This window comes from Aythya fuligula, chromosome 11, assembly GCF_009819795.1.
Source record: "Aythya fuligula isolate bAytFul2 chromosome 11, bAytFul2.pri, whole genome shotgun sequence".
Classification (NCBI taxonomy): Eukaryota; Metazoa; Chordata; class Aves; order Anseriformes; family Anatidae; genus Aythya; species Aythya fuligula.
The window spans coordinates 3,130,906-3,275,084 of NC_045569.1; the positions used below are offsets into that span (position 1 = coordinate 3,130,906).

General features: G+C 39.2%; 7 protein-coding genes across 10 annotated transcripts in view; 2 read left to right on the top strand and 5 right to left on the bottom strand.

The window, feature by feature from the left end:
- Nucleotides 1–42,913: 42,913 nt before the first annotated feature.
- RSL24D1 (ribosomal L24 domain containing 1) lies at nt 42,914–51,581 on the bottom strand. The gene is made up of 6 exons (XM_032195170.1): nt 51,468–51,581; nt 48,225–48,338; nt 46,742–46,814; nt 45,940–46,003; nt 45,365–45,450; nt 42,914–43,987 (listed from the first exon to the last, which is right to left on the bottom strand). Exons 1-6 carry the CDS (start codon nt 51,546–51,548, stop codon nt 43,914–43,916), a joined length of 492 nt encoding a protein of 163 aa, XP_032051061.1. The 5' UTR covers nt 51,549–51,581; the 3' UTR covers nt 42,914–43,913.
- Nucleotides 51,582–54,452: 2,871 nt separating this feature from the next.
- On the bottom strand, nt 54,453–88,988 carry RAB27A (RAB27A, member RAS oncogene family). 3 transcript variants are annotated; one of them, XM_032195194.1, is made up of 7 exons: nt 88,969–88,988; nt 77,522–77,639; nt 64,073–64,245; nt 61,827–61,912; nt 60,947–61,050; nt 60,083–60,206; nt 54,453–56,320 (listed from the first exon to the last, which is right to left on the bottom strand). In XM_032195194.1, exons 3-7 carry the CDS (start codon nt 64,223–64,225, stop codon nt 56,122–56,124), a joined length of 666 nt encoding a protein of 221 aa, XP_032051085.1. In that variant the 5' UTR covers nt 64,226–64,245; nt 77,522–77,639; nt 88,969–88,988; the 3' UTR covers nt 54,453–56,121. The 3 variants fall into 3 exon arrangements, with proteins under 3 accessions (XP_032051085.1, XP_032051084.1, XP_032051086.1); XM_032195193.1 differs by lacking the exon at nt 88,969–88,988 and adding an exon at nt 88,695–88,804; XM_032195195.1 differs by lacking the exons at nt 77,522–77,639; nt 88,969–88,988 and adding an exon at nt 88,695–88,804.
- Nucleotides 88,989–90,645: 1,657 nt separating this feature from the next.
- On the top strand, nt 90,646–99,347 carry PIGB (phosphatidylinositol glycan anchor biosynthesis class B). Its single transcript, XM_032194946.1, has 11 exons — nt 90,646–90,929; nt 91,055–91,430; nt 91,659–91,763; nt 91,934–92,064; nt 92,642–92,782; nt 93,194–93,245; nt 93,667–93,878; nt 95,044–95,108; nt 97,174–97,384; nt 98,120–98,300; nt 98,860–99,347. Exons 1-11 carry the CDS (start codon nt 90,646–90,648, stop codon nt 98,977–98,979), a joined length of 1,878 nt encoding a protein of 625 aa, XP_032050837.1. The 3' UTR covers nt 98,980–99,347.
- Nucleotides 94,312–119,769, bottom strand: CCPG1 (cell cycle progression 1). Of its 2 annotated transcripts, none has more exons than XM_032195166.1 (9): nt 119,695–119,769; nt 117,200–117,271; nt 113,519–113,633; nt 112,852–112,931; nt 112,455–112,662; nt 108,148–108,402; nt 104,531–104,640; nt 102,063–103,468; nt 94,312–100,097 (listed from the first exon to the last, which is right to left on the bottom strand). In XM_032195166.1, exons 2-9 carry the CDS (start codon nt 117,257–117,259, stop codon nt 99,917–99,919), a joined length of 2,415 nt encoding a protein of 804 aa, XP_032051057.1. In that variant the 5' UTR covers nt 117,260–117,271; nt 119,695–119,769; the 3' UTR covers nt 94,312–99,916. The 2 variants fall into 2 exon arrangements, with proteins under 2 accessions (XP_032051057.1, XP_032051058.1); XM_032195167.1 differs by lacking the exon at nt 119,695–119,769 and adding an exon at nt 118,850–118,870.
- Nucleotides 119,770–120,146: 377 nt separating this feature from the next.
- C11H15orf65 (chromosome 11 C15orf65 homolog) lies at nt 120,147–121,093 on the top strand. The gene is made up of 2 exons (XM_032195196.1): nt 120,147–120,213; nt 120,476–121,093. The coding sequence occupies exon 2, from the start codon at nt 120,485–120,487 to the stop codon at nt 120,839–120,841; it is 357 nt and encodes a 118-aa protein (XP_032051087.1). The 5' UTR covers nt 120,147–120,213; nt 120,476–120,484; the 3' UTR covers nt 120,842–121,093.
- A 2,393-nt stretch (nt 121,094–123,486) lies between these two features.
- DNAAF4 (dynein axonemal assembly factor 4) lies at nt 123,487–130,970 on the bottom strand. The gene is made up of 9 exons (XM_032195118.1): nt 130,838–130,970; nt 130,432–130,579; nt 129,639–129,772; nt 128,098–128,338; nt 127,229–127,374; nt 126,557–126,666; nt 126,059–126,212; nt 125,089–125,194; nt 123,487–123,601 (listed from the first exon to the last, which is right to left on the bottom strand). The coding sequence occupies exons 1-9, from the start codon at nt 130,958–130,960 to the stop codon at nt 123,492–123,494; spliced, it is 1,272 nt and encodes a 423-aa protein (XP_032051009.1). The 5' UTR covers nt 130,961–130,970; the 3' UTR covers nt 123,487–123,491.
- A 4,433-nt stretch (nt 130,971–135,403) lies between these two features.
- The window catches only part of PYGO1 (pygopus family PHD finger 1), a 10,832-nt gene continuing 2,056 nt past the window's right edge, over nt 135,404–144,179 (bottom strand). The window contains exons 2-3 of the mRNA XM_032195117.1: nt 141,570–141,655; nt 135,404–139,775 (exon numbers count right to left, since the gene is read on the bottom strand). Coding sequence (XP_032051008.1) covers nt 138,654–139,775; nt 141,570–141,655 — 1,208 coding nt within the window. The 3' untranslated portion in view covers nt 135,404–138,653. The remainder of the gene's footprint in view (nt 139,776–141,569; nt 141,656–144,179) is intronic.

A 144,179-nucleotide genomic window follows, 5' to 3' on the forward strand; every position in this document is an offset into this window, starting at 1 on the left:
GCTGAAGACAATACCATCCATCCCCATTCCCCCATCGACGCATAAGACATTTGGTATGTTTGAAGAGTTTCAGTCTAAGACTTTGTCTCCAAAAGCTATTTTCTTCTGCAAAATTTACAGGTAATTTTTTTTCAACTGAAATACTCTTAAAAGGTAGAGCCCACCTCAGTCAGCAGTTTGTCTGTCTCTGGCATTGCATTCTGCCAAACAAACCAGAATAAGAGAGAATATTTCTGTTACACTGACCAGCAGGACTGAAATAATGATGGGTAACTAACAGAACATCAGTGTAGTCTTGTTAATCTAACTCATAAACATAATTACAACTAATCAATTGCACAGTGCATTAGAAGCATCCACAATCAGGCTCAGTGAAGCCCCTTAATTAACTCTGGCATCTGCAGCAAACAGCTCCTGCACCACATATTCCTCATTTCTTTCGGTGTAACCTTCCAGACCTTTGGCCCTCATAAAACAGTCATCAAGCCACAATCTCTGTGAACAGCAAAGTGAGCTAGCTTGCAGCAGCACAAGTTAGGATCAAATCTTGTAAGTGTTAAGCAGCCATGCTTACATCAGCCATGCAGACAGCTTACCAGGGTGCCTTGATTAGAGTCATTTTATCTTAGAAAATTTTCAATAGAGATGAAAATTTTCAATAGAGACCTTGCTCATCAAAAAAAATAAATTTTAAAAAAATCAATACTACATAAATATGAAACTGAAATAACCATACGTTTTTCAGCATTATTCAGCAACAGAAAAATAATCAAAAGTTTGTTGAATTAAATTTGAATCTTATTTTAATCTATTTTAGGGAATAGCATAGTTACTGGCTGACTATATTAAACATAATAATTGAATACAGTAATTATCAATCTAATAATCTCAGAATAACAGTCTCCAAGTGGGTAAAGGTCAGTAATTTAGCAACTCAATTTGAGGAAAAATTAAGCAAAACAATAAAATGCCATACTTCAGGAAAAAAAAAAAAAAGTGTGATGCTCATGCACTGAAGTGAGCAGTGCTTGCAGGGCTGTACCAGACACTGCATTCTGAAAAACGTTACTGTACGACAATGCAGCCTGCTCACCTGCTGGGGAAAAATCCACCAGCAGGAATCTTTGGGGAAAAATCAGGCATGATGAATATATGCAGTCACTAATTACATAGTTTTTCTCTTGTGGACTCCTAGACCTTTGGAACATGGCCACTGCCTTTGAGCAGGCTGCAGTATGTCACAGCGCATAACGGTATTGTACGTCAATGTAATTGTCTTCAGAACAGGGGCCTGTTTACATTACTTCCATTTTCTTTTTGAATATTTATAACTATGCCACTAGTGCACTGCAGTGAGAATGAATGATCTGTACTCCGTATTGATCTTAGGGAACTCAGCAAAATCTTCCTGTAATCTATAATTAAAAATTAAAACCTTTAGGGGAGCTATTCATCTGACACTCAGTTCTCTTCCTGCTGGCCTCTGCCCGTAATTAAGTTCTGCTAGCACTTTCAGTTTGTATAAGGACTTGCTTTACTATAAATTTCTTCAAATTTGTTGCCACAAAGCACCAGAGGTTCATGTGACAACTTCCATTTTTAAAAGTCCTGCATAATAACACTGTTTCCCCCATTCTCCAGGTGGGTCAGACACTTCCATGACTGGCCCAAGACCCAGTTCTAAAGAAACAACTGCTTCTCTAGATTGACATCAAACCTTTTACATTAGGTTAGTTAATATTCAGAAACACCACCAGCAAAGTGCCTCAGTAATGTCAAACAAGCAGGGTACTGAATTCCCTTGCTGCCTAAAAATTGTTTGACTTTCATCTCCGCTTGTCAAATCGGAAATCCTTAGTTTACAATAAAGAAATCCGGCACTTGCTACTTTCCTTGTTAGAACGGGAACTCAGGAGGAAAACGTGATATGAACAGCTTTGCAGCAGCAAGCCCCTGTGATGAGGATAGTGGCATGTGGTGCCTGACACTGCAGGTCTTGCTAGAAGGAAAAACTACAAAGCAGCTGCCAGCGTTCCCCAAAACTGTCATTAACAGTAATAGTAGGACTTACAAAATTCATAGTAAAGATAGGATCTGAATAACCTCCTGCAATATTGTGCAGTTTCTCCAAAAAGTTCTCAATCACTAGCCTGTGCTATAGGAGAGACAAAAATGATTTTAGTTGAACAGCCAGGGAAACACGAAGGATCATAGCTAAAGCAAGGAAATCACTATGTGCCACTGCACTTCAGTGAGCATTTAGAATTTCAGCCTACGCTACTTTTTTTTTTGTCAGTACAGATAAAGAAACATTAAAGAGTTTAGATTTTAGCCAGATTTAGAGTGTCAAACCCTGAAGCTAAAACGTTCAATCTCATCAACATTCTTCCCACTTTTACAACATTTATTCAAATGCAAAGCAAAGCTAAAGGCTCTGATAGGCACTCAAACAAAAGAAAGTAGGTATTAAGAAAGTCATTGGCATGCTTTTTCATACCACACCAAGAGGTTAAATATATGTCCATGAGTAACATATTTAGTCAAAACAATTCTGATATGAAGCAGATAATTTCAGTTTGGTGTTAACCAGAAGAAAGAAAAAGAGTACAAAAAAAAAAAAAATAAGAAAAAGAAAAAAGTTAATGCTTGTTATCCAAGGGAAGGAGGTTGTAAATTTAAAATGTGGGTGCGGAGAAGTAAAATTTAAGTATTTGGTGAATCTTGATGCCATCATTTCCCCCAACACTTGCTGTTCTTATCAGTTCTCATTTAAATCTACACAGCTGTGAAGATAACTATTTTGAAAGACATTTAAATTTCTCATGAAATGGAATGAGAACATGAAAAAAAAAAAACAGCCAAGTAATCCTAGCATCAACCCAAATCCTGTGACATTGACAATGTCCTGAGAAGCATGGCCATAGCTTGAACAAAACAATTTATTTTCTGCTAACAGTACCTCTTAATTTGGATTCATACCCTTGCATATTTAGCAATGTGATCCACAAATATAAGATGGAAATGAAGAATCTACAATGGGAGAACGAAACATAAACTGAGAGAGAGAATTAAAAAAGGAAATTACATATGCCAAAGCTCTGCTGTTTCTATGATTTTTCCCTGCTGAGATATCCTGCACAGTGCTACTTTATTTTTCCTAGGCTGAAGCAATAGTGCATGTGCCAGAAGAGCCACTCAAACCGTGACTGTGCAGCGATCTTCTTGAACGCAGTGACAAAAAGAGTGGTGTTGGGTATGTTGGGTATTTTGGCTGTTTTGAGTTTTTACTGGAGGCTGCATTTCTTCTTTATCATTCCTTTTTCAAAAGCACATTTCTACATTTCTGGACATCTATTCTTCTCTCCTGATGGCTATGTGTTATAAGACCTGAACTAGCCAGCAGCTCAAAGTGGAGCTGCTTCACTACTTCAAAGCCAAAAGGCACCAAAGGTTTCCAATCTGTAAAGCCAGGTTTCATTAAAATGAAGCATATGGAAAGCTAGACCAAGGTAACCTTTTAAAGCAAGAAAACGTAGACCTGCTGGGATGGACAGATTAAAATTAAATGACTTCAGAACAAATTTTGTTTTCCCTTCCTACTGTGTCCTTGCACAGTGCTTCTTTCTACTGCTCTTCACTTTCTAATACAACACTTTTCAGCTCATCGTGATTTTCAGCAAACTCCTCAGGCCCATAAACAGCTCCTAGAGAGGTGTCCCCTCTCTCAGCCATGGCACTGCCCGTGGTCTGCTTTCCTGCTGCAGGCTTCCAGGGGGCTGTGACTGTCTCTGCACGCCCAGCTGCCCAGCATAGCATGGGCAGCCTTTCCCTCACCACCCAGCTGCAGCTGCCCGAGCAGATCCAAGTGCCGCACCAGGAATGCAGCTCTGTCATCCCCTGCACCTCGAAAGGATTACTTCTGGCTCTCCAGCCCTTGTATTCCCAAGTCACCTTGTGAAGAAGCTCTGTCTCCCTGCTAAGAAGGCAGTAGAAATGCTACCCTTACTGTGTGCATCTTTCATTGCTGCAGCACAGGGAGAGGCCAGAGCTGCACGGCCCTGGGAAAACAGCCCGTGATGGAAAGGAAAGAGGACACACATTCCCGGACGGGCCGCATAGTTACACAGGAGCTAACACAAGCTTCATAAGGGACATTACTGCATGGATAGCAATGCAGTCCCCAGTCTCAGTTACAAGTAGCATTCCACTATGCCAATGTTACATTTATTCAGGGCAAATGCAAACATTTTCAAACACTGCTCAGTTCCACTCTACCTGACAGAGCAGCTCTTAGGGAGAAATTACAGCTAAGTAGCAGAGGAGAGCGTGTGTTGACCTTGTGAATGGGAGGAAATGAAAGAGCTGTGTTTTTATTTTGCTTCTAGAGAACTTCTACTTTCTGTTGCTTCAATATCTCTGCATGACTCAATGACCCTTGATCCCAAAGGGACATAAAGTCTGGCAACTTTATTTTCTGTTCTTCCCTTGTTTTCTGTTAGCTATTTGTGTGAAGTTACTGGAAGTTATCTTTGATCATTCAGGAAAAATATGTCTATTGGCAATCACTGTTCATTTGACTTTCTGCTATTATTTGGAAGAAAGCAAATGCTTCATTCTACTGTAATACTACTTGTATTAGCACCAAGTATTCTCCAAATTTCCATTTTACTACTAAAGCTGGAAGATTTCATTTTCTGTTAGTTCAGGCGCTAACACAGTTGCACCATATATGACAGCAAATATTGCAGATTTCCTCTCCAGTGATTCAGACATGACCAATTAAGACATGACCAACGTATAAAGCAAACCTCATGTACACTGGAGCAGAAAATCTTTTCTTGGAGAAAAGTCTTAAACTATAAACTTCAGAACTGCATCTCCAAATTGCATGTCCAGATTCCTCCCTGTGCCCTCTAAAATGCAGCCTGGCCCAGGAACCTGCCACGCACACGTGGCACAGTGGAGCTGTGCACGGGCAGGAAATCCAACGCTGCTGCTACGCTCTGTGTCTGCTGGGGCCATAGAGGTGAGCAAACCATGGCTGTGGTTTGTACAGCCTGTTGTGGTCGGAGCACAAACTGCAGAGAAAGGAGGAGAGATTTTGCAGAAACCAATACATTGTCAAGAAGTTTCTTCACATAAATATGCAAAGCTCTTGTTAAACAGAGAAGGGAGAGACAAAGTCAACAACAATAACAAGAGTATGAAGATTTGTTATATTCTGTCCTCATGCTTGCTTTGTATTTTCCCTTGGATTCAAACAGCTAAGTTTATTTTAAAATTCCATTTATTTGACTATATTAAAGGCAAACATTAAAAAAATAATAGTAATTAAATTTATCTTCATCACATACAGTCCCCTTTGGCCATCTCTCTGAAGAGCACAGAGGAAGGCGTTATAACTGACATGTCAACAATACTGTAAATGGTTTCAATACTTCAGAGGTGACAAGGGTCTAATTGAAATTCTATGCTTAAATGGCAAAGTAAAGGTAGAAAGACAGCTGCTATAACAAGATGTGCTATAAATAAATAGGTAAATACAAAAAAAAAAAAAAACTCTGCTTAAAAAAAGGGGCAACAGTGGCACAATGTCATAGAGAGAAACAGTAAATACCATTCTTCTTGGGTACTTGCAAGACAAAACCAACACGGGCATTTTAGGGCCTGTCAATGCACACACCCAAATGTCTCACAGGATACTGTTAAACTGCAGCATAAAGTTTGGGGTGATTTTTTGTGTTTGCTGTTTTGAAATCTGTCCATTTAATTCAGGCACCTTTAGAGTAAAATATTCCAGTCTAGCTAAGAACTGACTGGATTTCATGGGTATTTCAGGAACTGTTTCAGCTACACCAGTTCTCTACAGCAGACCCCCAGGGTCTCAGTGGAGGGTACCAGGTGCCCTGTGCTGAGCAGTCTGTGTCCAAGACCACTGCATTGCTCTGCTGAAGCAGCTTGCTCTGGCTCTGCAACCCCTGCTCCAGACCTGCAAGCCCTCCTCAAGGAGCATGGAAAGGGAGGTGACAAATCCAGCCAGTTCAGATGTGGCGCTGTTCCTCAACAGACAGAAATTTTCCATGAGAGAAATGCCAAATGAGCAAAATTCTGCAAGGACAAGTCAGGTGAGTCAGCTCTTCCTGACTGAACTTTGCTGGCTCCCTGCCCGCTGCCCTGCCTCCCTGCTGTCCCCAACAAGCGGCAGCCTGCGAGTGCCACCCTGAGCAGAGCTTCCCCAGGGGTCCCCTGGAAGCTGCAACAAGAGCAGGCAGCAGGGATCCACCTTTTTTTTATTTATTTATTTTAATTGAAACATAAATTCAAAAGAGGCAATGAATAGCATGCTGAACATGCAGGTGTCTTTAATAATGCCTGTATCTCCCATTGCTTTGCATAACATTAAAGCCCAAAGCTCCAGTATAAGCAATCAAGGGAAGGAGTCCTATCAATAATACTGCTCATTTCCCCACTAGATGTATTTACAGCTAGAAGACTGTTTACAACTTAATTAGCTTCTGTCAGGACTTCATTAACCACTGTCAAATGCAACCAGAGAAAACTGGAAGTGCTGATGTTTTGTATAATGCCTTCCAAATATTTCCTATCATGGAAAAGAGAATCTTTCCCAGTAAGATGTCAGGGAGAAACAACTGAGAGGAGAGAAAGGGAGAGGAAAGTAGAGAAAGTGAGCAGGGGAAAAAATCAGAAAGAAAATAGCACTTTTTCCCCATAAGGATGTTTCATTATTTTCATTACTGTCTTGTGACAGTAGATTTTGAAAAGCTATAAAAAATTAAGAAGCTCCCTGTGAATCAGGATGCAATGCATTCAGAAGAGAGTATTCAGAAAGGCTGCTGCACCTCACAGAGCTAATCATCATCTTGGGGGCGGGCTGTCTGAGTAAAAAAAAGAGCATCTAAAATGTATAACAAAAAGATTTCCAAATTCATTTACAATTAGATAAAGTGTACATTTGACAATGACCCCCCACACCCTCCCCCACCCCCCATTTCACTGTTTTTTGTTGTTGTCCTGTTCATGACAAACACAGACACTTGTTTTTGCCATGTTCTCCAGGTTCAGTGTAAGCCTTGCTGTACTGCTTGTATTGCTTACTCACCACTGATACTCAGGATTCCTGCACATCTTGTGGGAAATCAGAACTGAAAAATATTTGAACAACCCCTGCAAAATGCAGGCCATAATAATATTCAGTTCCTGTTAAATTCCAGCTGGAAAACCCTTTGGACATCTATGGTTTTTTGTTACAGAAAAATTCAGTTTGGAAAGAAGCTCTGTAGACCTAGTTCACTTTCTTTCCCAAAGCACAGTTAACATTAACGCATGCTTTTTTATGAGACACGAACTTACGTTAAATCATACTGACATGTATAACAAGGGTAAAATATCATCAAATTTCAGAAATGGGGAAAACAAACAAACCAAAGATACCTAAAGGTCCTCTGTTCCTACACAAACACCCATATTTGATGAAATGAAACGATCCCAGTTTGCACAGCCTGCCCTTTGTGTATCAGGTTTGTTTATCAGCCACACAACAGTGAGCAGTCTCTTTCCAAGGAAGGTTTATCCACGGAAGGAGGGCCTTGCACCAGTACTCCTCCTGAGCAAAACTCTCCCTGGCTTATCAACCGTTCATACTCCAGTAGGTAAGAAGTTGTAAAACATGTTTTTATACCCAACCTAATTAGATAACTGCTTTGATTGATCCACTTAGTATCTCATTTATTTCTGACCTAGTCAATGTTTTTAGCACATCGGTGATTGCACAAAATGTATAAAGTGAGCCTAAGAATATTCTAATGCAACTATTTATTTGCCTGGCTACAGACTTTCTATGACTTTGGGATATTGATTTATGTTGAAAGGGCTATTTTCATTGTAAGAACTGCAAATCCTTTGAGAGCAGCCAGGTTGTTTGTTCTGTGAATGAGATGCTGACAGTCTCACTGACATCAGCACCAAGATTTCTCTAGGAGCAAGAGCAGAGAACAGAAGATTTAATCAAGAACAGTGCTATTAGAAAAGTGCAGGACAAACATTAATTTTCATGATTTATAGAGCAGCTGTGCTGTCATCTCACCTCTCTTGAAAGAGCCATCAATTACCTAATAGCAGTTTCATGAAAACATCTCCTAGCTTAATTGCAGATACATTTTAAACATTCTCTTAATGCAGCCACTTGAAGTTTCGTGGCATAAATTTTCGCTTAGCTAGTTTTTCATCTGATGATGAGAAATCAGTTTACAAAGCTCGGTATTTTCCCAATGCTTCTATGAGTTGAGTCTCATTATCATCTCAGAAATACGTGTTACAAATTCATCCACAACATCAGAAGTACCAACAAAGAGAGAGGACTGAGGTCTAACCCAGATCACTTGATTAAACACCAGTTTATTTGCAAGCACTTTTGCTTCAACATAAAAGTAGGCTTTTCTCCTGTTTTGTTAGTACTATAGGAGAGAGAAGCCTAATTAAATATCATTTAAATTCTGATTTTAAAAGCTACTGAATTATGAAAAAAATTAAGGAAAATAAAATTGAAATATTTTCTCTGTACTTTATATCAGAATCTGAATTCAAGCTCTTTATCTTCATATCATCCATATTCAAGAGTTTTATTTTTCAACTTCTCTCAGATAAAAATCAATCAAGAATTTACAGTAAAAAGAGACAGCTACATACAAGCTCTGCAGTCCAAACATTCAATTCATTCCTTATCAGAAATGGAAGAAACCTCCAGAAGTGTTCCAACACTTTTTAAGCTTTGGTCTGTTGCAGTTCTTTATGGTTACATCATTTCAGTAGTATAGCAGAGCTTCAGTGGAAGATGAAGAGCTAATATGTCATACAAACAGGGACAACTACAAATGTACAACATAGAGTGTACATCAGAAGATAAGCATACACATATGTAAAAATCTTTTTAAAAAATCTTTAGAGATGTTGAGACTCAGAAAAAGTAAGTTCTGCAAGCCATACAACCATGTAGTCCTCTCCGGATTTTTACCCTCTGTAACCTCTTAAAAAGGAAGAAAAAATCATCCCAGGAGAATCATGTGCAAATTCTCTAATTCTTGTTCCTCCTTCTCTGTGCATTTGGGATTTTTTGTTTTAAACATTAAATCTTTGAGTTTCATTCTAATAAAATATTTTAGAAGTGACAAAAAAATGTGTAAAAGCTTTTGGGGGCATTCTGGGCATCTCAGTTAGGAGCCTGTTTGGGCACGTCCCCTTCAAAGATCTGTCTGTCCTGGAGCCCCATCAGACCAAAACTTACATCAGGGAATTATCAATTGAACATGTATTTGTAAGTAAATGTAGGAAAGGAAAATGTGCATCACTGCTATGGCTGCTTATTATTATTTGGTCCTCACAAAGCCCTTTCTTCCTGAGCCTCTCACTCCCCATAATATAGCCCTTTCAGCGTGTCAGTTACAAACTGGTAAAAACAGTTTGCAGACAGAAAACACGTTAGATGGAAGATGTCAGTCAGACCAATAGGGTATACATAAAGGAATTGGCCTTGCAGCTGAAAGGTGGTATTGATGGAAGTCAGAAAGCAATGAAAATTACTGAAGGAGAACTCAGTGCTGCAGCAGGTCACAGTAAAGTATTGGATTTGTTAAGGCTACTCTGGCCTGGAGCCACTCTGCTAGTTGGCACTTGCTGTGAGCACCCACCCTGTCTCCTATTACTGCTCTTTGGGAGTAGAAAACTAGGGCTCTGAACTGCAGCCACAGCAGCTGCTGTGAGCATCCAGAAAAAAAAAAAAAAAAAAAAAAGACAAAAAAAAAAGACAAAAGAAAAAAAAAAAAAAAAGGCACTAAAATATTGACCAGGGACCTGTCACAAACACAGACTTTTCCCCAAGTGAGTTTTTATATCAGCTTACAATTGTCAGAGCTGGATCTTTATGTTCAGACAAGAATAATGTCAGAAAATTAATATTAAGAGGTTATGGCTTGCTGGAACCTTTCACTCAAAATCACTCCCCTGACAAAGCTGAGTTTGGTTGTCTTAAAACACAAATCATACCACAGCACATGGCATTAATACAGCCTGCATTATTTATAACTGTCACTAGCTACATTTTAGCCCTACTAGAGACAGTCATAAGCTTGAAAAATACTGTATACTATTGTTTCCGAACTTAAATTTGGAGTGTTTGGGGTGAAATAAAAGGTCTTTCATCTATCACTCAATTAATCCAAAACCTAAACATATATCACACTCTTTGATTCCATGTACTTTTTATCTTTTGCCTCACCAGAAAAATAATTTTCAATTCCTATCTGGTTGCAGTTGCTTGGGTTACCGAATCCCACAGGATTCCTTAAAGTCTCATTATTTGTAACTGAAGTAATTTGGCAAAACTGCAAACTAATGGGTGCCATTTGTATTGTCACTGAGCATTAGGAACTCCCTGGAGTGTGAACTAAGAGTATTTGTGATACGATTCCTTTTCAGAGTAGAAGATTTATTTTCACTGGAACTCAAAATAGCTACAGAATAAAGGACAACTTCCAAAAAATGTTTTGGAGGGAAATTATAAATATTTCCTTGCCTTTACAACATAAACATTGGAAAGGAGAGAAGGATGGAGAGAGAGATCTAGAAAGAGATCAAGGTTTAAGACTTCAATATATAATAAAATGCTAACAAACACATTACAACATGCTGAAATGATAAAAGACCAGATGAAAAATTTCATAAACTGGTTTGTCTCCATCGTTGCCCTTTAGTAAAATTGTTGGACTGCCATAGCATAAGCAGGCTCTAACAAACTGTTATTAGCAAAGTCAGTGCAAAACACTTTGTCACTGAGGTTGGTTAGCCAACCAAACTATCTCACTTCCATGCATACAATGGCCAGCTGGAAACAAAGCACCTAACAAAAATGACTTATTAGTCAATATTTAGTTGCAATGCTCTGTCATTTTTCTGAGAAGACCAATTCGCTGACTGACTGCCTTCCAGGCAGTATAAAAAATGTCTGTCCACAGCTATTGAAAACACAAGGAGATGTTATAATTACTGCCCCACTGGCCAAATCCCCATTTTTCACAAGCCAAATGAATTCCAGCACCAGTTTGGAGTCCCTTCTGCCATGACTCATTACTTCAATCCATTCCAGTTACAGGGGAATGAAGACATTATTTAGAGGTAACCAAAGGTTAGAAGTAACGCTATGACATAAAAATGAGAGAAAACTTCAGCTGAGCCAAAAACTGTCCCTGAAAAATGTTACATGGGGAGAAATTGTAGCTTACCAGTCAGTGAACAAAAATAAAGGCTTATTTAGGTGTTTGGTATGCCTACTTTCTGTGTTTATATTATGTTTTATATGGATCTTTTCTTAAATGCACACTTAAAGCAAAGCAAAACTGAGCATCCTAAGCACTGGGTTAGAGAAGTGCTAGGCTGTAGAGAAATTGCTGATGTCTGCTGAGAAATGATTGATTGCATGGTGTTATCTTCCCTATTCTGGATACAAGCTGAACTAAGAAGCAGATAAGCAAATACTAGAGGGAAAAAAAAAAAAGAAAAAAAAAAAAAGAAAAAAAAAGAAAAAGAAAAAGTATTTATTGATTTTTCTAAGCATTGAATTGCCAAAATAGAGGCACACCTGAGAAAATGTCAGGAACTTCAAAGAATGTGTAGTGAAGCCCCTGAACTTCCTTCTAATGCCGTAGTAGAAACACTAAGAAAAAAATCTCAGAAGGTTATTTAGTCAGATGATCTTACCGTACACAAAACTCCAGGTTTTAATATTTGCCCTACTCTTTCTCCATGAAAATTTCCCACCTCCTTTATTTTTTCTTCAGTAACATAGTGGTACAAGCTTCATTCTCTTCAGATCAAACCTGTATGGTTTCAGAAAACTTTCCAACTGAATCTGAATGTCTGCTGTGTCCTTAATCTTTCCAGGAAAGAAAGGAACAGGGCTACCAGAGACACAAATGAAAGCTGTCAGTCTTGAATAATGCTGGGTTCAGTGTAGAAATCCAACTGATGAATACACAGACCTCAAAACCAACTTCAATCTTAAAATGCAGCCACAGAAAGGAGAGGGAGAAGAAAGGTAAGCAAAGAGTCTAACATTTTGTGTGGTTTTTATATGAGTGAGTGTCAATCCTCCACCACATGAAGTCACGCTCACTCTACAGCAGAAAGATTTCTTACTAATACCAGCAGGCAACACATACTAACCAAAAAGCTTTCATTTATTTTCACTTCTTTGATGCACAACAGAAGTGTTAAAGCAAACTACAACCCTGAATGCATTCCTTTAGTGCTAAAGTACGGAGCAAATTACTAATTAGCTAATTAATAGAGAGTTATACTGAATAAAGTATCAGACATTAGCCTTCTCAAAAGAGCTGGCATCTCCCTAGCATAGGATTTGGGACAGCACACCACAGAATTGTTAAACTGGAAGGGACCTCTGAAGGTCACCTGGTCCAACGCCCCTGCTCCAGCAGAGCCCCTCGAACAGGGTGCCCAGGACCATCTCCAGCCTCCACATGGTGTTTTATAAAGTACTTTCCAAGTCACAGAATCCATGGAAGGATTGGAAGCTGTCATGGTATTGATTTGAAAATATTCACTAAAATACATTGTTAATGTTTCTGTTGAATCAGTCCTGACTGAACTATCAAAACATATTGAATAAATACAGGTTCTTTATACGTTCTGTAGATGTGCTTATCAGTCATCAGACAGAACAAGCAAACACACAAGGAGTTAGTCAGAAGTACACACTTCAAGTTAAAGATTTTAAATTTGTAATTAGGGCCTCAGACAAGAGTGAATGATCCACATCTCAGGGACACATATAAGTACATATACATACATATATGTATATTTATATATTTAATGCAACATTCTAAAAAGGGAAGTATTTTTTTCCTGTTCCTAGAAGAAAATGGGATTCTCGTTTACACATTTAGCTGGATTAAAGGCAACCAGAAGAAGATAAAAACAGAATTCAGAAAACTAATCTTAAAGAATATGCACACTTGGCTTCTCTGCATTTCTCTATACGTCAGTTAGCAGAACAGAAGCTGACAGACTACTGCATACACTTCTAATTTGGTGCTATGCTATCGATATTCCCAGCAGGTTTCTGTACCGTTTGCTATTTCAAATAGTCACATTACTTTGTCACTAGGTGAAATTTACTATATTAAAAGCTTTTTCAATGAAACAATAATTACTGTTTGCTGAGGCAGTTTCCCACATGAATCAGCACAGAAGAGAGACAAACACGTTTGCCTCTCTCTAATCTTCTTTAAATTGCCCTGTAGTCAGCTACATAAATCAATACACCCAAACGGACGACAACTGTTTTTCACCTCAATGTCTACATAAAGATAGATGCAGAGTAGCTCTGCTCCTACTTATTAGCAGGTTCTGTTTGCAGTAATACGATTATGGCTCTGCCAGCTAGTTCATTAGAGAGTCCTATTTACAGAGGTTTATAAATGTGTAACAGAAATGGTCTTCAAGACACAATATAGCTTTAAAAGTTTCAGGGTTGTTTTTTAGAGGTTAAAAATAAATAATAATAATAATAATAATAATAATAAAAGTAATAAAGGAAGGGGAAATAGTCTTGCTTCCTAATTCCCATACCATTTCCATATCAGGTATTAGGTGCCAAACAGAAACACCACGGAAACAGATGGGAGTGTTCTGGCTTAATGGACTTTGGTGTTTCAGACAAGATCAGCAATCCAGTATCTGTAATTATTACAGACCCTGTGCATGTTTTATTACAGTTAAGAAGTGGTTTTGATGGTGACATGCCCTAGTTCTGATCAAAAGGATTATATACACTACATGTGGTCTTTCTGGACGGTTTCATTTGGTCGCAGAGTTCCTGCTCTACTGTAATCCAATCCACAGCATTGTGGACTTCATTTATATGCCACCGTGGTGCATGCCAGAGGCTGCTGCTCATTAGCAAGTTATAGTATTTTTATATATCACTTCTTTATAGAAAAAGCTATGGCAAATAGCTCTGTCCTTCCCTGTATCTACGTTGTGCTAAGAGTACTGCACGTCGTGCAGCCACTGACAGCCATCGACCTGGAGTACAAGCCCAGGGAAGAGGCGTGCAGGCAGAGGCTTGTGCTGAGCTTTACTGGAGTCCACAAGTGCTGACAGATCTGGGGCACTGGCACAGGCTACCTATATCCCTGTTCTTTCAGTGTTGGAAAGTTTATTTAGAAATTTTGCAGGAGCAGTTTTAGAAGAAATGCAAGTACTTTTTTTTTTGAGTGAATTTGATGATCTTAACCTTTGTCCATGTAGCTCCACTTTAACCGTAGTGCGCAACCAGAAATCCTAGTTCTAGGGAAAGAATGTTCAAAAATAGGACCACATCTGAACCTTGACGTGAAAGTGCTAAGGGTGGTACAGATCATCCCGTTAATTTAACCTTTAATATCTGTGTTGCCTCCATCAGCTAGGATAGCAAACCAGAGCAGCTATCTGATAGATTTTTTTCAGCTCCCAACTCACCCTTGTATCAGGGTGTTGTGCTCGTCAGATGTAACACAAGGCAGAAGCAAATACACGATATTGCCATTCATCTCACAAGGAATAATTACTTTCAGGCAATAGTCAGTAGGTGCTTTCAGGAAAGGGCTATTAAAAGTCCTGAGTCATCTTCTCAACAATCTGAACAAATCTATCTTCTCCAAGTTCTTCAGTATTTTGTTGCCTTCCACAGGATGTGAATTAAATGTGCTCTTTTGCAGCAGAAATACAAAGCTGTGCAGAGTTTAACTTAGAGGCCATTCTGCAGAGCTGTTGCTAACTTCCCCCTCACAATGCCTAGCAGGAACTCCAGGACATGAGATAAGCATCAAGGAAACGGGCTCCACTGGCAGTAACAAACAAATGCAGGATTTTTTGCATGCTCTTTCTTGCCACAATGCAAAAAAGGGCTTCTTGCTTTTTCCATGGCTTTGCAGCTCACCTTCCTCTAGTTTAAATCTACAGATCAAGATGAACAGATCATTTTCCATCACATTTTCCAATTTTTCAAATTTTCTTTTTATGACAGCTGCCCCATGATCTGAAAGGTCTAGCCATGCAGTAGCAGGGAAACCACAAAAGTCCCAATACAACTTCCAGTGACAAGGAAGCAGAGAACAGAACCACAGAAATGGCATCAAGTTATCCTGTTCCTCTGTGAAAATCTCCCACTAGAAGGAGCTTCCATATCTCTGCCATACAATGATTAACATTTTTAAGAGGTAATTTACAGATGGTAGCTTGCGGGTCCTGTCAGAAAAACACACTCCCCCTTGCCCAGCAAGTTGCCAGCCCAGTGAACCTTACAGGACTTGAACAGAAGCTATCCCTCTGCCAAATATTTTCCCTTGATGTCTGAATAATTTGACTTTATTAAGAAACAGGAATCTGTTGGCCTGTCTCAAGTCCCCTTGACAGAAGTGCAGAAGGACAGGAGTATTTTTTCAGTGCTGAGTTGCAGGGGGGTCTGATCACACGGGTAGTATCAGCTTCTCTCCTGCACACCAGGAGGGTTGCTCAGGCTGGGGCTTGGAAGTGAATGATGAAAGTTTGGCCAAAAGCCTGAAGGGTAAAGATCATTTGCAACCCCTTTAAAGCAAGATCAGAGTCAAGATTACTCAGCTCTTCTCAGTCTGTCTGTTTTCCCCCACCCTCCCTCCTTCCTCTACAGCACCTGCTGGATTTTGCAGGTAGAAAAAACTGCTAAACTGCAGTGGAAATCCTCAGTGGCCTCTCGAATGCCTATCTCAACACCACTCACAATCTCACAAAATCCCTCAATTACAGAGCTAGAAGAACATTCAAAATAGGAAAAGCTAGGAGACCCAAGGTAAAAAATCCAGGCAATTGCTACCCGTATGTTTTTTTAGCCAAGCACTTTGCAAGCTGTGCGAGTTTGTTATTGTTCACCATTCTCTATAAAGCATCACCTTGCAACCAGAGCTGATCTTGAGGTCTGTTTCAGCTCTCTGAATTTAAAAAAGAAAAAAAAAAAAAAGAAAAAGCAACAAGCACTTTTGTAAATAGTGGTTCTGAAGTGACTAAAACCAGTTTCACTATGTAATAGCAGCTAACAGACGTGACTGTTTCAGACAAATCAAAGCACGAGTAGAAATGAAACTAGAAAGCAAATGCTATTAAAATTCTGCAGAAGAAAAACAAGGCAGACTGTGGCAATGCCGAGGCACCAGCTGGCTCACAGAGAAACCCTCACTCTAAACAAAAATATCAAGACAACTGGAAAAGGTATGCAGTAACTTGCTGTACATATTTTAAATCCACTGAATTTTAAGTTAAATCCACTTTGCAAGCACACAGTGGGATACAACATTTTTATCACTTTCCAATATCCACCAAAAATGTTTTGCCGTATAAATAGAGTTGAGCAACTATTAATCTCTGGAATAACACAATCAACAGAAATTTCCATTCATGAATCATTTCAGCCAGAATAACTGTACTGTACCATTCTCCTGATGGGGAGGGAGAGCTCATATCTGAAATATGAGCCTTCCCTTTAATTGATGAGAATTAATTTTGCACACTTTGTTACAGTGTTTTTCAGATCTCCTGTACTGACACTTGGCATTTTCAGATTCTACCTTATTAAGCTACATTAATTTCCCAATCATTTAAACAGCTGAAATGTTCAGACAATTATTGGTGAAGCAAGCAAGCAGAGGACAAGAATTGTCATCTCCATTTTGTATCCCTTCACCTCAAAGACATAAGAAATAGAGATATTTGTCTTGATGACCAATCAGTAACTCCACTTATCGCTACCAGAAAGCTAGCTATATGAACACATTTTCTGATTATAATTTTACCAAGCTACAGAAATCTAGGAAAGCCTACATCGACATTGGTTCTGAAATCTTTCAAATTCATTTAAGACAATATAGTGCCCTCTGCAGGTTTTCCTCTCATATTACATCTCCAGAAAGTAGATTGAAGTAGCTTAATGTATAAACAAACTCGACTTTTAAAGTAAAATTGTCTCCTAATCTTTGAGGTAACACTGTAAGTCCTGTAAGATGAAATAAGAAATAAGTTAAATAGAAATAGGATCCTTTAAAAATAAAAACAATGGAGTCAAACTTGGAATGATAATATGCAGTTTTAAATGATTTGCTACTTAGGTGATGAAATTGAATGAAGATAGAAAATACATATCGTATTCTCAAGAAAAGTCTGCCAGCAGTTTTTACAGGAATTCCACAATTGGTTTAATTGTTATTACTTTCAGCAAGAAGAAATACCATTACAAAGTCAATTTGCACTTGTCAGAAAGTCAGAAAGATTAAACCCCACCACACCAAATCATGCAAAGTTTTTTCCTTCCCTGGCACCCAGATGCTTGCATGTTAAACGTTGAAAGCTGCAGCCACTTTGGCCATAAAAGCCCTGCCATAAACTTGGAGGTGGTAATGCATGGAGTAATTCAGATATAGTATGACAAAACTTACACCTTGGCTTACTTTTCCACATAATGAAAACACAGGTGTGAATAATTTTCCATTAGGTCCATTACAATAATTATATATATATATTAATGAGAAGTTAATTCAATATATTTTAAGGGATTTACAAGCAGTACATCAAATTCTATACAGTTCAAAAGTAAAGCTTACTGAACTTCAGTCCTTATATTGAATTGAGCTCCACTGCAGTGATATATCACAGTAAATTTTGCCAGAAAAATGGGTTGATGACTTGATGACTGTGATAGGAGTTACTTTGCTTCTGAATGTGTAAAACCTAAAAAAAAAAAAAATAAAATAAAATAAATAAATAAATAAAGGGGGGGATTAACAAAAGAAAAAAAAAAAAAAAAAGAAGAAAAAAAAGAAAAATATGAATAACGTTGTCATTTTCCTTTCTTTGTACCGTATGATCCAGAGGCATGAAAACCCTTTTAAAGTATACTGCTGAACAAGGGGAAACATCACAACAACAGTTAGCTTTAAGGCTACAAAATCTGGTTTGTTGTGCTAGCCATGCCCTGTGTCAGAAGCACAGCAAATGGGTATGTAGATTTATGCAGGTGTCTACGTGTGTAATCAACAAACATGGGATGGTCATGCTACAATAAGCTACAATAAAGGAAAGTTCTAGAAACACAACCAAAGCATTTCACTAGAATTTCATGACTCAGGAAGAGCACAGCAAGCATCTGCTAGCTCATCAGGTGTATGCACAAAGTAAACGAAGACACCTCGACAAGCCACACAGCAAAATGGAGACAGCAATCCAAGCGGCGGTGCTCCAAGAGCAGTGAATCTGTTTCTAACCTCACAAGAATACCTGCAGACTCTGGCTTTGCAGGCAAGCTTAAAAGAAATGCTGTGGTTATCGACACACAGGCTTTCAACACCAACAGAAGCAATATTCTACTGGTATTTTAGCCATATTTTTTTTCCTAATATCCAATGGCATTTTCTCTCGAGAGCAAAAACTTTGATTTTTCTACTTTTATACAGAATGCTGCATACCCCCTGCAACCCTGGGTCTCTGGAAATCCATTGGGTTCTCTCCACTGCTATTACTGATATGATAGGGAGAACAAACAAAAAAATCTTAAAGGCGAGAGAATGGATTGTCCAAGCAGATCTCATCGCCAGCTGGGTCCTGCAAACTGCTCTGAGCATAGACATCTAAAAATGCCCATATACACTAGGGTATCGCTGACCTCTGGCAGAGAATCTGCAATCTGACTAGTCATTGTCTTTTGAGCGGACATACAACCATGTAAGAGTGGGTTATGAGACCAGCAACACTGTTCCTGGTGTGGCTGGCTGTCCTCACACAGCCACTGGCAGCACAAATAGAAGCCATGTCCAGTGAGGGCTTCTCTCCTTAGATTAAATCAGAGGGGAAATAACACTCTGCTGCATAAAGCCAGAAAGAAAAAAAAAAAAAAACAAAAAAAAAAACAGCTCACATACACTGAATACACTGAGAAAATACAGAATGGTCCTCACTGTTCCACTGTATGAAATTATGTCAGGAAGAGAGGAATGAGAAGCAAATTGTTAGCTCATGTGTGAGGACACAGCAGTGACGTGACGTGTCCTCTGGAGAGGGGGCTGAAGCACAGACTGCCTCCCTGATTGCAACTCTAAGAGGATTCAGCTCCAAAGGCAAAATAAAGCCAGGTTACAGTGACATGGCTGCAGTGCTGCTGGTGCAGAGCCGGCTTGCTCACTGCATTACACTGGAAAAGTGAGTGATATTTCTCCCAAAACCTACTATAGAAAATGGCATGTTTTGATCTGAAATATTCATTAAGCGGGAGATTGTCCATTACACGAATGAGGCACTGAGAGAGTTCAGTCTCCTGTCCGCGTTTCATTCCTGCTTCTTGGCAATGGGAGCCTTCACCAGGTTATTTCAGGGGAGTAGCTGTCTTCAGTGATTACTGTCTGCTGCAGGGGAGATATCCTCCAGGGGCTCTTGCTGTGTGACAGGAGTAAGGTTCAAGAATTAAACAACTGCTCTGATGCTCAGGTTGATGTTTGTAGGAAAGGCAGATTTTTCTGCTTTACTTTAGAGCAGGCTTTCATTATTTTGTTAGCACAGCGTGTATTGAGCCATGTGGCCCCAGGCTTTCACTTTATACGTTAATGTTAAAGAAAACCCAATATCTTACCCTCTAGCTTTTAAAATCTGGGCACAACAACCCAGATATACCTTCAGGAATTGTATGATTATGTTCCCAGAAGCGTGTGTCCGTAATTAGGAGCAGAGCCTGTAATTTACCAAGTGAACCGCTCAAAGTCAATTTCTCCACTGCAGCCGATTAATATTGCCAGCCAAGTCCCTGGTCACAAGAGGTGTTCCAAAACGGGTCATCAGGCAGCAGCCTCCAAATTACTGTTAGCTGGGTTCCAAGTAGAGAAGTTCATCAGGATTAAGCCATGTGTTAGAAAAGAGACACAAACCCATTTGTAAATGAAATTAATACTTTCCTTCCCAATAAGCAGTGGAATATCTAGTATTCTAATGGAACTGCTGATTTATTTTTTATATGCTTCTTTGGTGATCTCTCCATTGTTACGGGATGAGCACAGAGATGCACAACTTCAGTGCAGCTGCTAAGTATACAACAGAGCTGTTTCTGCTTCCCCTGGCCCATGCTTTGCACGTGGACCGTGTTTCCCAGCAGGGACACGGGAGATGACTTTCCACCAGCACTGAGCACCCAGAGCAGGGCAGCGTGCCAGGAAGAGGTCCCAATGCACACAGTGACAAATGGCCTTGCCAAGAATTACATTTGGGCATTACACACAACTATACAATTTCATCCAAAGCCTCCCCACGGATCTATTTGTTTGTAGATGCACCCCATAAAAATATTTAATAATTGAGATTTAAAAAGGCTCAAGTTACAGCTGCTTGTACTCTCCTTAGTGGCTTCATAATTTAACCCAATTACATAGCAGGCAATTGCTGGAAGTGTTTTTATTTAGGGCACTGTTCTGTAACATTGCAGGGACACTCACGGAATTGAGTTGTGCATCATGCAGAAGTTACTGTTACCAAGTACTAGATAAGTTTAATTAACATGCTAAATAGGACTTGAGAAGCCAAGCATTTAGTCTTGATGCTAATGAGATACACACATCTAATTCACATATCCAAGCGTTAGTTTTTAACTCCAACTTTGCTGTATCTTAAGAAATATCTGAAAGACTAAAAGGAAAAAAATATATATTTCCCCTAGCTTTTACCTTGCAGTTTTGTGCAATCACAAGTATTTTATATAATTTTGTTTTTTTCCTTTACATGGTCATATATACTTACATATTTAGTTATTTTCTGAGATCCTTTCCCCCACCATAATGGCCAACAGTAAAACTTTTTAAGTTAAAAAAGAATTGGCATTTTGTAGCTTATTTAAAATGATCTACATCCTGATCCATTAGCTCTCCTCTGAACATGTGGGGTCTCAGATCTGTGACCAGGACCCTACAGGAGCACAGAAGGTTGCACAAATGTCCCCCACAAGAATGAAGCTGTGACCCTTACCTAATCATAACAGCAAGTCTGATACAGTGGACAGTCTGCAGTCTTCAGAGCTTTAAGCACATTTTTACTCAGGAGGGAAATAAATCAAATAAATAAATAAATTCAAACTTATATAAGTGTATATACACATACAATACAGAAATACAACAAATGCAACTGAAATAATTACAAGCCACAGTTTAAGAGTTTATTTTTGTCTAAACAATAGTACTCATATGACATTCCCATCTGCTCAAATGAGCTCGCTTTCCTCTGTTATCTCCCTAAATCAACCAACGAAATACGCCAGTAGTGAGCCAGCTAACAGGTGAATATGGTATCATCCTGAAAGGGAACGAATATGATAAAGTTGGCTAAATAGAAGGGGAGATGCCCAGACTGGAAAGAGCAGGGTAGCTAATACAAGAAAGATGAAATCAAGAAGAACAAAGGAAACTGTTGGTGACTGATCTGGAGATTGGAGAAGCGTAGGGAGAAAGAAAAGCTTCTTGCCATACACTTAGCACAGCAAGCTTTGATCAGCAGCCTGACCAAGGAGTACAACAGGGACACCATGGCTATTAAAATCCAACGAACAAATGGCCAGCATGCCTTGCAGCAGCAATGGATGTGAATTGCATCTTATTCACTACTGAATATGGACGTGACTTTAGCCCAAATATTGGCAGGAATAATCCTAACACCTACACTGCTACCAGCTAAGGAAGAGCTTGATTTTGTTTCTACGTTCTCTGAAGCTAAACACAATCCAGACTCAAAATTGGACTTCTGTAATTTTTTGCGTATATGCAGAGTTGCTGTCTCACATGTACCTGCTGAATCTGAATGTGGATGGAGACAACCACGAATAGCTGATCTCTGAAACTACACTTTTACTCAGTAAGTTGAATCAAAGTTCTGTCTTCATGTCAGGATGCAACAGGCAGTCAGAGGGCGGCTGATATGCAAATACAAAAAGCAAGTCACCATGAATCAGAAGGGCAAGACGAAATAAAAAACAGCTTGTGTGCGTCTACAGCTCCAAGGAGACAGAGAATAGATAACTGGTGCCCAGATCCCTGTCCAGCTGCTCTGGCCTCTCATACACCACCGTTATTCATAGCAGTTCCATGCCTCAAGGAGCCAAAAGCTGAATGTCTCTAGGCACTTAGTACTTGAAATAGAGGAATCCCACAAATGTCAGCATAAAACAACTGCTGCAGTTTTCAGCCAGAACTGGTGGGCTCTTCTTTGGAGTCTATTTTTATGCCTTCCCCTCGGATACACCGAACACCGAATTTTCAAGCTCAGCTTTGCTGTTGGACACTGACAGCATCTACTGACAGGAAAGCAAATTCAAATGCCCTTTCAAGAGGCATCTCTTTTTGTAGTTGTTGATGAAAATCTGTTTTGCCCTGGCACGGTGTACTGTTTTGCAGGTATTGTTAACAGTAACTCCCTCTGAGCCTAACAGGTTAACAGCTTGTCTGCAAAGTGAGTCACACTATCCTAAAGAAACTGTAAATATATATATATAATTTTTAATGAACTTGACTATGTCAGTATAGGAGATTAAAAAGAGTTGAGGTTAAGACAGAGGCATTTTGATTTTAAAAGTCTGTTATGAGTATGCTGGTATTAAACTGACTTTAAGGAAATTTAATTTTTAATTAAACTTTGGTTTCAACCAAAGGAAGTAAACCAAAACAATTTTACACACAGGTAAGGCCTACAAAGGGACATTCTTAGGGTGAAAACATGTCCCAACTATTTAAGCAAATGTAGCAATTTCACAGTAACCATATTTTTAAAGGTGCTTTAAAGGAGTGTGAATGATTTATACTCAAATGTTCTTTATCCTACCTAAACCCTGAAGGTCAGTGCAGTAACAGATGAGAAGCTTAATTTTTTTTTTCCAGAAAAACACAAAAACATGTCAAATGTGAGAAAACATTCTCTCACATACAAAACATCATTTCATCTAAAGAAAAAAAAAAAAAAAAAAAATCAGATCTAAAATCTAAAAAAAAAAAAAAAAAATCAGATTTCCTTCTGCAGCTGTAATTAAAAATGAAACCAAAGTTGAAAGTAGATCTATTTTAAGGCTAAGATCACTGGCACACAGAAATGCCACTGCCTGTTTTCCCCAGGCAGTTGAACACAATTTATATTTTGCTAGCAAAAAGTTGTTTCATAAACCCTTGGTTTTCAATGTAATATGTACTAATTAACACAGTCTCCTGATTTAATGAGAACAGCACTTAGAATTTAAACAAATAACACTTTAGGGTATTATCACGGACAAAACTCTGCTGCAACACCAAAGAGAAAAACAACAAAATCGGGGCCAGTATGCGTATTCCTGTCCCTGGGAATGAAGAGGCAGACACAAATTCAACACCTCATAGATGAAAATACCTACATCTACAGCAAGACCTTACAGCCATCTAAAAAGGATGTGTTTTTTTTTCTTTTAATTTTAAATGTCGTAACTAATCTTCAGGGTTTTCCAACAGATTAAAAAGTAGGCATCTCACCAGTCAGGAAAAAGTGCTAATGGAAATTGCTCACCAAAAAAAAAAAAAAAAAAAAGATAAAAAATAATTTTAAAAGATATTTTAATCAAGCAAGTAATTTCCTTTGCAGATTTCTGATGTACTAACTAGCAAGAAAGGGTAGAGGTATATCAACTGCTAATTGCTAATAGCTTCCATACCATGATAACAACTTCAAAATTTACATTTCATGAAATAAGAGAGCTTAAATCTTGAAAAGACTGTCTTGCATCATAATGGTGTCTCTTGTGGTGACAGCAGAGAGGATCTGATGGGACTCTTGAATGTTTTATTCAGCTTTCAGTGGAAAATAAGTTTAACTCCTATTTTTTTTTCCTGTCACTTGAGCAACTCCACATGTAGTCATTTTCACATGAGATTAAAAGTTCTCTAAAATTAAAGGAAGCTTGAATGTCTGAATACCAGACTGTGGGTAGGTAGCTTGATCTCTGGTATTCAGAGAGCACTGTAATAAACATCAGGAAAAAAAAAAAAAAAAAAAAAAGTGATAAAAATTCTAATTCTTAAGTCCATCTATAAAAACATGTTTCATTATTAACCCTGGATTTTTTTTTTTAATATAAATTCATTAAATCAGAAAGAAAAATCTTTACACTAACACTTAAAGTTGTTTTTTCATAGCTTTTTGCTTTCTTCTCTTTCTAGTATCAAATTTATCCCCAGTCTGAGCTGGCATATAGGATCTTGAATAGTTTGGAAATGAGTACACAGGACTAAGGAGCTTCCTGAGTCATCAACTCCACCACCTGCTACCATGCCCAGATAATGCTTCTTAAAAAATTAAAAAATAAAAACAAGAAATAGTAGTTTACTACTTTATCATCCCCCCTTTTGCTTCTGCTATAGATGTGTTGTACAAGGGCTTTACTCTTCTGACAGTTTGGAACTTCACTTCCAATCCAAATTTATTCACTACCAGTTTATGCCCATTACTTCTGCCAACGTTTAGCTTGCAAAACTCTTTCTCTGGTGTTTGTTCTTTAGGCATATTTATAGTGTAATGCATCCACTCTCCTGAACCATCCAAAGCTTCCTAACAATATATATGCTCTGTTCCTGAGGACCTTGTAATTCCTTCTGCGCCTGCCCCAGCCTGCAGCAGAAGGGCTGTACAGACCCACACTGGCAAGGGCTCACCAGGGCCTTGAGCTTTGTCCCTCAGAGTCACTTGCCCTCATGCAGGGTAAGAGGAGAAGCAGCAGCAGTGCCACACCAGCCTGCAGGGTGCGTGGGCAGCACAAACAGGCGAGTAGCCCCCACCTGGGACCCCACTAGCTCTGCCTAGTGCTTACACTGTAACCATCGCTGTTTGCCATTTGTGCTTCCCCAAGTACAGGCGATGCATCGTACAAGCTGCAGTCTAAGCGCCAGATTCTGGAATCCTTTAGCAGCTGTTTCAATTGACAACAACGCCATAATGCACCGGGGTGTTCAAAGAGTGGTGTGTACCTATACGTCCCTCTGGCAAAAGCCATCTGGTGTGACATTTGTCTTGCTACATCACTCAGCCTAGGAGAAAAGCTTTTCTCTCTGTCATATCGTGTTCAGTAAAAACCTATATGCTGCGGCATCTAAGCTATCAGAGGCAAAAGCAGAGACAGAGGAGGAAGCTGAGACCAGCTACACGCTGCACATAGCTCTCTGCTGTAACAAAAGTCACAAATGAGCCTGCCACTCTGCGGGGATGGATCAATAGAAGGGATCCCGGATAAAGGAAGGAGATAGCATCCCAGTGATTGAGGATAGACAATAAATCGGGGAAGAATGCAGAAATGAAATAGGAGAACTGGGTCTACAAACAGCAACAGGGAAAATGAATGAGAATGAGGAAAGCAATAGAAGTGTAGCAAAGAAAAGAACATGGAAGAAAAGAAGAATAGTGAAAAGAAAAGGAAAAATGAAAGTAACTTTATAAACAAAGAGGATGAGTCAGAAAAGATTCCTGTCTTCGTTTGCAGAATAAGCAATTACAAAGCTGGACTGGTTTTGGCAGCTGTGTAGCTTGAGATTGCAGGTCTAACAGGTGGCAAAGGGAGCAGGAAACCTTGCATGCTCTTAAACAAGCTGAGGGAGAATTGTAAACTGAGAACAGATTCCTTCATTCCACAGAGCTACGTGCATACTGATTTCCCTCATTCCTGTGTGCAGTGGGAAAGATACCTTACAACATCTGGAGAACAAGGCAAGAAAACAAGAAAACAAGAAAACATCCTGCAAGATGGATGTATTTTAAGAGGTCTCAAAATTCAGAAAGTAAAAGCTCCTTTTGCAAAAACTTTGAGAGCTTGGTTACCATTTAGAAATAACCAAAAGGGAAGATCCTGTTGCTGTGTAGATGCTGAATACGATTATGTTCCTTTCAGTGGCAGTTCCAACGTAAGCAGCTCCCATCACCATTTCCATTCCACTGCTCAACCTACCCTGGCTCCATCTCCTGTTCTGGGACAGCAGTTTGTGGGAGTCCCACTGTGAAACACACCCAGAGAGCAAACCTACCTTCAAACTCCTCAGTGCTATCAAAAGAAATGGACACATCTCTGAATTCAGTTCAAAAACACAAATCATTGAAGGGAATTAAATATATGTATACATATAACTATGAAACTTAAGATTTTGTCCTCGATGCATCAAGCAAAATGGCCTCATGGCTAAAACAGGACCCAGTTTCTAGTTCTGCCAATGAATCCTCTTTGACCCTGTAATTCACTGAGCCTCATTTTGCCATGTGGACACTATGAGCTTTGCAAAGACTGAATCAAGATTAAGACTTTCAGCCTCTAATCATGACTTCTAGAGGAATATCTTAAAACAAATTAAACCGATAGGTTACAAGTGCATCAAGCTTTCAAACAGAAGAAGGAAAAATCTGGCAATGAAAAAATCCAATGGCCAAGTGCACAGACCAGAGCAGTTTTTCATTTTGTTGGAGTAGGAAACCAAGAAGGTGGTGAGGAGACTGAAGAAAAAGAATAAAGTGTGAACAAACCAGAAGTACCGAGTGTTCAACCATGGCAGGAGCCGCCCCACCGAGGAGTAAGAGCTACACACCCTGCAAGAGCAATGCACAAGTTTGGGCACAAGTTACTGCAGATCAGGACCTCCTGGTGCTGGCTGAGAAGTATTTGCTGATGTCAGCTGAGACAAAAGACATACAGCTGAAACAGCAAAAGTATAACATAGGATTAAGGAGTACTAACAAGGTGCTATAAAAGAATGGTTCCCAGAGAGGTGGATAACATGGGAAATGCTAAAAGTCACTTTCAGAATGGAGGTTGCCAGTTTTACCCACAAGGAGTGTTATTTTTTTTAAACCACCTTCTGCTAATAGTGTATGATATGAGCCAATTAACAGAAAAAGTTTTCTCTAAAATACTGTTTCCATCAGCTAGGAAACTAAAACAAAACCATTACAAACCTAGTCCAGAAAGGATGTGTCTCTAATGGGACACATCCTTTCTGGACTTGATTAACACAGCTCCCTTTGTTTCAAATGCAGTTTACACCAGTTGACTCTTTCGCCAGTGACACCACAAAACATGCTAACAGTAACACCAGGCATACGATGCACCAAAAGGCTGCTGCCAGGCACAACAAGTCAATGAGAGCCACATGTTTGTTCTAATAACTGCTGAGAACATGAAAAACAGGGAAATATGTGAACCATTCATCTTGTACAAGTCTATGTGAGAAATGTGGAATGGTACGAGTCTGTAGGCAGTCTGTAGACAGGGGAATTAAATGTAGTGCATTTTGTTCCACTTTTGCTGGTGTCTGCACAGGGCTAGAGTGTGAGCCCTGAGGGGGAATACCTGGGAATTGATCTGGGAAATGAGACGTAGGTACCTCACTGGAGATTTTAGCTGCCTGACCTTTACTTTCTCAACCAAGTTGAATACAGACAAGAGGTTTTCTCTTGGTATTGAGGTCAATCTTTCAATTTTTCCTACCACTGACATCTATCGTCTTGCTCTAATGAGATTTGCAAGTCAGTGAAGAAATTCTACTGTAACGTGTCTTAACCTTAACCTGGGGAAAAACGGAAGCATGCGATGCAATATGCATTTGCTTTAGCAGAGCTCCATTGCTGCTTCAGAGATGCTAACATCCTCCTAAACATATCCTAGCACTAAGTTCCACGTCAAAATCAAAGTCACTTCAAAACTGTATTTCAGCTATGCAAGAAAATAAAAACAAAAGAGTTTTTACCTGAAACTGCCAACAGAACTGCAGTTTCTATAGCTTTCAAGCCCACCTCCATGAAAACATCAATTCCTCTCCCTTTATATTCTTCTGGTTGTTCTTCTAATTTTACTTTTCCTTCCAATGACATTATCAGCATCCTTTTCTAAGCAAGATAAATGAAAAGGATTGCTCTGTCCTCAAGAAGGTCCACCAGCAATTACACTATCTTTTTTAATCAAAATCACCACTCCAACTAATGTGTGTTTCTAATGAAATTGCACTTTTCTTTGATAAAACTCTATCATTTTTATCAAGGTTTTCCCCGCAGCTGATTTTGGCTGATATGGCTGTAATTAACAGCTTGACACAAGACAGTACCTATGCGGAATATTAATCATACTAGCTATTCCTTAGAAATGTGATGTGAAAAATTAAAATATTTTTCCCCTCTCAAAACTCAGATAAGCTACACCAAGATTTTTAGGCCGGACTTCCATCTGTAGTAGTATTAAAACTAAAGAAGCTTTGCTAAGCCTCACCTTTATGTAGGCAAATATCCCACAAAGAGAGTCACAAGGTGTTACACTGGATGCTTTTAGCCAGCAGATCAAGCTTCCAAAGATTATTCATTTTTTTCCATATTTACCATCATTTTTCAGTGTTTTCTCTCAAGACACAGGAGAAATTGCTTTCTTCTGCAGCTCCCTGGCAGACAAGATTACTCCTTACATGGACAGAATTTCCTGTAAAGTCTGCCATTGGCCCTGGGAATGTGAAACCAGCCACCACTGAAGACAAAATACCAATGAGTGGAATTTCTCCCTTGCACATTCCCAGTTGCCATTTGTCAGTGGCCTAGTTCTCTCTCTTCTCATGCCCTAGCTGCAATATTCTTTCAGCAGTGTGTTGTAAACAACCAGTCAGGGCTTTTTTTAGCTGTGTAATTAGAAGCCATTGCTTCTCAGTTTAATTTCTCTTTCTGTAAGTATAGCTCCCAGTCATCACCAGATGGCTATTCTTACTACTGACCTTGCTGTCTAGATAACTCCTTACACTTATTATCCACTCTTACTTTTCCAAATAAGGTCCTTAATGAGAACAAGCATAGTCATTGTGTCTACGATTATGTATTAAAAATTTCAACTTTAATATTCAGATTATAAGCACTGAAGAGAGTATATATACAGAAACAATTTAAAGAAAAATGTTTTCCCTTATTAGACTGTCAAGTGATTCATATACTAATGATATTTATATAGTCACTGTAATGCCGATGCCTTATAACCTCTGTCTTATTTATTGTACAAGGTTTATTTCCTTGGATTTGCTCCAAAATAGCTTCTGGCTGTTGAACAAATTTAAGAGATGTTTTAAAAAAAAAAAAAAAAAAAAAAAGAAGGATGAATCATTGCTTAGATCTAGAAATGTGTTCAAATCAAGCTTTTTTTTTTGTAAATGTTGCTATTCCCCTTGCCTAATTATAATTAAAATTCTACATAGAATATTTTTTTTTCCTCCTTTTATTTGTGAAAGATTTTCTGATCTTGTTCCTGTCATTGTCATGAGGACATAGAGGATCCCCGAACAAAAACAAAACCCACCTCATTACTTTCTGCAACCATGACTTCCATTCAAGTTGTCCTTGCTGCATCAGCCAAAAGAAATGCATCACTTCTCCCCATCCACAAGCATCATCCATCACGCCCTCTCTGCCACACTTGCTTTGTTTGCCTGGCCCTTTGGTAAACTTTGCACTTCAGCATTTTCATGGCTGAAGGTGACTCTGAAGAGCTCAGCGGTGAGCCCACCTACCAGACACCACGGCAGGAGGGCAGGTAAAACAGCTGCCCAGGGCACCCCTCTGTGGCTGACCGCTGCTCTGGACACACACACACACACACACACTAATTAACAGAGGCACCTGATCACACAAGTGGATGATGTGCTTTTGTAGTAATTCATTAGCAATGGTGTACCAACACAACCTGGAAGCTGTAATGCAGCACATCTTCTCGAAGCTTGGGTTACAAATCTCCAGACTACGTAGGAAGAATCAGTGAGGTTCTTAGGGAGCACAATCATAAACTTGGGCAGGTTTCAGTGATCTATAAAGGCATAGCAGGAATACGCGCATAACTTGGGTGAGTATAGTGTGCCAGTAATATTAATTGTGGATATATTTGGGTTGGGTTTGATATTTTTCTTCTACTTTTAAATCAGATTTTTTGGCAAAAATAAAAATAAAAATTAAAAAATCTCCATATTGGCCTCTCGTATAAAGGGGAGCATAGTAGTCATACATTAAAATAATCATGCCACATCTATAACAGGCTTTAACCAGCCAACGCTAACAAGCACCATTTTCCATTTTGCACACAGCCTTCTCTCAGCATTGGCCTGGGGAATTTAGGAGATAATTGAATTTATTGTCCACCAGGGCCCACACTGAGCAAGTTCTAATTAGTTATGAAGACACAGATGCCTTAGTATCTTGTAGAGGGCACCGTATAACTCTAAAGCAGTGAAACCTCTTGAAGACAGCTCATTTGAAACTTGCATCAGCAACACACATGGGAGTACGGAAAAGTGTGTCAATGATACATAGTACATCATCCCACAAAATTTATACTTCCCCACCTCTAGAAGTGCACCACTTGTTCTGGTTGCAAGCCACAATTCATCAGAATGACAAATTATTTCAAGATACTCTTAAAGTCTCTTCCCCCGCCTCCATTTAACCTAAATTCTTTATACTGTGCATCCCTAGCAGCTACACAAATTCTGCTGTATTTTTTCTTCATCTACAAAGGTATTTGCGAGCATCATACCAGCACACAGCACTAATACTAATTAAAAGATTTATTAGCTGAAACAGGCACATTTAGAGATTCATTTGTTTTTGTCAAAACAGCTCGTATCATTTATTCTAATTCCCACCCTGGATGGCACTTTGCTGACTCAGAAGCTTGTGTTCACTTTGCTTTTCTGATTGGTACCATGTTGAAAATATACACGTACTTCCTGCATTAAAAAATAAAAATAAAACAAAAAATCCAAAACAATCAACCTACCCCCAATTTTATTGAAATTTCTCCAACTTAGCTCACCCCTGGATCATCCAAGAATGATGTGAAGCTCTCACTGAGAATTAGTAAGCAAATTTGTGTCTGTCACTGTACTGAGATGCACTTACCTACACACTAAACAACTCAGTAACAACCTGACAATTTGGAGCATGTGAAACCTGGCTCTGACAATCGGGCTGTCTTCAAGCAGGGTTTGAGATCTGATGACTAATCAACTTATATTCCATACGGTTAGGGTTCCATTGCTGTATTTACATCAACAGAGGAGAAAATCTCAGAAGCCATAACACCAATTAGTGTGGTTTAACAAAGTGCACAGCAGAGGGGAAAACCAAGTCATCAGCGTATTTTACACATCCCTCGCTTTAACCATTAATTTGATTAATCATTCTTGGTAAAAGCCTGCAGCAGGAAGTATTTTGAATTGGGCATAGAAGCAGGGACTGCTGTTGAGCAGAAAGCCCCACGCCAGAGCATTAACGTGTGCAGCATACAAGCCCTTTACAGTAGCAGTGACGCACACAGGGCATTCATTGATGATGCTTTGGGACAGCCGTATCTCCACAACTCCAAAAGCTATTTCAGCATTTGGGAAACCTCCTTGGGGTTGGCCCCTAGTGAGCGGCACCCTCCAGGCACCCAGAGAGCACCTCTTTCTAGCATCCCCTCTTTCTTATAGCCTGAATGAATTAATTCTACATCCAATTTACCCACAGCAATTCTGAGGGAACTATAACTTCCCCCCTAATCCACCTCCAGACAAGCCTTTAATTACACAGCCTAAACCCCTGCAGACAGGTTTTGCTCTTTGATCTTCAGTTTATTGCTGCCATAGATGTTCCTGGCATCTTTTACTTTCCAAATACACTTGTAAAGGCACAAAAAGGAGAATAAAACAGAACAAGTTCCTGATAAGTCTTAGGGGATTTCTGTCGCAACAAAGGAGCAGAACTGCTTTGAGCTGCTGGGGCTTCTTCCCTACCATTTTTTTGGATGAAATTGAGAGCCACATGGAGACAGGATGAGCAAACACCTAGTAACCTGCTGGTGAAAAATGGTCTGAAGATGATATGCATCCAGCAGACAAAGGCTTTGTACGCTTTGTCTCTTCATTTTCAGTTCCAAAGTGGCCTACTCTGAATTCTAATCAACAGAAAACAGAGGAAGCAATTATGTATATGGGCCTTCCCATTTATCAAAGCAAGAAGCTATAGGTTCAGCATGCACTAGGTCAGAAGGTGGGTCACAGGGAGCTTTCAGCTTCTTCCAGCTACCAAATGTGATTAATTCTGTACCCACTTTTCTCACACAGCTGGGCGCCCAGCAATTACAGACCCCCCACAGGAAGTCCACTTCCCTCAGCTTATCTCCCAAGAGCAGTTACACACGCATAACATTAGCTACTTCTAGTAGACTGCACGCTGTTAGCAGGCTGTTTGAGAGAGACAACCACTGTTCGAGCAATAATCGCTCACTGTTCAGTCCCCCACCACTCCCATCCTGTGTGTATAATTAAAAATCTGTTACCTCTCTGACTTGGCTAGCAATTGGAGGCCCTCTCACAATAGTGCTCAGCAGACACAGGGCTTTAACAGATGGCAAGACAATGACGCAATTCAAAAATCTAAATATGATGCCACAAGATCAGACTGTTGCAGATTTGATAACAAATGAAATTAAACGCATGACTGTGGGATCAATAAGACATAGATGAAAATAAATTAAATGCATCGCTCATACAGTAGGGAGTGGGTGTAATTTGTTGAAGGATAAAAATGACAATCTTGCTTCTATGGTGTGCTGCAGTATCTGTGGAGCCTCTTTGTATTTTTCCTATTTTCCTACTAATGCTGCTGCAAAACAATATTAACCAATAAAATAACATTTCACATTAAACACCCAGGCACTGAGAATTAAAAGATGTGGTACATATTCCACTCAAGTAGTTATCCTGTACATGCTGTCAGCTGCTGCTTATAGAGGAAGCATACGACAGCCAAAATTGAGGACTGAAAGCATCTTAAGCATGCCCTAGTTTGCACCTTGCTGCTTTGCTAGATGTGAAAGCATGGGTAAAAAGATTAAATAATGGCATCTTCTGTTTTCACTTATCACTGTTCACATTTAGAGAAGAGTCGAAAATAGAGTAGGAAATTTCTGAGATCAAATCAGGATAACTGAAAAGAAATGCTCAGAAAAGTATGTGAAAAACAATGTCAAGAATTTCCTGTGCTTCCCTAATAACAACCTACATGAAATTATGTCTTTGGTTCTTGTACTTTTGGATAAACAACAATTTTTCAATAAGATGGATGAGTACCTAAAAACAATGGGAATGATTCCCATAGAAACACTAAAACTGCATTACACATCTCAACACATAAATTATGCATCAATTTTCCTTCCTATTTGGAATTAGAGGAAAAAGAGCACTTAGATCCTGGTGTATTCTGCTGCTGTCTGTCACCATATTATCACCCAGATCACGCAGCAACAGTAAGAAAACTATCATGTACGATTTATTAGCTACACCCCCATAAAGAAAGCTGGGCTGCTGATACATGAGGTAAGTAAATAAGACGGCAGATGTAGAGATTCAGACAAGTGGAGCGCTGCGTCCTTGCCCTCAGGGAAGGCCACATCATGCTATTTTAGGTCTTTTTTGTTCACTGAAGTAGTTAACATGCTTCCTCAGAACAAAAACTTCAGGACAGGAATCATGGACTTAGGCTTCATATAAAAATATTTTATACGGCGCTTTCAAAATGCAGCTGCATTTTTGTGTATCACTGCTGCCCAAGATACGTTTATCAGAGCAGGACCTCTGCACTAACAAAGGACTAGATGCTGCCATGCGAGGAGGCAGAGGACCAGAGGACAGGTACAGAGGGAGCTCTGGGGGATGCTGTGGAGGATAATGATGATGACTGGAGCAAACAGCTGCTGGGCTGTGAGAAAGTACAAGGGAAATTTCTCATTTATGAAAAGCTGTTGCTCTGCACTGTCTGCACAACAGCTGCTGTGGGGTCAGTCTCCCTAGAACAGGGGATGGCCTCGGACACAGCTTACTGCTTTCTACCTCAAGGCACAACATAGCCAAGGCAGACTGGGTGTTATCTTTGCAAAACACTTAGCCTTACTTTTACAGACGGAGAAGTAACAGAGCAGCAAGGAAACCATGTTGCAAAGAAACCCTGCAGCTCTGGTGCTCAAGGCATCAGGCAACCCTTCCTCCCTTCTCCATGGCTCAGCCTTCACACAGGCCCACTAACTCTACCTGAGATTATTACTGATTTTCAGGATCTTGAAATTAGTTTTCAAAAACCAATTGTGCTCCTGGGGTGATGGGATTAACCAGCCAACTCTGGCTCTCACCTTAGGTCAATCCTCCATATCTGAAGAACTTGGATAAGTTAAACATTGGCTTTTTTTGACCTCCTTGCCCACACACTCCATGCTCCCAGAGTGTTTGGGTACCCAAGACCCCTCCGTTCCCTCCCCAGGAAAGCCAACCTTCCCCCAGGGCTCCTTCCAGAGTACAATAAACTCACAGTTTGAGTCTGCAGGAGAACAAGTAATTGAAACAGATTTTACACAGCATTCCAAATCAATTTTTAATTATAAATTGGCAACCTCAAAAAGGCCAAAGACCAAGGTAGGTGAAATATCCTTACCTCCTGAAAAGCCATAAAAATGGATTACAAAAGATTAGAAGGGTAAAAAAATGGTCTAGGTCTGTTCTGACAGAGCTTCCTCTACTCTCCCTTCTCATATAAAATCTAGGACAGCCGATGCTACAACTGCCTCAAGTTCATCAAGTACCAACTTTTACTTTTTGGAGGTTTTCATCCCTAAATTCATCTATGCTTCTCCAGAATTACAATTTGTTCCACAAACTGTAAACCCATAAAGGAGAAAGCTTTTCAAGAATATTATTTCCCATTGTATCGTGTAGATGTTTTGCATACTCTCCCCAGCATAAGCTTTAGAATATTACAAGGGGGGAAAAAAGAGCAAAAAATATACACACATGTGAGGGAAAAAAAAAAAAAAAAAAAAAAGGAATAAAAGAAGGAATCAAATTCTTTGTTAACTCATATAGTCCAAAAAAGCACATGGCTTTCTTTCCTTTTCAGAACTCTAAGCATTTTTTTCTAAAGTTACATGATCATCTTTAAAGAATTGTTCAACAGAAAAGATTCAGATCACAAGGCAAGCTGAAATAGCATCAGTAAGCTCAAGCTTTTGATAATGTTTACCTCTATTTCATTTTCAAAGTACACAGAATGCCAAATCCTGCTTGCTTTTTCATATGCAATTAATCCCACCAAAATCCTTTGGGACTACTTCTGAAAGTAAAACGAGCAGGATTTAGTTTATAATCCAACACTGACAGGAAGGGAAAATATGATATTGTGTTTTATCCCTAGCAAAGAACCCTGGCACTAAATCCTCATGAATGAGTAGAGTGTTAGTGCATATTCTGCAGCTAATCTGGCAACTGGGCAATTTCCTGTTTGTAGTTTATATTTTGCCCAAATGACTGTGTAGAGACAGATGGCCACACCAAAGGAGGACAGTTCTGGAAAGAAGTCTCCTTCCCTCAGGAGTACTTCAAAAGATCAGTTTGGGAACTGCCAAAGCAGGGTCTTTTGCCAAGCAGCTGAATCACAACACACTGAATACCTCATTCGGCTGGGTTCTGTATCAAATTCTTACCATCTGATAAATAGAATGTTGAGGAAAGAAGAGCGAAAGACATTTCAGGGATTGATTAGTTTCTAACGTTAATGACTGGATGTTAAGACTCATTCCAAGACTTTTTTTTTATTCCAAGAAAGGAAACCTTTCCTGACTGCATTTTTTGCATCCCTAGAAGTATGCCCTAGGTTACTGATTATCTGGGATCCCATCATGAAGTTTTCAAAAAAGATACTCTTTTCCTTCAGGCTACGATGGCTCAATCAGATCAAGTTTCTAAAACATAGGTCATGCAAAACTGATGTTAGCCAAGGGCTTTATTCTCCCTCATAATTTTTATCCATGATTTTCCAGCACCAATTACCTGGGTCATCTTTTCTTTGTTTCAAAGAGAAAATAAAGATATTTAAGAATTATCTATGAAAACACACAATACATTTAGAATAGCAAGCCACATACTGTTTATTTGGATTTGAATTTACCTTTCCTCTGAATTTTCAGTAAACCAGAAAGATTTTTATCATCAATAACAATCTCAGCTCAAAAACCTTCAGGACTGTCAGGTAGTAAGAGAGATTTTGGGACTGTGAGATTAAATCAAGTGTTGCTGTATTGAGAAAAACTGAAGAGTCAATAGTTTTAATTTTGATTAACATGAGTCAGAACTAAAACTGGATTTAGTATAGTGCAAATGTGTCTCACCATTTTGCTTATCTGCAGAGCAAGACATCACTTCTTCAAGGTATTCACACTTGGCTGAGATTCATTCTTCATAAGCTTGAAGGCTAAGGAAAAAAAGGTTTAAAATTATATTTTAAAATGCTGGATTACATTTCAGGCTATAAATCAAAGTCTGCAACCTTGGAACCACAAAACACATATGACTATATCTTGAGTGAATACTTCGGAAATATTTCAGCTCTTTTGCTCTGTCTCCCTAGTGATAATAAATACAGATTTCAGTGCTACATTTGATTGCTACTAGACTTATGCTGGTCTATTAGGATTTCTAAATTGCATAAGCAGAAAGTGCTTCTGAAACATGGCTTAAAAGAAAATCATATAGAACTCAAAATGTTACAAAAATCTAAGAACTACTGGAATTTCTGTTTAACTCGAGCAGAAATAAGTTAGATGTTGCACACCCTAGGCATAGCAAAACAGCAGCCAACTTCCTGTTCTCATGGGAGCGTCTTTATTCCCAGTCAGGTGTGTGGGGTCAGATCAATGGAGTCATTACTGAACGGCACTGCATCTGGCGTGTTATATGGACTTGTATCACATGAGCACGTTAACAGTCCCATCTGACTTCCACCGTAACCAGTAAAACTGTCCCTAAAATCCCCAGCTGGTGACCCAAATCTATCAAAAAAATTGAAAGGATGAATGAAAACTTAACCACTTTCAGAGCTGGTAAAGTAAGAAAGATTGAAATGACACAAAGATGTCCTGTAGGCTTCTATGATAAAATTAAGATTAATTGCTGGGAAAGTCCCACTTGCAGATGAAAGAGACGGAATGTACTCCTTGGGATCAGGTGGACCATTTTAGAAAGTACTAGGAAATGCTAAGCAACATGAATAGGATTACTGAGGGAAGCAGAACCAGGAATAAAATTCAGTTCTGTTGACCTGAAGCTGTCTACTCACCTCCCAGCTATTACAAGAAACACGTGGGAAGGGAAATAGCATATTGCACTTAGGATGGCAGAAATTACTTTTAAAAAGGTAAATGATTCATAAAACTTCATGCTAGTGAGCACTCCCCTGCACCTACAACCATGTACTTGCTCAAGCATTTAACACAGCTGTATTGCTCACTTCCAAGTCACAGTTCTCACGAGCAAAGAGCATTCAAGGTGATATTCTTGGCTTGTTAAGAGCAGCACACGTCCATCTGTCGAGATCTGTTTTGACAGAATTTAATCCCTTTGCGGTTCTTCTTTGTGTGTCTGTTTAATTTTTTATAACGTTGCATATTTCACTTCTCTTAAAAGCAAAATCCTAAACATGATGTCTGATGCATGCAGGTTGTCTGTCGTAGACTTGCCTGTTCACTAAAGATATTTAGAAAGCAAAAACATTGAATGACCTGGCAAGTTTTAAATCAAAAGAAATGTGAACAAAGGTAAACTCATCTTCTTTCTGCAACATATGCAGGAAAAAGCTAGCAGGTATTGGTCCAAAAGACACTTAGATACACAAGAAAAAAATAATAAAAGAAAACAGTGCAGGCATCCAGGGCATCTCCATATCTTGCACATTGTAAGAATGTCTTATCATTCCATCCTATAAACCAGAAAAGCACTTTATATGTAGAAAAGAGCAACAATGCTCAGAGTATGGCCTTCTGCAGAACAGTGTAATAAATTAGGACCCTTTGGTTTGGAAAATAGGTAACTGGAGGTCCACAACCCAACAAATGCTGCAGAAAAGGTGACAAGAGCATGATTATTCAGCTTCTCATAATACCAGAACTACAGAAAATGTGATAGTATCAAATCTGAAACACAAATAAAATATTTCCCTCAATAAGCAATTAAAGAGTACTATTCATTACCACATATTTGAGAGATAAAAGTATAATGAGTTTCAAAATGGTTCACCAGCAATTTCCAAAGAAATCCCTAAATTACTGACTGCTTGAATTTGGGATGATAACACACACAAAAAAAGATCACTCAGATGATGCATGCTTTGTTGTACTTCTCTGAAAAGATCTGACATACTGGCCACCATCATTAGTACTAGGTTAAAGGGACTTTGGGTATGAACCATCATGAAAATTCCTGTATTGTCAGCCTAAAAACTTTAAAGGTTTCCAGAATTAAACTCAATCACCATGGAAAATGAAAAACTATTAGCAAGATTTGGTCAAATAAATGAATCTCATGAACTTAGGGCAGATTCAAATGACTGTTCAAAGATATTGTAGTAGTAGATAGTTCAGCAAAATTTAGCACATCTTTAGAAAGTGGAGACAGTATGGATTAGATGTTCCTTGTATGACCAAGTTAATGTAGATCATTATGGTACAATAACAAAACCAACTGAACTGAGGGAAGTGCAGAACCTTATGACCACTGGAAATGCTCACTTGCAATATTGCTACCTGCAGACACTGTTTTCCTACCAACAGATAATGTGGTTAGATTTGTTATGAGACAGGTTTTTGCCCTGCTCAAGCAGTTGGACCTAAGAACAACTCATGTGTTCACAGCTGTATATATTTTTTTTTTTTAGCAGAACCTGAATTCTCCAGGTCTGCTGCAGAAAGCCTTCAACAGACAGTTAAAAGCAATTCTCAGACAGCCATCTCCTTCTCTTTGGAAAGGAATTAATCTACACCAGCTGTGGAAAGTGAAGAATGCTTCCTGTCACCTTTATATCACAGCTTTCTGTCAGTGCCAGTGACAACATCACCTCCCAGGTTAACACCAGACACAGAGGTAAGCATCCATGGAGATAAAGTCCAAGTATTTTAAAAGCAGCATCACAGATACCCTGGGGGATCTTCTATATGAGACAACACAAGCAGCAGCAAGGCCAAGCCCTAAGGAACCCTGGATAAATGTGCTTCATGAATAGATCATTCTGAATTTATCCCTTGCTCAAGGGTAACTGCTACTTCTTTGTAAATATCACACATGAACTAGCATCACATTATGATATCTGTATCTTCTATTTAAAAAAAATAAATAAATTTATCCCGAGACTATTCTCATCCCCAGCAGGCCCAATCAAATTAATCCCAAATGTCTTCGCATATGTACCCAGACACAACAAAACAAACAGAGAAGTCAGGAGCAGCCCAGGTGCCAGTCTGGTTGGCTCTTTCCGAATTTCAAATGAAGCATCAGTTTGTTAGGCTTGTTAGAAGAAAAAGTTGTCTTCATGGCTAAGTTCCGAGACTACTGAGTGCAAGTTTGGCCCCTTTATGAAGAGAGCTAAACCTGTATGGCATGTACTACTCTGTCCCCAGGTTTTGCATCAGGGAGTACATAAAACCTGAATCTGAATACACGAGGATTTGAAGTGCAATCTAAGCTTGTTGAGTGCTGTAAATAATGGGCAATGGTCATTGCGAGAGAGAAAAACATTGGATCTTTCCACCACTCACCTTACCAGGTGCTGCTTTTTAGGGTGAATTTCAGTAGTGAGGCTTAAAAGCCGGAAGCTTTACACTTGGCAACATCTTGAATAAAACAGCAATACTGTAACCGTTGCTAGCCTCAACACAGAGGGAATTTTTGACAGCTTTTTATTTTGACAAGAACAGAGAAAGCTCTCAAATTCTCAACTCAAGAATCACTTCAGTCAAAGTGGATTACAGAAGCAATTCTCTTAATCAGCAAGTTTAGCATGGAGCAGAGCTTTACAGAAAACAGCTTATAGAAACAGTAAACAAGAAGTTCCTCTCAATTATGCAGAGACCCCCACCTCAATTCCAGGTGATAAGTCATGGAAGCACAGTATTAATGCCTTATAAATAACACATCTATTTCTGTTCAGGACTGTTTCCTGTACCAAAACAATTTCACTAGTAAATAATTCTGCTTGTAGAGCTAGAGCCAATATCCTCCTTTATTCAGTAACATACCGTCTCTGCCATATATATCTAAGATAAACTGCTGTTGCTTCACCTTGAAAAATTACTTAGAGAACATTTTAATGAACTAGAGTGACTTTACCTAACAGAACAGAAAATGGAAGATCTAAGTGAGAGGAAAAGAACCACCACCACCAAATAACATCTTCAAACTCAGCTATCTCCACAAACCCACTCTGCTCCTACCTGTTCGTGAGTAATGCTGCTTGTTCTAAACATCATGGCTATAATCATGTCATCAGGTCACACACAAAAAACCTGCTAGTATTTAGCAAATAAAACCAAAGTGTTCAATGTTTTTTGTCTAGGCACCTTGAAATAATATCAAAATAACTGATCTTGGAATTTGGACTATTACTGATAACAATTTTAAAATACCTTCTGTATTTCTTTGCATAAGGCCTTTTAAAATTTAGATCTAAAAACAGATAACAAGCAGACAATTTCATCAGCGGTTGATTTATTTCTGCTTTCTGCTCTCTCTGGTCGCAGTTCAGTGAAACCCATAAATAAGTTAGGCTGGTGAAGGAGATTGAATTTTTGAGACCACAGCAGTAAATGAGGAATTGAACAGCCTGGAGGCTGAAATATCTTCTCTTGGGATATAAGCCTTTGGACCTATTAGCAGCTGTCTGTATTGCTGTTCCAGCCATCGACACATATGACCATGTCAACATATTGAAATGATTTATGTTTCTTTGTGTTGCAAAAGGACAGACCTTATTTGTGTTTGGGGCTCCATCACTATTACTGGAAACATCAAAAGTCAGTTAGCTACATAGATTACAATATATACACACCCACGTTTTATTCCAAAATTAAAGTTTCCAAACACCATCAAGCTTCTCTCAGGAACTACTTCTCAATATTTAAAAGACATCCAAACAAATCTAATATTTAGGAGGCTTAAAAAAAAAAAAAAAAAAAAAAAAAAAAAAAAAAAAAAAAAAGTTGAACAAGTTGAACAAGGCCTATAGGCTGTAAGCTTTTGTGTACACTTACAGGAAAAAAGTTGTATTTTCAACATGTTTACTATATCTAACACCTTTTGTTTCTCAACTAGTTTACAAAAGTGCTGTTTGTGCTGTTAGCCACAAATTTTTCCCTTATTAAGTACTAAAAAGTAAGATTTTCCAAAAACATGGAAAGACATGGTCAGCACAATTTGATTATAGAGAAAACTGGGTTTTGTTTGTTTTTTGTTTTGTTTTGTTTTTAACACTTTTAGTCAGTACTTGCAAAGGAAAGACTAACAGGGAGACTTGAAAATAAAAGCAAGCAGAACAAGCAAAGAAGAAACCTCCCCCACTACCCACCACTTACATATTTTGTAGTTCTCTGGCTTGGAATCAAAATTTCACCAAAACCCAAGAGATTCCACACACAACTGAAGAATCAATGAATCACCAAACCAAAGACCACGAGTAAAAAGAAGCATCTCCAGATCTTACTTCTTGCAAAAACATTGAGATGCCCTCTGGCAAAACGCAGCTCAGAGGAGCAGGCCCACACCCTCTGCAGGCACGTGGTGGCCATTTCGGGGCAGTTACCTCAGGAGCTGTCCCACCCGCCCGGCACAGGTGCCGCAGCGCTGTTCCTCCATCTTTGGCAGCAGACCCACACGTGATAAACAGCCTAACACACTGAAATGAACACTTGTACCCATCTCCCACTAATTTAGCATTCCACAAAAACTGAGGTTATTATTTCTAGCAAGGTGTCACTTAGTGAAGGCCACGGGCTTACCAGGCGTGGCAGAAACGGCGCCCCACAAAGTGCTGACCAGCAAGGCTTCAGACAATAGCCACACACGTAAAAAAAAAAAAAAGAGTAAAATTTGCTAACAGATCTATAAAGGTATCTCTGCACCTAAGACAGTGCTATATCTAGTCCCAGGGCTCTCTGAACCCCACAGGGAGGAGTCAGGTGAGAGCTCCCAGACTCCACATGACTGCACACCTCCACAAGCCAGCATCCAAGCTAAACAGTTGAAGTAGAAAAGCGTTACCCAAGACAATTTTATTTTCTAACTATTCACTTATATCCCACATAGTCACATGGTGTTCGCAGCAGGCTTCCAGTGTCCACTCCTGAGGGAAATGGCATACCTGCACAACGACGGACAGCTCCAGTATTGCCTTTCAGCTAGCCCTTGCTTCCAATTCACACAGTTGGATAGAAAGAGGCACACAGATTAAATTCATACAACTGGCAGGATGCTTAGGATCTACATTGTAGTGTGCTCCCCAAAAGGTTTTATCAGCTACTGTACAATGACCACTTCACTGACGGACATTCATAGAAAAGAGTTATCAATCAATCCCACAGGTGAACAAACAGGTGTCCTACGTAGTACAGTTCATTTACAGATAAGTGGACAGAAAAAATGCAGACACTATGTAGCATAAGTCTTTTAATTTAAAAAAAGCCCTCCTACAAATAGATTTTTTTTCATACATAGTGCAAAACAGGTGGTGAATCCCATCTGATTTCTCTGCTTAGCACAAATTTAATTATTATTTTTGCAGAAAATTAAAACTTAACACACACTGAACTTTAACTCTTTAAATTCAGTTTAAAAAAAAATCTGTAATGAGATTTTAGTATCCCACTTCAAAGATTAATGACATCAAATATTTTGGTAAAACAGACCACATCATAAAAAAGAAAAAAGTACACAATAGATATGAGGAAGTTTATGAGTTGATATAGTTTATTCCAGATTTCAATATGTACTAATAATTATTTTTCGGGGAAATCATCACTGACAGAGAAGTAAATGCTATTTTAAATGTTTTCAGAAAGCTTCTCTTATCACAGTGTTGTAGATAAACTGTATGCAGTTTTAAAAAAGCAGTGAACTTATCTCTACTGATGATACACTGAATAAATACCATCACAATATGCAAAATACCTACGTTTAACATAAGGTTCCTTTCTGTCAAAATAATCCTGAGTATTAAGTAAAAACAGTCAGAAGCATGATTTATTCAGCATCTTAATCAGCTTGATTACATGTCAAATTTGAATTTCAGTAGCTAAGAAGAATGGTGGTTCAAACTTCACACCAGATGCTACCACCATTATTATTTTCCAAATAGCAGCCAGTGCTACATCAATGTTAGTTTTGCCAGGTTTAATGTCAATTGCACTGTAATTTGGGTGAAGTTGACTTAAAGAGGAGATGAAACAAAAATAATTTGCATTCATAACAAACCGAAAAACGTTCCCAATGACCAGGGTGAAAACAAATTTCTGCATTGCACTGAATAAAAATAATACACCCTGCCCCACCGCATAACCATTAAAATACATTTTTATCTGCTTTCACTGCTACAGAAGAATATGCAAAATAAGTCTAGTGCCAACATCTTTTACTCCTTGAGTTATTAGGGAAAAGGAAAAGGACACTTTCTTTCTGGGTAAGAAAGAACACACTATCTCAAATAAGATGCTTTATTTTTCATCCTGCTGACAAGGTTTTCTCCACTTAGATAACCAAAGTACTGCCCAAACCATTCTTCATATTATTTTTTTTTATAATAACAAAAATCATCCAAACTGTAACAGCCACTGTTTATTAAAATGTATTTTTCTTCAACTGTAAGCATAGCTCTGAACGATGCCAGGTGAACCAGTAAGCAATTGTTAACTGCTGAAGAGATGACAATAAGATACAAGCATTTTAAGAGGCTTCTTCCATATCCACATCCTCTTGTAGCTTCTGCACCATTTTCTCTTCCAGCTGTTTTGGTTTGCCTTCAAAACAAAGAAATATTAAATTCAAGATGTCTCAACAGGCAAAACAACCTGAATATATTAAGCAGTTGTTTAACAGTAAACCCACCAAGCTGAATATTATTTATTGTTAACCTCCATCATCACCTAAAAATTATAGAATTGCTGCAATAGAACAGCTGATACAGTTTTTATGCAAAAGTCTAAAATGCAGTCAATGTATTTTTCCACTTATGTAGCTAGCAAAAAGATTTAAGCTGTCCTGAATGGTGTGTTGGATGGCAATAATGTTACCTCTTAATAATGCTACCAAATTGAAAAAAAAATACAGGACTGACATTTGTTTCTGCTCTTTAATGCAATACACTGAAAAGGAAACTGTTGTTGTCTGAGAAACAATTGCACGTTAGTGTGCATCATTCCCTTAGCATAAGCAAAGCTAAAAAAACAAACAAAAAATTAAGCATAAATATATCCTAACAAAAGCCTGTTTCACATAGCTACAGTCTTAAGATTTGTACATAACACAAACAGAAATGCAAAAAACCTTACAGATTTCTAGTTAACATCTAATACAGTAACCTACCTCCAACTGAGACAAGGTCATTAGTAATTTTTACAGAACACGAACTAATGGATATAAGTGTTGGTTCGTTTTTTTTTTTTTAAATTCTCTCTGTGTTCCATTAGCTGTACTTTATAATCTGTTTTTCTCAACATGATCTAACACAAAATAGCACTTTCAATAAGCTGTTTGGAAAACAGAAAATTTAGGAGGAATAGGTATCTGCAACTCAAAACTAACATAAAAACTCAGTTCACTGACAAAGAATATACAATATTTTATCTGTACTAGACAGTTTTTAGTCCAAATTAGCAGAATTACCATTATATCGCAAAAAGTTAGGATTATATTCCGGAAACAGTATTCTTACATAAGTTCACACAGTGAACTACATAAAAAAGCTACATTTCCACAATTAGATAACAACAAAAAAAAATCTCATGTATTTTATATTAATTAATGCGGCTGGCTGTTGAGTTCAAATGATTCAATTCAAAGGGAAGACTTATATAAATACACTGATTAAGAGATTTGCAGTTCTGAAAGTACCAGGTATTACGTGCAATAAAATGAAAACACTGCAGTAAGAAGGGATAAATGCAAGACCAAATAAGCAAAAAGGTATGTTTGATTCAGAACAAAGATATTGCTCACATTTCATGACAAGAGCTATACTTCACATTCAATAGTCAATTTAATTGTTAAAAAAAAAAAAAACAAAAAAACATGAGATTATTGGTGAGTAGGGTAAGTCGTACTAAAAAAAGATCAATATTCATCATAAAATTGTATACTCTAAGAGTATACACAAACCAGGTAAATCAAGTTCTTACCTGCATGTGGAGCACGAAGAAGGTGGATATTCTGTTTGACTTCTTTGATATCTTCTGCCTTCTGCAATTCTTTGTTCTTCTTTAATCTGGAAGATAGGGGACATTAAATTAAATTACCTTTTAAGAGGTGGTGGATGTTTTCTGTTTAATCCATGACACACGTATTTAGCTATAGGTAAATAAGTGTTAAGTAACTCTGACTGTAAGCAAATAAATATAAAAACTATTTGAAAACCTAGTTAACTACATAATGGATTCAAAATCAGAAAGCCAGCACTATCAGCTCTTATCAGAAATGTGTTTAAATCTGGAAATCCAAGCTAAAAATAATGAAATACCACTATTACAATTGCATGTGTAAAAGCTACATTTTCTTTGACAGCCTATATAGCATAGTAGTTAGGTAGCACAGCAGACTCCACTCAAACTATTTTACCTCATCACTTCGACTACCATACATGTATATGTAACAAAGCAAATAAACATTTAAAACTCCTAATTGTTATTTTTCTGGAAAGACCGACTGTCTAGTACAGATCTGCAAGAGCTCCTGTAATACAAATGCTTCTCCTCACCTGTTCATAATAAACCTAGCTTGGCGTTTTTGCTTGATTTCCTCCACTCTCTTCATTGCATCAACTGAAACAAAGCAGAAGTTGCTGTAAAAGTGCTTACATAGATACAGTTGAAAATACATGTTATTTTACAGAGCAACGCTACCAGTACTCCATAATATGAAACCTCTACAACAGAGAGAACTCATATTGCATAGAAGTTCTTCCTTCTTCAAAGAGAACAGATTTTTTTGTATAATATTGAGTTATATTTTAAAACTTATTAATGGTTTCACTTCTATGCCTACATACATTTTTTACAGTTAAGCATCACAAGAAAAGCCTCTTACTCTATTTGAAATCAGATGCAAGTTACCGTCTTCCCCTTTCTGGCATTCACCCCTAACTTACAAAGTAACTCTTCCATTTTATATCATTTATATTATTTATGAAACAAACTAAAGCAGAATGAATGGGAACAAACAATGGTATTAGTATAAAGAGGCTTACACTGGGAGCCTCTTAAAATTCTGGAGAACAACCAAGGCTTTTTCAAAGATAACAGTTCAAAATACAGTAATGCTACACCTGGTTTTCTAAACAGTTTCTGAAAATAAATAAATAAATAGAATAAAAACAAGCAAAACCCCATACCCATTCATAACAGCCCCACACCTAAGAATTTGGTCATAACTCCAGTAATTTCCAAGAACAATCATTAGAGAGAGCAACTATTCTACACAGTCTCCTGAAAACATGTTCATGTAAAGTAGAAGTTCACTCCTCACAGTTACTCTTCAGTTCTTTTTCTACCATGACTCACCAGTCTTGTTCCACAACTCTCTCTGGTATTTCACTGGCTCATTTCTACGTTTTTCAAATTCAAATGAATTATCCTGTATTAAGAAAAAGTAAATACAGATTATATACAGAAGCATATTTAGATCAATACATTCTTATTGTAGCACTCAACTATTAATATTCTCGATTCCTGTATTTTAAATAAATTTAGAGATTACTAGACTATGAGGGCATATATTAGTGTTTGACCTCAAAGTCTCACATGCCACAGTGATTTGCCTGAAAAGAACTATTTACCAAACCATCTCCTTTGACTATTTTCTTTTTAATAAGACAAAGGGAACAGAAAAGTTCTAAAGTGAAGTAGGAACTACAGAGTAGACTAGACAGGTAGAAGGCAAAATGTGTAGTCATTATTCAACAGCCCAGAATTCTGAAAAAGTTCAAGAAATGTTATTTCATTGTAAGAATATCATAACAATAGAAAATCATTTGAAACGGTGAAATATTTCAATTGATGACACTGTAGGGTTTGGGGTGGGCTGATGAGAGGTGTTTTTTTTTCTGCTAGACATAATTATTTTTGCACCAGTTTTATCTGAAGATTTTTCCTTACCCACGGGCTTTTTTTTTTTTTTTCTTTTGTAACTGTAAAGCAGAGTTTTGATCTTCACTTCATGTAAAGACAGTTTCAATGAGAGCTACTATATGTAGTAGCAAGAAATGGCACACAGACTCACAAACTTTGCTCCATTATGAAACAAATACTAGCCTTCACCATGTCATAGCATCAAAATGTACAAAAAAAAAAAAAAAACAAACACTGGCCAAAAAAATCTTCTAAATTCCAAGTGTGACAGGACATAACATCAGTGTCCTCAGTCACTCTAAGGGGAAGAATAAGCCAGTCCTTCAGAAATACTTTGTGAACAACCACCTGGCGACATTTATTACTTAAGGACAGTCCTGTAAAATACGAATACTTAGTATTTTTAACACTGAATTACATTTGTCTTTTCTTTTTAACCATCTTAAGTTCTCATACACTCTTTTTGAAACATTCCTATCTATGCAAAGACTTTCCCTATATACTGTAGGCATTAAGGATATTTCCAAAGGTAACATTGGTGTTTATATAGAGAAACTTCTTACTGTAAACCAGATTATCTGATTGTGCAGAAATACAATTACCAAAGGTCTACATTCACAGAGCAGATTTACAGATGGAAAAAGCATGCCTTGGATTTTGCATGCATTGGGGATATATGCAACCAGCTTTCACACAGAAGCTGAAACATGAAGTTCAACGTTATAGACAAACCAAGTGAATAGCTCACCCTCAAGGAAATCCTCTTTTCTACAGTAACTCCATCCCTGGTGCTCATCTAACTAAACAATAAAACATGCTACTAGTTAACCTAATGCGTTCAGAAGTGGAAAAGGCTAGCTTACTGCAGTTTTGATGAATTAGTGTAAAGTGTAGAATAAGAAGTTCATCTCCTTACCACTGTCAATTCTTTGCCAGCTGCTTTCCGGAACGCTTTGGTCCATCTGATCTTTCTTGGATTCCGCTTCTTCTTGAAGTTTTTGTGACATTTTGATTTGCAGAATCTAAATATCTTGGAAAAAAAGAAAAAAGTCAAACATGTTATTCCCGCCCAATTGCAAACAGGGTATCAAACAGTGGCATTTCTCTTAACAATATAGCTCATCGAAAATGACACAGATCTTTTAAATTTCAGTCTTCTTATTTCAAATGTCACTATTAAGCAACTATAAGGGATGGTGACTGTTTTGGGGGCTGTTTTTTTAATCATTCTCAGTGATAGTATATTTTAGCAAATTACCAGCTTACAGGCAAGTATTACCTCTATTTTGCAGATTTTTGTCTGTAATAATTGTGATGCAGAAACAGGAAAAAAGGTGAGGGACTGCAGCTGGGCGAGCAGCAATTGCTAATACACGTAGTGCTTAACCCTACCACACTAAGCTTTTGGTGGAGTAGTTAAATTTCAGACATGATGCATTCTTCCAGAGTTCACATTGCTGTTACTATACACTAAGGCATGCATACACTACCTACGGGGTCTCTGGAACCCAACCAGACTAAACTCAGAGTCTTAATGAAATAAACATGCACAAACCTTGCTAGAGCACACAAAAAGAACACTCTTTCAAAAGTTAGTATTTGTGTTACATTTCAGCAGAACCCTGTACAGGAAAACTAAACACACTTGCTTTATCATATATATTTATTAATTTGTTTCACTCTCAGTGCAACATTCAGCTACAGCAAGTTTCATTACACAAAGGACTGCTGCAATTAAGTTCGGCAACCTAAGACACTCAGTACAATTTGGCGTCTAAGAACCAGATTGGTATCCTCATCAGCAGCTCCCAAATAATAAGGCATAATGATGCTTCTTGCATCATGACATAGTGAAAAAGCAATGGGGGCAGAAGCAAGATGTAAGGAAGATGCTAGATCCCCCCAATGTCTGAAGTCATCCTAAGTGACAACTGACTACAAAAAAAAGTTGGAAACCACTTAAATTTAGAAAGAGAAGAGAATAGCACGGCGAGGATATATAAAAGTAATCTCCCATAATTACACGACTAGTTTTGTTTCTTTCATAAAGTTTTTGCTTATAAAACAAACAATTTCAAGCACTGTTCTTGTTTCTTCTTTATAAAGTCATTTTCACAGCTGTCAGTGACATATACAACGTACAGTTAAGCTGATTAAAATCCTCACAACTTGGCTGGGTTTTATTTATCATCTGCCAAAATAGCTATAAAACCAAACATGTACTGTGAATAAGTAATTTTCTATACCTGTCAACGCTTTTTAGATACAGTACCATCCTGACAAGAAGAAATCCTCATACCTCTCATATAATATTTTTCAATGTAGTACACGCACAGAAATACCTGTCTTTTGGATCACAGTTTTAAACTTTAAAGATCACCACTCAAGAGGAGTGCTGAGCATATCATAATGCCTTGGACTGAATTTACTGAAGGCAATTAAAGCACAAACCAAAATATTCCAACCGACCATTTTTCCTTTTTTTTTCCTTGCTCCTTTTTTTCCATATATTCTACAGATTTCTACATGTTGTAATGTACAATTACTCCACTCATCTACAAAAATAATTGAGAATGCTTTGGGTTTTTGCTCTACTACTCCAAATATAATCTGCAAAATCCAACACATCAAGAATTGGTAAAGTTCATTCAAATTACACTGTGTTCTTCTAGTTAATGATGCATAATAGCTTAACCCTAGTTTCCCGCTAGGTACTGGACTGAAAAACAACCAGAAAAAATGGTTGAATATTCAAAGTAAAACATTAAGAGACTAGTCTTTAATATTAAAGTCCCATTGGAAAGACCTTTAAGTTTCCAGAGTTTAAATACTATTAATTGATTCATATTTAATGAAAAATCTTAAAAATCATTCATTCCACACAGTGATCTTAAATTGCAAATGACCGATATTTTCAAAATTGCTGCTGTATTTTATTTAAATACCCTACATAGTTCATTTGGAATACTTTAAATCAAGGCTTGTAAGAAAAAGGACAACATTAAATATTTGGTGCAAGCTGGTAGCATCAATCTCATCCTCTGTAAATGACAAAGAAGCAAAGAATAACCAGACAGCGGCTTACTAATTGGGTTCCCAATGCCATTTAACCAACTGCACGATTACATCATGAAATAAAGTACACACAGAAGTTGCCACTGAGAAAATATCACTTTTATTCTGGTCATGAAATACTCGCTGTCATGTGCTAGGTCTCCTCTTTACGTGGCCAGGCATAACTTATTTAATTCTGAAGTTGTTATGGAGTCTTTACCAATTACCAATGGCTATGGCCATCATAGGGTCACAAGAACCAATCTGGAACAAAACATTTTTTTCATTGAGTTGTTTATATATATTTCACTATCACTTAGTTCAATCCGTGGTTTATATCTGGATCCCACGGCCACCCCCAGCTCTCTGAAGGTAGCTATGGAACAAAAGGTTGCATTTAATTTTATAGCTACATTCTGCTAGACTCGTTTGAGGCACCTGCCCCAACTAGCCATGGAAACCACTTATGTTCATCCAGGTGGCGTTTTCAGGCCTGTCAAAGATGCATAAAAGAAACTTTACTACTGACACTTGAAATTTCACTTAAACTAGTACTGAAATTACGTGGTAAGCTGTTGAGCTATGGACAACCCAGCCCCAACCCACTGGAAGTACTCCCACATCCAGCTGCCATTTTCCAGTCAAAAAAAGTAAGTAGCAAGATGACAACGAGGCAAGAAAGGGAAAGAAAAAAACAACCCCATCACCATCTAGAGTCCCTCAGTGCCCACGAAGCTGCCCACCCCCGAGGTACCCTGGGCTCCCTGCCACCCAGACCGGGGCTCAACCTTCACTTAAACGCACGGAAAATCACACCCGTTACCCAGGAGCTCGTGAAAACCGCACCTTTTTGCAAGCTTAAACTCATTCCCCTCCGGTAATCGCTTCTAAAGAAAACAGCACACATATAACCTTCAGCAATCGCCTCCCATGACTTTTTTTTACCCCTTTTTTTTTTACATCCAGCCCCCAGGAGCCGTGACTGGGCCGGCAGGGGCCGGGCCCCGGCAGCAGGCGCCGCGTGCGAGCCTCGCCCCGCGCCGGGCCCGGCCGTGCCGGCAGGCAGCAGGCCCCGTCCCGAGGCCCGGGCCAGGCCGCCCCGTACCTTGCAGTCGTTGCGCACGAAGACGACGCCGTGCCCCGGGTAGATGGGCCCGGAGCAGAAGTAGCACTTCTCGATGCGCATGGCCGTCGCCCCGCCCGCCCCGGCGGAAGATGGCGCCCGGCTCCCCGGAAGGCCGCGGCCGCCGCGCCGTGAGGGGACGGCGGCGCCCCCCGGTGGGCAGGCGGGGGCGCAGCGCCCGCAGCCAGGCCCCGGCCTCCGCTTCAGAGCGGCCGCAGCGACGGGCGCGAACAAAACCATCAACAAATGAGCTGTTTAATAAGCACTGTTAGCACTTCGCTGTACTTCGGCTTTTAAAATCAGCGCTCTTCGCGCTTTCCCAGGGGACTCCCCCTTCCTGAGGCACGCAGTCCCCCTTCAGAACAGAAATAACCCCTCGCCCCTTCCATCCCTCCTGTGCGGGTACTGGCCCATGGAGAAGCTTGGTCCTGTCCGTTTCTGTGCCCGTGAAACCCAGAACGGGTCTCCTCTCTCATCTTCAGTCCTAGGGTGCTGTCCCCACTCAGCATCTGAAATCTCTTCATTATGTAAAGCTCCAACACCGCAATTCCTGCTTCTCCCTTTAAAACTACCTGAACATTTGGTGAAAAGTTCATGTGTTGAATCGCACATGCCTGTAGGGCACATGCTTGTAGGGCAACAAAAAAGTCAGCCAGCCTGGGGTTGTATTAAAAAGATAGAAGGAATAAAAATGGATTCAGAGCAGTAGTGATACTAACCTTATCAGCACGGAACTTGGCTCCAATCTTTCTGAAGGGCCTCAGCCACATCCTATGGCAGGAGGATGACTTGCTAGAGCATGACTTGTGGCTGGTACTGAACGTCCAGCCCTCAGGACCAGCAGCTCAGCACGGCCTCTCAGACAGGGAGCGGGCCAGGGCTGTATAAGACAGCAGCCAGCCGCACGGTCTGCCCGAGGGAAGGCTTGGTGGCTGTGACAGAAGACGGCAACCCAGGTGATAGGAAGAAAAGCTAGAGACACATACTCAAAGCAGTTGTATGAGGGAAGCTACGAAGACATCAAGTTCACAGCTAGAGGCAAAACCAAAAAGCAGTAATCAAGATTTCCTCAGCCTAGGGCTGCTATGCAAATGCAGTCATTTGTTTTCAGTATGATTAGTTTGAGTTTCCTGCCCCTGTGACTGCCCTAACCCTGCCCCAGTTGTATTTATTTCACTGAAGAAAGCTCACTCCAGGCAGAGTACTATACAGTGTGATATTTTTAGTGGCTTCTATGATTGCAGCACGGTGAATTGCAGACCATCACCAACACCCCCAACAGACAGATGGGATATGAGAGCAGTGATACTACAAGCATTTACAAGGATTTTTCTTCATCTCACTGCCTTTTTCATATCAATGTGCTAACCTCCTCTTCAAATGCATGTTATTACATGGTGGATACAGACTGCTTATTTCTGATCTAAAAATGCAACACAGATTGAGGGCTGCTGGAGCCAGAAACCAGCTGGATTATGAGAAAAGAGTATGTACTGCTAAACTTACATGCTTGTCCAAGTATCATAACGGAAATAAGAACAACCACATACAGGCACATGTGCCTGGAGGATTGGGCTCATAGAAAGTATAATCTGGTTAGCTGAGACTGCTAGAGGTAATCTAAACTCCCGGTGTAATTTCTCCTGCTTTCAACAAGTAACTCAGGGCCCAGTCCAGTTGAATTTTCATTATCTTCAAGGATGGTGACTTGATAACTTCTCAGGGAACCCGTTCCAACTTCTGATTTCTTGTGGCTATGTGCTCACATCAGCAAGTTTCTGAATGTCTTATACATACAGAAGTGTCGCCTCTATTTTATTCTATGGGTTTGGGTTCCTTCTGGCATCACCTAGGTTGCAACACCCGTCACATCTGACTGGTTCAGTCAATGCCAGAGGAGAACAAGAATGGTGACACAAACTAGAGCAGGGAATTTACATGCATTTGAACTAAAAAAGCTATAAGGCATAGGGACAGTGAAGAAGGACACAGACTGTTGTTGAACTGAGACAATGGGTAATGTTACGATTCAGTTCAACAAATGCTGACAAAGTTGAGATCAGGAATGTTTAATTACTCGGTAAGAAATCCTGAGACAAAACATCTTAATGGAAATGCTTTCCTAAACTTTCCATTCCATTACAGATCTCAACATTTTCATCTGACACGGGAGGGGGGAAAAAAAAAGCACTTATCTTGAAATACCAGTTTCTCATTGCATGAAAGTTACTTTTGTGTTTTGTTTTTAAACTAGCAGTAGACTAGTAAAAACACTGCAATTTACTGTCAAGAAACATTTACCATAATTTCTCATGAGAGCTAAAAAGGCAACAAAAAGTTTCATCACCAAATAATTAAAACAGACTGAAAAGTGCCATAAGATTTAAGGCTTACATCAAAGCAATTTTATGTAGACTCTTTATACAGTAGTTACATATAATATGAATGACAAAAATATGACAGTTTCAGCATTTAATATTTAATATCCAATCTAAACATAAGTATCCAAAAGGAAATATTTTTTTACACCATTTCAGTAGTCACTTAGCTCAGTAGTTGGTTGCAATATTCTTTATTGTTTTCAGGAACTGGATGGAGCTATAAACACAAGAACTTCCATTAAAGTCAGTGCCTGACAAAGCTCCACTGCAACCCTCTGAAAAGCAAAGAGTTACATTAAAATAAACTTAGACACCAAAGTACATTGAAACATATTGTGTGCTACAGTAGAGTTTGATACTTTACTGGTCAGAAACATGATGGTAAGTAACTTCAGAAGGCACTCTGAATTAAACTACAGTAACTCCGGTCCACAAGCATTTCAGAACCTTGATATTGTGATGCAGTAGAAAAAAAATGCATTTATTCAATATAAATTGCTTTAATCTCTGTCTTCGCCTCAGAGCAGTCAAATTATATTGCACTTTCAAAATATTCTGTGTACGTTGTGATAAAAATTTAATATTTACATGTTGTGTTTGCTAAAGAATACATTATTTTGTAAAAATATTTTAAGAACCAAATTATAACACTTACTCTTGCATTCTTAATATAGCCAGAGGCCACACCGCGTATATAATCTTTTGATTACCTCCTGTTCTAGAAACATTTTTGGTCCTTCAAAAGATGTGTTACATTGCAATTCATGTTCACAACCGATTTAAACATTTGCCTGAAACTGCAGTAGCCAAACAGACAGAATATTTAAATAAATAAATATGTAATTTCTAAAGCAGTAATAGCATTGGAGTTTGTAAACAAGCTGCTGTGGAAAGTCTGTAAAAAGACTCAATTTGGTATGTTATGACTTTAATTGGCAATACTTTAGAGTTATACAACCTCTGCCAGGGTAGAAAAACAGCTTGGTAGGCACATCTTATGAATCAGTCTGGAGAAAAAGAAAAAAGACCTAAAATACTGATTGTTCCTTAGGTTGCTTCAAGAATAAATAAAAATGATCAACAAGTAACATGATCCACCAAAACCAAAATTGACATTCAGTTGATCTACCGGGGGCAGGGAGGGAAAGTAACTTAGTAACTTTAAACACAACCTAAAGGAAACAAACAAGTCATAAATGAATATATGATAACCAAGATGTACATGACACAAAAGTTGGCAGCAGAAAATAAGCATCATAAATTTATAGAAATACTGATTTAGACAGAACTGGTATCTTCGCTGCATTTCACCATAGGAGAATCATTATTCATTTTTCAATCCAAATGTGAAGAAATATTACAAATCTGTGTTTGGTAAAACAAACTCAGTACAAAGCACTAGTTCTGATGAAATTTTGCTGACATCTAGGTTACCCTACATTCCTGTTAAAACATGACTGGTAATAATAAAAGAAACATAACAGACGTACACGTATGCCATTTACACATATATTTATATGTATATGCATGTTCTAGAAATTCAAATGATGTCAGGAGGTCTCATAGGCTGTGTTGGCTATATTTTACATAGTACAGTTGTAGTTTAAATGTTCAGTTTCATGACATACCTAAAGTGCTCTACGTATGCACCCCCATGCTTCTCCATAAAGTTTTACACTCCATGTAAAATAGCTTTCTTTTGGCCATCGTCACTAAATACCAAAGGTTTGAAAAACAGTGAAAAGCTACTTGCAGGGTTTTGCTGAATACAGGATTTGCTCTTTATGATTGTCATTGATTCATGAAATGATTAAATGTTTCTGTTAAAATAGAATCAAGAACTGTTCTACCAAAAATCAAGAACGTATTTCTTGCTGTTTGCAGAAACTAAGAGTTGTCACAGTACCTAATTACATGCCTACCCTTCAATTCAGAAACCTACCTTCTCTCACTGCCCATACCGAGAGATGCTTCTACCTTTGTTAATGAAAACTATTCTCTCCTTCCCTCCAAAGCAAAGAATTTGGGAAATATGCAGTGCTACACCAAACTGATGAATTTCTGTCCCATGACTAATAAGCTGCATAGCTTGCAAGCAAAGGTCTATGTTGTTTGAGAGCAAAACCCCAAAATTAGTATCAAGAGTTAATATAGCTCGTTAAATAACTACTCAATGTTATTTATCTGTAAGTTAAACAGTTAAGCTACAACTGTACTATACTTTAGCATATACATTAAATTTAATTGTAACTGAGCTAACAGCCACATCTGCCTTTTTCTTGCTCCTCATTCAGTTGTTCTGTAGAGCTGTGCCCATTGGAACGCACTACCCCTTCTGGGATCCAGGACTTATCCACACACCGCTCCATGCGCTTCATGATAAGGTCAAGCAGAGTATCAATGGCTTTGCTTACGTTATTCCCATTAGCTGCACTGGTTTCAAAATACGGTATTCTGCAGAAGGCAAAAAACAGAAACTTAAATCACAGTTCATAATCACAGGAGAGGAGCAAAACCAATACATGAATACTGCCTTATACTTAAAAGTCACACTAACGCTGTTATTGTTACTCCACAACTGAGAGACAGTGTGGTCAGTGGCCTAAAATGCAAAAGAAACAAAGTGTCTCACTTTGTTGGTAGAACAACAGGATAAGCATTAAGTTAAATTATTTTACAGAGCATTAAGTTATGCTTATTTACATAATAAGCTATTAATGCTTATAAGCATTATAATGCTTATAATTACTTATTATTACTTATAATGCTTATAAGCATTATAAGTAATATAATATACTTATAATATACTTATAAGCATTATAAGTAATGCTTATTTACATAAGCATTAAGTTAAATTATTTTATATTTATTTGACAGCGGTCAGTACAAATTCCCGGAGTCACATTCCTGAGGTCTGTTTTTCAGATCTGTTCACCTGTAACAGATGCAATTATTTTATATAGCCTTGCCTGCCAATGTGTTCTTTACTGATTTCTATCTACGTAAGCTAGGGTGTCATCACAAGAGAGGGAGTGCCAACATGCAGTTCCCACACAGGCAGGGCAGCAAAGACTTCTACTGAGGTGCTATTATCATCACTACAAAAGGTGTCGCTGAACTGGAGCAATAACTTGTTTTACACTTTATGTCAGCAGCCCTGGCAGGGGAACAACTTCCTGAGGAAACCTGTCTCCAACAGAGAAAAGTCAGAGAGAAAATATTCTTCCTCGTACTAAACTCAGCAGCCACTGCTCCTTTATTGAGCAGTCTAGCTCAGTATACATCCCTACCCAAAGCAAATAACTGTAGACAAATATAAAGACATGTACATGCACTGCTTGGGGATCCAGATTTTGAGGGAAGAAGTGCATCCGTGTCACAATGGAGAGTGTACGTAGGGTATTTTCTCCTCTCTCCTTATTGCCCTGAACACCCTATGCCTAGCAAGACCGGAAAGCAGCAGATACAGCTGGCTAAAGAGATAAAGGAGAACACAAAATAGAAATAGGGGATTGGACAAAAGATAGGAGTTCATATCATGTGTGTCAGGGTAAACGGATATAGCAGAAAGAGCAAGTACAGTAGAATGAAGGCACTAGCAAGATAATAAAAGGAACAAAGCTGGAAATAAAGAAAGCAAAGCAAAAGATGCTCAAGGAAAAGGAAGTCTGAGTAAAATGAAAATGATAATAGTATAGATGACTAAAAAGACAACTCACATGAAAAAAAAAAAAAGCAGCAAAGAAAAAGTAGGACACTGGAATAGGAAGATAGAGATAATTATTTCCAGTGGACAATTATGCAGTTAAAAGAAGTAGTGGACATTGATGTTCACCCAATTCAAAGCTTATCATTGGAAAATGGCTACAGATGTAAAAATAGAACTGCAAGCAGTAATAAACAGTCAATTAATGTAAAATGTCTGTCCTGAGAGAAACTGCTAGGTTAACCAAATTTAATTCCAACTTCTACCTGAAGAAAATTCAGTGTCATAATTGTGAAAGGGCCCCTTCTTGCTGTAGTACTTTAGACTGCACCCTAAACTAGCATATGACTCTTACTGTCTGTAAAAATTGGTAAGGGTAAGATATTCAAGACTCACAACATTCAGACCTCATTAAAGAGTAAGCTTTGGCCAGTCTTGTGTCAGACCCACCAGGTGAATTTTCAAGCAATTGCACATGTACTTTTACCCATCCAGTCCCTCTATATTTTGGAACTACTACAAGTAGGTGGCTTTCTAATTCTCCTGACCACCACTCCTTTTTCTAGTGGACTTCTGAAATATCTTGACAAAGTTTAGGCAGCAGTTTTTATGTTTGCTTGTTTGTTTATTTTTTGGTAAAAGGTTCATTTCAGCACACTCATAACCCCTTACGTCTTTGCTAGAAAAAGTTTCTGGACACCTGGGTATTGAACACATACTGCTACTTTCCATTATTGCTGAGGGTGTTTCACTGGTGAGACTGTAGGCTTTCACCTTCAGTGCTCACTGTTCTCCACAGGGTGGTGCCAGAGCAGCGCCATTAGTGTTAACACCCTATTGACTGAAATTAAACACTTCATAATTTTAAATTTTTTTTATTTAATTTGAAAGATCCAATGACTAATCTAAACGTCTAGGTCTCCTGTAACCATTTTCAAAACATATCACTTACCAGTAGAAGGTCTTTCCACAGAAAGAGGACACTGAGTATCTCATACTTCCGTCAACAGACAACTGCTACATTAGGATTTAGTTTGCTTCTTCTCACAAGCATTTGGGAAAGTATGCAAATCCTAGCACCTATTCTGTCTCAATGCCACAGTGCGCTAAACGCATTTATTTCTAACAGACAATTTGCTTTTTATTGGTCTTCAAGGTCAAGGAAAGCTAGTTTGTGTCTACATCTGTGATAGAAAACAGCACAGCACAAGACCAAACCTACAGAACACAACAGTTACCATTTAGGACTCGGTGTTCACACTACATGTGTCTTGTGGTTTAGAGCTGGTCCAAAATCACGTCTAGACCCCCAGAATCCCCCCCACTATTCTAGATACAAATTACTGGTTGGAGCACATTATCTGGTTTAGTTTTTAAGGGAGAAGGAATCCAGTTCACATGCTAGAAGGCTGCTCCACTATGTGAATCTAACAGGTCAGAAGATTTGCTTCAAAAAACACACTTTGATCCACACTGAAACACAAAGGTAGTGTGGAGATGAAAGCCATTGGAATAGTTTCATGAGTTATAAGAGTGCTACGGGATTAATCAGCGTATGATAGGAAGAAAAACTTTGCCATCGTTCCTTTAGGGACACATGACCCTTGCCTGTAGGGATGGAGAAATAGAAGGCTGCCCTGTCTTTCTGCTGATCTGTTTGATGTTTGGTTTTCAGGCTCTCTCGGAGTCTGTGAGAGTGCAGGTGCCTGCCAGAAGACACAGCTGAACCTTTTGAGGCTAAGTGACCTAGAACTCAGTTAAGCACAAAATTGCTTGAACAACTGAGGAAAGACTGAACAGGCTGGCAGTACGGGCAGGGGGACAGACAACAGGGGAACAATGATCCAGACCATTGCTTTCTTCTGTGGGAACCCAGTACTCTGTAATTACTCTCCAAATGCCTGTGAATGAGTCCCGAGGCTCTCAAAGAAACTGAGGCAGCAGGTTTCAGCTGCCATGCCAGTGGCAAGAGCTGCTCTACAACAAACTGGTGTAACAAAACTCAACTTGTAAATTAGGATGTCATTGCTTGGCATTACTTCCTCCCCCCTAAAATCTCATGCGATGGTCATCACTTCACCAAATGCTTTTAGATTTTGCTTCACAAGAGACCCAGGTTTTCTGTGCCTTATAGAAAGCTTCAGCACAGGCAAGAGCAAGTAATTAGAGCACTGTAATTCACCTGCTTTTACAGCTAAAATCTACGTGTTCTCCAAAATGTTTGTGAAACCGTTTACTTTCTTTTTACTTTGCTTGCTACCAAGGAAAGAAGATCAACTAATCTCCAGTGGAAGATTAAGTGCAATTTTTTAGACGATGCAGAAAACATTAATCTCTGACAGGAAAAAAAAAAAAAAAAAAAAAAAAAAAGGTGTGGGGGGGTATTGTATAGGTCAGTTCAGCATTCTAAAAATACTTCACACAATAACCTTCCATTATTCAGAAAAGGCATTATGGAAAGCATTTCACTTTGCTTTAAACACAGCAATAACTGGAAGGAAGTTACTTACCCATATTTTTCTGCAAGTTCCTTAGCCTCTTCTTCTTTCACCATTCTTTGGTCTTCCAGATCACTCTTGTTTCCACATAATACAATGTCAGGGTTTTCACAATACGCATGCATTTGTAGCTGACCTAACAGAAATAATATGAATAGGAGTCATGACTTACTGTCACATACAGCTCTTCAAGAATATTACTGTTTCAGGAGACACAATGACTTTCAGGTTAAATGACTTTCTGAAAGAGAAACAATTGCGTTATCTGTTCTCTCTCAAGACTTTTGCAGTTGTACTGAGGAGGCAGGGAACAGGTAGATGCCACTCTCACACACTCAGTGAACAAGCTGAGGGAGCAGAAGCCTGTGAAGGCTGGCAGAGCAGCTGTGTATTTGTAGCTTAAAGGATTATGCTCAACAAGCATCTTCACTGAGCTGGCAGAAAAAAAAGTACAACTACTTCCTTCTCCTGATGGATGATGCAACAGGTTTGAGCAAGGCTTCCCCTAGACACACCAGCCTAGTAACTTTTGCCTTCCGTTAAGCTTTGCTGACAAAGCTTCAGGTGAGTCAAATAGGCTTTCCACAGGCTTAAATTACTGAATATCACCTGAGTCAGGGATATGATGCTCTCTGAGCTTGCTTTTATATAGGTTAGAATTCAACATTAAGTAGGCAAAGCTGAATTTCAGGTGAACACAAGAAGCCACCAACAGCTATCACAATTACAAATGCAACCTTTACTTTCTTCTTCCTGAGAAATCTACAAAAAACAGTATTTTCAGTTCTATTTCTCAGTGAGACATTTGCAAAACCAGCCCCCACCCACTGCTGCAGAAATACAAAGAGAGAAAAGAAAGAAGAAAGAATGCCATACTTATCCAGTTCCTGACATTGAGGAAGCTTTGCTCATTTGTCAGATCAAAGAGTAGAAGAAACCCCATGGCATCTCTGAAGAAAGCTGTTGTCAAGCTACGAAACCTAGAGCAGCAAAGTGAAATTATTCAGCACATCTGATAAGTTACTTTGAAAATATAATTACATATAGTCATGAAACCGAGGTATCTAAAGACTGGATTAACTAGAATGAAATGTTCATAATAATTATTTTCCTGATGTAAGGAATGGATAACAGGAATTGCTAACGTTACTATGGCCTAACCCAGGCCTAAGGAAGTCAAGGAGATATTTCACTCAAGCCTGAGAGTTTTAAATAAAGTCTAGCGTTATACAGCATGCCTTCATCAAGATTCAGAAATTAAAATGAGAACAAAAAACAAACTTTGAACTAAAACTTGTTACAACACACAACATCGGTTCTTGATTTTCAGACAATCAACCGTTAGGATGTTTGTCTTTTAATGGACAAATAGGAAAGAACCGTCTGATGTGATTTCACCAGTCCGACTTTTCCATCACCTTGGCATATTCACAGAGGTTTAAAAAAATAAAAAAAGAAAAACCTTAAAAACAGCTATATGTGTTGGCCATGAAAAAATTAACTGAAAGTTTCCAGAAAACAAAAAGCAACAATTACAGTTTTAAGATTCTAATGTAATACAGTTGTGATTTAATGGGTACTCATAAGAAAGTGTCATCACTGTCCAACACCATAGTAAATACATTTACCCATCGTGAGTCATACCAATAAAATGTAACAATCAATAAGGAGAATTCATGTACTTGGTTCCATTTGCATCTAACTTGATAGCACCTGCTTCACTTTCTAGATTGGAGGGGCAGGGACGGAAACATACCTCTCCTGCCCTGCAGTATCCCAGAGCTGAAGATGTATCCGCTGTCCTCTGCCACCAACGCCATCTGGACCATTTGGTCTATACACCTTCAAAAGGTAAATTTGCAAGACTGAGTGTTAGCAGGCCAACCTCTACGAAACACAAAATAACTGACATTTCAAGTTCTTAAATGCAGCAAAACTAGCATTGCCAATGCAAGGATACCCAACTACAAGTCAATCCCTTTACTTTATGACAAAAGTAATACGAGTTGCATTTTAATTTTGTATTTAATTGAATATTTAAAAATAAGGATAAGTTGGAACTAAAAAAAAAAAAAAAAAACAAAAAAACATTTCCAATAGACTACATGTTCCAAGCAAATATTTAGAGTGGCCACTGAGTTTCACTAGGCAAGCTTATTTTTTGTATTTCAATTTTCTACTTTTTACTATTATGTTCTATCCTGTTCACACGAAAATGTAATTATAAGACAGCAACGATCACAACATGCAACCTGGCAATAAATTTGTACCAGTAACAGAACATCATTAGCAAACAGAACATACTCCAAGCTAATGATGTATCTTTTTAGTTGTCAAAAAATTATTGAAAGAGATTAGGGTAGATCTTGTCATATCATAGTTTATAAAAGCAGAAATTGGATGCTAATAATGAAAGCTGAAGAGTTTACTCAGCGTGAAAATATAAACAAGGACATCTGTTAGCTTTGGAAAGATCAGATAAAAATAGGTTCACTTGTTGTTTAGAACACTTCACATTGGATTGTCTTTTCCTTCAATTGTTTTTGTACCTAAGATTACTGGAGTTACAAACGTTATCTTTAAAGACACATAAGCTTACTGAATTTGTGGATTAGATGAATCAGGCTGTGAAACTTAAACTCAATTATCAGACATGCCAACCAAGAAAATCCATCATGCATACCATCCCACAAAAGGAATACTAAGTTATTCAAGAGACTAGTTTCACATCACAGGAGGACATTTACTCCTTCCACTGCTGTGGTGCATGTCATCCACCAAAAGCCAGTCTATACAATGTCCTAATCTTACAGCACCCAGACTTCTAGACACTTGGGTAATCATAGAACCATCTAGGTTGGAAAAGACTTTCAAGATCGTCAAGTGTAACCGTCAACCTGATGTCCAAAGTCCCATCACTGAGCCACGTTCCTTAGTACCATCTCCAGATCTCTCTTAAGTGCCTCCACGGACAGTGACACTTCCCTGGGCAGCCCATTCCAATGCTTAACCAGCCCCCCTCCATGACGAAATTCTTCCTAACTTCCAATCTAAACCTTCCCTGTCTCAGCTTGAAGCCATTCCCTGTCACTTGTCACCTGAGAAGAGAACTGACACCTTTACTGCAACCTTCCTTCAGGTAGTTGTACGGAGCGATGAGGCCTCTGCCTGCTCTTCTCCAGACTAAACAGCCCCAGATCCCTCAGCTGCTCCCCTCACACGTCTTGTTTTCTAGTCCCTTCAATTGTACATGCTCAAGCAACTCAGTTACTGTAGAAAAAGGTCCCAAAACTGAACACAATATTCAAGGGGCACTCAAAATTTTAACAGACTACACTGAAAGACATTTAGTACTTCCACATGAGAATGAAAGAAAAAGCTGTGCTAACTCAATTTCTTAGTGCAGGCAGGACCAGCACCCAGCCAGTTATCACGATGCAGTGCCCCGCAGCATCCCATCAAAAGCATATTTTCCTACTTGAACGACAACTTGGGGGTTAAAAAAGCCTTTCTACTTTGTCTTCCATAATTCTTCTCTCATAGTGGTAACTGCTCAGGAAGCCTGATCAGCTCTATACATCACATTACCTGATTTCTTTCACATATATTTAAATGGTTTTAAAGCCATTTCAGTTCACAAACAACAAAAACATTTTTTGTGACAGCTCAAGCCTTCCTCACGTAGAGTTCAACATGAGCTTCTGTGAGCACAACCCACTGAGCAGATACACTCATCTACTCCTCCTGAGCAGTATGAAATGGTTGCTTAGAATCGCCTCGTTATTTTAACTTTGGGGAAAATGGACACACAAAAAAAAATAAAAACAGGCCAAATAAGATAATTCCCTTGTCACAAAATTAAATATATAGTAACTATGGATGGCATGCCTACACATAAAGATTAGCAGAACAGATTTGGAAAAAAAAAAAAAAAAAAGATGTCAGCCACCAGCTACCAAACAGCTATCATTTTAAAGTAGCACACTGCTTGTGAAAACTCACCACTCTCTTTTCCCGGAAGTCGATGCCCACGGTTGTGATAAACTTGGAATTAAATTTGCCATCTGTATATTGGTAAAGAAGGCTGGTCTTTCCTACTCCAGAGTCACCAAGTGCTAGAAATTTTATGAGGTAATCATAGTCCCCATCAGACATAGTGAGAATTCAGGAGACACCTTAAAAAGCAAAGCAAAAAGCGTTAGTTAGGCAACAACTCCACCAAGGCTTCTTTTGACAGATGTTTAAAATACAAGTCACCACTTGAACTACAAAGCATCCAGCAGCAGGCCCAGTTCTGTGTTCTTTTACACTGCTTTCACCTTAAACTCTCAATTATGCCAAGTATCAAACAGAAATTTAGCTGTGACAGGAGAGGAAAAAAAAAAAAAACAAAACATAATTCATTTCTATTATGCACCTTTTACTACAAAGTGGATGTAACACAATTTTAGCTTCTTCAGGAAAGACTGAAAATCAAGATCAAAGGAAAGCATTCAAGGTGCCTGGAAAATGAACTGCATAACTGTTTTTAACCTATGTGAAAGCTGGCAAAAGCTGCTTAAATGCATTAGCAATGTAATTCTGATCTCACATTCATTGTGACATTATTAACACACAAAATCCTTTTTCCCCCCCTCAGACTGCCCACTACATTTAAATAAAAAGGCACCACAACACTTCAAATATTACATATTTATTCTACTTTTGCAAACGCTCTCTAACAGGCTCTCAGAGTAGTTGACCATATTTCTGTCTTCTTTCATATGACAACCATTTCTCTATTAATAGCTATTTTTCAGTCTCAAACAAGTATTTTCATAACAGAATAAAAATAGCATTTTTAATAAAGTTTAGAGGGCAATTTTCAAAAGTTTTTATTAGGATGCTAGTTTTAAGCTATACCGTGTTGGATATATTCTGATCAAAGTGCAAAACCAGCTGGAACATATAACAAAAAGCTCTGGAAAATGTAATGCATACTAGAAAGACTAGTGCAGGTGTACTAGTACTTTCCTGTTGAGTAGCTACTGAGCGTCTCTTCCCCCTAAACAAACAGAGAGCTGCCTTATGTTGTTTTCAGAGAAATGAACATGAAAAGATAAGCCTAAAATAACCTTTCTAAAAGCAACAGAAAACTGGCATACAGTCGCCTCTTATCAAGGAGGGAAACGGATACCAAGATACAAACCAATTCATTTCGTGAATATCAACTCACAGCTGGAGGACTGGAACAAACCCATACCCCTGGTAAGTAGGCGTCAATCACCACCATTAAACTAAAACTGTAACTCTGTCTGAAGTTTCAGCTTCACATTAGTACTGCTCTTGGATACAAGACAGAGCCCCGATCAATCAGTTTAGCCGTGCCTGGGCTTGCCGTGACCAAATGCAGAGAATCAGATTTATTCTGAGATACCTCTGACGGAAGAGTCAGTGGAAAGCATTAGACAACTTTTTACTTTTTCTTGTCCTGAAATGTCCCCATCCCCAGCCAACGCTTACTTTACATTACACCAGCAATAACAGCAAGACCTTGCAGGATTGGAATTTAACTATGATAAGCTACCAGAGTTAACACTTGGGCACTAACACGTGAGAGCCAACCCATTCACTTTCCACTGCTGGGTTTTAACACATTTTCCAACAGATTAAGAGGTTGAAACAAACAAACAAAAAAAACAATAATAGTTATTTTTACGTAAATATACCACAGCTGCAGGCCTGCATCCACCACGCAGGTCTGACAGTGATACAGCCCAGTGAGCAAGTGGAACAGGCAGCCACGCACTGACATGAGAACGTTTTTAGCAGAAGTGAGAAGCCTGAGCCAACAAACACAATCACAAACACAAGCAAAAGCTTGCGTGTGTGCATGTTTGTTTGCTTGTTTTTAAATCCTTCCCCATCTTGGGGAAAAAGAAAAAAACAGATCATTTACTTTGTGGCTCTACAAAGCCTCTTTTCATTCAAATGCATTAGAAGGAAGGGAAAATGCTTTAAAAAGCAAACACGGAGGTTTTTACTGAAGATTAGATTTTATTTGGACTTCCTTCTCTTATACAGTGTTTCTTTTGCTTTCAGATGTTCTGCCAAGGGCAAAGAGCTGTGTAAATATCCCCTCTACTCAAGTATACGTTCTTTCAGCTTCAATACCCCTAAATTTACTGTTGCCTAAAAGAGGCTTAAATGCAAGTCTTACAGCCAGTATATTATACAAAGAGAAGCTCGCTTCACATCTTCTACTATGCTTCTGCACTCATAGAGAAGTACTTGCCTTGTCTTGTTGGTATTTTGTTAGCTAGCCATAGGCCTGTAGAGCATATTTTTAGCAGCAGATACAAACAATAATGCCAGCTAGTCACTGTTAAATTAACTTCCTCACAACCTAAATTTTATTTCATCCTGTGCAAGATCTTACAGGCACTGCAGCAGCATCACTTGGAACAGTAAGAAGCTGTTAAGGTTTAGTTCTGCTACGAGTTACAGCTAAACAGCTGAACCCTTCCACTGGCCAGAGCTAGGAGAAAGCCTTAGACCCTGGGGAAAAAAAAAACTTAAGGTATCCCCGCTGTTATATCAGATTTGTGGAACATCTGTTTGGGCAAACAGGCCACACCAAACAGACCACTTAAAACTCAATATGGCTCTCCATATGGCTGATAACAAATATAATTTGCAAATGATTGGTAGAAAGCGAGGAGCCCTTCACAGGAAGGGCATAAAAATGCTTTCTAAAGGGGTTGCTTCAGAAGAAAATTTTCTCTTTAGGCTTTTGAAATGCACACACCTTTCACTGCACCCCATAATGCCAATCTGTTATTCAACTATCTCCAGGGAGTGGTTCTTGTGAAACCCTGCACAGTTAACCTATCCTTGGAGACATGCAGAGTTACTTTCAGGGCAGTTTCAAACTTTGTCCTCCTCCCTGTACAAATATTTAAAAAGCAATCTCCACCCTCTGCTTCCAAGGCCTGCAGTCCTAGAGTCCAGACACATCCAGCTCCATACTACAGAAATAAGAATATAATCACAGAAAAGTATATGCATAGAAAAAAACTGCCGGCGCATTTCTCAAAATCCTGGACCTGTTACTATGAAGCCATCCCATTTCTTTCTTCCGCTTCTGCTGTGCTTTGTATTAGGCTTTATAGCGTCACACTTTCGTTTTTTCTTCCACATTTCTACACCTCTTATATCAAGAGGGTGGGAGGTAGGAATGGAAGAATAAGAGAAAATTGATGACACAATCAGAATTTATCAGGTCTCCAAAAGAAAGGAAAAAAAAAGAAAAAAAAGCAGCACCTGAAATTGTTGTAAAATAACCCTTCCCCAAACCCACTTTTAAAAGTAAATCCTTGTCTGGGGGTAGGAATCACTGGAGGAGATAGCTTAGACTCCACAGCAAGAAGGGCTGCTTCTTTGGTAAAGCCCTCCTTGAACACCACGCAGCTCTGGCTTTGCACTTAGCCTGGCACGCAGACAGACGGGTTACAAACAGTTCTGGGAAAACTCCAGGGGCTGACAGGACCCTCCCAGCCATCTCTTAACCTGTGCCTGTACGGCTGCTGCTCTGGAGCCTGCCCGTAACACACACGTCCAGATGGTGCTTTGCCAAGGGATGCTCCACAAAGCAGGTGCTGCTCTCATTCAGGAAAGTTCCTAGTCCAAAGTAGTTTCACATTAACAGGCACCAAGGCTAGTGGCTCGTATTTTTGCCTCTGGGTTACAAATAATATAATCCTGTTGTGTGATAAAACACTTAGGACTATGGCAGCATTGTTCCTGAAAACTTACAGAAATTGGCTTGGTGCAGGATTTCTCCTTTGCACTACAGGGACAGGAAATGTGCTTTTTGAACAAGCAGGCATCACTCAAAACACACAGCTCTTGCACTGCTACACAGCTGATGGAGGGAAGGAGGAAGAAGGCAGGAAGTGATAAGAGAACAGAAGCAAAAAGAAGAAAAAAGCACTGAGCTGCAAGTAAAAATGCGTACACACACAGCATAAAATTCAAGAAATCTGAAAATGCTCTTATTTAGACAGTCCTAAGGCATATCAATTTAAAGTAAAGTATACCACTTACCCCAAACTCTGCTAAAGGAAGAGTAAGGGCACACTTCAGACAGTACTCCTACCAGGAGTATTTTTCTAGCACCACCTCTTTAGCACACAGCCAAGAAGTTTACGTGTCACCTGTTTGCATTCATGTTGATGGGTGCTCAGAGATAAAGAGGTGTGCCACCTCTCCATGTCGAAGCGTGGCTGGGAAGCAATTACACAATTCACATGTCCCATTTATTTCTAAAGGCACATAACATTTCAGAAGAGATTTGTGCACGACCTACTTGGGAGCAGACACAAAATATCTGCTAAATCACCCACACACATTAATACATTGTGACTAACAAGTCTTTTCGTACAAAGATGCATTAAGGAGAGAGTGTATGGATCATAACTGTTCAGTTTCTGTCAAGCTCCCAGCTTTACATCCTTCTCTCTCGGTGAAAGCGGGTGGCAGTCTCTAATGCCAACTGCTGCTTTGCTTCTTTCACTCCCGTACACAGACCCAAGCACATCGCCCCTCAGGTTCCATGGGGAAAGTTGGCTTTACCGTAGGTTTCTAAACAAGAGAAAAACTATTCTTTGGCAAAGATTTTGGCAAAAACATAAGGTATTATGCCTGATACGACTCCAGACCACACCCACAACACCACCTCATTCCACAGAGAAGCGATGCACATGTAAATAAGGCCAGTTGAGACAAAAGGTAGAAACCAGGAAACAATGGAAAGGTTCTTCTCTACACTGCAGGGCCCAGTCAGCACCCCCACGAGCAAGAACACTTCTGTATTAAACTACTCAAATAAAATCTATTTACTTAACTGTAACTTCTCTTCCTTCACATAGCAAGTGAAATAACTACAGAACTCAGATGTCACCCCAGTATCCCAGATCTGCAGTCCAGCCAGCCATAAAGCTAATGACGAACACGATAGGACATACCACATACTTATAAACAAACCAATTAGGATTGAACAAAAAGAAAATGTAGATAAGACCTATAACTAATTCATGTTTTCACATACCACAGGAACTCATCACTTTACCCTTTGGGGTATGTGCAGCAGACTTGCAAGGGTTACACTTAACTTCTAACAGTGACCAACTTCTGCAAGCCACTCTTAGCTTTCAGGTAGACATTAAAGACAAAGACAAGTCATGTCTTGGCCTTGCCTTCTTTGTTTAGGAGGATACAGCCCATACTGGAACAGTGAGCACTTCACTAGGCTGTATCATAGAGGTAGAAGCCAGGCTGCAGCAAAGTCTGCAAGTTCTCCCTGAGATGGAGATCTAGCTGTCCGTGGGAGGAGGGAGTATATCCACGGGCTTACAGCCTGGGGATGAATCACAGCAGGCATAGAGTGCAACAGGCACAAAAGTCTGTCTGCTTTAGAGGGCTTCCCAGTATTTATAACCAATGAACCCATATTTGTAAATATACTGTGCAAATGTTAACGCAATTTAGAGTTCAGAAATGCTTTGCAATTGAAGGTTTTCCTAAATACGGCTTTATTCTTAAAAAGCAGTTGAGGCTTCGTGCTTACCACAAAAAAGTTGGAAGAAGAGTGTGGAAGAATCCCACACAGAAGAGGAAAGTACCACAGGGCTCTCAGCTAACAATGTGTAAATAAAAGCACAGGGCAATAATGTAGTTGTACAGGTTTCTGCAAGTGCAAGTCAACTTGTACTGGGAAAAAAACGAAGTTTCTCACCTGGGCACTATGCAGACATAAACTAACTTCAATAGCTGCTTTTTTTTTTTTATATGTCGCATGACACATTACAGCAGAAGCACTGGGAAAGGGATCTGGACCTCAAGGGAAGACATGCACTATCCCCGTCATACCAGCACTGCGGTCACACTGCAGCAAAGCAATAACCACAACCCTGCCTAGCAGAAGTGAAGCGTGGCGATCGGCCGCACCCTGCTCTAAGGCTTCAGTGGCACCTCAGTGCTGTCAGAACTGGTCACCGTCAGGCACTTGTCAAATCTGCCTTAAAAAAAAGGGACGAGGAGTTAGTCAACATTCCTACTATGCACAAATGTAATATAAACAAATTATAACAACAATTTGTATATGCTCAAGCAACTGCTGTGCTGAGGCAAGAGAGTTAATAAATATGCACTTGACACTACTGAAGTATTCTGACTCCACTTTTTTCCTTCGAAACATACATCACCTGACTTGCTTTAATTTGGCCCAAGTAACACTTTTTGGAAATTCTGTGCAACATAAACAACAGAAAGGAAGTGACCCCTTCCTCTCGTAAGCTAGGAGAGAAGATGCAGTCGCTCTGAGCACTTATCTTTTCGTCACTCTCAATTGCTTAACTTGACATTTTCCTTATCGTTATCTTTACAGAAATTTAAGGAATCGGAGGCTCAATGTATTGCCTCTTTCTTGGAAAGATCTAAGTCATTTTAAGGATACCTAGGATATATATAAGTCTGCAAATATGTGAAAAAAAAAAAAAAAAGCTGCAAAATTTTAGTTCCAAAATGTTGATCTCAGCTGAAGATGCTCAGGGCACTTTGCCAGCTGCCAGCACAGCTAGAACTGCAGAATTTTGTGGATCCATGTCCCTTCCGGGAAAAAGAGCTTCTGACACCCAAGTTACCTCTTTGAACTCTCATTAGCAGTTGCCTTAAATTTCCAGCAGTGAAGAAAAGGTCTGTACAATTTGAGGAATCAGAGTAAAAAAATAAAGCAAATATTTCATTGATTTATTTTTCAAACAGTTCCATACTACTTACTCTTTCCTCAACCATTCAACTGTTCCTCTAATAAATACTTTATGCCATAATGCCTCACAAGGTGATGTACCAGACTTCTTCACTAACTTATGAACAGGAAACGTGAAGCGATGCCCTTCATCCTTCCTTGATGTGACAATTCTGTCTGCTTTGGGACCCAGCTCATGGCTTATCCACAGCCTAACCTTAGCATTTATAACCCATCAGTACACTGTATCAGCTCTTGAGAGTATCAGGGAATCAGGAATGCCAGTCGTACATACATTTATTTACACACAGTTTGCAACACTTTCAATTGGCAGGTCCAGCTAAGAGGTGGCAAAAGTCTCTCACAGCAACATGACCAGAAATGCAGTTAATATAAACACGCTCACAGAGCAGCAAGGACAGAAGGCTTAGAGTGACATGGAACTAAGATTCTTGGTCTAAGCTTTCCAGTTTTGTTGTGGCCAAAGATACTGTTTCTGACCTTCAAACAGACTGAGCTAGGTTTTGCAGAATACATTAATTTCTCTAAGCCCAATTTCATTAAATTTCATTACAGCACATCAGCCCAAAACCCTGAGCAAGTCTCCTGCTGGTGAGCTCCCTCTCCACGGACAGGGCAGGCTGTACATGAGCCAGAAACACAGGAGCCACCAGGATTTCACCCACGAAGCTGCTCATACTCACAGAAAGAGTAACTTTGCCCGCCCACCCACCCACCGAACAACACTTCCAGTTCCAGGCAAGTAAGGAAAGACTGTACTCCTATTTCTGCCCTCAGAAACAGAGGCTGAAAGACAAAGGAGAAAATTATAAGGATCACAAAGAATTATAGGAATTCAGCATTTCTTTAAGGAATGGTTGGGTTCTACCGGAGATAAAAATCTTCTGCAGATAGCTAGAATACACGTACAACAGGAAAAAGCAGAGGAAAAGGGACAATAGGTAAAAATCTAACAATTGAAAAGAAAGCAATTTAATGTGAACAGTTAGAATATGAATGGAGTGGCATCTCAGGAATAAGATGTGCACGTACTCGTGCTAAAGAAAGTATTAGATTTTATGCTCAGCCAACGTGTATTACAGCCTCCTGAATCATCCACATTAGTCAGGCTAGGTTTTTTGTTTAAGTACATGCTCTGTCAACAGCCAGAGGAAAATACTTGCAGCTTCTTTTAAAATACATATATTGTTTTTTTCCTCCAGGGCAGGAAAGTTCTCAGCTGTCTCCCACCTTGTTTTGGAGGATAGACACCTGGAATACAGACAATGTTTCCTCAAAAGCTCAAACTGCCAAGCTCATGAAGAACACAAGATACATGCTGCATTAGAGAAAAACAATCTGGCAAAGATAATTGATCATGACCAGGTCAATTAAGAGCATATGGAGAAGGTTAGGCAACAAATAACCTTAAGATACCTATTAGACTGTTAAATAAAGGAAAAAATCAAATATGATATAAATATGACTATAAAACTGCACCATGCTCCTGACAAGATGTGGGCAGCATACAAGAGGGGTGGGGCAGGAAAAAAGCTCACTGCAGGATTTAATCCACCTTTCTCATCCTTCAAATTGAGAAATACCTTACCTGCCTCTCTTGGTTTTCTTACAAGATTAACTCTTCCTTGCTAACTCAGGTTTTTGATTGGAAGATGCAACAAAAGTTGTTTTTTTTTTTTTTTTTTTTTTTTCCCTCAGCTGCTATCTTTAGCAGTACTGCTTTCCCATAATGTGAACTTTTCTGAGTTTTGGTGCAAGTTAACTTGATTTAGTTCAACAATAAATAACAGGGAAACACAGAACACAGGACTTCCTACGTTCTTTTCTGTTTATTCCTCAGGAGGTTAAAAGTTTTCCTATTACTTAGATGACACAGAAATATCCAAAGCCCTGTAAGTTCCTGAGTGAGTCTGTCTACACGTGCCAGATAAAAACAGCTAACCACACAGCATCGTAATCTTCTGGAGCAAGACTGATGTGTCAAATCACACTTACAGTAATTATGAAAACACCGCCTCATGCTGACAACCTGTTCCTCAGAAAACTTACTGGTTCTCAAAGATATTCACTGAAGAACTAACCATTATCCATTTCTAATGAGCTGGAATGTTTGTATTATCTATGAATACTGGGCCATGACATTAAGAATACTAAGAAATTATTTGTGGAGTTACGGAATCAGAAGGGTTTCTTAAATGGATCTGGCAAAGGGGGGAGAACAAAGTAAGCTTTTAATTACCCAGGAAAAAATTAGGCAAACTGTCAGTTGAGAAACACCCTGTCTAGTAACTAGAAAGGCTTATTCCTTCTGTCCCTTAATCAAAGATCCGATATGACCAGACCTGAAAACAAGGGGCAGCCGGAGAAGCTAAACAGAGAACTTGTGCATGCAGACTTGGATGGAAAAAAATAATTAGACTCACAAAACTGAGGCTCTTCCAAAATTTAAAAATAAAAATAGAGGTGCTAAGCAGGTGCTAAGCTCACAGGGTCTACCCCACACCATGCTAGCAACCTCTGCAATGGGGAGACAGCCAGAGCACTGCAGGCTGGCAGCATGACACTTCAAAGAAATAAAGAGATGGATAAATATTCTGCTCATAGCAGATCTAAAAAAGGTCCTCAGCCTTTGATTTCTGAGTCTGTAATAGCTACAGTCTTAGAAAAATATTTTCATCTCAGTACTGCATAGGACTTTTTAGTAAACATGTCTGGAAACAATAAGCATGTATGATGCTTCTGTGTTTCATAAATGCTATGAGAAGTTTAGAAATAACTTGCTGAGAATACTCCAGGAATAATTCCACTTGTCCTTTACATAATAAATGCCACTTCTGCCTCAAATAGACCCAGTATTCAACAGGCACTACCCGTTCTCCTCAAGAAGTTACTAGCATGAGACAGCAAAGCAGAAATCTTGACCTGTGAACAGCAGGACACAGTTATTTTGGAGCATGGATGTGGCTCAAAGGTATCACTCAAACTCTTCTAAAAAAGCAAAGCCAGAAATACAGCTGTTTTGTGGTTTGTTTTTTGTTGTTGTTGGTTGTTTGTTTGGCAGGAATTGAAAAATAAGCCTGCTCTTGCAACAAGACATCAAATCTTCCCCTTGAAGAGCTCCAACCACAACACATACTAACATTGTCCAAGCTTTCTATTGAGGCTCTGCAGCCTGCCAAAATATTCAGACAGTGCTTTTGCTTTGGCAAGACGCTTGCTTCAGTTCGTATCCTAGCAAGGCTCCTTTTCTAGAGCCTCGGGGAAGGGATCATTCAAAAGAAGTACCGATTAAGTGGGCTGAACTGCAGAACACAAAGCTTCCATTCAAAAAGCCTGTTGTTTTTCAGCCTGAGTTGCCAACGCTATTTATCTTGCCAGTCTGATCAGAATCCCATATTACAGTGTGAATTTTAGTTAAACCTTGACATACAGCTGAGATTGCTCAGAGAAACAACACAGCGAAACATGATTTCTCACACTAACTCTTGTCATGGAGATATACGTGAGCCCTGCAAGGAAAGCAAAAAGAATCACGTCCAATGCCACAGCTTGTCCTTACTCATCATTGCAGTTACTCAGTTATAATATATAGCTCTATATTATTTTCATACCACAGTGGATTCAGACTGTGCTTACTGTTCAGTCAGGAAAGCATAAAACTTTGTGTACTTAGGAAGAATCAGAAAGTCTCAAGCCAACTGATGCTCCCATTTCATGTAGTGATTACTAATTTCTTACCTTCTACATTATTTGGAACTTCAAAGCTCCAAAATAACAAACAGGACATAAAGGACAAGCAGATTCATGAAAGAGCCTATTCAGCTATGCACTTCTGTCCACAAGTCACAAGAGATTGGAACGATGCAATGCACCGTCCAACAACAGTTACTAATTTGAAAACACTAAACTAGGTGCTGCTGTTTCATCTTCTGTTAAAACACCAGCTTTGGTTTGAATGTAAACCATTGCACATGTTTTTCTATAGAAGAAAACAAAAATTCAATAACGAGATTCTACTGAAAGCAAATTCAGTAAGCGAAAAAGAAAATAGTACTAATCAGTATCAACATCATTGGCTAGGATGGAGCTACAATAACATAGAGCAACCCACTCAGTCCCAGCGAACTCCCACCTCACAAAGATGCCCATTCTGCTTCTGTTTAAGCCAACTGTCACAGCATAATGTATTGAAACTGAGTTTTTATAAATAATTTTTATTCCTTTAATTTATATATCTCTATTCCTTTATATTTATTACACAGTGTTTAAACAAAATTCAGAAGCAGGAACTATATTATTTCCTAGTTACAAAGCCAAACAACTTAATGCTTCATTGGTCTAGTATAAGTTTTTCTCCTTTAAAAGCTACTTCTACTTCCCTTTCACTGAAGTTTATTTCCCTCATTCTGTCAGGAGGCGTTCCATGAACAGTTTATAAGGTGATTTGAATTCATTCTTTAAGTTTTGCATAGTTTTAGAACTTGACTGTTGGCATTCTTTTTTCATATTTTTTGTACAGGGAAAAAAAAAAAATCTACCATTTCTCTTTGATGGCATTTTTCGTTACATTAAAAAAAAAAAAAAAGAAAATGAAAGAAAAAAAACTGCTGAATTTGATTCTTAGTTTGTCTTTACCAGGCCTAATTACTCAGGTTGTTTTGCTTAAAACAGTGCTGTTAAAGGACATGCTGGAAAGCATCAGACAGAGAAAAAGCCACTGGGAGAATGGGGAGGAAAAGGGGGGTAAGCATCACGTGCTAGAATATTGCTTGGCTCTATACAACAGAATCTTAACATCAAAATTAAGTCTTCAAACAACTTACACTATTAGACTAACTCCTTATAGAAACCACTATCCTAAGATGTGCCGGAAATGGTTTCTATAAGACAAAACAGTCAAAACACACTTGTAATGCAATAATTGAAGAGTGTTATTTAACCATAAACTATAATAAAGCATCTATGACAACCAACCCCTCCAGCTCAGGGAAGAAATAAGAGTAAGCCAGTATCAGTGTTTACAAAACATCTTTGCTCCCTGTTATTTTATATAAGCTTTTTCATACACTCCAAATATCTTAATGAAACAGCAAGGAAGCCCATTTGTGTAGTTCAATTGATGAATTTGTCACTTTTCTCCCATAAACATAATTCAAGGGTTGATGATTAGGACTAGAAAAATCATTTTAAGATACTCTGTGATAGACATCAATTATAATCTTGGGAATGCCTTGTGACCTTCCCACAGACATGGAGGAAACTCCTGTTTTCTGTTCTCTGAACAACTCCTCCTTGGTTATTCAGAGTCTGCAAAGACTGGAATTTTGGTCCACAACAGGAAAAACACTGACAAACACCTAGGCTAAAAAGGACATCTGATTACAAGCTCATGCTTGGAGTGGCAAGGAATGACCTTATCACATGGGCACAAATATCTTGCATTTCTTCCAAAGGAGATACAAAACATAGTAATAATATCCCACTCCCATATTGCTTTTTATATAATTAAGACTGAAATAATTTACTGTATGATTGAACAAGGAGTGTGAACCAAATGAGCTCTCAGTTTATCTCAGTTCCTTGCTGTCCAATTTCTTTAAGTAAAAATAACAGCCATGCAACATACTATTTTTATTCCCTTTATCACCAATACATTCATTACACATGAGAATAAACATAATGGTGTGCAACCCAGTTAAAAAATGCCACACAAAAGGAACATTTTATTAATAATAGTTTATCTATGTATGTTAATGGGATCACAGGAATAAATATGGGAGAGGGAAGGTGGAGTTCAAGTAGTACAATATTTACAAATACTGAGTTAGGTTGTTGTGTATCATGAGATATTATTTGCACAGTATACTTTACAATCAAAGGTCTAATTCTGCCCTCTGACTACAGAAGGAGTTTGACACAAACGCAGTAGAAAATACAGGGTAAAAACCTGGGACAAGAAACGGCACCTTATGGTTATCAAATCCTGGCACTGGTCACTGCATTTTTTTTTTATTTCAATCTTATTGATAAACTTACCCAGGTTTGTCTTTAACTTGGACTGATTTCTTTCCCATGTTCCTGCTAACTCGGCTAACCTAGACTGATTCAGTTATGAACTACAGGCAGCTCCGCACTGTACATCATTTGTCCAAGACCGAATCCAAGAAAATTAAAACACTGTAATTTGTGGGGTTTTTTTGCTTCTAAGTTTTGACATCCCAGTGGGAATGCCCTCCTCTCCCTGTACCACGTTCAGGTCCTCTGCCACTAGCACTCCCCAACCCTTCCAGTTAACCTCAATGAGAATGACACGCGCCAAGAACACTTGGCAATTGCCAAAAACAGCCAGCAAAAAGAAATGACAAAAGATGTACTAAATAGCTGCAGGTTTGATATCTAAACCCAACACCCGTGTTTTACATAAATTAGTGTAGCTCACTATTTTAAGTTTACATATTGCTGGAGAACACAAGGATTCTTCAATGTTGAACCAGGTCTCTCAAAACATTTAAGGCTGTTCACACACTGACATTGTTTCAAAGCTCTTAACACAGTAACACTTGGTATAGGACAACCGTCAGCTCAAAGAAAATAATGTAATAGATCTTAAGAAAATAAATAAGGAAGAGGAAACATTTACATACCTAAGCTTAACAACTGCAAAGGATCTGTAGTTTTCCCACAGGTACCTCAGCTCAGGGTTTCCTCACGCAGTCCAGATGTCTTGAATACCATAGTCATGCAAAAAGAGCTGTTTTTCATCTGCAATCAGTATCAGCAGAGCAAGAAAATAAAACCGTAAGAGTGTAGTTTAGAATAATCTCTCTCAAATTTGCACTGGCATGCCAAGCTGCCAGCCCTGCACAACCACCCTGCCCACCTAATTACATTCAGCTGCTTGTCATGTGGTCTTGCTGACCGATCAAGTGATCTCTTTTCCTCCCTTTAAAACTAAGCAACATAATTAACAAGTTTTCTCTAAACCAAGTAACAAACCCGGAGCCCTTCCTTAGACTGCAGACCTTCTCTTCATAGGGAAATGGAAGGTGCAGTGTGTTTCATTAGAGATACAAATAAAATACAGCAAACGCGGCAGTCTAATAATAAAACACAGTGAGCACTAAAAGCATGCAAAATCCTGTGGAGAATTTGTCTTGAGCCTGGCTTTATGCCTTTACAGATGACAGAAAAAGGTACCTATAACAAAACCGATGTCAGGACACCGAGCGGGAGCAGGGTGCAGGCGGCAGCGCCCCGGCCCTGTGGGACCCTCGCGCGCACCCCTGCGGGCCCTGGGAGTGTGATGGCACCAGGCACACCCTGTGGCAACCAAACCTGGGAGCCCCCCTCAACCCTCCGAGATGCACGGACGTTTTACTCACTTAACTTCAAGGAAATAAAATTTGTGATTTAACTTGTAAACCACCTCTTCCTCCACAATGAGCCCATTCATCAGGGCCTGTTAACACAGGCCCCAGCAGGCCGGATCCACGCGCCCAGGCCACGCCGTGGCACTGGCGCCAGCACCAAGGCGCTCCTGGCCGGCGCTCCCTGCCCTGGGTCCCCGGGATGGGAGAGGAGCTGTGGGCTGCTGCCACCAGCACGAGGTCTCGTCCCCTCTCTCAAACACTCCTGAGGTTACAGATTCTGAAAGATGTGGACCAAGCGAGTGATGAGTGAGATTTAACAGATGGGTTACCTTGCACAACGCCTTCTTGTCTCAGTTTGTTTCTCACAGTGTTTCAAGTAAGAAAGGAAATTAGGGTTTGTAAGACTACTCTCCAGCCTTGTCACTTCAGAAGTGCTACAGAAAGCTGGCTGCAAAATTTAGCATATCCTTAATGCATTCATCCACCAGTAACAAAGACAACGCCAGAAGCTTCCTAATTCACTTGCTGCAGTGCTCAACTATCTCACCTCCTTGCCTGTAAATCAAGGCAACGATCATTGCCCTTTTCCTCAGGGAACACGGAAGTTTTGTTATGCTGAGATGGCAAATAATTAACTGCAGCAGAACATTTTTCATGCCCTGCCTTAGTATTTTTCCAGATTTAACTAAAATCCATTTCTTGGACATTTTGTTACGGGCGACAATCTTTAAAAGTCTAACCATTCTTGGCTCACTCCAACCTTCAACAAATTTCACCTCAGCTTCAAGAGAAGACAGAAGTCCTTTTTTTGCTCCCACACGCAATAACAAAGTGGGCACTCAATTTTTGGCAAAGTGAACGTTTTTTGTCTTTAACTGCTTTCCTGATCAATACCAGCACATTAGCTTACAGTGAAGAAATACTTAGACCACAAGTGCTGAGAATGTCTGGTAACTGCTCGGGAGGGCAGAAGGAGGAACAGGATAAGAAGTGTTGACAAAGCGACCAAGCAACAGCTCTGCTGTGTTGCAAACAGCCCCGCGGAGCAGCTACACATGCTGAACGCCAACTGCCTGCCTGGAAGCCTCAACCAGCAACATTAAAGGAGTTCAAGCTGTTCCACACAGGAACATTTTTGCCATCTCTAAGAGGAGAGTAATTCATAGATAATTTCCAAACCTCATCATTTCTGTTCAGAAATGAATGAGGCTGCTTAACTTTCTTCTTACCAACCTGGTATGAAGAACACCAATTCCCACTCTCCCCCTCCAGAAAGCTTTTATTCACAGCAGTAAGACTTCAATAGAAAGACATAGTTGAAATTAAGATTATTTTCTCTAAGTGAAGTTATATTGATTTCAAACTGCAGAGTTGGCACCCTCTGTTTTTGTCCTAATTTACAAACTAGGACATCAAAGTTTGGTTACTTAAAGCCTCTGCTTTTAAACAAACACATTTGCAGGGTGTCAGCAAATGCTGCACAAACAGCTGAGCCACCCCTTCTGCAGTGGCAGGAAGAGCGTGCAAACGGCGTGGTAGCAGCTGGAACAGGAACCACTGCAGCCAGCCCAAGGTGAGCCTTCCTCTCGCTGGTATCTGAAGCTCGGGGGTTTATGAGACTGGACCTTTTACAACTATGTGTAAGGGATCAAATCTGCGTCAGTAAAGTCCTGCAACCATGAAAAGCAGTTTTGAAGCTAGAGCTCTAAAGACGAATGGCCAGTTATTCAGTTGTTAAATCTTCCTGCTGTTTGGTGTTGGGGTTTTTCTGAAGAAGTTTTATGAACAGGTTACAACCTGTATGAAAAAGACGATCTGAATGCTTGGAATTCATGGCCTCCTTGTAAAACTGATCTATATGCCACGTAAGTCTAGGAACTCAGGAGGAAGCTTAAGGACAGTCAAACACATTTGGACAGCACATAGCATTCTTCATCCCAAGCTTCAGAAAGTTTGCCTTCATGTATTTTACGCTCCTAAGAAAAGCTGGAAGTGCCCAAGCCATCCCACATCAGACACTTCCCCAAGAAGAAACTGCTAGGTTGTTACCTGTCTGACAGAGGTTCCCACAGGAACCTGGACATCCGCCACTGGAGACAGAAATAGGGGCCAAAGGATCGAGCAACAAGCCACCTCACTTAATGCTACAGACAATTCTCCATTACCAAAGCCAAAAGCTATGAACTTGCCTCACAGCAGAGTCAGCTGCCCCCAGCCTCCGATGACCCAGTTCTGCTGGGGTCTGTTCTTCAGCACTATGACCAGTTATGGCTTTTTCCAGCACAGACAAGAATCTCAGCTTGTCTTTACCAACAGCCACAGCAGAGTCTTCACATGCCAGACAGTGGAATGAAAAACAACCAGCCGGTAGCCCAGGGCAACATTATTCATTAGCATCCACAAATCTTATCTGTGCCACAAAACCTCTACTGGCAATCAAAGAGGAAACTTAAAAAATGCAAAAGGAGGGTAAAGAGCCACTGGGACACACTGCCTATGAATTGACTGACATACATGCTGGCAAACCTCAAGAAGAGACTGATCAGGTGCTAACAGCAATTATTTCAAGTGAGACAAATATAGTCCAAAATGAAAAGGGGGGGGGGGGGGGAGGAGGTAAATAGGAAAAATACTTATTGGTACAGGCAGATTCCTACAACAGTAAAGCAGAATTACAGTTGTTTCCTTGGAAGAAGGCAGCTTCTCAAGAAAAGACACTGGAAAAAGTTACTCGAGCTGCAGTGGGAAACAGACCATCTGTCACACGAATCAGCTTGCCACTTGCTGCCACAGCAGTCCGTAAGTGCAGCAACATGCCAATATCCCAAGACAGAACTAAACAGACCTGAAAGGAGGGGTGAAAATCCTTTATATTGAACAGCAACTACTCTCCTCACACCAAGAACCCACCAAGAAAAAAAAAGGCAAACCATACTCAGATGATCAACTTTCACATCAGAAATGTAGCGGCTGAACTCTGCCAGCATCAAATCACAAAATACTCCTTCTGCAATTAAAATGAAAGTAGGTCAATCAGTCCCTTCTGCTACCCAAAAGGCACATCTGTTAAATATTCTGTAATACCGATTCAAAGTAAAACACTTCTGTTCTTTTGGTTCACATGTGAGCCAATCTAGGCAGTTACTAATGATTGTGACTGAGCCTTCTTTCGGCATTGCAAGAGATAAACTATCAGTTAAAGTATCAATGTTTAAGATCAGTAACTTTTTTAACAGGTAACAGCTTCTTAAAAATATTCTCCAAATGCGATTCCGGGTGAGTAACTTCCAAGGGTTACAAGATACTCTTCAGGAATAAAGCGAATGTCACACTAAAATAATAGATAGAGGCATCAATTTTGTTTTCATGGAACAGCTCACTGCCCGAAGACATGAATCTTTCCCAGCAACTGGGCACTCAAACATCAGCACTTCAGAAAACCTCACACCAAGCTCTGCCATCTTTTTCACAGGAAAAACACTGGAAGTGAACTTCCAGAAAGCAAATCTGCTTACATTTGAAGAACAGATTAATATCTCAGAAGAGACTACTAAAATTATCCCAAATGAGTGGATCTAATCAATTTGTCATTTCTGTTGAACTACAAATGTACTGTCTCCACTTTCTATTAACATAATTATAGTCACAACTTGTCCTGAGACAAAGCCAAGAGTGTAGGTGCTTGCTCTAGATCTGAATGAAAAGAGAAATGCCAAATTATTTTTTTAATTCTCGAATCACGTTCTTACTTCCCAGTCAAGTTCTGAAATATTAGGAAGAACACAGCGTCTATGTACAAAGTGCTAAGACACCAAGAAAGAGCAAATACAAAGTTCTGAATTTAAAACAGCAATAAAATTTAATAGTTATTTGCAAGAACAAACATTATTTTTGGACTGAGCAAACCTGATCCTTTTGCATGCAATAAGTGATATTCTTTGCAACATTCACACCGTTCGAATTACATCAGCTTAAAAGAGGAATATTTAATCTAAAGATGGAAGAAATATTACACACGCTCTTCTGAAAGTGAGATTTATGTTGGTTCCTCGTGTCATAAATACTTAGGAAGTGAGGGCCTGATTTCATGAAAAAAGCACCTAGGACAGTAACGTATGCAGACAAAAGCAGCCCTGCATTTTGGTATGCAGCTGTAACTGCACAGTAATAATCTGGTATCTCTATGTTCAGCTTGAAGAGCTACAAATCGCATTTGAGATCAATGATCTTTATCTACATATCAACAGGGTTGATGACTAAGTGTATTAATTAAAAAATGTAGTAGCTTTACAGGAAGCTGTCGTACCAATGGAAATGAACATGCACTACAGCTTCCTTGAAAGGATTTTCAGTGTTTCACAGTCTTATACAATTAATACAATTTTGAAAGCTGCTTTGATGTTTTTACATGCTGACACTTAACCCATATGCATTTGTTCTTTGCACTGCCTGATCCAGTTCGTCATCGCCAAGACAACAACGCTGCTTTTTAAGATGGATCTCAATAGAGTCCCGATTTGGACAGAAATGGGTTTTCTTTCCAGCTCTACACCCCGTTCACATCTTTTGTAAGTCTATTTAACATGACAAGTGGTCTTCATTCTCCCCATAAGATGACAACAGTGTCTTTTCCACTTTAAATTAGTTCTCAGGAAGAAAAGTTGAATGGCTTAGCTAATGCTTGCCTGCAGAACTGTTTCTCCCACCATAAATGCAGCGCTCACTCACCTGAAAGCACACTTGGTAGAACTAGTTAGCTACCTGTGAATAGTTCCATCCACAGACAGGCTGATCTGGGCAAAAATGTCAAGTCTGCCTACGTGATGTACACACTTCTGCAATCAGTCTGCCTAGCTAGAAATTGTTAGGCAAGCCCAACTTAGCACCTACCACCTTTTCTCCTGTCAAGATAACATCTACTGAACATAACTAGCTGAGAAGCATTTGTTAAACTCATTTTGGCATTCTTTCAGAGTACAGAGTAACTTTGCTCTACTTGTTTGATAAATATAGCTTTATATTATATATATTTGCATAATAGAATATATATTCTGCATTATGCATATATATTCTCTATATGCATAAGTTCCAAACTACAGAAAAATATTCCATTTGTCCTGTATCGTTTGACCTTTCACTCAATAAAGCATATGAAACCTCATGAGACATCCGTAATGCTATTATTCTCCCCTATCATTTCTTAAACCATGAAGGTCATTAATATTAGAGCTCTTTCATTTCCACATTTATTCAGTGACTCCCTAAGTTAAGTATGACTGACCTGACTGGTTAATCCAGAGTGTGCTAGAGGAATTGGTGGGTTTGTACAGCTAGTGATTCTGGTGTACACTGCCAAATTGGGACGTTCAGTTCTATTTGCTCTATTCTACTCCTTCTGTGACTTCCATTAAGTAAAAATGTTACTGCTCCCATTCCTCAAGATCACTCAGGATGCTAGACTGAAGAGAAATTCTGTAATGTTCAGCATGTCACACTGGAAATTGTGTGTGCAATAAGGATTTCTTGAAGCAAAGCTCCAAATTTACAATGCAAAAAACAAAGCTGAAATGAGGACATGCCTCTTAGCCTACAGAAATAAAGCCTATTAGACATAAATTGAGTTTCTCTGTCCCTGTCATTTCTGCCTTTCTCCCCAGCATTTGGGCCTGTTGATCAGTTTCCGTACTCCTTCACAGAAGGGCAAGAAGCCACAGCGAGATGAAGTCCTACACACTTTGTGCAGCTGGATCAAGGCAAGAGCCAGATGCATGCCTCCTCTGAAGAGCTGGCAGTTACCATTTTTAGGTTGTAAGAGCGTCCCACTGCCTGGCCACGCTGTACACGCATTGCCCCAGACTAGCCACAGCTCGTGCTGCCACACACTGACACCTGAAAATTGAGAATCCTGCAATTTTACCACACCTTTCCTTCCATTTTGGAATTAAAGGCATTTTCTATTTAAAAGCAAATTAAACGTAAGCACATCTATTAGTAGAAATAAAACAGCTAATAGAATAAAATCTGGCTGAGTTTACGTGCATTAACCATTCAAGCTTTTTTTTTTTTTTCCCCTTTTGAAGTCTACCAAAATGCACACTTCAACTTTTGCAGCAAGCTCTTTTCGTAGATCTTCCAAAGTCAGCTCTTCAGCTTCTCCTAACAAATATCAGGGTCTCAGGCCCCATCCTGTGCACTACATGCTATATCCAAACTGACAATTCCAAAAATTATCAAATAAAGATACGTAGTCACCTCTTCTATATCATAGCTAAATAAACAATAACCCTACTTTAGCAAGTCAAACTTAGGGCTACATTTACCCAATCTAAAAATAATTATAAAAGGCTTGCTATCAAATTCAAATGCAACTCCCACAACTGCTTGCTTTGAGTGATGCTCTGAAGTTTTCAAAATGCAGCACGCTACGTGTTAGTCATGCGACTGTCAGCAAGGATTTAAAGCGGGAATGAATTTTTCCTCAGCACCTACTAATATGATTCATAATATGCACGACTGGCAGAGACACAAAAGAAAAAAATGAAAATTTGTTTTTTTAATCATAAAATGATTCAACTTTCTTTTCCTCCTACTGAACATACATGTTTTACTAGTTCTTATTGATGACTGTAGCCTTCAGTCTAGTAGAAATATTCCCCTTTCCCGAAGATGTTATTGGACAAAATTGTTTTTCTTTCTTTTCAGCTCACATAGCAACCTTTTTGTTATAACCCTTTCACTGAGCAGGCAAAAGAACCAAATAAATATCCAACAGTTATGAAAATAATGAGATAGAGTGAAATCTGGTGCACTTGGAGAGCACATGCTGTTCACTTTCATGGTTGTAGATCAGCTAGCACGGCAGCGTAAGCATTTTGAAGCATCTAATTAGAAATGGGAAGATCCCCTTAAAATGGCAGTACTTCTGCAAGAGAACCTTCATCACCTGCTGATGACACATGCTGCCCTGCAAGTTAATATGCTTAACAGAAGTACTGTAACAAGGGTATATTGACTGTTCTCAGCTTATTTTGAATTCTGCTGTTTCTAATTCTAACCTGAAATCTCATCTACCCTTTCCATTTATAAGTTAGTTTAGTAAGTGTTGCCTCATCTTACCTCAGAGGAAACAAAAAATTAATCTCGAGTAATACTTAACTATTTTGCTTTTTATTCCAACAGGTCATCTCTTCAAATGACAGCTGTAGGCACAAGCAGAAAGATGGCCAGCTGCAAAACTCCTTGTTTGTCACCAACACCAAAGTTAACCTAGTATCAGCTTCTCGATTGGTACAGCAGTTATCCTTATCCATCCAGTATATTATCTGGGCACAAAAAAATACCAGCTACATATACTCCTTACAGCCCTTTAATTCACATACCTGTTTTACATAAGTAGTTGTTGCAGAAGTATAGAGTGAGATTCAAAATACCACTTGCAAGTGCCCACAAATTCAACTTCTAATTTAAAAAGACTATTCATGTATCTACCAACTCCTTTTTCCACTGCAAACCACAAATTTCTAGAAAAGCTGTACTCCTCCTACTAAGCTCGTATCTTCATTGCTGTTTCCTGCCCCTTTCCTACCTCGCTGGCAGTCTTCACAGCGTCTTCCTGAAGTGCCTGTATCTGCTATGGTTTAGACTCGCTCCTTTCTCTTCAGTGCGAATATCAGCCATGGGAAAACAGAGCACCTATGGGAAATGGGTTCCCAAACTTGGGAAAATAGCGCTGCATTAGTTTACATTTTTATATTATCTTCAGAGTCATAAAAGCAATACTTTTTTTTTTTTTCCCCTTTGGTAGTTCAAACACCGTAGAACTTGTCAAGTCAGCTTCAAAGTGCTGCCCAGTACATGAAAAGGATTACAACAGCTGGTACCACGTAAAACTCTCATAAATCTATCACACTATTTTCAACTCCTTGAAGCCACAGCAACATCACAGAAGAAATTATGCTGGTTATAGGCTATGTTTTAATCTATATGCCCAAATGTAATCTTCAAAGCTTATTGTATCGGAAAATAAATCACAAAAGTTGAGACTACTTATTACAATAAGCAAAAGTAAATTGTTCTAACATTTATGAAAAGAAAACAGTATTAGAATATTTCAATAAAGAAATTAAGGACTACGACTCCTTATTCGTCGTGGCTTTACCTCCAAGGGAGATAAAAGGGTCTGATCACAGCTGATTTAATGTCAGCAGGCAGGACTAACTTGTACAACAAGGAAGCAGTTTTCAGACTAGAAAGACAAAAAATAAAAATTAGGAAAAGAAGTCTCATAACCAGATGCTATTCCCAGAAGACAACTGGTTGAGAATATATTTGTATAAATAGAAGAAAAAGAAAGGTTTTGCTCTAAAAATGAGCTCCTTTTTAAATAACTATTTCTTAAGCCATGCTGTACTTAAACAACTTTTCAGCCACATTTGAAGTCAGTTCTGTAAACATAATGATATCTCCAGCATAGGTGGCATCTGCAAGACAGGCGTGAAAACAAGTCCTTGAGCACTTTACATGCGCAGCCCAGCAAACACTTAGCTGTAAGTATGTAAGTAGCCCTCTGAAATCACAGAAATAAGAACAAACTTAGGATCACCTGCAGGATCAGATCACATGTGCAGTGGAGTAAAATAATGTCTTTAATACAGAAGAGAGTATCTGATAGTTAACTATTTATATCAGAAGTTTAATACACTTTAAATGCACCTGGCTATAATTATTCCCTGAACCATTAAGTAGCAAGGAGAAAGGAGTCGCCATTCTTTATATTCCATATATAGTGCCCACTTTGCCTGTTTCTAAATTAAATTCTTACCAGCCCTCTGGTGACCATGACAGACTGCTCTCATTAACAGTGCTGATGTGCAGATCCAGGGTAATACTGAAAACTGGCAGATCGATCAATGGCCCCTGTGCCAGCACAGCAGACACCTATCAGTAATAGACTAACTGAGAATCCAAAGACAACATACAAGGAACACAGCTTGTAACATTTGTTCCTGTAAACACAAAGAGCTACTTAAAAATTCTTTTATCTCACCAATCTTCTCTTTGAATGAAAAGGAAATGTGTAGTCAAGTGATAAAATAATGTTACCACGTTTAAAGATAGTGATGAAAACAAACTTACAGTCTGGTTTTAGATATCTGGTCCCAGATGAGAAATTTTATTAACTCTAAAAATGCAACAGTGTATGCCGTAGCAGATGCTTCCCACCCAGAACTCCTTTCTGGAACAAATTAAGCAGGTGTAAAATTAGAGCCCTGAACTAGAAACACAGGAATGTGCTGTTCTTTTTTCTATCTCTTCAAACACACTTTTGAGACAAACCCTTTAGCATCACAAATACTATTCCTACAATAACGTATTCACATTTGAAATGCATATTCAATTAGACACTTTTTTCCTGACTGGAAAATAATTTTGGAACAGTCACAAAAGTGCTACATGTCTATGAAGAAAAGCAAGGACTGAGAAGACAATCCTACGTAGGAGCAAGTTTCCAAGAACAGGCATGCAGAAGCGACCTTAGAAATTGATCAGTGGCGCTAACATATTTCACGTATGGGACCCAGTAGGCGTTTTGTAGAGTTTCAGTACCAGCAGTAAATACAAAGATCACCTTTCCAGGAGTGCCTAGGGGGACTCCTACTCCAAGCATGTGTTACTCCGATGAAAAACTTGTACGTGCTAACCAATACGTAAACTGTTCGAGCAGTCACACCATCAACAGGCTCAAACCGCACCTCACGCATCTCCAAGGAGAGCCAAGAAGTGAGGCTGGGTGTTTCTGACAGCTCCAGGCACGTCCTTTACACCTCGCCAGTAGCACAAAAACTACAACCGGTATTAAATAGCGATGTAGCTGCTACTAGAATTAGAACAACTAAGAAGTCTTCCTGATGGCTTTAGCAATCCTTAGATCTAAGGTCATCAAACTGTTGGCTTGGCCCAAGCAAACCAGGCTGAGGCCCCCTGAGCCCTTCTGGCAGGCGGTCCGGGAGAGCAGCAACAGATGTCAGAGCCGTGCTGCCCCTCAGACACGAGCCCCAGCTCCTGACTAGCCAGAGGATCCACGCTCACACCGCTCCCTCTGTAACTCACCAAAAAAGCCTTATTTTCATTTTATTTTTAACTCAGGCCGGCTGTCCCCCCCCCCCCCTTCCCCGCGCCGAGCACGCCTCCTGCTGCGGGCGTGGCGCCGCTGCCGCAGCCGCTGCCCCGCCAGGCCCGAGGCGCCTTCCCCGCGCTGCAGCAGCGCCGGCCCGGCCCCAGCGCAGCCCAGCGCCCGCAGGGGAAGCGCGGCCCGCCCGCCAGCACCGCCCGGCGGAGCCCCACGGGGCGCCGAAGCCCCTCCGAGGGCTGCGGGAAGCCGCTGCGGCCCCGCCGTGCCCCACGGGCGGCCCCTCAGCCTCGCCTCGCCCCGCCGCCCCCCGCCTACCTGCCCGGCCCCGCCACCCCGCGGCTCCGGCAGCGCCGCGTCCGTGTTTTTGGGCTGTAAATCGCCTTTTCCGTCAGGGCAACATCACTTCCCGTGCGGGCCGGGGCCGAGGATGGGGCCGGGGCAGGGGCGGGGGCGGCTCCTCACGGACGCGGGGCCCGCCCCAGCCCCGCCTCAGCCCCGGGGGCTCAGCCCGGGAGCTGCCCGCGGCCCCCCCCGCTCTGCCTTGGCACGAGCCGGGCCGGCTCCTCGGCTGCACCCCCCGAGCCCTCACCCTGCCGAGGGCACGGCCCGGCCGCCGGAGAAAATCCATCAGAGGCACGAGGGGCTGCGGAGGCGAAGCGGCCGCGGCCGGGTGCGCAGCTCCTGCCCCCTGCCGGCCCCTGCCCGCCCCGGAGCTCCTGCCCTGCAGCCCCGTCCCCCCGCACCGCTTCGTGCAGCCCCTCTGCTGAGACGGGCCCGGAGAAAGCCGCCTGTCATCCTTACGGACAGACACAGCCGTGCCCTTCCAGGTGGGCTGTTCAAAATAAAATGGGGCTGTAGAGAAAGGAGTTGCTGGAGTCGCCTCAGCAGCGTTTGTTGATGTCAGTGACTTGTGGCCTTTCCTCACGTCCAGTTATCAGGCACCCCTCCGCTGCGCTGCCTTGTCCACCTCCTACCGCTATACTCCCCTCTTACACTCCCCTCTTCTGTGGAGTCTTCTGACTGTCTCTTGGTATCACATTATTCCTGACTTCAAATAAAAGCACAGCCAGGGAAATTTCTTCCATTGTGATTTCCAAACAGGCTTCTGTGTCAGGACCAAAGCCTCCACATCTGTATGTTCGTGTTTCTTTTTAGATGAGTTAAAGTCTTGAAATAGCTACTCACCTCGCATCCTCAAGTCTCAGAATGACGTGCACCTAGGCTACCGTTGGTCTACCGAGCTACGTGCTGAAGCACTTCCCCAAGCACCACCTGACTTCCAGGCAACCTTAACTCCCCCAGGACCCTCCCGATTAAATAACTCTTGACCTAACAACCCCAGGAGATGTTTTGTTTTTTGTGTGTTTTTTGTTTGTTTGTTTGCTTGCTTGCTTGCTTTGTTTTTTGTTTTTGTTTTTTTTGTCTCTGAAGCACTTCTGGTCATGAGCGTTGTGTAAGTATTCTCCCCGCTGATGACCAAGCCCAAGGGCAGAGCCCTTGCACAACACCGGATCTGGAAGAGCTCCGCACCTGCTCCACTCAGATTGCTGGCGATGCCGCAACCGCGAGGCTCCTTTCCACTCCTTCCTCTCGTTAAATGTGGGAGAGGAGTGAAAAACGTGCATGCGCATGTGTGGTGAGCATGCACGTACAGGTGTTAACACACAGGAACATAAGCCAAAGCTGGGCGTGGATCTCTTATCAGCCAACAGCCCAACTGTGCCCCACAGAGCTCAGCTATTCGGGTCTGCATCCGCGACAAGCAGACAAAAACGGGGTTTATAGTTCGGGAAAACCCACAAAAAGCACCAAACACAACGACGACTCTTTTCCCAGTTCCCTGATGGTGATTCACACTTGGACACACGTACCTTAAAGCATTCAGATTTTTATGGGTATTTCCGCGCCCCTACAGGCCGGTACCGAGCGCGGTCCCGCCTCCTGCCGGCGGCTCGCCGCGGGGCCGGGCCGAGCAGGAGGCGCCCTCTGGGGCCGGCAGCAGCAGGAGGCAGCGGGAGGAGCCCCGCGCGGCTCGGGGGCAGGCGGTCGGCGCGGTCCCGGATCCCGCTGGCGGCGGGGACGCCGTCTCCTCACCGGGCGCCATCTCCTCCGGCTCCCTCAGGGCTTCTTCCCCGGCGCGGCGTCCGTCGGCGGCTGCTCGGGGGGCTGCTGAGCGCCGGGCGGCTGGAAGAGGGGCCGGTAGATGTAGAGCCCGCTGACCACGCCGAGCGCCACGGCCAGCGCCACCTGCGGCAGCCGCCCCCCCATGTTGCCGGCGGGGACGCGGAGCGACGCGGGCACGGGCACGGGCACGGACACGCAGCGACGAGGAGGGAAGGGCCGGCGCCGCCGCCCCGCTCCTGAAGGCCGAGAGGAGCCGCGCCGAGCAGCACGGAAGGAGGAGGCGCAGCCGCAGCCGCAGCCGCAGAGGTCGCGCAAGCGCCGCGCCGCGGCCCCGGCGCCGCCCCCGCCGATGGAGGCCGCCGCGGGGCCGCTGCTGCCGCGGGGCCGGCCGCAGGCGGTGCGGCTCCGGCGGCGGCGCTCGGTGCTGTACGGGGCCGGCCGCGGGGCCGCCGCGCAGCCCGGCGCCGGTAAGCGGGAGGGAGGGAGGGAGGAAGGGCGGGACGGCCGCCGGCGGGGCGCGGGCCCCTCACCGGCGGGCGGTGCTTCCGCAGGCGCTGCCGGCGGGACCCCGGCCCTGACGGCGCTGGCGGTGGGCGTGCGGGTGCTGAACTGCGCCCTGGTGCGGAGCAGCTTCGTGCCGGACGAGTACTGGCAGGCGCTGGAGGTGGCGCACCGCCTGGCCTTCGGATATCCTTTGGCGGGGCGAAGCCGGCGCTCTGCTCCCCGGCCGGGAGGGCGAGCGGCCGGAGCGCGGCTGAGGCGGGGGCTCGCGGCCTCGGCCCGTCACGGTGCGTCCTTAACGTGCGCAGCTATGGGCACCTCACCTGGGAGTGGGCGCAGCGCCTGAGGGGCTCTGCCTACCCGCTGCTCCTCGCCGCCATCTACAAAGCCCTGCAGCTCCTGGGCAAGGACGACGTGCAGCTGCTGGTGAGTGGCGCTCGGCCTAACAAACGCAGCCGCTGCTTAGTTCAGGCAGAAGTACTAGCTAAAGAATCATACAGTTATATTTTAGTCACGGGGAGTTACAGAAATTCAGTAACTCTCTTACAATTTTTGTGTCTAAGTCGTTGACTAATACAGTAGGGAACTGGAACTCTCTGAACTCGGACTATAACAGATATTGCTGCAAGTGAAGTTTTGTCTTTGCTTACGTAGATATGGATTCCTAGACTGGTACAAGCAGTTTTGGCAGCTTTTGCTGATGTGAAGCTTTATTTATTAGTGAGACACCTTGAAAATGCAGAAACAGCAAAGTATGTGGTGAGTCTCAGACTTTAAAAATTTTTTTGCATGGTAATTAACACTGCTACAGTGTGACCAGTGGTAAAATGATGCTAAGTCAAGCCTCAGAATTAGCACCGCTATTTAGAGCTATAGAACTTGTTTTAACACATCTCCTTGTGCATCCCCTTGTTCACAATTATTTTCAGTACTTCTGCCAGCTCTGTTCCTGGTTTACATGGTATTCCTGTACCAGAACTCTTACAAACACCATGGAAACTCTTCTTACCATTTTTGCCCTTTACTACTACCCAATAAAAGGTTCCAAGACGGGGAGCAGGTGAGAAACTTTCTACTAACAGTACTGATAATCTTTGGCTTAGGATAACAACAGATACCATTTAAAATGCTGACTTCTGTCTTAGGATTTAAAGCAACCAGAATACCTCACATAGCAAGTAGCACCAGCAACTGTGGTATTTCCTCTAGATTTTTTTTTTGAAGTAGTAATATAGCTGGTATACAATATGACTATTCTCCAGTTATTTACCTGAAGTGTCACTCTACAACAAACCTTAAACTAAGCTTTAGAGGGTTGAAGTTTGTGGTAACTTGAGAAAAGATAACAATTGTTTAGGTGCAGCCATAGATAAATTTGTAGTCACAACTTTCTTTACCAGCTATTTTAAAACAAGTATGCGCTCCTAATTAGTGACTCTATTGCTAATGAGACAGTTATGTAGCAGGCAACCTTTCTAGTAAAACAAAGAACCTGCACTCAGAGAATCGGTTATCTGGAGCATGCAGAACTTTGGGTCAGGGATATGACAATATTTATACTGAGGAAACATCACTGTCTGCAAAATAATTGATCAGATCTTATAAGTTTACTTTTTATTTTTGTTCCCTCATTCTAGCTGCAAATATTTAACACTGATAGCACTTGCAATTGTTATCCGTCCCACCGCTGCTATCCCATGGATACCTTTGGTCTTCAGTCATTTTTTGCGAGAACAGAGGAAAGCAGACCTCATCCTGCACAACTGCATTCCAGTTGGGTAAGTTCCTTCTGAATTTAAATTGACTGTTTGCACCTATATCTTAAGATTGATTTTAACACCACATGCTGCGGCAGAGACAGAGGACTCAATACAAAAAAGCTGTTTAAACACAGGGGGGGAAAAAAAAAGTTTAAAGAAGAGTTATGCTTCTTTGAAATGAATGTGTATGCTGTGTAGAGTCACAGAGAGAGATTTCCTAAGGACAAAAACACTAACATCATTCCAACTTATCCTGCTATTATGCCAAGGATACTGGGTGATAGCAGACGGCCACTGTAAAGTGGCCATGAGTATGGATAATCCTACAAGAGTTTAGGAGTAACTTCAAGTTTTGACAGCAATTTGGAGAACAGTACAATCTGATACATAAGCAATAGCAATGCAATCAACTTTTGTTTTTTTTTTCAGATTGGTCACATTGGGAATCTCTTTAATAACTGACCGTGTGTTTTTTGGTGAGGTAAGTAGCTTTAAACTCAACTTACAAGACAAAGATTAATACTAACCATTTTAACACAGATGATGTGGACTTGTCTAAATCCTGTTATTTCTGTAGCTAGACTGTGTCTGGCCTATCTTCTGTAAGTATATCTGAAGTCATAGATTCTTAAACACTGACTTCTTAGTTATTTTAAATGACAAACTGTTACTTCAAATGAGCTCTTAGTAAATCAGTAGTTTTTAATGGTATACTGTAAACCTTATACACTTCCTTCTGTAACTGCCAAAACAGGAAGTCTGTGATAAGAGATAGTAGAAAAGATGCAAGTATGAATGAAAATGTCACTTGAGGCTAATGATGACCATATAATTCAATTTAGATGTTGATTTTTCAATTTGGATTTTTAACTTTTTTTCCCTCCCTCCCTTGAACATCCCAGTGGGTCCTGGTTCAGTTGAACTTCTTGAAATTCAACGTGCTGCAGAATTTAGGAACATTTTATGGTTCTCATCCTTGGCACTGGTACTTGACCCAGGGACTACCGATTATCTTGGGTACCCATCTGCCTTTCTTTATTCATGGCTGTGTGCTGGCACCAAAAAGGTATCGCATCTTTCTAATGACAGTGATCTGGACAGTGTTAGTATACAGGTAATTTCTCTTAAGTACAATTACAATCTTTCGCTAGTTGTGTTCTTTTCATCAAAGCTCATGTCCTGTCTACAACAAAGCATGGTATTCAGGTTAAATGATAGAAAATTTAAAACTATTCAAATACTTGAGAAAAGGCAGTCAATTATGCAATAGTCTCGAGAACTGAAGGTAATACTACCATTTGTATTATTAGCATACACGTGTGTTTAGTTAGACCCTGAAATATTAAAATAATTTGGCATGAAATTCAGTGGGAAATGGAAAAAACCTCTGAATCACCTAAGAATCGTGTAAAGAATAACAGATCTGGTTAGGAAACCCTTCACTAGATGTCTGTTAATGAAAATACTCCATTATTTGCTTCTTTAATACATCCCCAATAAGGGTTTTTTTTGACTTCTAAAACTTAGTTCATTCACAAGTTTATACACACCTTTTAAGAACATTTATCACAGGGATGAATACACAACTTGAAGAACTAGAAAAGAAGGTAAGCTGTTTCTAAAGCTTCAGTTAACTGTAGATTAAGCAGGAGACTTTCAGGCAGGAAAAGATACAGCAAGTTAGTAAATACGAAGTAGTAAACAGTATCAAACTACAGTAGTAACAATACAGCAAAACAGTAGCAAGGACACAAATATTGTCCTGTCTTTCAGTCCAGCCCCAAACTTCATGTAGATCTACTGGCTTTAGGCCTTTCTTGATTCCCTTAGTCTTGTAAGAACCTGTCTGGTTCCCATCACAAGTCCTGCAGTAATCCCACCACCAAAAAAATTGAATGGAGTGAAGTTGTATTAGCAGAGGTGAACGTTACTTTGGGAGATACGAATGTGTACTTGCATCTTAGCTCACCATCCACCCTTTTTCTTGCCTTTTATTACAGAAAAGTCATGGGTAAAGTATTTAGCATTCATAGAATCAGACAACTTCATTGCTCTATCACAGTAGCCAGGCACTTTTATTAATGTGTGATTTAAACTGATGAAATCATCTTAATTTGAATGCTCTTGTTACATTCTTAAAAAGAGATTACTCTAAATTGATAACATGCTTTTAAGTATGTTTATGTGCTCTTATAGTCCTCCATGCTCTAAACATATTTTGTTAACAGAACTGATGTATTCAGCTTTCTCTCTATAGTACCATATCTGTTTTATTACAGCACGTTGAGCCATAAGGAATTCAGGTTCATCTATCCAGTACTGCCATTTTGCATGTTTTTTTGCGGTAAGAATTTGGTTTTAAATGTCTTGCAACCTTTTGTATATATAACGTTTACCCAAAGACAGACAGTTAATACCGAATGTAGGTATTTGACAAAGGATTACTAGAAGTAGCCTAGAAAAAAGGATGAAGAACAGTAAATGAATGAAATACACAGGAAGAAACCTTAGTATGGATAAAAGTATTTCCTACAAGAGAAAAAATTGCTTCAGCAACTCCTAACTTTAATGCAGTGCCACCCTTACAGCAAATTTTGTTGTTTCCTTTGTAATATTTCTCCACTCACTTCTCTAAAGTATGCTCAGGCAATTGCATTTGAGTATGAAAAAAACTCGGGTATTCAGAAATTATTTTCTAGACCTGAATCTGGAGTAGCATCATCAACTAAGAGATGATGATAGTTCCTTTGTCTGCTCTTGACTAAACTCTAGGTGGAGTCTACTTCCCACAGCAGTTTGAGAGCAGTTAACGTGATAGCTTTTTCCTTAAGGCATAGTACAGCAAGTTTGTTAAACCACAAACAACATCCCTAAACTAATGCAGTTAACTTTTAAATGAACTAAAGATAGCTTGCATGAACTGCTGAACTGGCATCTGACAACTGCAACCTTTTTATACAAAACAAAGAGCCTAATAGTTATTTTGCAGAAACAAAGGTATTGGCTAGACTACTATAATATCTGTACAAAGAGTCAAATCATGATGTAAAACTTAATCTACTGGAAAGTTATAAAGGAAAGATTCAAATTTCTAGAACTTACGAAGCTAGATAGCTTTAACATAGAAGTTCAAAAACAGATCAGAGAAAATTGTAATTTTTTAACCTATTTTGTTAGTCTTAACAAAAGTAAATCTTAGTTCAGTAGTTTTGCTGCCAGAAAAGATCAAATAAATAATGTCTTTGGTTAGTTCGGTGCTCAGTTTAATAGCAGATTTAAGAAGAACCAGTTCTACTTTACATGCAGGAAAATGTCCAGTCAGACCACTTTTTTGTTAATCTGTCTCAGTTTTTACACCTATAATAGAATAAGGTCACTTCCTCAATGTATCAAGAGAAAAGTATGATCTAGATACTTTTGTAAAGAAAAAAAATGACAGAATAGTTTTTGATAACTCAGTGATTGCAACAAGGTCTTGAAATTGCTCCAAACATTACAAATAAAAGCAGAAAAAAGTTTGTTAATTTTCAATTCCTTTCTAAGTACACCTGAAGATAAATTAAAGCTATTTCACAAAAGCAGTTAAAAATGCCTGTAACAGAATGTTTCCACATGTTTAAAGCAGACTAAGTATCAGACTTTGTTTTCATCTGAGATATCTGCAATTTGTTAGAACAAGGGCTGACTGAAGACTTCTTTAAATTACTTGTGCTACGCTACTGGCTTCTGAAACAGGCCTACTCTAACTTGTTTCTTTTGGTTCTGTAAAGGTGGTCACAGAACTAGGCTGCATAAAACATTTTGTCTCGTGATACTGACAGGAATGAATCACATTATCTCCCATCAGGAGAAATGTGTCTTCTTTCTATTATTACCTCCTTCAAGAAAAGGAGTGAGAAGGGAATAAGCTTCTCCAAGGATGGTAGCTCAAGAACAACTAACAGTAAGGATCATAACAAATGTATAAAGGGAATGCTATAGTTTCAGCATGTTGGAGATAAAGAATACCACAATCATACCAGAGCATGTGTTATCATTTATTCTGGCTCTACTTGGATGTGTGAATCACAACACATCAGTAAGTCGCTGTATACCATTCATCCAAAGTAATGGATGAACTATTATTTCCCCACAAAAAGAAGTAAAATAAAACTAAGCTCTAGAGAGATAAAACACTGGCTTCAAAGTTTTACTTCTGGACTCCGAAGGACAGACATGGATTTAACATTTACACTGTTAAATCCAACAGTAATGGATTCAAAGACTAACCTTTGAATTCCCATTTTCCAACAGTAAAGACTGCAGCATATTAAAACACTTCAAAGTACGGTTTTCAACTAATAGTTTTCAGAAGTACTATGCAGAATTAAATTTTTGCTTATCATAAACTTACTTAAATGTTTCTCTAGGATTTTCTTTAAAACATCTAAAAGCATGGAAGAAGTCTGCAGCAAGCTTCCTGCTTGTATCAAACTTACTCCCAGCCCTGTATACAGGCTTGATTCACCAGAGAGGCACTCTTGATGTTATGAGTCACGTGCAGGAACTTTGTAAGGACTCTAACCAGTCACAAGCTTTTGTCTTCATCATGATGCCATGCCACTCCACTCCATTTTACAGGTAATAAAGTAACTAGCAGTTTATTATATTAAAATCCAGACATTTTAGCAGAAATTATATTTTTTTCCTAAACCTGTCTGAGCTGGATAAATGTAGGCAGGAAGTTTGTTTTTCATACCACTAAAAAAAAAAATGAATACAGAAAATAAACTAACTGTGCTTACACCACAGAATAAGATTCACAATCTACGTTTTATTCAGTTTTTGTAAAATAGCTTTGTATGAGGATATGCAGCAGACTTAAGACAGTATTTCTTATAGCTTCATTGTGGTAGTTTTTGTAACAAAACTAGACTCACTGTTATAGTCAAAACATTTTAATTTTACCTTTACTTCTGCTGCTAGAAGGTAAAGAAATAAAATTAGTAACATACAATCATAGATTTCACTATTCCAAAAAGTTTGTAATATATCCTGGAAAATAACACATTGAAGCAGATATAAACCATGAAGCTGATGTGTAAAACTATCTTTCATTTAAGGAACTGATGCTTTGCAGAGGATGTTTGTATTCAGAAAAGTCTGCTTTCTGTGAACTGCTTAAAAGCACTCACAGCAGCTTGGAGCTGAATCTACTTTCTCTAATTCTGCTTTCATATGAAGTATAGAAGGGAAGAAAACATTGGCTGTGGAGGGGAAAGAAACCTAATTATTCAATTTTTTTTGACTGATGTATTCTAGTCATTTCATGTCTTCATCAGTTTATTCTGAAGTTTGTTTTGTTTTTCTCCCTAGCCATGTTCACTGTCCTCTAAAAATGAGATTCCTTCAATGTCCCCCAGACCTAACTGGAAATGAAAGCTATATTGATGAAGCAGATGTGTTTTACTTAAATCCACTTGGCTGGCTTAATAAGGAGTTTTACAATGATACATTATTACCTAGTCACTTGATTTTCTTCAGCGTGCTAGAACAGGTATGGTAACTGCAGGATGAAACAAACTAGTTCTGACATAAAGTTACAGGAGAAATTGAGAGAATTATAATTGAGATTTTTTTAAGTATTGTCTGTAGTTTTTTTAAACACTTAAATGAAAATTGAACTGCCTAGTCCATAATACACTACAGATACCATCCTGGCGATACGTCCTTAACATTTGCACATGCCCTCCATATGAATTCTGCATGCCATAAAGTAAAGTTTTCTGGAAGAATTTTCCTCCTGTCATGTTAAAATAAATGCCTGTTCCCAGAATCATACACTTTTAAGTAAGAAACAATGACAAGCAAAAATGCCATTAGTCAGCATACCTCTTCCCCTCAATTCTTTTATGAGGGCCATGTACTCAAACAACAGCATCTGATGAAGATACTCTCCAGACAAGATCAAACAGAATAGCTCTCTGCCCCTCTGTAGCAGTTCTTAAATAAGTGACAAAACTTCCAGGGGATTAATGAATTGACGGTTTCCAGAAGATTTTGAAACACTGAAATACAGTTTTTGAGTGTGGAAACTAATGTATGTTCATTTACAGGAAATATCATCATTTCTAGCTTTAAAGGGCTATGAGAAAACAGCCACCATCTTTCACACTCACGTACCTCAAGGACGCGTTGGAAGCCATATCTACATCTACAGAAGAGGACTGAAATGAGTCGTACCTGAAGATAAGTTTCTAGACTAATGATCTAATGAGATCAGTTTTCCATAGCAATAATATGCTTAGAAGATCTTTTACTGCAGAAAGGAGAGAGTAGTGAGTCTGAAACTGAGTAAGTCAAAATGGAAGGTTTGATGAGGCAACTATTGACTGTTTTGAAACACAAAAACCTCTTCCTGAAGGCAACTTCAGTGGCACTATGTCAGGGTGGGGGTGTTAACCTCTTACAACATTAGAGAACATCAGGAAGACCAAAGCTACCATATGACTACTTTAAACAAGAAATCAGACAAGACTGGACCAATTTATAGAACTGTACAGCTATGCTATTTTTTTAATATAAATAAACTCTTTTACCCAGACTGTCTCTTTATTTTTCTTCCACAATATGCAGATATGCAAGATATTTCAAGTGCTTAAATCAGCAAGCTGATTAGAATGCAGCACAGCAAATTTTTCACAATTCAACAGGCTCTTGAACCACCCCCCGAAAGACAAGAAGCAAGTGTAAGATTACAACACACTAACAAGTACATTACCATAATGAAGCCTTTTTTTTTTTTTTTTTTGAAGGATGAGATGAAGTTAGTATATCAAACACTGGAGTTAATTATTGATACATTATGCATGACTCAAGCTTGAACTATACTAATGGAATGCAATTAAGCATATTTTTCATATACAAGTCATTGCATGCCTAGTTTCTGTAACAATACCGCTGGCACCCAAACTCTTATCACTTCCATAGAACAGTTAAAGCAACAATACCAAATATGCATATTAGAAAGCTTGACGTGTGCCTTTTAACAATTTGTAAGAAACAAATTATTTAGAGAAAAACTTGCATCTTGCTGCTTTCTTGAAAAACAATTAGTTTCCAGAGAGGAGGTCAATTATTAAATTGAATCTCATTTTTTTTTCCATAAATTACTTAGTATTTTGGATCAAAGGGTAATTGCCCCAATTCTATTTCAAGATTTGCCATGTGTCTTCCATTAGTGCGACCATGTTTATGCCATTTACCTTCTCTTTTATTACGATGGTGGTACTTCTGAGCTTGTTTTTCATGTCTGGTATTTTCAGTTTGTGTAAAAGAAGGCCTTTTAGGTCGACTGCAAGGAGTAAACAAAAACTTATTACAACTCGTATGAAAGCACTTTTTAAAAGCATTTTGAAATACAATTACATTATCAAGAACAGCTTTTAGCATGCTGAGGTGAAAAAAATAGTATTAAGTAGTCCTTTCTCTTGCAAGAAAAACGTGCAGGATTTTTGTTGCTGTTTCTGTTTGTTTTTAACCATCATTAAGATGGTATACTTAAAAGAAATTCTTTCTAAAAATAAAACTGCTTTGAAGCTGGCTTCCTAAATTTCTTTGTAGAATAAAGCCAGGTGAATAGCTGTTTGAGTATCCCTACTGTGATGCTTAAGTGGAGATCTCAATCTGTTTTTAAGCTATTCTATTATATTCTGCTCTATAAAAGTAATGAAAACTTTATAAACCCCAATGCCTAAAAACATGTACTTTAGAGGTTCTCCAGTGTGCAAGTATAATAAATACATTTATATGGGAAGGAGTGGTGCTGACAAAAAACAGCTGCTCACCTATTGCCATTTGTGATGCACAGAGTGCCATTACACCGTATGCTGTTATTCTGTCACTAGAGTCTAGGCTTCTGCTAAACTGAGCTAAGGCTATTTTCATCCTCAGGATCATACAAAATACTTTATGACACAATCAGTAAATGTATTTGAAGCTTTGCTTCTCTGCAAACTGAAGTGCTTAAAAATAAACTGCTTAATTAAAAATTAATAATACATTAGTAAAAAGCACTTGAACTATAAATAAAAACAACTGAAGTCAGGTAGCAACCAAAACACCACATTTGAAAAGGCTACTTGGTAACTGATAGAAACATCCTGACAGTTCAACCTTCACTAAGAGGTCCAACCTCACATAGCATGTAGTAACCCCAAAATTGTTAAGTATTTCAGACCTCCTGCTGCAATAAACACATAAAATAGTAAATAATACAAATCCAAAAGATAAACACAACTGAAGAAATGCACCTCAATCTAACTATTCAATATGTGTTGTGCTGAATACCAGAGGGAAAAGTTCCATTATGTCTTCAAAGACAATGACTAATTTATACATGTAATGCACTAGAAGTTCACATACAGCATTTTTTCCTACCTGCTCAGAATAAACATTAGCACAAAAGACCATATAATCAATTTAGTAACAGCCATGAAAGTAAAAGCCACAGAAAATATAGACGTTTAATTATTCCAGAAAGAGCAAGTTCCACACTATATATTAAGGCTGCTTGCTTAATTTTCTTCACCAAAGTCTATGCAGTAGAAAAAGTCCATCATTTCTAGCACCTTTGGGCCAGTCAAACTACCACAACTACTCTGCAGAAAGCCTGAGAATACCATTAGATACAGGAAAGCAATGCAGGCAACAGTACTTGCCAAGGACATTTGTAAGCAAGTCTGAACAAATTTTAGTCTGGGCCAGGATCTCAACTGGAGTCTGCTATTCAAGCAGCCTTGATCTGGGGATTAAGACCAGCTCAGTACTATACGAAGTAGTGAAACTCCTGCAAGCCAGCAGGTAAGATCCCTGACAGAACAGGACTTTAAGACTGCCCAAACACATCCAAAAACCTTCTAATTCAGGGAAGTACAACAGGGGAGCCCTAGTTAACGCTTCTCACGAGATTGCCTGTCTGATGAAATGAAAAGCTCTCATACGTGTTCAGTCTAAAGTAACCCTACCCGCAGCTACAGTTTTCTAAAAGACTCTGTGGAAATTTTGATTGTGCTATGTACAGTGGATCTGTAGTACCTCATATATACATAAATTATATATATATTTTTTTGAAGTGGGTTAGGAGGGTACGAGAGAAGAAGGGCACGGAAATGTTAGTGTGGGAGGTACCCTCTAGTATTTCCACCACTGAGTCCTTTATATACAACTGTGACTAGAAAAAAATCTATTAGAACACCACCACCAGTTGTTTTTACAAAGACTACATTTCATTAATGGTTCAGGAAACATTGAAACAAACCTGGGTCCATATTGGGGTGAATTATCATACTGAAAGTAGTATCTGTAGACGTACTTGTCCAAATCATCAAAAACGTTTTCATTCTTACTTTGGTATTCCTTCATATCTTCCAGATAATCCTTGACATCATTAACAAAATCAGTGAACAGCATCTGGTCATGTATAAAAAGCCCATTATGAAAAAACTTATTGATGAAATTTTCTAGTTCTCTCCAGTGATGAAAGTTATGTACAACTTGTTGCAAATACTTCTTCATTAGCCGATTAAATTCATCTACCCTAATAGGATCTGATACTCTGTTAAAGAGACTAGTGAATTCTTGATGAGCACATTCAAAAATACCAGAACAGCCTTTTAGGACAAACTGATGTCTTCTGTTACACAAAGGATCGTTAAGACATTTGTCTGAACCTGTATCTTTTTCAAACGTCGTAAACTGATGTTTTCTTCCATCTTTGAAATCTTTTGACATGTGAGGTCCCCTGTAATGCATGTTCTTCAGATTCTCATAAGAGTTATGCTCTCGGTAAAAAGTTCGAGCTTTCTTGTTTGCCTCGTACTTTTTATCATTTGACTTCTTCTCCTTTTCATCAAAGATGTTTTTTGTGGTATCTTTAAAGTGTCTGAATGTAGACTTTACAGAATCAGAGAATTTTTTCAGGTTTTCTTTCACTGCTTCTTTAGCCTGCTTAATCTTTTCTTTATGGTGTCTAACAAACTCTTTGGTGGAATTTTTCATGGCATCAAAAGTTTCTTTAACTGAGCCAAAAAATGATTCTTTTGATTTCTTTTTCAACTTACTTTGCCCTTTAGCACCTTTCTTTTGTCCCTTTTCATTCATTTCTTGTTTTTCAGTTTGATCTTTTGCTTCAACATACAGCTTCTCCCATAAGTCAGAGCGTTGTTGCTCAAAATTTAGCTTTTTTTCTAGTTCTGCTAGTCTTCCTCGCAGAGTTTCTATTTCTTCATTTTCTCTTAACGTATCATCATCAGCAACATTGTCAGGCGTTTGACGAGAACCTAGCTGTTCTAGTTCTTTTTTCAGAGCTTCTGTAACACGACGTTCTTTGTCCAATTCTCTCCTTAACATCTGTGCTTCAGCAAAGAGCGTTTCCTTTTGTCTAAGAAAGTTATGATTTCTTTGCTTTTCCTCTTCCAAATGTTCCCTTAGTTTCTGGTTTTCCATGACAATAGACTCAGTACTAGTACCTTTATCTTCCAAGTTTCTGATTTGTTGTCTTAGTTTTCTTAATTCTTCCTGAAGTGAAGCCAAAGCTTTTTCTTCCTTCTCTAGGGATTCTCTTAAGTGTTGATTTTCTGCAGCAAGACTTTTTTTGTGTAAGTCAAAGGATTTCTTTTCCATCTCAGTAGAAGTCAAACACGTGGAGAGATCTCCCTTAAGCAACTAAGGCAAACAAGCAAAACATAGTATGATTAGAATTGTTACAATTTTAGCTAGCAAAATAGAAGACCAAGGTAAACCCAGAAGAGTTCACTTGTCATTTTGGCTGAAGTGACACATGTTGCAGCAGGATACAAAAATAGAGCTCTGTGTGTGTGTATCTCTGAGATAAACACACAAACACTTCCTTGACAACACAGACCATGTGAGAGGCTCCCACTTCCAACCAGAGGTCATCACCCCTTGTGTTTTACTGATTTAAATAGCTGAAAGATAGTAAACTGTATACTTGAAGTGATACATCTTAAAACAAAATGAAAAAATGTGTATGCTGTTTATGCCTAGCAATCAGGGTTTACATACAAAAACAAATACATGAGCAGAAGCAATTTATTAAGCAATTCAGCAAGAGAAATTGATCTTGAATCAACTTCGTTGCTGCAAGAATGTTTTCGTGTAACCATACACTAACACATGAGGATACTCCCAGTCTCTTAGCATACAAACACTAGAATTAAACAACTGTATTGTATTAACTGCTGCTGTCAGCAACATTAGAAAAAAACACTCCACACACAAAGCACTTCCTAGTCTTCTCTCTGAATTATCTGAAGCTGAACAAAAAATCTGGGTTGTTGAGTATTTGAAAAATGAATAACCATGAATAATTTAAAAAGCAAAGTTGTAAAACTGTAAGTTCAACCAAAATATTTTTTTTTTTTTTTTTTTTAAACCAGCACAGTTCTATTTCTCCTGTCTTTATAAATGACAACCTAGCATTATGTCACAGGGAAGAAGATGGTCTCTAGAGCCAGGTAACTGCCAGACAACTACTGGGACTGCATACATTAAAAAAAACTTTATGGTTAAACACATATCATTAACAAATTTCATCAAATTACAAAATATGTCAATAATTCAGTGGAACTAAAAATGACATTCTCAAAAGGAATGTATTAAAAATAAATATGTAATGCATTTGTGTGATAATTTCACTTTCTGTAAACTACACCCGTATAACGACAGACAAATAATCACACAACTTCCAGCTAAACTCATACCTACCCCCACTTTATCTCCTTGCTCTTGTTGGCACTGGTAAAGGTCATCTTTCATATCTTTTAATTCACGTGTCTTTGTTACCAGCTGCTGACGTTTCTGAATCTGTATTGTACCTAAAAAGATAAAAACTTTTTGATATTCTCACTTACAGCAGTTACAAGGAAAATATGAACAGATAAATCTAAGTATCATCTTCATATTCCCTGCAAATTCAGAAGCATTCTTACCTTGCAATTTCTGCCCAGTACTTACTAGTAAGACTTAATTTTGTTACAGCTAAACAGTTAAAAATCTTTTCTCACAGCTAAAACCAGATTGTAATATACTGATTCTGTTTCTTCCAACAATAAACAATTTCTCAAACAGACCCATCAATTCTCCATTAGTCCCATTCAAGAAGAACAAAAAAAAAAAAAGACTTTAGGAACACTATATGCAAAAAAAAAAAAAAAAAAAAAAGCAGGAATGAATGTGTGTAAGGTTTCTTGTTTTTTCAGTAACATGCAAGACAACACAGACAGAAGGGAGTACATTAGTCCACAGATTATCTGTTTCAGAACTACAACATTTACTGTTAAATAAAGTTACATAAAAAAGATAATATCAGCACAGTATTTAAATTTCCATGCAGAAACACAATTCGTAAACATTTCTCACAAAGCAGCAAGTATCTCTAGGTTTTGTCTTTGTCATTCTTATCCATAAGAGCAAAGTCTGAAGAGTCAGCAAATACCCTGTCTTTTCAATTGTCAGAAGAAAGCTGAGGTTTTATTTATTTCTGAAAAAAATACCTTTATTGCACTAGCCACCAATATTTTCTCTTAGTTAAAACTTCTTTACTAGTGCTTCCCTACCTATACAGGTTCTGTAAACATGATGTAGTTTTCAGGTCTTCACTTTTAGGTGTCTCTTGAATTGACGCTACAGCAAATGGCAACAGTAAGGTTTAGGTATTTCTTTCAAAATCAATGCAGAGTGTGTAGTTTTTCCTCTATATCTGTATTTAAGATGATTATTATTAAAGAGAAGAAATTCCATAAATACTATTACACTGAGGTATTTTTTTTTGTGCTCTCAATTTCTGTTTAAGATATTCTCAAGTATGAACTTTAAAAAAAAAAAAAAAAAGTACTCTAAACCAAGTTCAACCTCAATAGTTCAATACAGCTAAGGGAAAGCAACCTCTTTACAGCAATGATTTTCAGTTTACAGTGTCCTGATGGACACTCATAGGAAGCAAAGCTCCTTGCATAAGTGAATTTAAATACACTGAGAGTAAATTTGTTTTTCTTATTTATGTTTTTAGATACGTTTTAATTAGTCCATGGCTTTTAAGAATCTGAAAGATCATCATTTAGTGTAAGGAGTTCATGGTAAGTGGAAATTGAATTACAGACAGAGAATCAAACTCACTGTCTCCCCTTGTCGAGGCAGATTTAGATACAGTACCAGCTGGAGACAAACCCATCAGTGAGGAATGTTACCTCATCACATGCTTTTTTCCAGTGTCTTTGCTACCATTTCCATGTTGCTGATTTGTCATTTTGCTTACTCTAAGTCACAACATCCTTCAGATTCTTTAAGTAATCTACCCAAATCTCAAGCATTAGGGTAATGTTTCCTTTTATGGCTTCTGCTTAAAGAAAAGAAATTAACTATCTGCATGTCCACAAGGAAACTGTCTTCTGGCTAGAGTTCCCTAACTTCAGCTTTTCCAGTTGTATGTTGTTCCTGGAAAGCTTGCCCTCTCTCAGATCTCCTTTCTAGAGCATCACAAAGCCAGCTAACTCAGTTTTTTATACCAATAAGAACACAATTATTAAAATGTAATCCTACTCTTCTTCTAAATCTTAAAAAAATAAAGAGAAGAAAAATGTAATGAATCTTAAAGAAGTAGCCCTGGAGCTCTAGCTAAAAAGGAAAACACTATCCTGGTAGTGATTAAAAAAAAGCAATTCCTTAAAAAGCGACACCCTACAATTCCCTAACACGTCAACTAACCTAGCATTAAGAGACTGCTATGGTATAGTCCTTTAGAAGATAGATTTCTCTTTGCAAATATGTTTTAAAGAACAAAAACAAGTCACACCTAAAACAGAAAGCAGGGTTTGATTTCCCTTTTAGTGGTAGAAAGATGAATCATCACATAATCCCAAAGAACTTTCACTCAAATTAAAAACTAAAGGCACACAGAGCTGCTTTCTCTGCTGAAAAGCTATCAGTGATGACAATTTCTGTTTAGAAGATTCAGCAGGTTAAATTGAATTCCTTAGTATATTTATCACCCCTTGTACATTTCCAAAATATATTTCTCATTCATACATCTGCAAATTCTTTAAAAGCATGGTATTTATCATTAGCTCCAATTTAAATTTGGTGAAATGATGAGCAGAAGTGAAACCTCAAGTTACCAGAGCAAAACATTATCAGAGATCCTTCTAGTCACTCTGTTCTTCTCTGCTTCTAGCATGCCAATGTTTATCAGTGGGGTTTTATACCTGCTATTACTTCTTCTTTAGCAGTTGCAGCAAGTATTTTACATGACTGCATTAGTCACGCATACAATGCTGCATACACTAGTAGTTCCTAAGATTCAGTTATCGTGTTTTATATCACTATGCATACACAGGTATGAGTGTGTAAACATACATACATGCACACTATTTAATTATTAAACCTGAATGCAAGCACAGCACCCACAGTATCACTCATGACTCTTACCTTCAGGTTTACCTAAGATGGAAAAAAACTGCGTCAAGTGAAAATTAGCCTTTCAAAGTAAATGTCAAAATTCAGATTCCTAACAATTAGTCAAAATCAAATCCAGTTACAGTCATATTCCCAGTCCCAAACTGAATCACAAGTCTTACTAAGGCACATTTCATACACAACCAGAACTACTCATTAAAAATGACTATTAAGAAATAAACACCCTCTTTTTTTTTTTTTTTTTTTTTTGATCATATCACACAAATCTTACATGATCAGGATTGCACTCCACAGATTTAGATCAGTAATGAGTTCTGCTAATTTGTTAAATGTAGCAACAATCTGTAATGTTCAACTTTGGGCAAAGCACTGAACACGGAAAAATTGCTGCTATTGTGGACTCGTTAAGTCACTCTAGAATTGCAAGGACACATACAGCTTATTTTCTTCCACTGGAGAGAGAAAAATATTGATACTGTGAACTCCTGTAAAAAAATATGCTTTGCTTTGACGTTTACCAGATGAGTACAAATAGGACAAAAGCCTGAAATGACTTTCTGAACACTAGTGGGAATGATAAGCACTACCATAAATCTACTTCAAAAGAAAAGATGTGAAAAATTAAGCGTAGACACTGCAGTATGAGAAAATGAAGAAAGATCTACCTGAAAGAGTGAACAATATTTAAATTTATTATTATTTGCTTTAATTTTAATGTAATTACATTAAATACACTTGCACTGCTGAAGGGCCTCTCTATTTTCCACACATTAGCTGTTAATTCATCTCAGTTGTAGGTTCCAGGTTTAGATTTTTAGCATAGAATGAGAAAAATTAGATTCAAAAATAAAATGGTATTTGCTACGTATGCACACTCTTGATTCTATGTATTTTACTTTCTATAAACTCACCATAGAAGTGTCCAAAGCCCATGCTGATGGCAATCACCAAAGCTAGTATGATGCATCTATTCAGGCCGCTACTGAACTGGCGCTTGTGCTGCTCTTCTCTGGGAGGTTCGGACTCTGGGTCAGCAGGGGATCTGCTCTCAGCCTCAGAGCTAGAGATCAGCCGCTTCTTAGCCCGACGTCTTCGCACTGTGGGACTGGTCTGATTGCTAGTTTCATCGCTACTTGATTCATCATTGCTAGCCTGAGATGAAAAAACTGGAAAACAACATAGAACAGTCTTTAAAATGCATTAATTGGTGTTATAAAAATAATTTAAGTATAAAAATTCATCTTATTCACACAAAAACATAGTGGGCATTCATCTCAGAGAATATTTATAAGAAAAAAAATCTTGATGTGACAGCTTGCACCTGATATCATATACAGAATGTTTGATATCCAAAGTTAAAAATCATTTTTAACATTAATTAACATTACCGGGAAAAACTGTCTGACACTTGCCCACACCTTGTAATTCACCCACTAATTCATGCATTTCTTTCACACAATGCTACTTCTTTAAAATATCCACATGTACTGCCTCTGCAAATTCTTGCAAAGTAGAAAAGTTAAGAACTCAGATTTCCTTCACTTAGAGATACTCAGATTCACCTATTTCATAACAAGAACAACAGTTTCTACAAGAAAGCCTCCTAAAAAGATGTAGCCATTGTTTTATTGTAGTGCCTCAAACTTCATTCTGTGATCAACCTGCAGCTGCAGACAAAAATTCCACTGAAGTTCCATGCACATAGCTGTTGTAAATATGCTAACTGTATATATAACTTTTTAACCACCTTTCAGGAAAAAAAAAAAAAAAAAAAAAAACACATTTTCAACAAATCCTGCACAGGAAAAGAGCCCCTTGGGTGCCTCTGTGTTTGTCGCTGCCTAACACCCTGCGTCCATAACACTGATTACCTGACTGATGTTTTAGAATGACGGATCAACCAAGGTTTGAGATAAGCACAAGTTTTAACTACACAAATCATCTTCCAAGCTTTTTTTGTAGAATGGTATTTATGATACCGTTTGTATGTTTGTGTTCCTACAGTCCAAAAGCCTTAGATTCTAACTGAGAAAACAACAACAGAGCCAGAACTGCTTATTGCTATTAACGGTACAAATGCTTTCTACGAGTACTGTAAATAAATATAATCCAGTATACTAAAAATGATTATTTAATCTCTCTCCTTTGAAAGCATAAGCTTCAAGCGTAAGGCAAATATAAAAGGGAAGCAGCGGCAGGATGAACAGCTTCCAAATATCTACACTCATGTATCTAGTTCACACGCCTGAAAAAGACTCAATGTGATCAATGAGGCCTCCAGCACGTACCAAAGCGCTCCTGCTTGGACAGTTCTCAGTTTGATGCCTGCAACTACACAAAGCTAATACCCCTTCCAGAAACACTGTTGTTCATTCCCTCATCAGAGATCATCAAGTTCAGAAATATTAATACAGAGTTACTGTCCTTGAACATTTCACTACTGAAAACCAAGTTTTTGAGCAAAGCCACGCACACATCACTGAATAGACAGGAATGTCAAGCAATGCCACAAGTAATCCATAAAAACCATTACCAATTAAGATTTTTCATGGAAAAAATAATTCAGTTTAGCAGAAGTGATTACATCAACCTCACAGAAGATTACCAATTAGTATCTGAAATACACGTCTAATTTCTGACTCCATGGACAAGCACCATGTTAGATTATGGAAGATGATTTCCTTCTTACTACATATTAGTCAAATGAGACATTATGATTAAGACAAATCACTTAGCTACCTGACATGCAAATTCTTAAATTAGTTTATATAACTTGTCTGAAAGTACATTATTTTAGAATAACTCATTTAACCAGTTGCATACTTCCCCAATTCTGGGCAATAAAGACAAACATTCAGATCCCAGTCAGGACAGAGGCGTTTGTTTTTTAAATAAAAATGCAGAAGTCAGAAGTTATAAAGGATTATATAGACATACTTTGTAAGACAGGTGTTATTATTGCTTCTTTGTGTGTTGTTAAGCATTTTTCCCCCCAACAACCAAAGAAAATTAAGCATATGGAATACAAAAGTGGTTAAGCAACAAGAAGCTCTTAACCAAGTAGGATTTATGTATGTATAGTGGAGAGCAAAGAACAGGAAAAAAAAAAAATAGCCAATCAAAAAGCAAAGAAAAAAGCTACAAGAAGTTTAGAGTCATTGCTAAGCAGATACTGACAAGCTGTCAATGACATTGCCTTACAACTGCTGAAAGAATTCAGTACAAAGCCAAACTAACAGGATGAGAAAGAGTATATAGGAAATAAAGTGTGATCACAGCAGCAATCCAAAATTCTAGCTTCTGCTACAATTTTAAAACACAAGATATACACTTGAAAACAGATGATAATGACAATGTCAGTTAACAACGTGATTTTCTTTGGCATTTCTGTACAGATACATCTGAAGCATAGACATAACTTGCATACTGAAATAAGTGCTTTTGCTCAGTTAACTTACTTCATTCATGAAGCTGTTTGCATGGTTAGGACAGCATAAACTACAAAGGAATGGTTTCCAAATGCAAGCGTAGAATAAAATCCTCATAGGATGTTTTAGTATCTACATAAGGAAAAAGTAAAGCTCATCTTTTTCCAAACCAATAGAAAACTCAAAAAGAAGTAGACGGCAAGTATTGCTATTTGTAGAAAATGGCATAAAAACTTGGACTGCTAAACCTTTGGCATTTAAAATGAATGCAAAAGTGCTCCAGACATTCTATATAGTGCTTGGTCAATTAAACACGGAGTACTAGAGACCATGCTGGAATCAGCTTTAGAAGGAAGAAATTGTTTTTGTCAGTCACACAGATTTGGAATTCAACAAGTAACATTCTCTGGTCAAGCATACATACTAATACGTATTACAAAGTTAAATGATTTCCATTCCAAGTCTACATGTAAGTTTGTCATTTTTCAAAAAAAGAATAAATAAAACAGAATGACAGCTTAGCCAAACTTCAGTGAAGATTGGCTTTCAGCATCTGTTTGGAATATCACTACTACAAGATCAAGTCAGATTGGTAGTGATAATTTTTAGAACACTCCATGCAAGCTATAAGCAATCAGCTTTACACAAGCTGATCAAATTTAATCACACCACCTTGGAAAGGAAGACTGCGAGACACATGCTCTTTCACCTCATTGCCCCATTCCCTTACATAATCAGGAATCTTCCTCAGCTTCTCCAGCCAACTGACTTTTGTGTACAAAAAACAGGAAAAAAAAAAAAAAAAACATTTTTAGAACTCAATCCTAAAAGAAAAGAGGAAAAACAAACTAAGCTTTCAATTAAAAGTTATATCAAGTCATCTAGAAGATTTAAAGGCGATAATTTTGCTGCTCATTGTCACTGGTCACAATTAGATGCTGTCAGTTTCTAAATTCAATGGATATTACACAAATACACAAAGCTATGAAGATGCTTAATACTACAGAAGATAAAACAACATTTTAAGATAAATCCTCCTCTTGAAAAAAATTACTTTGAAAGGTAAAAAAAAAAAAATCAGTAAGGCAAAGCTGTTATGAGAGAATAAAACAGAAAAGAATACAAATAAGCAGCCAAACAGAATTAAAAAGGACTAGGAAATGAGAATATTAACACAACAGTAAGGTTCTGCCGTTTTGTGATTGTTTTGTTTATATATATATTTTGTTGTTGTTGTTTTGTTTTATTTTATTTTTTAACTGTTCAAATATTCATATCCTTCCTCTGGATATTATGCAGTACTGTTAAATACTAGGAGTATCCTAATATGTACATAATTTACATAAGTGGAAAGACAAGCAAGTGTTCATAGTTCTGTTGCTACTAGTCCTCATGGCCCCTAAAATCATTCTAACCTAGTAGCTAACTATTGCCAACTCTCCAAATACCCAAAAGAACAGCCAAGAGAAAGCCTACATTATTCTAAGAGCAAATCAGCACTAGAAAATAACTATTATTTTATATTATTATTACTACATTGCTAGAAAATAACTTTCTATTTAAAGTAGCAAATGCTTCACTTAACATAATACTTCCAAGTAAAAAGAATGCAGACACATATTTGAACGAAGTTTCAGAGTTCGGGTAACAGAGTTCAAGGTATTGCCAGCATTTGGATGTGCACTCAACAAGACTTACTTTTTCCAGCTCCGGACAAACAAGATTTCCTAAGCAGATTTCTTTCCTGTGTCATTTTTGCACACAATTACTTCGTAATTTATTGCTCTTACCAGTTTCTGGTTGGGAAAATGCATATTGACTGCTAGAGGAGGAACCCATGTTAAAATCCTCTGAACTGCGAGCTTCTTCGCCATCAGCTGGAGCTTCCTCCTGACTTTGAGTTTCTTCCCCTTTCGGAGCTTCAAGCGTAACAATGTCAGAATCATCACTAATAGTCCCAACACAGGAACCATCATCATGCACTTTTTCTTTCCTTCCCTAAGGAAGAAGATAATGTAAAAAGTTATTCGAATACATAGAACATAGATTGACTTGAAAAAGTAGCAAGAGTTCCTAATGCTTTGAAAAAGAAAAATCAGTATCTTCATTTTAATACCTTTAAAGTATTGCTTCGCATTTTGAAATAAGGCTCACAGAAGCTTCTGAATAACATTATATATAAGTTACCTCTGGAACTGTCTGAGTTTCCTCAAAAGCAGAGAGTGTGTTATCTACCACTGGTACCTCTCCATCAGTGCTGTGCTGAGCTACATAAGAAAAAAAACAACCATGGGATTAAAACACAGCTTTATAAATTCCCCTCATTCCCATATACTATTAGAGTACGTTAGTTCTGTATGTGTTCTCATGCCAATATTATTACATGTAGTGATTAAAATAAGTGGATTTGCATTATATTAATATGCACAAGACTTGCAGTTTCAACTCAAGAAATACTAAGAGTGGCACAATGTCACTTTTTATGTATAAAAGCATTGCTGGTTCTTTCCAAATTACTCTTATTTGATCTATAGCAGTATTATATTTAATATATTAACACATCTTAAGTGATAGTACTACTATAAATTATCTGATAAAATAAACTAGGGCATATTATTCCATAACGTTTAAAACACTAACAAAATGAAAGACACTCTACTGCTTACACTTATTTTAAGAAAATATCTTAGATAATTGATTATTAAACAACACAGTGGTAACATACATAACACTGATAAAGCGAGCATTTTGACAGAGGCCTACAAAGTACTCTACTAAAAATAATAATTTTGTGTCAATGCTACAACAAATACTTGCATTTGTTTATGAGACTGTTTCCCTTTTAATATCCTACCTTGCAAATCGATTGGTTGCTCTTCTTCTTGCAAAGTAACATATTCTTCTGAAATGAATTCGTGGTTATCATTTGTGCTTCCATTTTCTGAAGTCACCGTCTCTATGTCAGAACCCTGGAGTTGAAGAGTTTGAAATAAGTGTTACTGACCAAAACCCCATTAACTGTAGACTAACAAGAAAGGGTTACCAGGAAAACAGAACATTAATAATAAAAACAAGAGAAGAAAAACCACCGTTAAAACTGATTTTAAGCAAAATAAATCAGAAGAAACACTAAGTAACGACCATGATCGAAAAAGGGCCATGGAATACAATTCTAGAGGAAAAAAGTAATCTAGGTATCAATTAATAACTAAACCAAGTATTTTTAATGGATAACTACTTCCTATTAGCTTTATTAGACCCATTTATTATATAAAATGTATAAAAACAGAGCAAGTTGCTAATTAAGCTTTGAACAGGGGAACTAATTTTTGCACACACGTCCATGAATTGTATGTAAATGAACACACACACAAAGAAAGGGGCCTTTCTGAGTACCAACACGAACTCTGATAAGCACTACTACAGGGAAAAGCACGTATGCCCTACTCCATCTCAATTCTTACCAGCAAACGCAAATGTCTGTTTTACTAGCACATCTCTGACACCACGAAAATAAATGTTTATACCGTCTCTAAATTGTATTGCTGTCTTTAATCCAGAAAGGAGACTCAGTTATCAGTCAGCTGCCAGAGCAGAACAGGAACTGAAGATAAACACCACCACTCAGAGACTGCAGTAATGTGACTTGACAACCCTGAGCATTCAATCTTCGTATCACAATTTTTGCTTATAGTAATTAGTGGAACTCAAGTAAGACTATTAGAAAACCATAAGCACACAAAATCCAATTGAAAAATACTAAGTCACTGTGATCCATAAATAACTTGTACTGTTTTTGTAAACAGAGCTAGTTATTTTTGCAACAGCAGGTATGAAATTACAGTAGTAGTAATACTACCAGGTCAGTTTCCCTAAATGCCTGATTTCATGGCTTAAGCAAACATGTTTTTGTTTATGTTGGTATGCTTTTGTTTTTAAGAAGAGGCTGTACTTCAGGAAGATTTGATACCTCAAGAAGAGTTGCATCATAATACAAAGCTAACTTTGTTTTAAAAAGGCTTCACAAATTAAATTCTTGAGTAATTTGGCAAATAGCCTGGATTTTTTCTTTTGACAACAGAAGTATCACATCTTTTATCCCAAATGACTGCAAATTTCATTTTCAGTAGCTCTGTAAAATAACCATCCCAAGTATGAAAAGAGAGCATGTAATTAATTCATTGTTGAGTAACCCAGCTGTTGTAGCCAACTTCTAAACCCTTTTACTTTTATTAGAAATCCTCGAAGTCCAGAAGTCTACGCACTTCTGTATCCTGATCCTGAGGACTGGAGCGAGTGGGTTTTCTGTTTTTCTGTTAGTGACAGGATTCCTAACCTGTCATCCAACCCAAAACAAAGAAGTTGATCATTCTTATCTTTTGCCATTATTTCCTATTTTCCTCCAAGGAATGTGATATTTCAGGTACTTGAATTTGTTCTAGCACAGGCAACGCTGTGTAACATCTTTGTCAGTGACACAGCCAGTGAAATTGGGTACACCCTCGACACATTTGCTGATGACACCAAGCTGTGTGGTGCAGTCAACACGCAAGAGGGAAGGGATGCATCCAGAGGGACCTGGGCAGGCTCATGAGGTTCAACAGGGCCAAGTGCAAGGTCCTGCACAGGGGCCAGGGCAATCCCAAGCACAACCACAGGCTGGATGGATAATGGATTGGAAGCAGCCCTGAGGAGAAGGACCTGGGGGCGTTTGTTGATGAGAAGCTCGACATTAACTGGCAACGTGCACTTACAGCCCAGAAAGCCCGTCCTGTCCTGGACTGCATCAAAAGCAGTGCGAGGGAGGTGACTCTTCCCCCTCTGCCCTGCCCTCGTGAGACCCCACCTGGAGTGCTGTGTTCAGCTCCGGGGCCCCAGCACAAGAAGGACACAGACCTGTCAGACTATAAGGACTAACAGGACAAGTCCAGAGGAGGGCCACAGAGACGATCAAAGGGCTGAAGCACGTCTCCTACAAAGAGGGGCTGAGCAACTTGGGGTTGTTCAGCCCAGACAGAAAGCTCCAGAGAGACCTTATAGCAGCCTTCCAGTACCTAACACAACTAGCCATACAAAAATCTCATATAGCTCCACACATTAATTGAATAGGTTTTAAAAGACAACAAGTACTTTGCACCAAGAACCACTTTTTGCCTTGCAGACACGGTGTTAGTTAGCTCTTTCCATCCGCTGCCTCATGATCTGCCATCACAACTTCCTTACTCAATAATTCGATTGCTTTTGTGTATGGCCTCATGGAAGGCCCCTCTTCAGTGAGGGGTTTGCCTAATTGAAGAAAACATCCTCTCAGTTGCTGAAACTAGCTCAATCCTGCGCTGTCACACAAATTCCTCCTCCACACGGGGCCAACATCCAGGTTATTTCTGCATATTTTATGCCTTGCTACCTCCTGCCTCAACAACAGGGCCAACAGCACAGATGGAAGGAGAGCTGCCCTGCCCTCCCGTCACCTGCACCTCCCAGCAAAGCTAATTAAGAGCTGGTATTCCCTTACTCATTGTAGCTTCCCTCACATTCCACGTGAGGCAAGAAAGTCCAGAAAAGCTTCAGCATCTGGGGTATGGAATACGTAATTACACACCCCTGTAACATGGCCCTTTCCAGGGGATTTCCAACCAGTCCTCTGGACACTGTTGACTCCTGGGGACCCCAGATCCTCTCAATTTTCCACACCTTTCCTTCTCAACACAAACCTGCATACCACTCTCAAGAAAGTACTTAAAAGCCTGCAATTAAGGCCCAAAAGGCCTAAGTGCATCTTTCTCCAAACTAGCTAAGCATTCTGCAAGCAGAGTGAGGCAATACAGCAGATGTGTGACAGCACACCCAGCGTGTCTTTATGCCACTCCCCAAACTCCTGACATACCTTTTCAGAGGCTCAACTCAAAGATGGAGAAGCTCCATCAGGAAGAAAAGTAATTGGTTATATGCAACTAGGAATAGGACAGTGGCTATAGCATGCTTGCAAGCCTTGAAAACTCCTCCTACTAACACTCTAGTCACTGAGCACATGCTTGTGACCATTTTTTCCACAAGATGGAATCTAGGGACAGAGAGCTGTTCCTAAACAGCAGCTGCCGAAGCCAGGATGAGATAGCTTAGTGGCAGAAAAGACTTGGAGAAGTCACTGGATCACTGCCTTCTGCATTACATACTTTACCTGCCCGTGATCTGGGAGGAGGACACGCAGATGGACAGTTAATAGACACATTGACAACAACAGACAATTTACACAAAGTCCAGGCTTTCAATCAAGATGGAACAGAGGAAAAGCTCGCTAAAGTTCTAGTTCAAAGTAAGACTTCAATAATTATGCTTTTAAATAACAATTAAAATTTATAACAGCTAAAATAAAGCATACACATTTCGATACAGCAGTTTTCTATTTTATTATTTATAAAACTTTTTCCTATATCCTCTGTTGATAAGTAAGGTCTACAAAAAAACAGCAACAATTTTTTACTCCATGGGCAGCCTTATATTGACAGAACTCAATTAATTTGAGATCGGGTACCTCATGATTGATGACAGTCCAGCCACAGGACGAATCACTGTCACTGGAATTTTCAGACATTTTCAAAGCACACTGCAAAGAAACGTAGATTCTTTTAACATGCAAGGTATGTAATTCCAGTGCTCGCTTGACAAATAAGAAAAAAAAGAAGAACCAAAATCATGTCATCACACAACATTACACATTAAGTCACACGTTATTTTGAAATTGAGGAAAAAGAAGAAAAAATATGATGTAGACCAAAAATATATTATTTTGCACATATCCCTATTGTCATTTATGCTTGAAGCAAATGCAACTTCTCTTGCTACGTACCTATTTCAGCCAGCCAAAAAGCTCTTAGACTAGCTAAAACACATGGTAAACTAGCCAGTAAATCAATAATTAAGTTTAAAATTTGCTTGAAGCATCATTGCTTAAAGACACGTTTCAGTAGGTGAAGTCATTTTTGAATTGTTACAGGCGTAGGATCTATAATTTACTCAAGAAAAACAGCTTTTCTTGGATGAGGTACTAATTTAGGATCTTTTGAAACTAGTTTTCTTCAACTTCTGGGCAAAATAATGCTTCTGTTAACTCTTTTCAAGTACTCCTAAACATTTTACTTTCTATGACACTACTGGATGACTTTACTAATTATTTTCAGGACAACTTTCTGGCAGCAGCTCTCTGCCTGTTTATTCTCCTGGATGAGGAATACAGAGTACCCATTATTGTTACATGCTTAGATTACTTCTCAAAGTTCTTTAAAAGATTTCAAAAAGAAATGTAATGCACTTCTTGTTCTTTAAAATACTTTTTCAAAGTTAAGCTGTTAAATAAAATTGATTATGGTTATATCATTGGGGGAAAAAAAAAAACTTCTTAAAAACAGTACAGGCAGCTTATTGCTTCTGTGTTACATAATGCATCCAGAGTAATGAAATCACAAAGCAGATCCCGGTTCAATAAGGCTTCTGTATTCCAGAGAATTCTGACAACTTGATCCATCTGCCTTATTTCTCACACATAAAAACTTCTGGTAAGACCACAAAGCAAACACATCAGTTAACAACCAACGGAGTTATCAGACTTCCAGAGAAACTGAATTTCCATTCTGAAGCCCTAATTTGAATACAGTTGTCATTGTCCCTTTCCCTTCCCTCATCTGCGCTTCTCTTAGAATATCAGCTAGGCGGTCAGGCTTTACTTACTTATTTATTAAAACCATACCAGCTCCTTTCATAGACAAAAAAAATGTATGTATCTGTTGACACAACTGCGTTTATAATCTGAAAAGGGCACACTTGGAAGAGCAGAGTCAGTGCTGGACACAGGCATGTCTGTCTTCCTCTAGCCAACTCAGCACTTCACCCTGGGCCCTGGCGAAGTCCACCCAAATGCCATCATAAGCTCCCTCTCCATCCAGATCAGACCGGCAGGTAACGGAGCACTGCATAAAACCAGCTCCTCTGAACACACAGCTGCAGCCTCAGGTTCCCATGTAGCCATTTAGCACCTGTCTTCCCCCCCTAAACCACAGCTTCAAGACATAGCCACGTGCTCTCTGTATAATCCAAAAATATTCAAAACAAACACAGGGACAAGCAGCCAAATAATCATTACTTTGTACTACTTGCTGCCCTCAGTAAATGCCCTTGAGGTACTTACTGTGTTTAACCAAAATGCTGTACTAATGTTGCACGGTTAACTGCATACAGGTGACTGGTCTCCAAGAAATTTTAAAAGCAAGAAAATAACAGAATAAAAAAAATAACAACTTCAAAATCATGGAGTTGATCAGTATGGCTACAGTATTTATCAGAATGGTGACAGACAACATGATGCGAGACTGAAAGGCAGCCCTAGGGTCGCTATATTCCTACAAGCATAAAGCAAAGCATTTTATTGCTTATAATTATTTACATCCAAAAGATCAAAACAAGCTAAAAAGCTTGAACAGAAGAATAATTAGGCGCACTGCTGCTAAAATTTAATCAGCACCTGAACAGCTTAGTTCTGTAAGAGATGAATAAAACCTTGTAGTCACAACTAAACCTGAGCTCAAACGCTGTTTGTGCGTTGAAGGGCCTGGCAGCTGCCCTGCGCCCCACGGCTGGTCCTGCTCCCCAGCCTGCGATCTGTCACCAAACGACAACGAGCCACTAACAGCCAGGAGGCGTTTCTCCTCCAAGCCCACAGACTCTGAGCACTCTTAGCTCTACCCTCCTGGAATCAGGTATTAAAAATAAACGAGGCAGCAGCTCCGTGCAGCACACACACACACAGCGCCCGCACAGCTACCGGCTGACAAAACAAACCCCCCCCCCCCTCCGGCACCGCGTCCTGTTCACCCCCGCACCTGCGGGGCCGGGGCCAGCCCCAGCCCCGGGGCCAGCCCCAGCCCCAGCCCCAGCCCCAGCCCCAGCCCCAGCCCCAGCCGAGCCGAGGGACGGCCCGGGGGCAGCCGGGAGCAGCCGAGGGCCCTCGGAGTTCGCTGCGGCCCCGCCGCCTACCTGAGCGCGGCCCGCCCGGGCCGGCCGCACCGCCGGTGACGCCGCCACAAAACAACAACGACCCGCCCGGGCCGGCGCCTGCGCGCGGCGGCGGCGCCCCGGGGCACGCCGGGGAGCGTAGTCCCCGCCCCGCCGAGGCCCCGCCGCCCGGCCGCCCCCCGAACTACAGCACCCGAAGCGCCCCGCGGCCGGCGGCCGGCCCCGCCCCCAGCCGGCGCCCCCCGGGCTGCCGTTGCTATGGCAACGCGGCGGCGCCGCCGAGCTCGGGCTCCAGGCCGCGGAGCCCTCGGCGGGCGGTGCGGGGAGGGCCGGGGACGGGGCCGGGCCCCGAGGGGCGCGGGGAGCGGGCTGGCAACGAGCAGAGGGAAAAGAAGGGGCGGGCGTGGGGCCGTGCCCCCAGGGAAGGCGGCGTGGGGAGGGGGGGTGGGCGCTGCTGCAGCCCCCACCCTTCCGTACGGTACCAACGGGAAACCCCAAAGCCAAACAGAGCCGGGTCTGCGCGGCAGCTGATTAGCAAGGGTAATAAAAATAGCTGCTGTTGCTCAAGATTAGCACCGGCACAGAAAGTGATGCAAATGCAGGCGGTGTTACTGCACGCTCTGCGGGAGGCCCGTTATCGCTAAATAAGGTCACGCTCCAGCAGCCTGACGCTCCTCGACCTGGGCTGTGCGTGTGCTTCAGGGCATGCCTTGAGCAACATCTGCTCTGCCCACAAACATGTAACAAATCTGAAATGCTGTGCTCTGTTACTTGAAAGGCTGAGTTGAATCTATTTCTTCAGCAGGGAAAGATGACAACTTCTGCTGAGAAGCTGCCCTTGGGTCCCAACACTGGGAAAAAGCAATCTTCTCATGTGCCTGTCTGCGCAAATCCTGGCAATCCTGTGTTTTCCTGCATGCTGGACCCCAGAACGCTGATGACCAGTAGCTCTTCGAGAAAGCCTCAGGTTTTACTGTTTAAAACAACTTCAAGTGAATACGGTGCTATACCACCTACTTCACAGATGTTGCCTTGTACTTACCATCCAGCAGATCAAACATTTACAAAACACTTACTCACCTGTGGGTCATCTCAAGATGGTTATTTGAATACTGCAATTGACAGAAGTCGGGTATATGACTACCCCAATTTGCAGCATACTCTGTAAAAATGGCTCTCAATTTTCTCAGACTTAGCCTAGACACCGAGCTTTAAGAAAAGAAATCTGACTGTTAGTGACAGTTATTCCCAGAATGACTGAAATGTTTGATATAACTTGGTTTTGCTGGGTTGAACAAGATGCATCAAAAAGGATGTAGCACATTTGATGATATACTTCTCTGAATCAGACCTAAACCTGTAAAAATAAAGCTTTTGAAACTGGGATCATAAATGTGTTACTCAAGCATGTAAAAACAGTTAAGTGCAAGAGTCATTTCACTTGAAGGCTTATGTTTTAATTAAAAGTATTTTCTGCTTTTAAAACTTAAGGTCAGTCTCCACATTCCTGCACCTCAGGACACTAATATCAACATAACAAATATGACTTAGATACAGTATATGTATCACCAGCTCAGGTGTTGAAATCATCAAGTTTAACATCCATCTGCTCCCAATGTAATTAAATGAGACAAGGTGGTGTTACTCATACCACCAAAGACACCTGCTTCCCTAACTTTCCTCTAGAGAGGGCACTGTGTCTATTTCACAGCAGTAGAAAACGTGCCTGTCTACCTCAGAAAGAGCCTTTAGTAATTGTAACAAATCACTGCAATACAAATATCTTATGAAGATGTACACAAATTGTTCTAACAGACTCCAAAACCAAAACAGAGAATTAGGGACTTGCAATTTGTAGTCATTCAGGTTGGATCCCAGGAAGCCGCTATTAGAAAAACGAAGAATGTTAAAAAGGACTTTGCATCTCTGGGGAGGATGTTGAGGGGATTGGGGGTGTGGGTAGTGTTCTCCTCTGTCCTCCCGCTGGGTGACTGGGATGCAGGTAGAAGGAGCAGAACAGGACAGGTAAATGATTGGCTGAGTGGGTGCTGTCTGGACCAGGAATTTGGGTATTTTGATCTTGGGCCATCCTTTGAGAGGCCGGGAATGTGGGCTATGGACAGACACCAACTGAGCAAGTGGGGCACAAGTGTGTTGGGGAGCAAGCTCTCTGGGCTGATTACCAGGGCTTTAAACTAGGTTCAATGGGGGAAGGGAGGGGAGCTAAAGGTGACAGAGATGGGCTGGGGGAAGTTGTCACTGTTGAAGACAGGGAAAAACTTCTGAGCTCTCCCATAGGATTGTCTGAGGGCTCCTCAGAGAAGGTAGCGTTCCCGATTCCCCATCCAGTATCTTCTTCTTGCATCCCCCAGGGGTAACTGCTCCTGCTACTTCCCTAAAGTGCCTGTACACGGATGCACAGAGCATGGGAAATAAACAGGATGAGCTCAATATCTGTGTTCGGTCACGGGGCCACGATCTCATTGCGATCACTGAGACGTGGTGGGACAGCTCGCATGACTGGAATGCTGTCATTGAGGGCTCTGTCCTCTTTAGGAAAGACAGGCTGGGGAAGCGAGGGCGTGGGGTTGCCCTTTATGTGAGGGAGTAATTAGAGTGTACCCAGCTCCAGCTGGGGGAGGGTGAAGGACAAGTGGAGAGCTTGTGGGTAAGAATTAAGGGGTGGGCTGGTATGGGGGACACGGTGGTGGGGGTCTACTACAGGTCTCCAGACCAGGAGGAGGATGTTGATGAGGCCTTCTACCAGCAGCTGCTAGTAGCCTCACGATCACGAGCGCTGGTCCAGCGGAGGGCCACAAAGATGATACGGGGCCTGGAGCATCTTCCCCACGAGGAAAGGCTGAGAGACCTGGGTCTGTTCAGCCTGGAGAAGACTGAGAGGGGATCTCCTCAATGTATATAAACATCTGAGGGGTGGGAGATAGAAGGATGTAGCCAACCTCTTCTCAGTGGTTTGTGGGGATGGGACAAGGGGCAATGGCTGCAAGTTAGAGCACAGGAAGTTCCGCACTGACATGCGAAAGAACTTCACAGTGAGGGTGACGGAGCATTGGAACAGGCTGCCCAAGGAGGTTGTGGAGTCTCCTTCTCTGGAGATATTCAAGGCCTGTCTGGATGCCTACCTGGGCAGCCTGCTCTGAGGAACCTGCTTTGGCAGGGGGGTTGGACCCGATGATCTTTCGAGGTCCCTTTCAACCCCTACAGTTCTGTGATTCTGTGACTCTCTTCCTTAGCCCCCCTGCTTCCTCTCAGTAATTATATGAAAGACAGTAGCCATATTTTGGCAAGTAGAGCATTATGATCAACCGAACCACTAAAGTTCCTGCACTGCCCTCCTTTCATCTGCCATAAATGGAGTATCCACCTCCTCCCATTGCAATGCAGTAGGTATCTGTGGAAAGACAGCACAGCAACTACCCCAAACATTTCCGACTGAGCTCAACACTTCTCTCAAGGCTCTTGGCCAAGCAACTAGAAGAAACACCTGCCATCGAGTACAAAATGTATGTTTTATTATTCAGCCTAACCAATACATCACAGAAAGCAAAAACATGACAACTCCATATCAAAAGGATATACAGTATATCTAAGTGTATTTGTTATAGTACCATACCTGCAAAAAATATTAATTCATGTATCTGATCTTCTATAAATTCTGTCGGTGCTCTAAGTGAAAAAAAATGTCTAGTTAACAACACATGAAAGAGAACGTGAACCAAGACTCCTTCTGATGCCCTCAAAGGCACCTCTCTCAAAAAGGTCCTTTTTAATTTTGATTTTTTTTTAATTTTATTTTTTTATGAATTTTGCATCGTTCCTTGAATTACATGTCGAATCTTCTCTGCATCTTTTTCTATAGTTTTATTTTTAGGATCAATCTTGAGAGCTGCTTCATAATCCTGGAGACCTAATATGGACACATTTATAAGAATGTCAGTCATTAACGCAAGAGTGTTTTCCTCTTTAGCAACTAACTGGAAGTAACTGTTCCCAGTCACCTGCGTGAAGTATTGCTCTTGAATTTTGCTGTTGAGCAAGATAGATCAGAACAACAATAGGATTTACTTTTGTCAGTAAACCAAATTTATATCTTGCTTTTATTATTTTTAAAAACATTTTAGTGGAAACATCACTAGTATATATTTTCAGATACCAAAATACGGAAACAGAGACGCTCATTCATTCATACGTGCATATACACACATCAACTATCTGCTTTCTTGCGTGTAAAGACTTTTTGTAGTTTAGGGCTCCTACCTGCAGACAGTCTTGCAGTTGTTGAAAACATGCCATTCAGTTAATAAATAGACAAATGAGCACTTTAGTCCAATCTACATCAGAATCAGTCTAAATTAAAAAATAAGCATACCGGATAGAGGAATTACAGAGGAGGGGAGTGTTCAAAAGTGTTCTGCAGAAGACAGAAAAACAATGACAGAACAAATGTGCATGAAAACAAGAAAAAAAAAAATGCATTAACTGTGAATAAGATAGCTCAAAAAAAAAAAAAAAAGAAAACATAAGCAGAGGAATTAATTAAATAAATTACATAAATCCTCAATTATCTTTTTTTTAATAAGGTTTCCAAGTGAAAATAAAATTGAAAGGAAACAACGAAGAGATTCCTGGGCAGAAAAAGATAAGAACTGGGAAAAGCTCTACATTGACATTTTGAATATTCTTTAGTTTTTATTATAATCTTTCACTTGTAACTTTGCCTTACAAAGCCAACCTGAGAGGGACACGTACTGTCACAAAGATCACACATACCTGATGAAACGACTTGCTGGTCAACACAGATATGTCACTACACAGTTCACGAGCAAATGTTTCAGAAATATTTCAGGTTATTTTAAGTCAGTACATTCTATAGTTGCTAATACTATAAACTCAAAACCAATAAAACATTGCTTCACATGCAAAAGAACTTGTGCAATCTAGTTACACATGAGTTTGCATCCCACATTTGAATGCCTTTCATTTTCTCTACAATAATACCTTCCATGGCCACCAAGTTACCACAGTCAAGTCAGCCATTATGCACAAAAAGAATGACTACCAGCAGACCAAAGGGAAGATACACAACTCACTAAAGCCTTTTCCTCAACAGAGAAGCTAATTTGTATCGCTTTCATGAGGAGTAAAACCAATTTTCCTAAAACATGTGAAAAAAAAGAGTAGAATTGCAATTAGCCAGTAGATTTAAAAAAATAAAATTAAGGTATAAAGGTTCCTAACAAAAAGAAAGATTGCATAGGCTTCCTTTAATATGTCTTTCCTAAAAAAAAATAAAATAAATAAAAAATAAAGACGTGCAGTCTCGTTTTGCTGAACAGAGTTACTTGCTTGTCAGTATTAATCCGTGTGTGTGTGTTCATAAAATCAAAGTCTTACCTTCAGCATATAATTCCAGCTGACAAAAAGCTGTACCACGTCTCACATATGCTTTTACTCGAGCATTCTCATTATCAGGAACAGGTGGTGTCAGCAATTCTAGTGCCTTTACAAATGAAAATAGCAAAAATATATAGAGGTAGATTTTCCATAATTTTCCATAATTCTGGTTTGTTTGTTTCCATTTACACACATACTCTTTTCACTTACTAAGTAACTATTCAAATGTAATTATATGGCTTGTCAATCTCATTGCTAAGATTCCTATCTGCTGTCTCATAGTTTGGTAAATACAGTGTCATTGCCATGGCTAAAAACTCATACATACTATGCTAAGTGTTTATTCAAACAATGTATTTTATTTTCATAAATGATATTGCCTATTATGCTACAAACAAACAAACAAACAAACCACATGTTGCAACACCAGTTACTCTGAAAAAAGGGGAGGGGGTGGCTTCAAGTCTCAAGACTTATTAGTTCAAAAGATAGTAGCTCTGGAATAACTTTCTCCAAATTTTGTCAGCTATCATTTGAGGTCACTCCCCTCTCATTGCACAAGAGAAAAAAAAAAAAAAAAAAGAGAGAGATGCTAATAGGGGTGATCCAGCCCTCCTTTAAAAATATCTGTATTGTTTTTAAAGTGTCTCCGTCCTCACTATCATCACCCTTTCTTTCTTCCCACCAAGCGAAGAACACCACAACATAATACAATGGGTATTTGTGTATATTCTGCACCTTTCCTGCTCAAAATTGTCTTTTTTTTTTTTTTCCCCAAGTGCAGGTATTCCTTTAACATTTTACCAGTAAAAAAATGTGTGCTGATCAATCAGCATCATCATATCAATTCTGAATTTAAAAATTTTGAATTGCACTAATAGTTATTTACAGACCTGCTTGAAACAGAAGCATCACAGTAATAATCACAATCATGTGTAAGAAAACAGTCTGAGAACTTATATATTTATACCTTAGAGGAATCTTCAATGGCTTTGTGTAAATTCCTCAGTTTAAGATGGCAAGCAGCACGATTCAGATACAGTAGTGGAAGCTTATTGTTTAGCCGGACTGCAAGGTTATATGCATTCACAGCTGCAAGATAGTTTCCTGTTGCAAACATTTTGCTAAGTATAAAACAAGTGAAATGTAATTTAATTAAGGTGATGCATCATGAAATAAATACCTACTTATTGTTAACCACAAATTTTTTTTTAAATAGAAATTTTAGCAGCTTGGTCAGTCGTAACTTCTGAGAACAACATAGGTGAAGTTCAGTCAAACTTAATGCTCAGAATATAGCATATCAACACACAACTTTGCAAAAATAGACACTGCCTAAAAGCAATGAAGATCAATAAAAGGTGAATGAACTCCTCTATGCATTCACATGACTGCTTTTTGAAGTGATGTATGTGATTGTGATTGCTTATTTCATTTTAAATAGACCTTCAAATGGAACCTAACTTACTTTCCTTTGTCCTTTAACCAGTCTGGATTCTTCTCCTCTTCTTTTAAGTCTTTCAGCTCAGACAAATCATCACTTATTATTCTTCGAGCTTCTGCTTGTTTATGTAGCCACTTTTAATATATAATGAAAAAGTATTATTTCTGAAGTAAAATTTAAGTTTTCCTTTTGTTTATTCACTCAGTCCTATCAAAAGAGTACTATTTGTCATGTATTTTGGACAGAGAGAAATAGTTAATAATGTAAGACGGAAAGATTTTCCTATTTTCCCCAAATATTTCTATGTGATAAGTAAGGTTACTACATTACTAATACATATTCAATAAAGCTCTTTTAGACACTCTGTAAGCTTCTGTGAGTTTCTTTTTAAGACAGAACTTAACATAAATTAAGTATAAAGAAATTTCAAATCTTGTACTACATGGAATTCAATTAATATTGCAAATTTAAAAACAAAAAAGAAATGAAACTTTATTTACCACAATCACATGTTTGGCGAAAATATACATCTTTAATATATATTTTATTTAAATTAAGATTTAAATAAGACAGTATTCTTTGGCCGTTGAGAATACCGTACAGGTAACATTTTTGACAACTTCCAGAATAAACAGTAATAATTAACAGTCTTGGAAGATAACAGAAGCACCATACTAAAAAGAGAACAATCTCTACCTCCTCCTCTTCTGCTACACGAGATTCTCGTAGGGCTGTAGGAAAAACTCGTGACGTGAAGTTGATTTTAATTGTACCAGAAGATCGAGGAGCTGGTAGTTGCTCTTCCTTTAAGTTTTCTGAAAACATACTACAGGAACCACGACCTACAAAGAGAATTGGGGTACTGGAAATGAAAAATGAAGCAAAAGTGATTTTTTCCTGTTTTTTCTACCAAATTCCTAATTTATTAATTCTGCATGTTAGCAATAAATCTCTAATAATAGCATAGCAAAAGTCTGGACTTTTTCTTTTGAAGAAAAGTTTCAAACAATGTTTATTCTTGCTGTATATCATGCAATCTGTTACTGACTACACTGTCATGAATGAATGTACATTCTGCTTACACCACCATCTCTGTCACTTACATGACTCTCTGTTGGGGCAAGTGAAGTGCAATACAAACAAAACAAGAATGAACAATTTTCTCTTGATCTACTTCACTATTGTCTCTCTGTAGGGCTAAGGCATGGGACAGAGTGAAAGCAGACTGCCTACTTCTATGAAAACTAGTAGTTGGATACCTTAGTGGTAACATGAACTCCACTCTCAGAAACTGTGCAACACACTATTAGAAAGACTTCCTGTTCTACTTTCCTAAAGCCTACTACAAAACTTGCCCGCTTATTTCCAAGGACTTAAATGAGAGCTGAAAAATCACATGGTATTGCTCAACAAATCACAAGAAAATAAAGACACAAAAATAACTGCAAAATAAAAGAATTAACTCAGTACAGTGGACACAAAGATAAATGATGAACTAAAAACATCCAGGAATAACGTTACATCCACACACTGAAGAATGATAAAACACATCCCAATAATACAACCTTTTGTAGGTTTGAGTCTGGTCTTCAAAGTTTCTTCACTAGGAATGTTAGTTTTGTTCATTTTTTCCTTTTTCTTCTCCTTTAGTTGCTCTACTTCTTCATGTAGTTGCCCTTCTTTTTGTACCTTCCTTTGATTCTCAACATCTTTCAGCTGATCTTTCCATAACTCCAACTCCTTAGTGACTTTCTGCTTCTCCTGTTCTTTCAGCTCTTCAATTCTTTTTCTTTCTGCTTCTTCTAGCTGTTTGAAATATAAAACTGAGATATGTAGCATCCAATAATAAGAGAACTGAGTAAAAGATACCGTTATTTTCCCAGTTTCACTTCCTAAGTGCATCTTCACCATTAGTATGATCTCAAAAGCAGAGTTATGAAAGACACTTAAAAATAGTTAGGAAAGATTTCTAATTAGCTTTTAAAAGAAGTCACAAGTTTTAACTATTTTACTACCACTATGTAGGTGTATGGTCCCAGAACAGTCAAAAATAAAGTTTTATTTATATTTTGAAGAATACAATCCACAAATAAACCTTTGGTAGGTTTTCCTGTTATCTCCAGAGTTCAGTTTGGTTCACCACAGAAAAGCATGCTGTTCACATACCTTCTTTATTATGAAAAAATCATTTTATTTTATTTTTTAAATCTACTTGGACTGTTTTATTATACTTGATGATAAAGCTCTTCCTGCCTCTGCTTCAATAATGATAATGATTACTTTAGTAAGAGAGGTAGGAAGTGCCTTCTGATGAGGCCCTAATTACCAGCAATTCTAGAAGATGACACTTTACTGTTCATTAACCAAACTTTTACTTCAATATCCTAGCTATATTTCAACTGTGGAATATACAGAAATGTGAACATATACCTTCATTTTAATGCATTATTTCTTCTGTCTACTTCTCTTTGGAATTATTACATACAGGGAATAGATATAGCCTTTCAGCTGAGAAAGTTATTAATTGCAAATTATTTTTTGTCGAAATTGCATATGCAATCTTAGAAGTTCATTGCATACCTTTAAAAGTTCATTTAAACACAAATGAAGTTACCAGAGTTTTAATATACATTTAAGGAAAAAAGGTTCTTAGAATACACACAAAATGCAGAACAACAAAAATACCACATACAAAAAATAACAGCAGTGAACACCTGATATAGAACAACAATGAATAAATAAGTTTTTATATATCCACGTTTTTGTAAGCAACAAATGACCAAACACTTGTGCTGTTGCAGAGGCTACAGAAGATTAATATTTTGCTACATTATTATTGTCTCCTTTCAACTGATGAAAATCTGAATTCCTCACCAATATTTTTCATGATTAATATTAATGTAAAATGACAACTTCTTATATTTTTTCTATATCATTTTTATATGTGGTAGTAGATACGTTTTAAGTGCAAATTAAAAGTAAGATTCTCTACTGCTGTAATAAAAATTAGTACTTCTTACATTTTTAAGGTACACTTAAAGCAGCTGCCCGATTCATTGGCAATTAATTATGTTTACATGTATGATAGAGATTTTTCCAAATTTACCTTCATTGTGGCCTCCAAAGCATATTTTTTATGTTCTCGTTTTGTAACTTTTTTTGCTTCTGTCTCCTCTTTTGCCTTTTCATGGGCTTTTAGAACAGCATTCTCTCTCAGATATTGCAGTTTCTCCTTACTAGCTTAAAACAAACAAAAATATTTCAGAAACATAGGCCCAAAGTTTTACTGTTACATACCACATTCATAAAAACAGAAATCCTCTTTCCACTTTATCTAAGAAAATGTAACTTCTCAAAATCCACAAAGCACACTTTATCAAGTCCATCTCTTAAAAAGAAAATCTAAGATTCGTTTAAACACTCAATGTAAGTTTTATTTGAAACTTTGTTTTGTGCTCACTATAACGTTCTCACGTTCCTTCTTAAAAAAAATAAAGTAGAAGAGAACAGACAATGAGCAATACAATTTAATTTAGCTTGAACTGTAAAGTAAGAGCACTTTTTTTTTTCCTCCAAAACTGCCTTTTCTAGTAGTTTCTCTCTTTTCAGTACTTCAGCGCTTCAACTCCAACAGTTGGTTTTGAAGGTCAGTGTGAAACTAGTAAAACCACAGAGAGCACCTGCAATTTCTTATGAAGGAGCTAGAGGTAATTCAGAATAATTACATCCCCAACTGACACCGTAGTTTTCAGTGCCAGATCAGAGTTCATAGGCTTTCTGAAAATTACTGATACACACAAAAAGCCATGAAGGTAAAGGTAATATTTTTCTAGACTAAATAATATAGCTGGAAGAGCAGTAAAGCTAGTATTCTGGCACCTTATTTTTCACAAGCTTACCATTCTCTAGAGTTAGGGATTCCCACATGCCCACTTCCTTTTTATACAAAGTGAAGAAAACAATTCCATTTCCAATCTTCGCTGTGCTGTTTGTGTCATCAATAGGAGCGTATAAGATGGCTTCAAATAAGAAGGGAGGAACGCTTACCTACAGAAACATAATTAATGAGCATGTACTAATACTTAAATTTGTAATGAATTACCATACAGCCAAAATACTCGGTGCAAGCATACAGCAAACCTCAGGAAACACATGCTACCGACAAGGCTGATTTGCCGAGTGTGCCATACCAAGATTTTAGCTCCTATTAGAGCAAATAAGAGATGGAAACAGTTTGTTTTCCTGTAGACCTCCACTTCGTGATTATGTGGATAGCATGAACAGCTGCGTCTAGGGAAGCCCCACCTTGAGGTAGCGCTCGGTGCAGAAGATGTTGGCGGCGGTGACCCGCACGCCGGGCACGGGCAGCGAGAGGAAGACGGCGGAGCCGCTCTGCCGCCAGCTGTGCCCCCGCAGCCACACCGGCATGGCGCCCGCAGCGCCCGTTGCTAGGGAGGAGCAGGAGGGGGAGGGGGCGGAGCGCTGCCGGGGCTCTGAGGGAGCGCTTCCGCCTCCCCCTCACCGCCCGCGGGGGCCGCAGGCAGGCGCCCCGCAGCCTCAGCCAATGGCACGCCGGGGGGAGCGGGGCGCGGCGCACGCTGGGAGTTGTGGTCCCCGGGGCCAGCAGGGCTCCCGTCACCCCCTCCATGCCCCCTGGCCGCGGGGCCGTGAGGCACCAAGTTTAAAAGCAGGCGCGCCTGGTAAGGTTGCTGACGTGTCACAGCGAAGATTCAGTTCTCATATTTTATTAGCCGTATTCCAAAGGAGCGAGCAAATAGTAGCAGTTAGGATTAAGATCTAACTGTAGTTCTTCATCAGTACAACATACGGATAGGTATCAAAGGTTTAAAGACTCTTTCCGAGGAAGAAAGCCACAATAACCAATATGATCGATATGATCTGACCAATATGGACAGTCTCCAGCTCCCTTCACCCAGACCAGTATCATCTGGGTCTGGCTTCAGACCTGGTATCATCAACAGGAATCGGAATCAAATTCCATATTCCCAGAGTATTCAAAAGTATCTGAGGAAAAAGATTTAATCGGAAGTCAAAATACTTTAGGAATTTTTTGGCACATGTAACCTTCAAAAAAAAAAAAAAAAACTTACTGTTTTAAAATTATGGTATTGAAACATTGGATAGAATGATTATAATGTAACAGCAATTCCAAATCCCCTACCGCTCCAGAACGCAGCTGTGGTGATCCCCAACACATTCATCAGTTTTGTAGAGTCCACTCACGAATATGTCTTACACTTGTGGAGTGCTGGCCTTCTGCTTTGGTCATCCACGTGTTGTTTTTAGTTTAATCACAGAGAATATACTGAAATGAAGCAGCTTAGTATTTATTCCTGCCAGCAGTAAGACATTACACATACACAATTTACAATATAGGCCACAGGTACATTTACCAGTATTTGATCTTCTTAAGTTACACAAAATAGCTTCAGTACGTTTTGTTTTTTTTTAAACAAACAAACAAACAAACAAACAAAAACCACTCCAATCCCCCTTCCCCATGTTGTATTGATATGCATCTACAAAACCAGCACCTGTGTCAGAGACGTTCCACATTGATAGCTTGCTTGGACAAATGACTGAGCTCTTGCTGTGACACTTGCAAAATAAACTAGAAGAGAGGTCCGTTCAGGATCTTTCTTCTGCTGTTACTACTTTATCAGTCAAAAGTGCAAGAAGCTTTGTAGTGAGAGAAAGGAAGAGATTAAACGTTCCCTAGAAAAACTTTAAATTCCTATTTCCTGTGTTCTGAAGGATGGAGACTTCTATTCCCATCAAATCTTACTAATATTGCTCTGGAGCTTCTAGTTCCTAATATATTCATATCTTCCAGGAGGTTATTTTATTCTTAATGGCTTTGGAGGCTTAAAAAAGTATCTTTGTAGTACTCTGCATTTCCTTACCTAATTTGTTTAATAATCCCCCCCTCCCCGCAAAATTCTTCCCCATTTTATTAATTGGAATAAATAATTATTTGCATAATGTCTTCCCAAAAGCAATAAATAAATAAATAAATAAATATCAAATCTATTCAGGCAAATGATGACTAAGCCTTCCTTCAAGAAATAACAGGATTCATGGTGCAAGACCTTTTCTAATCTGCTTTGAAGTTAATTCAGATTAATGCCTCTAGAGAACAGCAGACTTCTCTAATAGAGGCAGAAGCTGCCTTTTTTGATCTTACAGTTTCTTGCAGGATTATGCCCAATCCAAATGTGTTCTCACAGGCAAAACATTTCAAGAGTTAACTTACACATTGCATCATCTTCATAAATCGGAAGGCAATTTCCCCAGACAAACACACACACACACAAAATCTTTATTTTAAAAGAAACTGAAACCGGACAACAGAAAGCAACACAGTTACATGCAGCGCTGGACAAAAATCTACCATACACATTTTCCAAGAACACTTGATTCAGATTTTTATAATTGTTCTCCTAAATGGGTCAAGTACCACATCATTATTAAAAAAATAATGTCAACAACCTTGATTAGTTCATATTTTGCACTGCTTGGATGGCAGTAGATAGGTAACTTGCTTTTTTTTATAAACTCGTTTTTTGAAAAAAAATTTCTCTCTGAAAGGAAAATATGAACAAAAAAGTCCAAGTCAGATGGCCCTTAAAGAACACAGAATCTGCTCTAGAGGCCATATACAAAGGCTTGGAGGATACACTGTCTTTCAAGTAAAAATCCCTCAATTACTACACATTTCAGACAAAAAAAATAAGAAAAGAACAAATACATTAAGAGTTTGCCCCCCTCAAGTTACATGGAAATTCAGATTTAGACCATCCTTTAGCAGATGATGAGTCTCCAGGTATAAAGGCAACACCTCTCATGCCTCCAACCCTGACCTGTTTTCAATACAGCAATTCCTGAAATACAGTGAGCATACCTCTGAGGAAAAAGGTTGGGCTGGATCAAAAATTATTCTGAGATACAGTTTGATCGTGAAAAGGATAATTCATCCTGTACAGTAAACAATACAAAAACAGGTGCTCCATATGGTCTTGGTGCAAGTTCCCTGGTTCAGAAATGGCTAAGGGCAACATTGAATACTTTAAGCTATAGGCAGCACCTCTAAGGGGCTGAACACCATTCAGAATTTATTATCTCAGAAGTGATGACACACAACACTAGGGCACTAAAGAGACCCTTTATTTCCATATAAAGCAACAAGAAATCAGAGGCATTCCATACAAAGAAGTGAATGTGCATAACTCAGTACGTAGTGTAGGACAGTTATATTGCCTTGAAAGTTCTGCTAAGTACACTTAATTTTCCAATTTTAAGGAAGAGTCTATTCTAATATAGAAAGCTTCAGACAAAACTTAAGTCATTGCAGAATAACTTCGAAGTACATCCAGTTCTACATCTTCCTGCATATATCTAATCACATCCAATAGATTAAAAAAAATAAATCATGTTTTGTAATCCAAGTAAAGAGCGTCAGAATAGGATTTTCACACCCATGAGCTTACCACCTACATGTTCACCCATTTGTCAGTGGATACCGTCAAGGAATTCATGCTAATAGTTACAGCAACAGGAGGACAACGCACGTAAGTGCAGCATGTTGTGAAATGTCGCCTGTTTTAATTATCATGAACTGCTACCATCTATCATACCTCATTCTATGCAAGATACCAGGCCAGCTACCAATCCATAAACAATAATGTATCACATACTTCATAGAGTAGCTTAAAACACATCATGGTATGAAATAATTTGTATTACATAGTAATTTAATCCCTTGCCACAGGGTTAATGTTGGACAAAGTCTGGAAACTTTTTTCCAATTTGAATTACATACATTAACTTTGCCACACACCACAGCACTAATGCATGTATTACTTTAGACATGCTCTAATTTAAAATTGAAACAAAAAAGTTGTTGCAAAAATACATGTCACCAATGTGGAACACATTCAAGATTGTATAAAAGTACTGAACTGATATTCCCAAAACAGGTATATTTAAGCAGTACATAAGGAAAGATTAGTTTTAATATGAAACAGTCATTTAAGTCACATACAACATGATAAGAAGCATGACTTCCTCTTTTAATAATGTTACACCAATACTTTTACTGGCAGGCAATGTTTATATATAAAATGAAAGGGACATATTTAATGCAGATGTGTTATTGTATTAAGTTGGAATAAAGACAAATGTTGAAGAGGTGCTACATTTGAACACCGTTGATTTTGTAAAAATCTCAAACCATAAAAAGCATTTTGCTTATAAACAGAGGCCCAGAACTGCAAAAGCTCTGAAATATTCTTGACTTCGTGCATGCAGTTCCACTGACTTCATCACATACTTGAAGCTAAGTCTGAAAAATGTACTTACAAAATTGGTTCTTAGACAAAAAAAAAGTCACAAAGTATATTCATTTTTGAGGAGCCCCCAGCATTATATTTTTGTTTTAAACAGAGAAAAACCTTATCACTTTTGTCTCCTTTTTCTGAAGATTTCAAATAATAATTAGCCTCTAAACACCCTTCAGAAATAAGCATCAGTCCAGTCCTCTGATAGAAGAAACTGAGGCACAAACTGCCAACCTGTTTGTCTCAAGTTTTCAAAGCAATCAGTGAACCAGCCAGAAACCAGATTTGTGATACCTGCTCTCTAGCCTATACACACCCTAACAGCAATGAAGTACTTCAAAGAGAACATTATTTTTTTTTCCTTGTTTAAAACTGATCTATGGCAAAAACTAAGTATTAAGGGCAATTTAGGCCAATTTACACCTAGTTATTTCAGCCTAGGGAAAAAAAGAAAAGGAAAAAAAAAAAAAACAAAAAACATTTCCAGCAGTATAGGCTGCATTTCTGAACGTGATAAGGTATTTAAAAAGGACTCAGGCCTTCCCCACAAAATGTTAAGGTTTGTAAGACTTACAAAATCTTTGCGATATTTTGGTGTGCAGCACCAGTAGTCTAAATCACTAATAATGAAAGAATCACATGATAGTTCAATACAAATTGTTTCATGTAGAGTATTACAAAAAACCTCACCTATTCTAACCAGCCCTCCCCCCCTTCTATAACTAATTTCTAATTCTAACCAGCTGACATTTTCCTAGTACTTTACTAATAAAACATGATTTTTGTTTTCCCTGTGCATACTTAAACTACTACTAGTCAATACATGCAGAGAAAAACAAAGTATAACTCTCTAGGTAAAAAGTCCAGGTATGCCAAGAGCATATCAATAGGGTAAATATATTGGCCAGATGACTTTCTGAGATCCTAATCAGTCCTGTCTCTGTGATCAGTATGATAACAAGTTCGATTTTGTTGCTTGTTATTATTTTTCTTTGTTTTTGAACTGTCATTTGCTAATGCCTTGAATTTGCAGGTTAATCCACACCGAAAATTCAGTGGGTTACAAGCCCAACATGGCACCAGTTTAGAGAAAATGAAATAATCTGTTACAGTAAGTTTCACAGATATATGATTTAAAGGATCATAAAATTATATTCCAGTAGAAGTTTAGAATTTAAATACAGTGTTCTTACAATGTCTTGCTAACTTATATACAAAACACTTGCCTAACTTGAAACAGGATTGAGGGAAGAGATTTCAAGAATTACATGGCTATTTTAAGTACCTCTGCTCCAAAATGTTAAAATATTAACTGGACATCTGAGAATAACTGCCCAAACATCTCACAGTTGGAAGGGCATTGTGAACTGCCTACTTGGATAACAATATCATCACAGGAGCTTCTATTGAACTTTCAGTCACTGAGCAAAGTTTTCATTTTGTTTACGTTGCTCTAAGTCTGAGCTAGCTCCACAAACTTCACAGTATAAACTGGTGCAGAGATTTGATTTGTTCCTCTAGGAAACAATTTATCTGAACAAAGTTTGGTTTAATTCCTACTTTAGCTACCACAAGTAAATTTGAACAGTCAGTCAGTCATTAGGAAATCTACTGAAGATGACAACTCTTGTAACACAGGTTGTTTTTCTGTTGTTGTTTTTATTTGCCTTGTTTGGTTGGTTTTACCATCACACCTCTAACAACACAAGACGAAGTTTAGTCTCTGTTCTACATAAAACAAATAGTGCTGGAAACAGGAGCTCTGGATCTGCCTTACACCTTCTTTACATCACAGTACAAGAAATCCTCAAGATATGAACTGTCATTTACACTTTGAACATGAGAGGCATTTGATGAGAGGCATTACAGAAAAGGAGAGCAACGCTACACTTCTCCAGTAAAAAGGTATAAAAATATTTTCAGTATTAAAATAAAAGGACAGTTGTGCACATCTGTGGAGTATCTTCCCAGGACAGTACTGCAGCAGAGCCCATTTAAAAATCAACACAATGGTGAAGTAGCAGACAGGCCTTATTTTTCAGTCATTTGCATAACTTACCATAAAAAGAGCCTTTAAATATAGCTGCTTATATTCTACATAGGCTCCTACACCACACATATCCTACACCATTCATCACCACAGATCTGAACGCCTTCTGTTACATTAAGGAAACTGATCAGTACCTGTAATGTTTGGCTTATGATCTAGTTTTCAAACAATCACCAATTAAGTTCCCAGCACAGTGGTGAGTATTACAAACAGACTGTTGTTACAGTACCACCTTTTATTAAGTTAAAATAACATTTTTCTCTATAGAAACACTGATTTTCAATTGCATATGCATCTTTAGCACCCTGCTAAGGCCCAAGTGTTCAAGGCTAGATGTTTCCCCACATTAAAAAAATAAAAAAAAGGAGTGGGGGTATTTCCGAAATCAAGAATAAGATCAAATTATCCATATAAAAAGCGAATTCTTACAATCAATCGTGAAGCTCTAGTGCCATTCATACTTATCAGTAGGATCTCAAGTTTAGAAAAAATGCTAAATTTCTGCTTGCTAGCTCCTGATGTGAGCTAAACTCACCTGACGTGAGAGTTGTATTTGTCTTCATCCTAGATTTTCTGTCCTCATGAAGTTGCAAGACTGGCTGAGGCAGTGGTGGGAATTCAGTGTTATGACTTTGCTGGTGAAATTGTCTTGTAGTTCAGAGTCTGTGCTAAGCACATTCCGTTGCCTCACATCCTTCTTCTTGCCAAGTGGACTGTGTAAGCTCAGGGTGACCGAGCAGGCTCTATCTGAAAGCCCTAGGAGATGGGCAGAACTTACCCTGTGTAAATTCCTTCTCAATCTTCAGGCAGCACTGAGTCTGGAGACTAGAACTACCAATAAGACAGGATAAACGAGAGGTGCACAACTGCACAGGGACTATATCCTAATATATGTGCTTAAGATAAACTAAGTAAGGTTACATATGCAACCCTAGTTTTGGTATTCTCTAGATTTAAAGCACTGGACTTTGTAAACTCGATCTAACTTGTTCCAATGTAATCATAGTTTGTAACCATCTCCAATACTGCAAGACCTAGTAAGAGCCTACAGCAAGCAAGTATTTGCTGAGAAGAGATCATTGCCTTTTGAAGAAAATACCACGTAAGACTTCGTGGGTTTCACTGTGTTACTAAGCATGAAATCATTGATTTTAGAATCATGTTAATGCTCTACTGCAAAAATAATAAAAAGAACATATGAAATCCCCTGTATTTATTCTAAAATTAAAAACTTTTAGCACTGCACATTCCTCCATGCCATCTCCACTATAACCAAAGAAAAGATAGCAAGAATATCAGTAATGGACATTCACCAAAAAAATAAACAAAATGCAATGGGTACTTGCACACATTGTACCATTAAAACCAAGTATTACATGCTAGTGTTCGGTAACATGTTAATGCTAGCAAATGAGAGGCTCTTCATACAGGCACATTTTTGCCTTCAATAAAGTTGTCAATGCACATTCTACTTCTGATCAGTTGTCAGTTATGTTTTACAGTTTAATCAGAAACAAGAAGTATTCCACCCTGTAAAATATTTGCACACATAAAACTAGGAGTACAAAAGCTGAGATGGAACTGAGCAAAAACAGACTGGGGGGAAAAAAAGATGATAGCAATCAAACACAACCGATTGTCTGCAGAAAGTGAAGTACCCAATTTGCAACCAAATCTTCGGAGCAAGTATTTCAACCACGACCAATTTATGTTGTTAGCCATCCGTATTCAGTGCGGGTGGTCCTGCAGTCTCTCTTGTGCGCATTAGCTGGACGTCTTTGTCAGCCATACATGTATCACAGCCCCACACTGCTGATGCTTCTGCTGTAAGAAGGCCATACGCTGACTCAGTCATGCCTGTACAGATTCGATGAAACCATTTTTGACAAGAGGCTTCACACAGGATGGCATCCTGGTCATCGTTAACTTCATGTGTACAGATTCCACATGGATAGACGGGCTCAGAGGACGAGTGACCATGACGACTGGGATGAAGGGGAGTTTTGCTGCTCTTTTCAGAATTGCATCCTTCAGCGGTACCTCGAGGCTGGCGGGACTTACTCTGCGTCCCATTTGAATGGCCAGCATTGGTGTTATCAGCGCTATTGGAATGGCTATTATCCTGATTTACCACATTGTTTCGTGTGACATTCTTTAGGTCACTGTTACCTTGACTCACAATGTCCTCTGTCCTGTGATGATGCTGATGAGCAGCAGTGTTCTGGCTGGATGCTTTGCTTGCACCTTGATTAAAGTCTTGCTTTTGTGCTGATGATTTTGCCTGGCTGTAAGTGTTTGGCGGAGGAACAAAAGAATGGTTCGATTCTAGCTGAGAATTTGGGAAATTTGGATTGTTTCCAGGACCAAAGTTAGATGGCACATCAGGGTGAGGTATCTGTCCAGAATGGCCAAAGTTCTCACCAGGATTTGGTCTGAAATGCTGACCAGGCATACTGACATTTTGATTTATCTGACCACTGCTATACGGTGGTTGATTCCCAAAACCTGGGTTATCGTGTGGGCCAAAGCTGAAAGAGTGGGGTCGGCTAAAACCCATTCCCACAGGGTTTTGAGGAAGGGGGTGTGGTTGGTTTCTGAGGGAGTAAGAACCACCATATGGCGAGGACACTCTGGGCAGCATGTGAGGTGGCATTCTGAAAGTGTTATAGCCTCCAAAGCCAGGATAACCGGGATTACTAAAATACGGATTTCCTGAAGGAAGTGGTTTATAAGACACAGAATTATAGTTGTCATCAAATGGATTTGCAGCTACAAGGTGGTCAGAGCTTGGATTCGGCGGTGGAGCATATTCAGATGGAGGTGGAAATGATGATCCCTAAAAATATTTTAAATACAACATTTAAATTAGTTTTACTATGTCCCTGCAAGGGAGACCAACCACAAGGTCCCGGATTAGCAGCACTACTGCTAAAAGAACAGTTCAGCTGTTGTGTACAGCTCACCCACTGTACCCTGCCAGGCTAGCTGAAATTTCAGTGGGGGAGAGGAGAGAAGATTTAGGGCTCCAAATGACAAAGTGGTTTAAAGTAATCTCAGTGTTGTTTCAGGAACTGTGCAGTTGCACAACCATGCTTCTGAAAACACTACTTAATGCGTGACTTCCCCCCCCCCCCCCTTCACCTTCTACTTAAGAAAAGCAACAGTACAGAAAGACATGTTGCATTCAAACACATGCACAACTTGTTCCAAGTGCTGAAGAACAGATTTAGAGTATTTTCTTAGTTTCATTTTGGGTACAGTTTACTGAATACACATCTTTTAAGACACCCCACTTTTAGGAGAGTATACAAACCTAAAATACCAATGTTACTATAATCCTAAAAAAAATAATAAACAAAACAACTGTGGAGAACACAGAATATAGAAAATTCCTATACACAGACTCCTATGTATCAGTGGAGTCCCTTAAGAGCATCCAGTGATTGTGGTCTATCTCAAGTATTGTCAGTAAGTAAAAAAATACAAGGATTCCTGGTTACAAAGCAAAAATCAAGCATCTAATAGAGCCCAGGGGCAGCTCAAATGTCATTGAATATTGAATTTCATTCTAGACCAGCCTGTGAGAACACCTAGCTAGTTCACCCTCACCTCAACTCTTTGTGCTAGCTGCTTTCAGAAAACACAGCCTCATACTCATAAACTAAGACTGAACAGATCTTCCCCCAGTCCAAATTTCTGCTGTCCATCAAGTTTTGAGCCTGGTAAGAAAAAGAAACTAATCTGCCCCCCCCGCAGTTATTGCCACTCCAGAACACAAGAAAAAACTCCAACAGTAGAGAGATCTAAAACCCTGAAATTAGCTGGATATTTCTCAGAGTAGGTTCAGCCATGGCTACTTGAAAAGAAAACAGGAATTAAGAAAAACAAAGCCCCATCTCAACGGATTCTGGATAGGCCAAACAAGAAGTGATTTTTTGACCTGTATAAATACAGTTACTCTCATTGGACAGTAAAAATGTAACAGATACTCTCACTCCACGCTGAATAAACACACAAAGAAAAATTCTGCACTACAGATACCTAATTGCTTTAGATGTTTTGTATTCAGGCTTCCTTTTCTGGTAAGAGAAACTATATAGAAATGCCAGTTTGCAAGGATTCACTGAAAAGGAGCCAAACCTGCCTGATAACTTTTGCTTGAAAACCACTTGGGGAATATGCCAAGAGTTTGGTCAAAGCATTAACAAACTGCACTGATACACTGGCCCACAAACCTACATGTATAGGAATAAGAGGAAGAAGAAAATTAGTCTCATCACAACTACTCGTGCTGTGCAGATTCTACCAATGGCTACAAAGTCATTAAGAGAAAGCCTGTCTTAGAATCAAATACATATGGCAAAACACAAGTCGTTGCAGTCTCACTGCGCTCCTTCCTTTGTAGGACTTCAGTAACCTGAAGAGACCTAAAGTAACTTCAGTGAGAGTAACCAGTATGATGAAGTTCCGTGAAGGTAGCAAAGGAATGAAGATTCCTGCTTCACAGTACAACTAGAATATTTTGTATGCTATTTGTGGGAATAGACTGATATTCTGAACAGAGCAAGACAGTTGTTCCAGCAAACAACATCTGAGTATTAACAAATCAAAAGAATCAAAGGGAATTTACCTGTGTATTTGCTTTGCGCTTTTTCTTATCAGGGCTTCCGAGTTGTACTCCTGGTCCTCCTAACCCATCCAATCCACTGTCACCACCTACAAAATTTCAATCAGGGCAATTCTGCATTAGTTTTCTTAGACATATGCCTCTGCCTGCCATAGCAAGAGATATCTGTCACAAATCATGAACTTGCATTAATTCCGGTGCCCTACATTGTAAATCCTCAGGAAGCAAATACCTGGAGGTAAAAGTTAGCATACCTCGCACACAGCTACCTGACTCTATTACTACTCGAATATCCCATTCATGCTCCTTACAGTCTGAATAAAGCTTTCCGTTTATTTTATATTTATCAGTCCCTTGGTTCTTCATATTTCTGCTTCACCAGTCAGAAGTATTTGTTTGCATAAAGCATAAAACTTCTTCAAGAACTGCTTAAAGCCATGCTAATATTCACATCCTATTTAACTTACACAGACACGGCATTTATCAAACTCACTGTATCGCCACACAACAGTACCTTACAATATGCCATGAAAGAAAAAGCAAACAGCAGTAGATGTGTGAATGAAAGCCACTGGAAACGTGCCATATTGTTTAGACAGATCTCCAGTTTTTCAGATCTGAATTTCTCTAAATGCAAGACTTAATCAAAAAGACACCTGCCAAAAACGAGAGAGGCTCTAGGTGAAACTGCCTTATTCTGCAGAAATCTTGTAGTATAATTGAGCACGGCTGCTCTGGCACAAATAGAAGTAAAGACTGTTCATGTCATTGATCACCTGATTCCACTCCGAGCAATACAAAGAGATATCTGTACTTCACCTGGCACTCATCTCTGCCTCAAGAGTGGGACAAGCTCTCAAAGCTGTATAAATTATGGCTTTCATTTCTAGAACTCTACTGTAGACAAAAAGACTGTAGTCAAAAAAGAAAAGATTCTAGCAGATTCCTTATTACCCCAGTAGGTTTGCCTTCCTGGGGTTCAATGGATCTGCCAGCATTTGGGAACGCAAAGGTGACCACGAGCCAAAGTATAGTAATTGCTTTCAGGTGACACAAAAGCAACACATTTCAATATTTTTACATTAAGAAGCTCTACGCTACTTCATTTTTTCCCAGACTCATTAGGATTGTTTACTTAAATAAAAATAAAATAAAAAGATAACAACAGTATGGAACAGTAAGACCGGGGCAATCCAGGATGAAAAAAATTGCTGTTATTTGTTTAAAACTCAAATTCAGAACACAAGTCAAACTTAATCAAGATGCAGGCATATAGCTGAACACATGGGTTTGTCTTCATCACCAAAGGCAACCTGAAGATAACTGCGAATTATGAATAGCATTATGCAAAGCAGCATAATGTGTGACATTACACCAGCCCCGCATTAGGCAAGTATTCCCGGCAGACAGCTACACCAGCTTTAGGACTGCAGTAACATAACACAAAATCTCCCACATAGGAAAGAATTAGATCTACTGTACACAAACAAAAATATCCAGTAGTTATTTCAATACCTCTAGTCAAAGGAGGCCTGTAACCATCCTCTGCAATAACTTTTCACATGGAGCACTTCCTTTCTTTTTCTCCTACACCCTGCCTTCCCTCTACCCCCAGCACTTTTTTTGACCTAAGAGGTTTCAGGAAACTACCAGTCCTACCTCAAATAAAAACTGAATCCTGCTTGGGCTCTAATAAGTTCTTTTTGGCTTTGTGACTGCAGAAATTTCATCTCATTTTTTCATATATGTAATTTCCAAAACATTTCATCATTCATATGGTATGAAATTGGGCATCCCAAACCTACACCTATCATTACTGGCAAATTTTAAGTCTGAATTTCAGAGACTAGGGCATGAAGTCATGATCATGTTCCCAAAATACACTCATGCTTAAGCAGAACACATGCTGGTACAACCAATCATCAGAACAACTGGGGATTACTCTGGAAAAAAAAAATCCTTACTGCCTTGGTTTAGAATATAAAATCCTGCATACACTTGGCAAGCAATGAAGCACTGCAACCGCATGACTTGTGGATACTAAATGATCACAGCATAAAGTTTATATAAAGTTGACAAATGTCCTTGAAATTCCAATCCTATAAGTCATCTTCTTGATAAACTACTTGCTCAAAACTGTCTCTGCATTTCCCATCAGCTTCTTCTTCTCCTGCATTCTTACACGCTTAGCATACATTTCAGTGGGAGACTGTACTGTGGCCACCCTTCCTCCTAACTGCATAAGATAAACTCCTCTTCATGGTCCCACACTCTCAATATATAAACAGTGTTAACTGCTGATAGCAAAATGTTACAAACATCCAGATATCTTTTAACTAACTTCAACAAGTAGCAGCACAGCAATTACTAGAGTCTACAATCAAGTAGATAACTGTGGACCATACAAGAGTGCGGCTTTGTTTTAGAGAAGCTACAACTATATAAAACTGCATACAAGTTCCCTCTCCGGGACCTCGTTTTTCAACAACTTACGCATATAAGCCTTAGAATTCTAATAAGAGAAATTGGTGAGTAAGCTCCACCAATTTCCACGGGGGTTACTCACATGGGTAAAGCCAGTCATTTGCCTAGGTTTGCAGGACTGAGTCCTAC

Coding starts and splice junctions, on each gene's coding strand:
- PIGB (XM_032194946.1), top strand. CDS start 90,646: ATGTTGCCGGCGGGGACGCGGAGCGACGCGGGCACGGGCACGGGCACG. Junction 93,879..95,043: donor TGGACAGTGTTAGTATACAG/GTAATTTCTCTT, acceptor GTTTTATTACAG/CACGTTGAGCCATAAGGAAT. Junction 95,109..97,173: donor ATTTTGCATGTTTTTTTGCG/GTAAGAATTTGG, acceptor ATGTTTCTCTAG/GATTTTCTTTAAAACATCTA.
- C11H15orf65 (XM_032195196.1), top strand. CDS start 120,485: ATGACAACTTCTGCTGAGAAGCTGCCCTTGGGTCCCAACACTGGGAAA.
- CCPG1 (XM_032195166.1), bottom strand. CDS start 117,259: ATGTCTGAAAATTCCAGTGACAGTGATTCGTCCTGTGGCTGGACTGTC. Junction 112,663..112,851: donor AAACTCAGACAGTTCCAGAG/GTAACTTATATA, acceptor CTTCTTCCTTAG/GGAAGGAAAGAAAAAGTGCA. Junction 103,469..104,530: donor AGCAAGGAGATAAAGTGGGG/GTAGGTATGAGT, acceptor TGTTTGCCTTAG/TTGCTTAAGGGAGATCTCTC.
- RAB27A (XM_032195194.1), bottom strand. CDS start 64,225: ATGTCTGATGGGGACTATGATTACCTCATAAAATTTCTAGCACTTGGT. Junction 61,913..64,072: donor ACTTCCGGGAAAAGAGAGTG/GTGAGTTTTCAC, acceptor TACCTTTTGAAG/GTGTATAGACCAAATGGTCC. Junction 56,321..60,082: donor GAACTTGCAGAAAAATATGG/GTAAGTAACTTC, acceptor TGCCTTCTGCAG/AATACCGTATTTTGAAACCA.
- RSL24D1 (XM_032195170.1), bottom strand. CDS start 51,548: ATGCGCATCGAGAAGTGCTACTTCTGCTCCGGGCCCATCTACCCGGGG. Junction 48,339..51,467: donor TCGTGCGCAACGACTGCAAG/GTACGGGGCGGC, acceptor TTTTTTTCCAAG/ATATTTAGATTCTGCAAATC. Junction 43,988..45,364: donor TCTTCGTGCTCCACATGCAG/GTAAGAACTTGA, acceptor TTTGTTTTGAAG/GCAAACCAAAACAGCTGGAA.
- DNAAF4 (XM_032195118.1), bottom strand. CDS start 130,960: ATGCCGGTGTGGCTGCGGGGGCACAGCTGGCGGCAGAGCGGCTCCGCC. Junction 130,580..130,837: donor GCACCGAGCGCTACCTCAAG/GTGGGGCTTCCC, acceptor ATGTTTCTGTAG/GTAAGCGTTCCTCCCTTCTT. Junction 123,602..125,088: donor GCTGGAATTATATGCTGAAG/GTAAGACTTTGA, acceptor TGTCCATATTAG/GTCTCCAGGATTATGAAGCA.